The sequence below is a fragment of the Pelodiscus sinensis genome, chromosome 3 (assembly GCF_049634645.1).
Source record: "Pelodiscus sinensis isolate JC-2024 chromosome 3, ASM4963464v1, whole genome shotgun sequence".
In the NCBI taxonomy this organism is placed as follows: domain Eukaryota; kingdom Metazoa; phylum Chordata; order Testudines; family Trionychidae; genus Pelodiscus; species Pelodiscus sinensis.
The window spans coordinates 49,344,852-49,466,747 of NC_134713.1; the positions used below are offsets into that span (position 1 = coordinate 49,344,852).

General features: G+C 42.7%; 1 long non-coding RNA gene across 3 annotated transcripts; it reads left to right on the forward strand.

The window, feature by feature from the left end:
- Window positions 1-31,319: 31,319 nt before the first annotated feature.
- LOC112546443 (uncharacterized) lies at window positions 31,320-120,709 on the forward strand. Of its 3 annotated transcripts, none has more exons than XR_012902268.1 (4): window positions 31,320-31,425; window positions 32,548-32,619; window positions 41,787-41,885; window positions 120,602-120,709. It is a non-coding gene; the product is annotated as an uncharacterized LOC112546443 (long non-coding RNA). The 3 variants fall into 3 exon arrangements; XR_012902267.1 differs by lacking the exon at window positions 120,602-120,709 and adding an exon at window positions 53,725-54,236; XR_003090142.2 differs by lacking the exon at window positions 120,602-120,709 and adding an exon at window positions 42,834-42,961.
- Window positions 120,710-121,896: the final 1,187 nt, after the last annotated feature.

Here is a 121,896-nt window from a genome sequence, read left to right on the forward strand (position 1 = left end):
TTCTCAAAAGTGAGAGGGAGACATGGAAGGCCAAACAAAGACATTCACACTGTCTTTCAAGGTATAAAAATGATCCAGTCTAGCTCCCATACCAAGAATAGTGCCTAACAGTGTCATAGGTGGACAATTCCATTTCCTTCTCATGGTGCCTCTCTATAACATAACCTACAGTGCAACTGAAATCCCCTCACAGGACAATAATAGTTTGAAGGTCACAGCCTAGCATGTCATGGCCAAGTGTCTGCAGAAAGGACACATGATCTCAACCGAGAGTCAGGGTAAATTATTGCAACTAGCCCTACACAACTCTGCCTCTGCATCCTGGGAAGTTAGAATAGTTACCCCAGCAGTGACACTGGAGACAGCTCAAGAAAGCTTCACCTTCCCATTCCTTCAACTAATTCTCCTGATTTACTGGGTCTTAGTGCACCTTTTTCAAAAGGACAATATCAGCCCATTTCTGTCTGACAAATAAGTTATGCCCTTATATGACTATCCCAGAATCTATTAATATGTAGATTGGATAAGTTGAGGAACACAATAGAGACTGGAGGGCAACAAATAGCAGAGGCGCAATAGAAAGTGGAAGTACCTTGAACAAAAGAAGCCATGGGGAGGCCTAGGAATCCCAAAAATCCCTGCATGCTGCTTCTCCTTGTTCAACAACTGTTTTAGAAAAAAAATGTTCCCTACCATCTGCTGTGGTATCTCTCAAGATAAGGGCAAATGAGTGAACAAAGTGTTGTGCATCATGGAAATAGGCCTCAACTGCAACTCCCTGTTTCCCTTTAGTATTATCCAAAAGTCATTAATCTTCTTCACACTGTGCCCATCCTTCCAACCTGGCTGAGATATCAGCAACCAGTGAGCAGTCAGAGAATGACATCCTATACCTCCCTCTTGGAATCCACCATCTAAAAGCATTAAACTGTCACTGTAACATTCCCATAACTCATGAAAGAGAGAGATTCATCAGGAGCAGTTATCATATCTATTTTCACAGAATCAGAGAAGGTTACGGTTGGCAGAGAACTCAGAAGGTCATCTAGTCCTACTTCCTTCTCAAAGCAAACCAACCCCAATTAAATCATTTCAGCAAGGGCTTTCTCAAGCTTGCCTTCAAAACCTCTAAGTGTGGACATTCCACCAGCTTGCTAGTTACCCCAATCCAGTGCTTCACCACCCTCAGTGAAATAGCTTTTTAAAATACCCAACCTATATCTCCCCTGTTGAAACTTGAGACCATTACTCCTTGTTCTGCCATCTGCCACCGCTGAGAACAGCTTACCCCCATCTTCTTTGTAGCCCCCCCCCCCTTCAGGTAGTTGAATGCTGATAGCAATCACGTCTCACTCTTCTCTTCTACAGACTAAATAAAACCAGTTCCATCAGCCTCTCATAAATAATGTGTCCCAGTTCTCTTGACATTTTCATTACCCTCCAATTTGTAGTGGGGAGCCCCAAACTGAATGCAATACTCCATATATGGCCTCACCAGCACCAAATAGAGAGGAATAATAGCTTCCTTCCATCCACTGGCAATGCTCCTACTAAGCAGCCCAATATGCTATTAGCCTTCTTGGCAACAAGGGCACACTGTTGACTAAAAGATAGTTTCTCATGCACTATAATCTCAAGTTCTTTTCTGTACAACTGCTGCTTAGCCAGTCTGTCCCAAGACTGTAGCTGTATATGGGATTCTTCCTAACAAAGTATGTCATTGTTGAGCCTCATCCAATTTATTTTTTCCAAATCCTTCAATTTGTTTAGGTCACTTTGCACCCTATCCCAACCCTTTATGGAACAACACCCTATAGTCAAAGAAACCAAATCCCTCTCTCTGACACCATCTGCACAGCCAAGCATTTACATCCACAACCACGCTTTTACTTCGATAGCTCAGAGGAGTAGGAAGTTCAGACCCATGCTAGATGCTTCAGTTTGTAGAACTAGGGGCTTGAGGAATCAATATGCAAGGGGAAGACACCACCCTACTATGACCTGCAGGCATACAGCTACCACTCAACACTATGCTATCCATCTCAGCCATTTCTAGTTGTTCAGGGATCTCCAGAGACTTAGCACTTTTAGAAACTGTCCCACAAATCCATGTCATCAGTCTATTCTTTACTCCCATCTCTAGAACCTTTCTCTGTTTTCTGAAGGCAGGTGATCCTCAGTCTTCAGGACTCACTTTTGTCAAGGGAAAGAACTTCAATAGCAGGAATAAACAGGCAAAAAACTTGAACAAAAAACTCTTCGATCCAGTGTCCCTCCTTTTCCAAACAATTTGTAAACTGTTCCTGGGTCAAAAAAATCATTATAGATTTATTTTCTTTTTCAATAGGCAGACATTATTTTAGCACAGCGAATAGCCATGGCAGCAACATATCTTCCAAAGTGCAGAATATAATACTCACACACTCTGAACACAGCCTCTCTCAAAGTGGCAAGCTCTAGCCTGATAGTTAGAACAATCATGCCGTGTGAGAGAAAATCAAGGTTTAGCCCACCTGATCCAATAATTCTTTATTAATCTGCATGTAGAGATTGGGATTAGTTTCATTGGCTTAAATGAGATTGCACATGGATTAAGGCACTTATAAAAAACCTTTACTAAAAATAGTCAAGATTGAAATTTTCTGCCAAACCTCAGTGCGTGTGTGTTTGTGTGTGGTGGGGTTAGGGCAGAATGGTGGCTATTTAGGCTACTTCTGCACTGCAGCACTATTTCAGGATACCAGAGGTATCCTGAAAGAGCTATCCTGTGTGTTAACAGCAAGCCCGTTATTTCAAAATATAACTGCTCCCCATTCCAATGTCCCTGTAAACCTCCTTCCATGAGCAGTAAGGGACATTTTGGAATAGCATTTTTTTTTCAAAACGTGTAGATAGCGCCAAATTATGAAATAAGCTATTTCAAAATTAATTTGAAATAAGCTACACAATTTGCATAGCTCAAATTGTGTAGCTTATTTCAAGCTACGGGTGCAGTTTAGACACACTTTAAGGCAAGAGATTCCCTTGTATTTAGTGATTTGAGAAGAAAAGCCTTTTATTTTGAGTGCAGTAGATGGCATGACCAAGCATCTCTGGATCACACTAAAAGGAATTTTTAGCAAGAAAGAACCTCTTCTTAAAACAATAAGGTGGAGACAATTTATCATATATCAGGTAAAGAAACTGATTATTTCACTTTCCAGTGAAGGAAATAGTAGATGATACAGAAAGATAATTCTACAAGTACAGGCATAGTAATGATATAATATAAGGGAAAATAACTTATTTGGTTCATCTGAAAGAATAAAAGGTACTTATAGAGGTAATATCAGTATTGAGTAATTTGCAGAAGAGGAGGCAAGGTGGAATGTTAACTGATAGCAAAAGTGATATCTATAACCATGTTCTATGTTCTAGTGCTTGATGGGTTTAGATATCGGATTATACAGAAATAATATAATTTGCTTAGAATGACTTTCTGAAAAATGTACTTGCACTTGTTTTGAAGGCAGCCAGCAGTTTCACTGTGATGTCAGCTGTATCTGCTTGCCTGGTGGCATGTAATGTCAACACATTATTTTTGGTGATTGTGGTGGTAGTGCAGATGGCTTACTTCAGCAATGTTTAACTCTTTTAATTACAGTTTACAGTATAAAGTCAGATAGAGCAAGAATTTTAGAGGTGCAAACTACGACAATTACAATGTAAGTAAGCAGGGCTTGCAAAATAAAATGGCATGCCAGCTGTGTAAACCCATCAAATATAGGCTTTGTAAGTATTCTCCAGAGAACAATGCTTTCCTGGAGAGCTTTTGTCAGAAGGTTTTATTTGCAGCACTAAAGTTTCCTACCAACCAACCAACCACAAGACAAATGTGCTTATGTAGAAACACCAGCTGGAAGGAGCTGTGAGGGAGGTTGCAGGTGTAAGTGCCTCTGGTAGCACTCCACAGTAGAGATAAGGTAACCACCACCGTGGGGACAAGGATGAGATCTTCAGGGCACAAGGAGGTACTTCAGTAATAGCTCTATAAACTCCTGGTATCTCCACAATACTCAGCAGCTTGATGCCAACTGAGCTTTACTGCCATGTTCCCTTTAACAGGCTCCAGAACTCCCTGGCTACGTCTAGACTGGCATAATTTTCCACAAATGCTTTTAACGGAAAAGTTTTTCCGTTAAAAGCATTTGTGGAAAAGAGCATCTAGATTGGCACGGACGCTTTTGCGCAACAAAAGGAGGGGAAGGGAGGCGGTGACGTACACAGCCCTGCCCTTCCTGTTTTGTCACTTAGCGCAGAAGTCCAGGAGCCGACCTTGTCCGTGAATACAGAGGCAAAGAAAGCATTGAGTACTTCAGCTTTCCCCACATCATCTGTTACTAGGTTACCTCCTTCATCCATTAGGGGCCGCACACCCTCTCTGATCACCTTCTTCTTGTTAACATGCCTGTAGAAACCTTTCTTGTTATCCTTCACATCCTTAGCCAGTCACAATTCCATTTGTGCTTTCGCCTTCCTGATAACCCCCCGGCATTCTCGAGCCATACCTTTAAACTCCTCCCTGGTCATTTGTCCAAGTTTCCACTTTTTGTAAGCTTCCTTTTTGTGCTTAAGTTCACCAAGGATTTCCCCTGTAAACCAATCTGGTTTCCTACCATGTTTGCCTCTCTTGCTACGCGTCGGGATGGTTTCTTTCTGTGCCGTCAATAAGGCTTCTTTAAAATACTGCCAGCTGTCCTGGACTCCTTTCCCCTTCATGTTAACATCCCAGGGGATTCTGCCCATCAGATCTCTGAGGGAGTAAAAATCTGCTTTTTTGAAGTCCAAGGTGTGTATTTTACTACTCTCTTTTCTTCCTTTGGTCAGGATCCTGAAATCTACCATCTCATGATCACTGCTTCCCAGGTTGTCATCCAACTCCACTTCCCCTATTAGTTCCTCCCTGTTTGTGAGCAGAAGGTCAAGCTGCGCCCAGCACCTGGTCGGATCCTTCAGCACTTGTGTCAAGAAGTTATCCCCAACATTCTCCAAAAACTTCCTGGATTGCCTGTGTACTGCCGTATTGGTTTCCCAACAGATGTCAGGGTGATTAAAGTCCCCCACGAGAACCAGAGCCTGCGATCTGGAAGCTTCGCTCAGTTGTCCGAAGAAAGCCTCATCTACCTCATCCACCTGATTCGGTGGCCTGTAGCAGACACCAACCACAACATCACTGCTGTTGTTTGCTCCTTTAAACTTAACCCATAGACTTTCAACAGGTTTTTCTCCCTCTTTATACTGGAGTTCAGAGCAATCGTAGTGCTCTCTTACATATAGTGCAACTCCTCCTCCTTTTCTCTCCTGCCTGTTGTTCCTGAACAGTCTATACCCTTTCATGACAGCGCTCCAGTCATGCGAGTCATCTCACCAAGTCTCTGTTATCCCAATTAAATCATATTTCTTGGTCTGGGCCAGGGCCTCCAGTTCTTCCTGTTTGTTGCCCAGGCTTCTCACATTAGTGTACAAATACTTCAGGTAACCAGTTGATTGTCCTATCTTCTCCATTCGAAACATGGGTCCTCCTTTCTTGCCCCTTCCTCTCTGCATTTCTTCCCGGTATCCAACTTTCCCACTCCCCTCAGGGTTTTGGTCACCGTCCCCCAACGAACCTAGTTTAAAGCCCTCCTCACTAGGTTTGCAAGCCCGACCGCGAAGATGCTCCTTCCTCTCTTCGTTAGGTGGATCCCATCTCTTCCTAACAATCCTTGTGCCCGGAACAGAGTCCCATGGTTGAAGAAACCAAAGCCCTCTCTGCGACACCATCTGCGCAACCGCGCATTTATGTCCTCAATTCGACGATCCCTGCCCAGTCCTTTCCCTTCAACAGGGAGGATGGACGAGAATACCACTTGCGCTCCGAATTCTTGGATCCTTCTTCCCAGCTCTACATAATCCGCAGTAACAGCTCAAGGTCATTCTTGGCCGTATCATTAGTTCCCACGTGGAGAAGCAGGAAGGGGTAGCAATCCGAAGGTTTGATCAGCTTGGTAAGCCTCTCAGTGACATCCTGAATGCGAGCTCCTGGTAAGCAGCACACCTCTCAAGGTTCCAGGTCCGGACAGCAGAGGGATGGCCCAGTCCCTCTTAGGAGGGAGTCCCCGACCACCACCACCCGTTGTTTTCTTTTGGGGGTGGTGGCCGTGGAACCCCCATCCCTAGGACTACACATTCCATGCCTTCCAGTAGATGGTGTTCCCTTCTGGTTTCTTCCTTGTGAGGTCCCTTCCTGAGCCTTCAACTACTCAAAACAGGGTCCCAAAAATAATGGACCTAAGCTATTCTTAGAGACCTCAGGAGTTCATCAAGTCCAGCCCCGTTCCCAAAGTAGGACCAATCTCAACTAAATCATCCCAGCCAGGGCTTTGTCAAGCCAATTTCATTGAGCCCTGGTGATTTGAAAACATCTAACTTGTCTAAGAATTTTTTAACTTGTTCTTTCCCTATTTTAGCCTCTGAAACTACCATTTTCACCAGCATTCTCCATGTTAGATGTCTAATCACTATTAATCTCTTTTGATGAAAATTGAAACCAATTATCTGTCACCTCTACCATTTCCACATTTTTATGATGGTTCTCCCACCTCCCCCCCTCACTAAGTAATGGTTCAAATCTATTCTTGGTCTTCTTTTTGCCTCTAAAATATTGTATACTGTTTTCTGTTACTCTTTATAGTTCTACCTTGTTTAATTTTGTTCCTTTGCCTTTGTAATTTTGTCCTCCATAACTTTTGTTATTCGTTTATATTCATCCTTTGTAAATTGCCCGAGTTTTCACTTTTTGTAGAGTTTTTTTGTTTGTTTTTTTTGTTTTTAATTTTCAAGTCACTGAAGGTTGCCTAATTAAGCAAGAGTGGTCTCTTGCCATACTGAAAATCCCCTGAAATCTACCATCTCATGATCACTGCTTCCCCGGTTGTCACCCACCTCTACTTCCCCTATTAATTCCTCCCTGTTTGTGAGGAGACCGGATTGGCTTACAGGGGAAATCCTTGGTGAACTTAAGCACAAAAAGGAAGCTTACAAAAAGTGGAAACTTGGACAAATGACCAGGGATGGGTTTAATGTATATCTCGAGAATGCTGGGGGATTATCAAGAAGGCAAAAGTGCAAATGGAATTGCGACTGGCTAAGGATGTGAAGGATAACAAGAAAGGTTTCTACAGGCATTTTAACAAGAAAGTGGTCAGAGAGGGTGTGCAGCCCCTACTGGATGAAGGAGGTAACCTAGTGACAGAAGATGTGGGGAAAGCTGAAGTACTCAATGCTTTCTTTGCCTTTGTATTCACGGACAAGGTGGGCTCCTAGACTAATGCGCTAAGTGATGCAAGATGGGATGAAGATGGACAGCATTTGGTGGGTAAAGATCAGGTTAGGAACCATTTAGAAAAACTTAACATACACAGATCCATGGGTCCGGACTTAATGCATCCGAAGGTCCTGAGGGAGTTGGCAAATGTCATTGAGGAGACTTTGGCCATTATCTTTTAAAAGTCAAGGATATTGGGAGAAATCCCAGATGATTGGAAAAAGGCAAATGTAGTGCCCATCTTCAAAAAAGGGAAGAAGGACGATCCAGGGAACTATAGGCCAGTCAGTCTTACCTCGGTTCCTGGAATAATCATGGAAGGGAGCCTTAAGGAATCCATTTTGAGGCACTTGGAAGAGAGGAAAGTGATTAGGAATAGTCAGCATGGATTCACAAAGGGAAAGTCGTGCCTGACCAATCTGATTAGCTTCTATGATAAGGTAGCTGGCTCTGTGGATGTGGGAAAGTCAGTGGATGTGATATACCTTGACTTTAGGAAGGGTTTTGATACAGTTTCTCACAATATTCTTGCCAGCAAGTTAAGGGAATGTGGATTGGATAAATGGACGGTAAAATGGATAGAAAGATGGCTAGAAGGCCGGGCCCAGCGGCTAGTGATCAATGGCTCGATGTCAGGATAGTGGTTGGTTTCTAGCGGAGTGCCCCAAGGTTCGGTTCTAGGACCGGTTTTGTTCAATAACTTTATTAATGACCTGGATGAGGGGATGGATTGCACCCTCAGAAAGTTTGCGGATGACACTAAGCTAGGGGGAGAGGTAGATATGCTTGAGAGCAGAGATTGGGGTCCAGAGTGACTTAGACAAATTGGAGGATTGGGCCACAAGAAATCTGATGAGGTTCAACAAGGACAAGTGCAGAGTCCTGCACTTGGGATGGAAGAATCCCAAGTATTGTTACAAACTGGGGACCAACCACTTAAGTAGTAGTTCTGCTGGAAAGGACCTGGGGGTTACAGTGGATGAGAAGCTGGAAATGAGTCAACAGTGTGCCCTTGTAGCCAAGAAGGCTAATGGCATATTAGGTTGCATTAAGAGGAGCACTGCCAGAAGATCCAGAGATGTCATTATTCCCCTTTATTCGGCTCTGGAGAGGCTACATCTGGAGTATTGTGTCCTGTTCTGGGCCCCCCACTACAAAAAGGACGTGGACGCATCAGAGAGGGTCTAGCGGAGGGCAACCAAAATGATTAGAGCATATGACTTATGAGGAGAGGCTGAGGGAGTTGGCTCTGTTTAGTCTGCAGAAGTGAAGAGTGAGGGGGGATTTGATAGCAACCTTCAACTTCCTGAAGAGAGCTTCCAAAGAGGATGGAGAGAGGTTGTTCTCAGTAGTGACAGATGGTAGAACAAGGAGCAATGGTCTCAGGTTGTGGTGGGAGAGGTCCAGGTTGGATATTAGGAAAAACTATTTCACTAGAAGAGTGGTGAAGCACTGGAATGGGTTACCTAGGGAAGTAGAGGAGTCTCTATCCCTAGAGGTGTTTAAGTCTCGGCTTGACAAAGCCCTGGCTGGGTTGATTTAGTTGGGATTGATCCTGCCTAGAGTAGGGGGCTTGACTTGATGACCTTCTGAGGTCTCTTCTAGCTCTATATCAGAGGGGTAGCCGTGTTAGTCTGAATCTGCAAAAGCGACGAGGAGTCCTGTGGCACCTTATAGACTAACTGAAGTGTAGGAGCATAAGCTTTCGTGGGCAAAGACCCACTTCGTCAGATGCATGTCACATGCATCTGACGAAGTGGGTCTTTGCCCACGAAAGCTTATGCTCCTACACTTCAGTTAGTCTATAAGGTGCCACAGGACTCCTCGTCGTTCTAGCTCTATGGTTCTATGATTCTATGATTTTATGCCTACCATTCATCGATAGTGCCCTTTATAATCTCATGCCCTTACTAATATGTCTTTGAAAAACTAGCAACTCTCTTGAACTGTTTTTCTCCTTATACTTGCTTCCCTTTAGATCTTACCTACCAGGTCATTGAGTTGGCTACAGACTACCTACTTGAAATCCATTATCTTCATTTTGCTCTTTTCACTCCTACCATTCCTTAGAATCACAAACATTGCCATTTCATTATAGCTTTCACTCAAGATGCCTTTCACTTTTAGATTCTCAAACAGTTCCTCCCTATTTCTCAAAATCAAATATAAAATAGCTTCTCGTCTAATATCTTTCTCCGCGTTCTGAAATACTGCTACTACTACTACCACCACTATTACTATTACTACTAATACTACTTCTACTACTATCTCCAGTATATCCCAATAGCTTTCTGGATAATCTATGACCTGCTCTCAGACATGATACCAGTGTGTAGATGGCTGTTATAAAAAGGAAGGTGATAGTTTTTCCTCCTTAAACACCAAGGACAGGACAAGAAGTAATAGACTTAAAATGCAGGAAGGAAAATTTAGGTTAGACATTGGGAGAAAGTCTTAATGTGAAAAGGTAGTTAAGAACTGGAACAGCTTACTTACAGTTGTTGTGGAATATCTGTCACAACTGGAGATTTTTAAGAACATTTTAGACATACTCCTGGCTGGGATGGTCAAGATAATGCTTGTCATGCCTCACTGTATCATACTGAATTATATGACTTATGAAGTATCTTCCAGACCTACATTTCTAGGATTCTGTGGTTCTGTGATTCAGTAAAGCTAATGTGAAATCCTTTTTCTTTTAATATGTGCATGTGTTTCTTCGCCTGTACACTTCAGAATTACTTAGAGAAGTTGAATCTCTTTTTGGGGCAGGAAGTCGATGCCCAGAAGCTTTTCCTTGGTCCAAATTGTATCTGTCCATATTCAATGCACATGCCTTGGGAGTCTTAGATAAGTGCAAGGTGTCAGGGTCTACAGTTGGTTTCCCTGGCATGTCAGTTAGACCTCAGCCCTCCTAACTTGTCCTCTTTTCTGTCCCAGATCTCAATGTTGGGATGCATCTCAAGCACAGGTTAAGCACCCATTGTCTTTGAGCTGTGTATGTATGAGTTGTGAGGAGCTGTGTCAAATGGCAATGAGGTTACATAGAGCTCTTACAAAATACTAATTATGAAATAGTTATGCAGTACTTTCTTTTCAATTGCAAAGGCTGGGGCATTTAGGCTCTGTCTGCACAGCAGTGTTATTTCAGAGTAACTAATATTATTCTGAAATAACATAGTGCACATCCACACTACAAGCCTTTATTTCAAAATAATGTCAATCTAGAGTATTTCTTACCCTGACTCATGGTAACCCTCATTTCACGAGGAGTAAGGAAAGTCAAAGGAAGAGTGTTCTTCCGTTGACTTCCTGCTGTGTAGACTACACCTAAAGCCGAGTTCAGCTATTTTGACTTAAGCTATGCAATTGATGTAGCTGAAGTTCATAGTTTATTCCAACTTTAGCCCTGCTGTGTAGATGAATCCTTAGGGTATGTCTGCACAGCAATGTTATTTTGGAATAACAGCTATTATTCCTAAATAACAATGCGAGCGCCTACGCAGCAATTCCATTATTTCAAAATAAATTCAAAACAGATGGCTTATTCCAACTTCTGTAAACCTCATTTCATGAGGAATAATGCCTATTCCGAAATAGCTATTTTAGAATAACAGTAGTGTGGCTGTTCCACTTCTCTTTTTAAATAGCTCCTCCACAGGGCTATTCAAAGTAATTACTTCCTAGTGGCTCCTGGGGCTCTAAATTGAGGTAGCATGTCCACACTAGGGAAGCTTTCCTTGGCCTAATTTTGAGACTGTCCTGTAGCGTAGACATGCTATTTCAAAATATGCTATTTCAGAGTCTTTCTTCCAGAATAGCTTATTTTGAAATAAGTGTGCAGTGTATATAAACAAAGTTAAGCTCTTATAGTGGTTTATTATACATTTGAAAGTAATTAGCTGACTTTCTTCCGATGTGGTCTATATCATAGATCTCAGTGAGAACCAAAAAATCAAACTGCATCTGAAAATCTATGTCAGTTGTGGGCTTTAAGCCACATCCATACACAGGGGAGAGTGGTTGTGCTGTACGATGTACCTCAGAAGTAATACCAACTAGCTCAGCCAGAATTCCTCTCTGTTAGAGCTGATAGAATTATTTAAAAGTATGAAATTTAAACAAAATTTGTTATCAGAAGGCTAACATGTACTGCTCTATGTCTTAACATAAAACTATCCAGTTTGCATTACTATATGGAAAGTTGGCAATGACCTCTATATGTAGGGGTTACCTCACAATGTCTATGAATTTTTAAAGAAACTCTGGTAACACTATTTGTAGCAAGACTTTGATAGTTAGCCAGAGGACAGCCCATGGGTCAGGGATTTTTTTTCTGAGTCTATGAAATTCTGTTCAAATTTGGAAAGCTATAGTCTTCTGAAAGTGATCATTTCCCATGGGTGGCTCGCATTGTCAAGCTTCATTATGGCAGCACGTCAAAAACATTTTAACATTTTAAAGCCCTGCATGTACATATTCCACACAGACTCAAATTTGGTACAGGCTGCCACAGCAAGCTGTGCTGCATAGGGACTAGAATTCAAGTTAAGATTTCTCTTTGAACTCTACTTTCATTGCTTTTTGAGTGCTTCGTTTGGATTAACAGTAGGATGTTCCCTTGTGATGCTCTCTTCTCCATCACTAGCATGCAAAAACAAAAAATGTAACATAAATATGACATATGTTTGTCTGTTAATTTGCACTTTATAGCTTTTAATCATGTAATATCTATACATCTAATACAAATCATATGAATAGCACACATTTCCAAATTACGTTCATTTCCTGCATTAATCTCTGTCTTCAGTTTTCTACATTTTCTACAATCTCTGTCTTCATATCTACATTCTCTGCATTTATCATAACAGCTCTCATATAAAAGCATAGACTGTCAAATAACAAACAGCTGGATTGTCACAGAGACTTTACTCCATCCAGTAACTCTACTCAGGTTGTGATTGAAATGGTTGGGAAGACACCAGCAATGGCTCCTTGCCCATTAACTCCCATTGTCAACCAATGAGTGAGGAAAGAGGAGCGGGAGTAGGAAGTCGATGACAGTTGGGCTCTGCCACACAACTCACAGGGTGGAATGAGGACTGTGTGACACCATGGCTGCCCTCCAACTCCCAGTTTACTCATCAGCCAGAGTTGCAGGCCAGGTGCAGAGGACAAGTTAAGCTTATTTCCTTCCCCCCAACCCTATCAAAAAAAAAAAAAAAAAAAAAAAAACCACCATCACCACCACCATAACAACAACCAAAACAAACAAACAAAAAAATGGGGATGAAATCATTCCCCTCTCTGAAAGCAAAGATGGAGGAGGAAAGAAATTGTTAGTTTTGGAGTCTGCTTAAGACGCAGTGTAGTTACAGGCTCTACAGCAAATCATAAAATTAGATTTTAGCCCTACATTAATAAATCCCATTCTATATTGCAGGGCTAGTTTGTGACATGGTCTACTTGTCTGTGCAAGAGAACCAACATCACAATTCCCCTGTTCACCCCTATATAGTCAATGGAGTCTTAGGCTGGTGTGGCTTCTACTCTATTTGTTGCTCAGAGCACCATCTAATTCACTATCTAGCCCATAATATTGCATACTGATATTATATAGCACAAAAGATTCCTACAACTCTTGTTAAAGATTTTCACATGAAATTAAACTTGCTTTCCAAGGTTACAATTTTATTAGGCACACATCAAAAAATGAAATTGCAAGGGGGGGGGTTCCTAATAAAAATAAAATTTTCACCAATTATTTGTTACACTTTCAGAACTCAATAATATTGTGCAAGTCTCTGAGGGTATGTCTACACTACCACCCTAGTTTGAACTAGGGTGGTTAATGTAGTCAATCGAAGTTGCAAATGAAGCCCGGGATTTAAATATCCCGGGTTTCATTTGCATCTTGCCGGGCGCCGCCATTTTTAAATCCCCGGTAGTTCGGATTCCGTGCCCGTGGCTACACGCGGCACGGCGTAGGTAGTTCTAATTAGGCTTTCTAATTCGAACTACCGTTACTCCTCGTGGAATGCATGTAGCCGCGGGCATGGAGTCCGAACTACCAGGGATTTAAAAATGGCGGCCCCCGGCAAGATGCAAATGAAGCCCGGGATGTTTAAATCCCAGGCTTCATTTGCAACTTCGATTGACTACATTAACCACCCTAGTTCGAACTAGGATGGTAGTGTAGACATACCCTGACAGAAAGAACCTTCAATTTTTCCAAATACCAAGTACATATATAGTGGTCCCTTTTGGAGTAAGATACTGTTTATTAGAACTGCATGAGTTGGAGTTACCTGTGCCTCTGTGATTCAATCCCATCAGAACAAATCACACTGGTGTGTATTTTTCAAACCGTACTTTAATGGGGCTTTTTTACTACAGAAAGGTAACAGGAATTACTCTTTTTTTCTCTTACTCAGTCTCTATAGAAATATAATGAAAACAATTCTGTCCACCCCTCAGTTGGTCAAGTAACCAAGGGTGTCTGGCTCTAACAGTCCACAGTCTGCACATTATGGCCATTTAGTGGCATCACACTTTATGCACAAAGTAATGGAAAATGGAACAGCACTGTTGATAAATTATGATAGTTAAGAATAGAAACAGTGGGAAAGATAAATTTGGAGAAATTATTGAAACTTTCCTGGGGATGGAAATAACCTTTGGATTAATAATAAAGGATTTAAGATTGCGCTGAAGTTTTAAGCAGGAATGTACTAGATGAGTGGGGGCAGATTTACTGACAATTTAGTTTTCCAAGGGTGAGAAGATCCCAAGAAAACAGATGTAGACGTAGTCATTCTTCCTTCTATGCTTAGATAGAAGAGGTAGCAGTGAGTATCATTTTTCCATGTTACTCTGGACATCTCCCACAGTACTCTATTGGAATAAGAATTAGTTGCAACACTAAAAAGATGCATAGAAAGGTTAGGAAACCAGTTTTTCTTAGTAAGCATAGGAATAAAAAAATAAGGCTGATAACCTGTGCAATAGGTGAAACTGATATTTAATAAAAATCAGATATTATATATGTATAATATATACATATTGATTATGTCTGTCTGAGTATATTGTTTTTCTTCTTAGGGCTTGTCACCACTAATCCTGAGATCTATGTTCAGGAGATTGATCTCCTGGGGTTCAATTTAGCAGGTCTAGTAAGAACTCACTAAACTGACTGCTGATAGTGCCCCTATCAATCCCAGTACTCCACCAGGTCATGAAGAGTACAGGAAGTTTCTCCTATTGACCTTCTGAAGTGGGGAAGCTGCAGAAATTCAACCTAAGGTATATCAACAGCAATTACACTATTCTCATAGATGGAGTTGCGTATCTTAGGTCAGCTTTCTCCCTTAATATAGACCTGGCCTTAGACTATACTTTTTTTTTTTTTTTGAAACAGAGACTATGTCTTCCTGCATGTGTGAGCAATGCATTTTTACTCCATTGAAATACAAAATATAGCAACAATCTTATAAATCAATACACGTTTCAAGCAACAGAGAAAAGGGCTTGGAATGAAATCCTGCTCACATTTGAAGTCAATGGCACAACTCCTATTAACTTCAACACCACCAGAATTTCACCCAAGGTATAAAAGCAAAAGCTAAGATTGAAAACTTAAAAATAGAACGAACTGTGAAATAATCTAGTGAGATTCTGGATAATAGTCAAGACAAATCCTTAAAGAAGAGATAGGAAATGTAATGTTTGACATATTGAATCAGCTCTTGTTCCATAAAAAAAGATAACTTTTATGGTTTGTTTTTTGTTTGTTCATTTGATTTAGTTTGGTTTATATCTGATACTCCTGTATAGAATGCAGGGGCCGAGATTAGTTACATGTAAAATGGTTCTGGGGAAAGGCATTAAGGAGGCTAGTGTGATGCTCAAGAAATAGAAACTGATTGTATAAATGTAGTTAGTAATAAATATAGCACAGACAAACACTTCACATCTGGATAATACGAAATTTCACAAAACATCAGAAAAGAAAATGCTTGAGACTACAGATAATGCAGGAGAAAAAGGAGGATGAAAAAACACTCATCCAATTTTCAGGGTTGATCACATTTAGAAACACCAAAATAATAAATGAATTAAAATAATTATATAACAAGCTAGCAGCTATATATTATATTATATTATATAACAAGCAGTCAACTGGGCTGGTGAAGTACAAGAGTGGAAATTAATGACAGATGAGGTTGATATTGCCAAGAGGCTAAAAGAATTCTCCACTTCAATATGTATGACAGAAGTTGAAGGTCACATTCCATAGCCTGGGATAAATTTTCTGGGGGAAGAAAGTGAAATGTTAAAAGACTTATGCTCACCATGAAATTGGTAGTTAAGAAATTACATGTATTAAAAAACTGATAAAACACCTGGCCTGGATGAATTATATCCTGGGCTTCTCCTGTTACATTATAAGTGAGATAAGAAAACTCTTGAAAGAGATATTGCTGACCAAGGATGACACAGGAAAAACCATGGAGAATTGCCATGAACCATTGGTATAATTCGTAATTTGAGCAAAAGATCCAAACATAACTATGGGCATAACTGACCAAAACTTAATTGTCATTGTATGTAGTCTTTAGGAACATTGATGTGAGATATTTAGTAATATACTTTATAGCAAGAAATAATGATAGGTAGGAATGGATAAACAGGACAATAATTATGTGAAATAGCACAAATAATGGCTATATTAGACTAGGACACTAGATTTATTTAAAATGTGCTTTGCAGAGTATTTTATTGCCCAAAAGGGGTTAATTATCTCTGTGTGCATGTGTGTATGTATATCTGTGTGTGTAAATATTTTTAATTTGCTTGTACTGCTTTATTTAAAGTCCATATTTATACTCTTGTTAGGTCTGTTTAAGGTTTGCATTATGTTTTTAGCAGCTTCTCTTTCCCTGGTGAGGTTATTAAAGTTCTATTTATGTTTTAATCTCTGAGTTGAGCAGGAGTTATAAAGAGCTTGGGCTAAGAATCTGAAAAATATCACTACTAAAACCATATCCTAACAAATTCTTAATAAAGTAATATTATTTTTTACTGCCTGGAAAAAAATACATAACCAAACAAGTGAGTAAATAGAACTTTATATAGCTCCTGTAACAAAAACTCCAATTTTTGACAGTAGACTTACTCTAGATGTAGTTATTTTTGTAATAGGAGCAACTCTGGAGCCTCTAAGCAGGTGAACATCTCTAAGTAATAGAATATAAAATGGAAAAAATTACCAAGGGGCAATCAAGTGCTTTTTCAGGTGGTTTCATATGAATGGAATGGGAATGAGAACTTTCAATAGGTTAGTCTCTTTCTCTCAGGCATATTGAGATTTTAAGTGCTCATCTATCTCTAATTTTTTTTATGACTTTCCATACACTGACTAAAGGCTAATCTCTGGATGCCTTCCAATTTCTAAGATGAGCTAAAACAAGGATTCCTGTGGCACCTAAAAGACTAACAGTTTTATTATGCCATAAGCTATTTTGGGTTCAAACCAGGCTTCTTTCAGTTTGGCTTGAACTGATAAGGAACAAGCTTAATTTAAAAAAAAAATTACTCTGAAACTAAAATAAGAGTAAATGCATCCACACAGGAGCTGACACCAGTTTAACTAAATCAATACAAATGTATGTAGACAAGTCTGTATGGGTATGTCTACACTACCCTCCTAGTTCGAACTAGGAGGGTAATGTAGGCATACCGCACTTGCAAATGAAGCCCGGGATTTGAATTTCCCGGGCTTCATTTGCATAAGCGGGGAGCCGCCATTTTTAAATTCCCGCTGCTTCGAACCCCGTGCAGCGCGGCTACATGGGGCTCGAACTAGGTAGTTCGGACTAAGTTCCTATTCCGAACTACCGTTACTCCTCGTGAAATGAGGTGTACCGATAGTTCGGAATAGGCACCCTAGTCCGAACTACCTAGTTCGAGCCCCGTGTAGCCGCGCTGCACGGGGTTCGAAGCAGCGGGGATTTAAAAATGGTGGCTCCCCGCTTATGCAAATGAAGCCCGGGAAATTCAAATCCCTAAGATATACCCTAAGACATACCCTATGTATTTGGTACCTTTCTATGTATTTGGTACTAGTAGATTTAGTCTTAGCTCATCTGCAGAGTTTTTTCTAGAAAATAAAAGGAAAATGTACATGCCTCATTTAAATTATTGTACTTTTCAAAAATACTGTGTTACCTGTATGAAGTTAATTTGATTTCAAATAATATTTCTCTAGTTTTCAAATTTAAGCATTGATTCAGCTGTGCCAAAACAGACTACTATTTCAATCTTCTCTGTCTTTTTTTTTCTATAAGGTTTATTGAGAAACAATCCTATTCCAGGTTCATTCTATGTTTCTGGTACATTTTGGTTCAGTTTCTTTCAACATTTGCTGAGTTATGTCAGTTTTGTGCACTGTTCTTGATTTGGTGATTCTGTGTCTTTTCTGTTTGGTTTCATGAGAAATAATCCCATTACAGGCACATCCTGTTTCACTGAAAAAGCCAAACCATTACATTGCTTTTAGATATGATAAGAAGAAGTTGTATATCAATTTTGGTGGTCCTAGCACTTACTGTTTAGGAGATGTTCTTGATCAAACAAACGCAAAATGTATAGTAGACTCTTGTCTACCCTGGCTGAAATCAGGATATTCAGGAATATATGAAAAAGTTTAAGAAAATTCTTTGAAACTCAAAGAGATATTAGAGGTTTTTTGGTTTCCAAGGACATAGATAGGGTCAGTTCTTATTTTATCCAGATAAAAGTGTCCACACATAATACATTCCCAGATTCAAATACTAGGGCAAGGTGAGGTGGTGGGTATTTGATTCAGCAAGTGAAATCACAGAAGCTTTTCTTCGCTAATTCTTTTCCTCATCTTGCACCTCATTTGTCACCCGAATAGCCTATATATAGTTTCACCATTATAATATTTTATTGTTACAGTCTAAAGAAGCAGCTTTTTATTTGTAACTTTTTCTTTGTTTAGTGTCAGCAGAAAAAAGAGGAATATCAGACTTAGTATTGTAAATATTTTTGGCCAAGTTTTACTTTTGGTTAAATCAATGTAATCTCAGTAGATTCAACTGAATGGGCATATCTGAGAGCAGAATTTGCTCTTTAGGATTCTCCCTTAGGAGATTCTCCCTTAGGTTCAACAGAAGTATTTGGCATAAGTTTTTGTGTGTTCTATTGTAAGGTCTTAGCAATGTAACAGTTGTGCAGTCCATGTAGGGAAAGTCACACATATCCTACCACCCGCATATAAGGAAATGTGATACAACTGCTGTAGAAAAAGGAAAGCCATTTATTTAAATGAATAAATCAGCTCCATAATGAAGAAATAAGATAGTACCCACTATGGATGTCATAAAATGACTGGCACATCTGTATATTTAAAATTGTTCATATCCTTTGTAGTTTGAAATTGTCGCTCTTGGGAGGATCCATGTATTAAGTTTATTACATATTCCTCCTTTACAATAAAGTTAATCTAAGGTTCCTGCTTTCAGGAGAAAGGTCACAGGCTGCTTCACAGCCATACTGTCATCTCCCATATTGTGATGGTCCCTCCCCCATGCTTTATTAAATTGGCTTATGAATATAAATAGGCATAACTTGGAAATGCTTTAGACAAAATGCTTCATGAAATCTATCAATGTTCATCTTATAGTCTACTGGATCTGTGTATTCTGTTTTGATGCATGTATCATTCTTGTATGTAAAGTTAGAAATATGAAGTATCAGACTGCTTATACTTTGTACTGTGCTATTGAGATCCATTGCTGGCGCCTCCACCCCAGAACCTTAATGATTTGGGGTGTGTCTAGTATACAGGTCTAGTGGACTTTTGTCGACCAAACTATACCCGTGTGTACACTACCGCCAAGTTCTGACGACAGCAAGTTGACAGAATGTGGCAGTTTTGTCGATGGCGGTAAACCTCATTCTACAAGGAATAACGCCTTTTGTCGACAGAGTTCTGTCAACAAAAGGCGCTATTGCATCCAGACTGTGCTTTTTCAAAAAAGAGTGTCTAGACTCTGTCAAAAAGGTGAAGCAAAATGCAGGACAATGTAGCACTTTAAAGACTAACAAGATGGTTTATTAGATGATGAGCTTTCGTGAAAAGACAGATTTATTTGGAGTTTTGTTCCCTTTTGAAGGTTGGTCTCCTGTTAGAGGTGTAACCCCTTTTCTCTCCGGGTTACTGGGGAGCAGGTCACACTCACAGGTGTGTCTGGATGCCTGATGTTTTAACCTAAAAGAGATCCTGAGCACCCCAGTGGTGATGGTGTTTAGTTGGGGAAAGCCCTATCCACCCTCCTTGCTGCAGTCCCTTGCTGGCAATAAATGTAAAATGGCGGTGCCTCCACCTGGCTGGCCTTGTACACACACTGGTGTGCCTTGAGGGCCTCCAGGAACATACTCATTCCAACATAAATCTGGATCTAATTCCAGAACAACTACAAATCATATACATCTAATAGAATACTTTAAAATAAACAATCTTTACTTAATTTAAATAAACAGGGATTAACAGAATTAGAAATGAATAGCATTAACAAAACACATAACAATAATTGCAGCTTATACAGCTAACATTTGTACTACCAGTGACCCCACCCTAGAGTGTGCACACCCCTAGACTCAGTCCCAGACACTTGCTTGTATTGGTGCGCTGATGTTGCAGCTGTAGTGGAGATCTGGTGCAGGCTAAACAGCAGCTCTGTCCCAGGCAGCACTTTTCCAACAAGGCCCAAAACTTACTGCCTCATGCTGTGCCTATAGGAAGCAGCCTGCTAACTCCCAGTTGCAACAGTCAATGGTCTGCAGCTGCATCCAACAGCCCCTGCATTGGATCAATGTCCTTGGCAGCAGCCTTGCTCCCCCTCTGGTTCCAAACTTCAAGGCAGAGTCCCAGACTGCTAGGCCTCTTTCTTCAAGCACATGAAGAGAGCAGTCCTCTCTCCCTAGAGTCCTCCCTTCCTGTTTTTTCCCAAGGGCTCATGGGAATTGTAGTCTGGATTGTAGCACACAGGGTCTTTTCAGAATAAATCAGAGGCCCCTTTAGTAAGGGGACTACAGAGGCATAATCAGTACACTGGGGAACAATCCCAAAGGGTATTCTGTGACCACACTCTGTTACAAATATATTTTATGTATTCTCTTCCTTGCCATTTCATGTGTATATTTTCGTGCTACTTTATAAGAAGGCTTTTAAGGCACAGCCACCTCTCTTTCTGTATGATGAGAATAATATGTCAGGGAGAGATTTCTGCTTTCAAAAAATGATGATCGTTTTGAAGCTTTGGGAAATATTGTTTATTATGACATCAGTTCAATGCACCAGAGACAGAATCATCAGGTGTAATATAAAACTGCACCCCATGCTGGACTCAATGGAAATTGCAGGCACCAAGAACTCAAAGAGGATCCATAAATCTGTGTTCCCGGTGATGTTTTTAGTGTATTATAATTCCCCCTTCCACGGCAGTCTTTTGCTTTTGTAGGTTCACATCAGTTTAACGGCAAAGTAGAGCAGAGGTGAAATCATCACTTTTAATTGGTTTTACTTTGCATTAAGGTTGGTAGTTTTTAGAGGACTGTATCAAGAAAATATCTACAAAGCCAGTAAATCAGATCATCTATGGAGATTTGAATCTTTAAATGAAACTAGCCAGTGGTAAAGAGTGTTGCAGATGTGTGCAAGAAGCAGTGAAGATTTAAATATATTTAAATATATGGTGAGTGAAGGGACAGTGGATCATGGTCTGAACCTTCTGATTTATCATTCCAAAAGATCTGAAATTCAAACTGTGCTGTTCCTATTTCCATAAATAAAAAAGTGATATGTCAAGGATTATAAGATTGAAGAAGTAAAGATAAATCTCATCACAGTTTAGGCCTGTGATAAAACATGTATTTTGCCAGATGATTCATAGAAGAGAAGGCTAAATAATTTCTAATGGGAGATTCACAGTTTCCACTGCATAAGTTGCTTACACATCTCTTTGTTACATCCCCTTTCCTTCCTCACGATTATTAGGAATAAACAGATATGCAGTCTATGGGAGGGGGGAAGAAAAACATGTCTGGAATCTGAAGAGCTTGATGATGATATAGATTTCAAATGAGAACAGAAGGGATAACTTAAAGTCTTCAAGCTTGGAGAAATACAAACAGATTTGGGGGGAAATAAAGCAGTAATAGATAAAAGACATTCAGGAGGCCATAGAAAATGAATATATTAACTGTTGTAGTATCAGCAGGGAAATGAACCTACCACATAGGGATAGGTAGCAGAAGGAATGTATTTATTTCTTTCCAGTATTGTCAGAGTGGTAGCTGTGTTAGTCTGTAACTTTAAAAAATAGTAAGTATTACTAACAAAAATATATAGTATCATGAGCTTTTATGGGTTTTAAGCTCATGATACTATCAGAGGTAAAATAAGCTGGTGCGCCCTGTTGCACAGATTTGGCAAGAGGTGGATGAACTGTGGCAAAAGCCAGCAGGGAGCTGTTTAAAGAGCTGGCAGAGACCCGGTTTGCTATAGGACAGTACCTGTAAGAAATTGTAAGTTACTTTCATCAATGGATATTATACTTTTTTGTTAGTCTCTAAGGCCGTGTCCAGACTCAGGGGTTTTTTCGGGAAAAGTAGCCTTTTCCCGAAAAAACTTCCCCTGCGTCCAGACTCAAGCCACGTTCTTTCAAAATTATTTCGAAAGAACGCGGCTTTTCTTTCGATGGCGGTAAACCTCGTTTCACGAGGAAGAACGCCTTCCTTCGAAAGTTCCTCTTTCGAAGGAAGGCGTTCTTCAATGTAAAGAGGCCATCTTCGAAAGAGAGCATCCAGACTCGCTGGGTGCTCTCTTTCGAAAAAGCAGATTTTTCTTTCGAAAGATCCGCTTGCAGTCTAGACGCGATCTTTCGAAAGATGCTCTTTCGAAAGATGCTTTCGAAAGAGCATCTTTCGAAAGAAGCCTGCAGTCTAGACATAGCCTCAGGTGCCACAGGACTACTCATTGTTTCCCAAAGTGATTACTCCTTGCCTAGATGAGAACTGCCCAGAATCTACAAAATTGGCACACTGGAATATATACAGAGTTTATAAAAGAAACAGAATACCTAATCCTCCATTGTCTTGAAAGTGATGTAGGCATTAACCTTTTCAAAATGAATGAAAATGGGTAGAGAACAGAATCATGATCTTTGCAGCAGCCTTCTCAATGTACATGAATGAGGCAAAATTACGTTTGACAAGGCCTGAGAAAAGGATATTACAGTAGTTCAGGCACAATATGAGGCGAGCCTGCACAAGAGTTCTAGCAGTATGGTTGGACAAGAAAGCCTGTATGACAGAGATGTTATACAGAAAGAACCAGCAAGACATCCTGATTGTGAGGACCTAGGGTCAGGCCAGAATCAAGGATCAGAATGGTGGTACCATTAACATTGACAGAGAAAGAAGGTAGCACTGGGAGGTTGGGGAGAATGAGGAAAATCAAGAACCCAGTAGCCATGTGAAGATTAACCTGGTGTCTAGACATGAGTGAGTAAATGTCAGAAAGACAGACCAAGATTTTATTTTGTACAAAGGCAGACACAGCTACATCAGAGAGGTAGATCTGTGAGTCATGCACAAAGATGGCATTTGATGAATGTGTGATTGTGTTTGTGGATGAGATTACCCACAGATAAGCTGTATAAGGAAAGGATAAGAGCAGCAAGTGTAACCGCCACCAGGAAGATTTGAGCCTGGGATCTCAGTGTAGGAGCCTCTATAGCTTGAACTCTAAAGCCAGCTAGCTCTCAGCTTAGGCTGGAGAGCTCCCTTGTTCTTATCTCTGGCTGTAAGTGGTCTAAGTGCCACTACATGGGACAGTGAACCACACGAGAGGCTATGTTTATACTGAACCCAGTTTGCACAAGAAATATGCAAATGAGGTTAAGCATGAAATATCGCTGAGCCTCAATTGCATAATTAATGAGCACCCACTTTTTGTGCAAGAGGCTTTTGTGCAAAAAGGAGCCATCTACAGCTCCTTTTTGCTCACAAAAAAACCCTCTTGTACAAGAGTCGTTCTTCCACTTTTTTTTCCAGAAAAATGGCTCTTGCTCAAGAGGGTTTTTTTGCACAGAAAGGAGCGATGTAAACGGCTTCTTTTTGCACAAAAGCCTCCTGCGCAAAAAGCGGGTGCTCATTAATTATGCAAATGAGGCTCGGTGATATTCAACACTTAGCCTTATTTGCATATTGCTTGTGCAAAACGGGTGCAGTATAGACCTAGCCTAGGTGTTTGGGTTACATAAGCACAGAGGTCTGTGGAACCCCCACAGAAATATGGAGAGAGGATGAGGAAGATCTGCTTAAGAACAAGTCCAAGGAGCATTTAAAGAGATAGGAGGAGAAACTGAAGAGGAGAGAGTCACTGAAATTAAAAGGGGACAAGATTTCTAAAAGAATAGCATGACTGATGGTGTCAAAGGAGATCAGAAGAATAGCTGTTTTGTTTCTTGAGGTTTTGTCTCTCTCACTAAGGGAAGTTGGCGCAATAAAAAAATATTACCTCACCATACCTTGTCTTCATGTCAAGGATGGTTAACAGGCTAAGGAAGATGAGGATGTAGAATTATGTGTGTTTTATTGAATATAAAAAGGAGAGCAAAAAATGAAGAAGCAGCAAAGCAGTGCCACTTCAAGGAAGCAGGATCTCATGAGTTCAACAATTAGAGATTGAGAGAGACAGAGAATATTCTCATTGTGTATACAGGGCTCCAATCTATGATTTTTAAATAATGTAAAATCTTTAATATTTTTAGAAGTTTAAAATGGGGATTCTAAAATCAGTCTACGTTAGGACTTAATCTCTCTGCGCTTCAAACAACGCAGACTTTAGAGTGGTAGCAAACATGGCAGCCATGAAACAATTATGTATGGTCAAAATAAATGTTTAACATAATTTTTTTTCTAAAGCACACCTTGAAATGACAGATTTACCAATTTTTTGAAATTCAACAAGTCTTCTTATATCAGTGAATATTACACATTTTATCATATATTGCATCAAATGTAATTTCACAAGAGATGAACTCCTGCTTGCAACATCAACATGTGGAATTGAACCTGGGACCTCTGGCACTACGGAGTTATTTGAAAATAACAAGTGGAGCATCCACACTACCAAAACTGCTACGTTAGAGTAAGGGGCTTGTTATTTCAAGATAACTCCTGCTTTATGCAAGGAATAAGGCTTATTTTGAAATAGTTTTTTCAAAATAATTTTAGTGTGGATGCTCCACGGTTGCCATTTCAAAATAACTACTCCCCAGAGTCATTCAAAGTAATAACTCCCCAGTGATTCCTGGGGTTCTAAGTCGAGGTAGTGCATCCACAATAAGGGAGCCTATTTGGACTAATTTCAAGGCTTTCCTGTAGTGTGGACACACTATTTTGAAATAGTTATTTCGGGAGTTATTATTTTGAAATAAGATATTTTGAAATGTTTTTCTAGTGTAGACATGCCCCTGGAGCTTAGTGCATCAGCCTCTACTGCATGAGCTGAAACCTAGCTGGCTGGTAGCTAAAGCTAGAAAGCAACCCCATTATTCTCTCTGCAAGTTGTCTCCGTACCACAAGATGGAAAGTACATGACACTCAGAAGGTATATGTGGGTTACATAATATAATACTGACAAAGGCATCAGATGTTTTTCACTGCATGGCAAAATGCTAGTTTTTGCAGGATGCCACTGAAAGGGCTTGCTGCATATTTATTAAAGATGTTATTTGTAAGTCTTTCCATTTACCCTTTTGGGGAAAGCTTATATTTATACATTTGCACATTAGAAAACATCTCTCCAAGATAAAGAAAAGTGAAATATATGGCTTGTGTAGATTATGCTGACAGAAAGTATTCTGGTTTTGTAACCAGGAATGCTACTTCCCACCCTGTTTCACTTCCATCTCCCACATACTCCCATGTTTAAGTATTTAGTTCTATTCTCTATATCTGCTGAGAGACAGTATATAATATTTATTCTTCCGGCAATTATAATATCTGGCAAAGGAAGGAGTGTGGCCAAGGATATGTGATAAAATATTTGAATACACTCTCTGCTATAGTATTATATTAAGAATCTGATCTTGAAAGGGTGCTGAATGCAACCACCTTTCAGTGAAGGCCAACTGTCCATGTCTGCACCATGTATGAATGGAATTAGATGGAGGAGAGAAACAACAACAAAAATTCCTCTTATGATGAAATAATGGCGTTTTTCTAGCAGGTTGATTTATTATTGTTTTTAATTACAACAATTTGAAGCTGCAGATTGATAGTTTAGAGTTCAGAATTCAGGTGTGGCAGTTAAAGGTCCCTAATATAACAATTCCGTTTATTCAGCCACATATATACAGTACATATCTCCTGTGCAATCTCTCTTGTCTCAATCCTTCAAAGTGCATTTGGAGTTATCTTGTTTATTGATTGTAATTACCGCTAGTGATGAAGTTGTAGGTGTGTTGAATGTTCACTTTGACATGGTCAAGTATTCAATTGAAAAGGGTCAAGAATTCTCATTATCATGTCTAGCATTTGTGTTTTTGTAAAAGACTTTGGTCAATTGATTGAAAAATGATCAATAAAGGCTGGTGGGAATGAAAGAGTTTTTCAAGGAAGGAACTAAATTGTATAGAATTGCTTTTTATAAGGTCTATCACATAGTAATAGCATAAGCCTCTTTTGTGTCAAGAGCTCACCAGGAAATGGAAATCCCATTATGTAACTAAGAAAGGGTATGTCTACACTAGAAAGTTAGTTCGAACTAACGGACGTTAGTTCGAACTAACTTTCCTATGCGCTACACTAGCGCTCCGCTAGTTCGAATTTGAATCGAACTAGCGGAGCGCTTAGTTCGAACTAGGTAAACCTCATTTTACGAGGACTAACGCCTAGTTCGAACTAGCTAGTTCGAACTAAGGGCTGTGTAGCCCTTTAGTTCGAACTAGTGGGAGGCTAGCCCTCCCCAGGTTTCCCTGGTGGCCACTCTGGCCAACACCAGGGAAACTCTATGCCCCCCTCCCGGCCCCGGACCCCTTAAAGGGGCACGGGCTGGCTACGGTGCCCGTGCCAGGTGCAAGCCTGCCAGCACCCAGCTAGCAGACCCTGCACCTGGCACGGCACAGAGCCACCCACCCGATGCCCCCCAGCCCACCCCCTCTTGCCGGGACCAGGCTGGCGGCTCCCGGGAGCTTGCCCTGGACCGCAAGAGGCGGGCACCTTCCTGGGCTAGTGCGGACATCGTGGACCTCGTCCACGATCTCCGCACTAGGCACAGGAAAGTGGCCGTCTAGGGCAGGAGAGCTGCCAGCCTGGCCACCCAGGACCAGGTGTGCATGAAAATCAAGGGGGTCCACTGAGACCCCCGACACTGAGCCCTGAGCTTACAATGGCCGTCCTGGGTCAGACCAAAGGTCCATCTAGCCCAGTAGCCTGTCTGCCCACAGCGGCCAACCCTAGGGACCCTGGAGGGGATGGACCGAAGACAATGACCAAGCCATTTGTCTCGTGCCATCCCTCTCCAGCCTTCCACAAACTTTGGGCAGGGACACCACTCCTACCCTCTGGCTAATAGGACTCCATGGACCCAACGTCCATGACTTGATCTCACTTCCCTTTAAACTCTGTTCTAGTTGTAGCCTTCACAGCCTCCTGCAGCAAGGAGTTCCACAGGTTAACTATTTGCTTTGTCAAGAACAACTTTCTCTTACTAGTTTCAAGCCTGCTACCCATTCCTTTCCTTTGGTGTCCTCTAGTCCTTCTTTATGGGATCTCAGGAAGAACTTTTCTGAATGCACCCTCTCCACCCAACCCCTGCTTTTACAGACTTCTATCCTGTCCCCCCTCCGTCTCCTCTTTTCTAAGCTGAACAGTCCCAGTCTCTGTAGCCTCTCTTCATCTGGGACCTGTTCCCAACCCCTGATCATGTTAGTTGCCCTCCCCTCTCCCAGCCTTTCTCTTCCCCTCTCCCACCTCCTTTTCCCAGTCTCCCCCAGTTTTTTTCAATAAAGACAGAGTCAATGTTGGAAGAAACGTTATCTTTATTTTGTACATCAAGAAGAAGGGGGGCTAGGGAAGGGCAAGTGGAAGGAGGTGAGGGAGGAATGGGGTACGAGCCCCCGATGGGGAGGACTGGGCTGGCTCTGCGGGCTTCTGGGGGTGGAAGCTCTCCTGCAGCCCCCCAATTACTCCCTCTCCCCAGATGGCAGCCTGCGGCAAGTGCAGCCGGGCTGATGGCCGAGTGGTGTGATGTGCCCAGTGTGGGCACTCAGGGCACTCCAAGCCAGAACTTCTTTGCAAGCGGGGCACCCCTTAGAACTGTGTGTCCGGGGTGGGGGTCGGGACCCTTTAAGCGCAGCCCTCGGCTAGCCTGAGACAGTATCTCCATGCTCTAAGTCCTCCTTTTATGCCCTGCCGGCACTGCTTCCGGCCATCCTTAAGCCCTGTTCAGAGTCCACTCAATGTGGACTTACTAGTTCGAACTAGCAAAACGCTAGTTCGAACTAGTTTTTAGTTCTAGATGCGTTAGTTCGAACTAGCTTAGTTCGAATTAACTAATTCGAACTAAGTTAGTTCGAACTAGCGCTGTAGTGTAGACGTACCCAAAGAGACATAGCAAATGTAAATTTTTATTGTGCAGTATGTGACAAGATGATTTTTTTTTATTTTTCAGTGCGTACCTTTTTGTATATCTCAAGCCTCTTTACATATTCTTAGAAGATATAAATTAAAAGAATGAGAAATGTTGAATACAACAAATGTATGCATCTGCCCGGTGGGATTTGGGAGGCCTCAGAGCTGCTTTGCAGTAGGTCCAGGTGCTTGACAGCTGAGCTTCCCATCAGTTGAGGCAGGAGCGGGTTTACCACTGGGCAGGAGTGCCGGAAGACAGCAGGGCTGTCACCGGAGGGGTTCAAGTTTAGCAATGGGGCTGTCATCAGACAGTGCAACTGAAATCCAGCTATGAAGCGGCCACCCAGCTACTCAACTGCCCAGGGGTACGAGGGCTGCCCTGTGGAGCCAGAAGCCCTGCACATGGAGTGACCTGTGGTGAGGGAGGGGGCAGGATGGCTGGGAGGCTGTCTTCCAGACCATGGTGAAGAAGAGCCAAAAGTGAGATGGGGGAGAAGCAGTTGAACTGACCTCCCATGGTCCAGCAAAATTCATCATCCAGGACCAGTGAGGTCCAGAGGGTGCTGGACTAGGAAGGTCCAACTTGTATAATAACATTATTGAGAAACTATTTTGGAGCAAAAGAAAGCTGTTCTTTTCCCAGACACTGCAAGAGAAAAGACAAGATAATGAGCTTATAGTTTACTAGGCCACAAATGTATTAATACAGCTGGGAAACATCTGGTAATAATTCATCTCAGGTCATCTTCTTTCTATAATACATATCACTTCAAACATCCCATTACCCATCCTTCCTATCTAGCCATCCATACATACACCACGGCTACATCTACATTGCACTCTCTTGCGAAAGTACATATGCGAATGAGGCGTGGTGATGAATATTGACACGCCTCGTTTGTACACTTAATGAGCCTCCATTTTTGCGCAAGGGGCATTCTGCTGCTTATTTTCAGGAAGAACGGCTCTTGTGCAAAAGGGTTTTTTTGCACAAAAAAGAGCTGTGTAAACAGCTCCTTTTTGCTCAAAAGCCCCTTGCACAAAATGGCAGCTCATTAAGTATGCAAATGAGATGTGGCGATATTCACCGCTTCACCTCATTTGCATATTTTCTTGTGCAAGAGAGGGCATTGTAGCTATAGCCACAGTGTTTCCTTTAAGATTTTCCATCTTTAGGTGGGCTGAATTATCTTTTTGGAGGTTGAAATTTCTTATGTGCAATACTAATCTTGAGGTAGTGTGTGGATTTGCACCCACCAGTACAAACAAAAACCATAGATATGAATATATACATTTAAATAGCCCATAGGCGTAGAAGAAAATATATTAAAACAAGGGATAATTAACAAGAAGTAATGCTTATGATTATTTAATATAAAATCAAATAAAAACAAAATTAACCCTACCCTTCGCTTGGTGTACCTACAAATGCTCAAGATACTAATGCTCAAGATACTATTTATATATTTTTCTTTGTTTAAGGCATTACAGGACCATTTTTTTTTTCGTTACAGACTAACACAGCTACTCCTCTGAGATCTTAGAGTACATATATCATCATCCTTTCTAACAGACCAAGGCACGTTTCAGAGATCTTGCAAATAAGGTTTCATGCTACAAAACAGCTAGCATCATACCTAGTATTTGTTACTAATGCAATACAATTTACCATGAATTAATTAGTAACACAGGATTTTTAAAAATCATTAAGATTAGATATTGGCAACACTCAAAAAAATTCTGTTAAAAGAATCTTTTTCTTTCTTACCTTAAGCTATTAATACTTATGTAAACTTTGTTCGAAATGTAATCATGAAAATGTGGCATACATACACACACACACACAACAGGGAAGTGTAACACAGGGGAACCCAGCTCAGCCAGTTTCCCAAAGAGAGGACTGGGGAAAAGCAGGAAGTGGGGAGGCTGCTGATCTGTTAGCAGTTCACAGGGCAGGGGAAGATTTGGGGAAGAGGCAAAGAAGTTGACCCTATCTGTCAGTGTCTGTAATTTACCCAGCTTTTTTCCAAATGGCCGGTAGTAGGCAATGAAGCACAGATCTCTCTTACCCTTCAGCTGGCATCTTCAGTTGGATCTGGGTCACATGATCTTCCAAGTACTTCCTGCCTCCCTGATTGTAGAATGGGCTCATACCATTGAGTACAGACCCTCATGAGGGGGGAGAAAAGGGGAGAAGGGAGGATCAGAGTAAATGCTGGAGCCAGAATAGCAAGCAGCTGCTGCTGCTTCTGCTACTCCACCGCAAGGGAGCAAATACCTTGCACCCTTTTCCCCAGCCGATCAACTGCACTCCCTGCCTGTGCAAGGAGCTCTAAATCTCTGTGCAGGGCTCAGAAAAGGGCAGTGTGGCCACACAGTTTACAGGGAACCTTGATACTAACCTTGTCAATCCTGCCTAAAAGCCTTAATGGACCTCTTCTCATGAATTTGTCTAGTCCTTTTTTGACCTTGTTATAGCTTTGGCATTCACAACATCCTCCGGCGAAGAGTTCCACAGTTTGACTGTTCATTGTCTGAAGAAATCCTTCCTCTTATTTATTTTAAATCTGCTGCATGTTAATTATATTTGGTGATTCCTAGTTCTTGTGGTATGAGGACTAAATAACACTTCCTTATTTATTTTCTCCACAGTAGTCATAATTTTATAGACCTCTATTATATCCTCCAATAACTGTCCTTTTTGGGGTGAAAAGTCCCAATCTTATTAATCTTGCCTCAGATGGGAGCTATTCCATGTTGATAGTTATTTTATTGTCCTTTTCTGAACTTTTTCCAATTCCAACACATCTTTCTTGAGATATTGCTGTGAACTGTTTTCTTTCAAAATACACTTACAGTACTTATGTATAGCATCATATTATATAGTTTAATTGATGGACTTAGATTAGAATTTATATAAAATACATTTAGTTGAACAGAGCAGTAATTGAATCATGTAATGTCTCTCTTGAGTCTTTTTATTCTGCTTTGCTTTAAGAGCAGCTGACTTTGAAAAACATTCTGTGCACAAGCCATTCTCTTTATATATTATTTATTTTTTCTATATTTCTATTCCACTGTTCTTGATTACTAAGAACATTTACATGAAAACTGAATCTTTGTTTCTCAAGAGTCCATCTGCTGCTACTGCCTATTCTCAGCCTAAAGTAATAATCTGATGTTTATGACATCATCATAATTTTCAGAGTAACCAAATGAACAGACATAAATCAGATTCTGTCTTCAGATGTGGTAAAAGCAGCAGAAGTCAATGGATGTCCAACAACTAATCCCATTTTTATATAAATAGCTGGGAAAGAGGAAAGAAGAATCAGAATATATTTAAGAAGGTATCCACATAAATTCACTTATAGGCTATAGCTACAGTAGGGTGTTGGGAGAGATGTTATTTTGGTGCTCTTGTACACATACTCACACTAATTTTCATTGAACTAGCACAGGTGTAGATAGCTGTGGCAGCATGAATAGTGATAGAGAAGGCACACTTGAGCTGCTTTAAGTGCAACTATTCTAGTTTGAGGAACCCCTGGTATTATTTGTGTGCCCCCTGCTCCACTGTTCTGCATACTCATGCATGTGAGGTGAGCAATGGACTTTTTCATGAAACATACTGAGAGTTTGATGTTTTTACCATTTTAAAATGGAACAAAAGCAAAAAATAGTAAATTGCATACAAAGTAAAATCTAAAAAAAAATATTTTGAGTCATTGGAATGTTTTTTTTCTCAATAGAATCTAACATTTTGTTTGAATTTAGACTTGTAGAAGTTATAATTGTGGCAGATAGGGCAACTTTTTACGTTATTTTATGGGTGTGGGATTGTATGTACTCCATGGAGAGAAAGTTCATCCATTAAGTGAAAAAATTGGAGATGATTAAGGCAAATTAATTACTAATCACCTCCTGGGGAGGATTGCATTTTCAGATTAAATTGAGTTCTACAGAGACCAACAGACAAAAAAAAAGTTGTTTTAGAGCTTAAACTGAATTTAAAGAGAATTATGAATATGTGAACTTGCAACCATAGGGGGGGAAATGCTGTTATGGGGTTTGAAATACACATTGAACCTCCTAAATCCAAGACGCCCATTTCCAGCGAAATCTGTGGTCCAAGAGAATTACGGATGTTACTGGGCCAGAGAGCCCCAGTGCCAGGGTGTGTGAGCTGGTTGGGAGTCCACCATCGGGACTGAGCAGCACCCTGGCAGCATCAGGGCTGCCCTGATCTGGCATGGCAGCAGTGGGGCAGCCACAGAGCCCCGACCCAGCACAGCAGCAACGGAGGAGCTGCAGAGCCCTGTCCCCGACAGAAGCAGGGTAGTGGCAGCTGGGGGTCTCTGTCACCTGAAAGCCCCAGCCAGCTGGCAGAAGTGAGCCGGAGCATCACGGATGGAGCGGAGCCAGCTGGAAGGAGGGGCAGTGTCCTCTGAACAAATTCCTATTTGGGACAGGTTAGGTCCGCAAGATGCCAGATGAAGGAGGTCCAACCTTTACTGACACCTGCTAGAGCTCTATGTTGAATTGTAAGTGACTTCCAGTAACTTTTTTCAGTGTGTACATAGATTCTTTTTATTGTTTTATATGCACCTTATGTAAATCTTTTATCTTAAGGATAAATGTACTTGCTTAGAAAAAACTGTGTGATAATTTACAGTCTGGCAACACATTCTTCATAGCACTCAGAGGGTATGTCTACACTACAAAGTTAGTTCTAACGAACGGACGTTAGTTCGAACTAACTTTCATAGGCGCTACACTAGCACTCCGCTAGTTCGAATTTAATTCGAACTAACGGAGCGCTTAGGTCGAACTAGTAAAACCTCATTTTACGAGGATTAAGCCTAGTTCGAACAAGCTAGTTCGAATTAAGGGATGTGTAGCCCCTTAATTCGAACTAGAGGGAGGCTAGCCCTCCCCAGGTTTCCCTGGTGGCCACTCTGGCAACACCAGGGAAACTCTTCTGCCCCCCTCCTGGCCCCGGACCGCTTAAAGGGGCACGGGCTGGTTACGGTGCCCGTGCCAGGTGCAAGCCTGCCAGCACCCAGCCAGCAGATCCTGCACCTGGCACGGCTCGAGCCAGCCACCCGCTGCCCCCCAGCCTTCCCCCTCTTCCCGGGACCAGGCTGGCGGCTCCCGGGAGCTTGCCCGGGACCGCAAGAGGAGGGCACCCTCCTGGGCTAGTGCAGACATCATGGACCTCGTCCACGATCTCCGCACTAGGCACAGGAAAGTGGCCATCTAGGGCAGGAGAGCTGCCAGCCTGGCCACCCAGGAGCAGGTGTGCAAGAGAATCAAGGGGCTCCAGTGAGACCCCCGACCCTGAGCCCTGAGCTTACAACGGCCGTCCTGGGTCAGACCAAAGGTCCATCTAGCCCAGTAGCCTGTCTGCCAACAGCGGCCAACACTAGGGACCCTGGAGGGGATGGACCAAAGACAGTGACCAAGCCATTTGTCTCGTGCCATCCCTCTCCAGCCTTCCACAAACTTTGGGCAGGGACACCACTCCTACCCCCTAGCTAATACCACTCCATGAACCCAGCCTCCATGACTTGATCTCACTTCCCTTTAAACTCTGTTCTAGTTGTAGCCTTCACAGCCTCCTGCAGCAAGGAGTTCCACAGGTTGACTCTTTGCTTTCTGAAGAACAACTTTCTGTTACTAGTTTGAAGCCTGCTACCCATTCCTTTCCTTTGGTGTCCTCTAGTCCTTCTTTATGTGAACTAATGAAGAACTTTTCTGTATGCACCCTTTCCACCCAACTCCTACTTTTAGAGACCTCTATCCTGTCCCCCCTCCGTCACCTCTTTTCTAAGCTGAAAAGTCCCAGTCTCTTTAGCCTCTCTTCATATGGGACCTGTTCCCAACCCCTGATCATTTTAGTTGCCCTCCCCTCTCCCAGCCTCTCTCTTCCCCTCTCCCACCTCCTTTTCCCAGTCTCCCCCAGTTTTGTTCAATAAAGACAGATTCCATTTTGGAAAACACATTATCTTTATTTTGTACATCAAGAAGAGGGGCTAGGGAAGGGTAAGTGGAAGGAGGTGAGGGAGGAATGGGGCACGAGCCCCCGATGGGGAGGACTGGGCTGGCTCTGCAGGCTTCTGGGGATGGAAGCTCTCCTGCAGCCCCCCAATTGCCCGCTCTCCCCAGATGGCAGCCTGCGGCAAGTTCAGCCGGGCTGATGTCTGAGTGGTGTGATGTGCCCAGTGTTGGCAGTCCAGGCAATCCAAGCCGGGACTGCTTTGCAAGCGGGGCACCCCTGAAAACTGTCTGTCCAGGGTGGGGGTCGGGACCCTTTAAGCACAGCCCTCAGCTAGCCTGAGACAGCATCTCCACGCTCTAAGTCCTCCTCTGATGCCCTGACGGCACTGCTTCCGGCCATCCTTAACCCCGGTTCAGGGTCCACTTAATGTAGATATGCTAGTTCGAATTAGCAAAACGCTAATTCAAACTAGTTTTTTAGTCTGGAACCGTTAGTTCTAATTAGCTTAGCTCGAATTAACTAATTCGAACTAAGTTAGTTCGAATTAACGTTGTAGTATAGACATACCCAGAGAGAGAAAGATCAATGGCCTTTTTAGGAAGGTTAGCTGAGGATATCACAGTATAGCGCCAGCAGTTGGGAAGATTTAAAATTTCCTAACCAGACAGGGATGGGACAAAAGTCTCTCACAGAGACAGTATGGCTGAAGACCTAAGGTCTAACTGGAACACCTGGAATGGAGCACAGTGAGGGTATGCCTACATTGTAGATTTGTTCCAGAAAAAATAGCTGTTTTCTGGAAAAACTACATTTATGTCCACATTGCTATTGCGTTCTTTTGACAGAAAGTTGAAAAAATGGAGGGGGTTTTCAACGGAAAGTCAAAAGAATGGTAAACCTCTTTCTACGAGGAAGAAGGCTTTTCCCAAAAAAGCTTTTTCAGAAAAAGGCGTGTGTGGACATGGAAGAGAGTGTTTTTAAAAAAAAAGAGGCCTCCAGGAAAAAGCACAGGTTCCCTGATGACCACTCGGTCTACAGTAATCACAACTGAAATGCGAGATAGCCTCCAATCAATGTGGACACTATCTTTCGTAAAAGCAGATCATTTTTTCGTTGCGCTTCTGCTGTGTAGAGTCACTCTTTAAAAAAAAAAATTTCTGGAAGATCTCTTCCAGAAAAGTTTCTTCCAAAAGAAGCTTGCAGTCTAGACATAGCCTGAGAGAGCTGAAGGGCAGTTGCACGGAAACTGTGACAATATTGTATTATAAAAATGTTTTTAAAAAGTTTGAAATAGAAAATGTTAATATTGTATTCTGAAAATGAGATATATAATGTTATTTTATCTTAACAAATTATTTCTTTTCCATTTTACTTTGAAACAAACATTACTCTAAAAGGACATATTTCTTTGAGACTTTTGGCAAACTGACATTTTCTGAAAATTTTCTAAACATTTCAAATTGTTTGCTTGCTAAAGAAAAGGTGCAATTAGCAGCTCTAAAAATACCTATTCAAATACCTTACTAGAAATGGTTTTTAAAAAATGAGAAAATAGTGTAGAGAAAGGAGTAATAAGAAAATTTTAACTGATATTTCTCCTGTTTCTTTTTCACTGACTTTTCAAATTTGGAAAATGTCTTATTTCAGAAGTTTGAACTGAGACAATTATGGTGTATTAGAGTTATTTCTACATAGAATCATACGTTTAGAAGAGACCTCAGGAGGTCATTGAGTCCAGCCCCCTGCCCAAAGCGGGACCAATCCCAATTAATCATCCTAGCCAGGGCTTTCTCAGGCTGAGACTTAAAACCCTTTAAATAATGTCTTGCATCAGCTTGTTAAATGTAATTACATATTCCTCTACATTTTATCCTTTTCTCTTAGGTATCTCTATCAGCATTTTTCTCTCAACAAGAGGCAGGACTCTATAAATATGAATAATTGCTTGAGTAGGAAAAAATAAATTAAACTCTAAAGCTGATAATTTGAACTTCAGTTTACTTGATAGGGAAAACTAATGGAATAAATGAATCAGGACTCAGCAGTTATAGTCCTTGTGTCTGCTGACTCAAATTCATTTGGCCTCATGTGCTAACATCGCTCAGATATTCCTTCTCTTTTTCTTTCTCTTTTTTGATGTGTGTGTACATGATTTATCATACATATTCTTTCATAAATAGAAAAACATTCACTGAAGGACTTTTGTGTATTTAGCTAGGCATCACAATGCAAATGACTGGCAAATTCCGATCTGTGCACTAGAGAACGTAAGACTCCTTGTGGAAGCAAGATTTATTTTACTCTTCAAGTATGTAATAGAATAAGATGGTGGCTTTCTCTTCTGTGAAGTGAGAAACAGTAGGATTGTGACTGCAACTGAGGGCTGGTCTATACTACAGTGTTAAATTGAAATTAGTTGTGTTAGGTTGATCTCAAAATTAATACATCCAAACTACCATGCCATTCCTGCCATCTTAAAAGGCATTTTCAATTGAATTTTGTACTTCACTTCTGCTAGAAGCACAGCCCTTAAGTTGACTTTCCTGGATAGACTTTGGAGTAGTGTAGACACAGCACTATATAACTTAAAGGGATTTGGCCTCCAGGAGGTGTTTTAGGTCATGTCAACATTGCAGTGTTACTTTGAAATAAATAATGTTATTTCAAAATAATAAGGTAAACATGCACATAGTAAGCCCATTATTTTGAAATAATTTTGAAATAACAGACTTCTTATACCAGAATAATAAACCCTCATTTCACGAGGAATAACACACCTATTTTGAAATATTTATTTTGAAGTAGGGTGTGAGTGGACAAGGCAGTTGCGGTTATTGCAAAATAGTCCACTCTGTCCACACCCCTCAGAACTGTATAGTTTCCCTTCACCTGCAGCCTTCAAAGTATAGTCACAGGGGAAACAGTATGTGGCACAAGAAAGGCCCTGATCACCCTGTGCCACACTGCAGTGCCCTGCTCTGCCTTTCCTGATAGCATGGAAGACCCCTGAGCTCCCACCAAGGCCCCCCCCCCAGTTGCAAGCGAGCCAGCAGCCAGCTCTAAAGCCCCTACCCAGGGGCAGATGAGGAGGGCTCCTTCCTGGTTTGATGCGGAGATCCTGGATCTCATTGAGGTCTGGGGAAAAGAGGCTAACCTCTAGGAACTCCACATTAGATGCAGGAATGTGAATGTCTACACCTGGATGGCCACCAGCTGGGGTCAGAAGGGCAACATGCGCGCCCATGAACAGGTGTTCATGAAAATTAAAGAACTCGATTAGGCGTACACGAAGGCCAGGAAGGGGTGTTACCCCAATCATGCCACTATTATGAGAAGCTGTACAACATCCTGGGAGGGTGGTTGCTCCCTTCCTCCCCCTTGTTGTTGACTCTAGCCTGGAGCCACCTATTGTGAGCATGCCGAAGGGCAGGCCTGTGGACTAAGAAGTAGAGGCAGAGGAGGAGGAAAGGGAGGTCACAATGGACACAATGCCCACCAACCAGGAGATCATCCCTGGAGCCAATGCCCCCTCCAGAATGTCACCCAGGGTTCGGACAAAGCCAGGGAAGGCCCATCAGGTGAGTTCCATTACTTTTCCTAGAAACACAAGTGGCAAGGGGCTGTGTGCTCCTCAATCAGCTTTCTCGGCCTGGGGATCATACAGCAGCCTATGCATGTGGGTACACGTGGAGCTCCAGTCCTGAGCAAAGAGCTGCGTGAAGTGGCCACAAAGGAAACTTGCGCTCCTTCTCATAGAGTTTCTGGAGAGGCCGGCCTTACTCCTGACCCCTGTGGTGGGCCACATTCCCATTACAAGACACCAATAAGGAGGATGGGGTCATGGGCACACACAACAGTGCCACAAATGGCGCATAGTCATACCTGCACTCTCTGGGCAGCATCTGCTCCCGGTCAAGTGCAGTGAGGCAAGGGACACTGAACCTACACTGGAATTTTCTGGGGTGAAGGAAGTGGAAGGGACCCCAGAAGCACCTGACAAGTGGCTTCATGCACACCTTCTCCTGGGATGACTGACCTTACTGTTCTGAACAACTGGACCAGTTGCAAGTGGAGCATGAGTGATATCTCCCACACCAGCCTCCCAACCCTATGAAACCTGCAGGCACTGCCAAACCCTGGAAGACCTGAGTGAGAACACATTGCCTGCCTCCATGCCCTGCAGTAGTCTCTAAAGTGTCAAGAACAGAGGTTGGACACCGACCTGGAACTAAGCAGGAGCTGTCGCAGGAGGCCTGGAGCATGTGCAAGGCATATACACCATTGTTGACCACCTGGTCACCGCCATTGACCAATCCAGCAGCCCCCACCCCCACCCAACACACACTTGCTCCTTCTACCGTGCACTGCATCTGCACCTGCTCTTGCCCCCTCCCCCCAGCTTCTCCTCGTAGCTCCTTCTCTCTCCCTTGTGTGGCCACTGAGGGCCCCGCACACAAAGCTGTGCTACAGATCTTAGGGTATGTCTACACTACATGGCTCCATCGATGGAGCCATGTAGATAAGCTTTGTAGACATAGGAAAATGAAGCGGCGATTTAAATAATCGCTGCTTCATTTACATCAAAATGGCTGCACTGTGCCGATTAGCTGTTTTTCGGCACAGCGTGGTAGTCTGGACACTCCACAGTCAACATCAAAAGCCTTTGTCAACGGCCCCATTATGCCTCGTGGGATGAGGTTTACAGAGGTGGTTGACAAAGGCTTTTGATGTCGACTGTGGAGCATCCAGACTATTGCGCTGTGCCGACAAACAGCTGATCAGCACAGCGCAGCAGCCATTTTGATGTAAATGAAGCAGCGATTATTTAAATCGACACTTCATTTTCCTATGTCTATAAATCTCATCTACATGGCTCCGTTGACAGTGCCATGTAGTGTAGACATACTCTAATAGTGGCTCAGGTATCCCTTCTACTCTACTCCAGGTGATGATTAAAAGGAGCAGAAGGTTTTCATTCACACAGCTTTGATTGTTACACAGAACAAATGTAAACAATGTTTCCTTGTTCTTCATGCTTTGTTGTCAGGCTCTTAAACTGGGGTTATCTTTCCTATTAATTTCTGTTATTTTTCAGTGTGTGTTAGCTAATTAGAAATACATGGATTGAGGGCAAGAGGCTCTTTATTCGCTCCACGCATAGTTATTAGCAGGGGTATAGTTTACAGGGTAGTATATGCAAGAAAGGAAGCAGTTTGGTAAGGAATAACCACGTAACAGTCACATCAATGTTGAGTTATTAATGAAACTGGTTTTTAAAGCTTCTTGGAGATGCTTTGTGCCTCAGTGTGCTCTTCTTATTGCTCAGGTGTCTGACTGCTCACAATGAGCTGCCAGTCATTATGTTTCAACCTCATATCCTTCCAGAAACAATGTTTCCCGCTTCCCAGATAATATTAAGCACATAGCAAGGAGCAACAATAGGGATATTGTTTTCACTGAGGTAAAACTGTATCAGTGTGCTTTTAAATGCCCAAAGGCACATTCTATCACCATTCTGCCCTTGCTCAGACTGTTGTTGAACTGTTCCTCCAGGCTGTCTGTGTATGGCTTCGTGAGGCATGGGAGCAAGTAGTAATCTGGGTCTCCATGGATAGCTATTGGTATCTCAACATCACTAGTGGTAATTTTCCAGTATATGAAGAAAGTTCTTTCTTGCAGCTTTCTGAAGAGACCAAAATTCCTAACAATGCATGCATCATGCACCTTTCCCAGCCATCTCTTGTTATTTGGCCCTCCTTATTCACTATTGTTTGCAACAGCAATGGGAAGTATCCTTGTGGTTTATATATTCTTTGAAAAGTGGTCTGATGCCAAGATAACAATATGCATTCTGTGTATGACCCCACCACAGCTTCTTAATTATCAGGGCTAGTCTCATTTTGGTATCACTGTGCTTCTGGGTTGGGGAAAGAAATGTTCCATGAAAGTGGCCTTATGCATTCAAAAGCGCCGTAGACAATGCTACTCGCCCCATAGCTGCATAACCCAGAGTCCCACCGCTCTGTTTGTTTCCTTGCTTTGTCGTATCAGGCTTTGGGAGCCTAACTCGAATTCCAGACAGCCATAGGAGAAGTGGGATAGCTGCCCACAGTGCATAGTTCTGTGAGTGCATGTGAGCCTTACTAGTAAATAAGCACTCCACTGACTGAAAGTGCATCGTGGGGATATGCAGAATCAACCTTGTAAAATTGGAAGCTAAATGTCAACTTAAATAAATAATTTGACCACATTTCAAAGTATAAACATAGTTTGAGACATAAAGGCAAGTTTTGAAGTAGCAGGATTTGTTCCTAAAAGTAGAAAATTAAACCAAAGTAAAAATTGAAACTATAATGCCACATCTATACTTATGTACCAGAGATAGACCTTCTGGCATTCAATTTAGTGGATGTAGTAAAGACTCACCAACTCAAACATTGATGGTGCCCCCAGTCAGCACTGGTACTCCTCGCAGTTTGCTCCCATCTACCTCCCACTGTGAAGATGGCAACACATTCGGCTTAAGATATGACAACTCCATCTACTTTATTTACATAGCTGGAGTTGCATACCTTAAGAAAATATACTGAGTGTAATATAGACATTACATACATTACAGATAGTTGAAAAATAGAGAAAAGGTGGAAAGAGGCTGGAATATTTTCAGAACAATTGCCAATGAGGGAATCTAGGAAATGAAGTGTAGTAGAAAATAAAAGCTTAATTTAAGGGGAATTCAGAGATGGCTTATAGAGATGGTTGACAAATATAATATAGATTAGGAATCACTGAGAGACAGGCCAATAATCTGGATGGAGTAAGAGAGCCTGACAGGTCAGGTAATGAAAAGTGACCTGAAATGCATCAGTGATATGACAAATGTAAAAGAACAATGGAATGCCTCAATATTGAAGGAACTAAAGAGGACAAACAAAATGCACTTCCTTGGAAGATCCTCTAAGATATCCTGAGGATAATAAGAAAATGGCACCCCATCTCTGCATACTCAGGGAACCCTCCATGTGTTGAATTGTCCCACGTGGAAAAGCTGTCTTAACATATGGTATTGTAACATATAGTGCCTGGACATATGGTATTGGGGCAGGGAATTTGTGGACAAGGGAATAATTAATGGAGTGTAAAAATAGAGAGAGGAACAGGATGTAAGGCTGTGTCCAGACTCAGGGGATTTTTCGAAAAAAGTAGCCTTTTTTCGAAAAAACATCACCTGCGTCTAGACTGCAGCTGCGTTCTTTCGAAATTAAATTGAAAGAATGCGTCTTTTCTTTCGACGGCGGTAAACCTCATTTCACGAGGAAGATCGCCTTTTTTCGAAAGTGCTCTTTCGAAAAAAGGTGTTCTTGAATGCCAACAGGGTTTTTTAGATAGAGAGCATCCAGACTCACTCGCTGCTTTCTTTCGAAAAAGCGGCTTGCTTTTTCGAAAGCACTGCTTGCAGTCTAGACGCTCTTTTTCGAAAGAGGCTTTTTCAAAAGATACTTTCGAAAAAGCCTCTTTCGAAAGAGGCTTGCAGTCTAGACATAGCCTAAGTGAATACAGCATTCCATCCTCCAGCCTTGTAGAATTGACCAAGAAAAATTATACTGCCTGTGAATGTATTGTCTTTTATGCTTATCCCCTCAAAGGAAGGCATTTGCCTCTAAAAGGGTCTTCAGCACCTACTGACCCTTAATAACTTGGTTCCTTTAGATTCTGCTGCTAGAAGTGAAGGAGTGCTAATGGCCAGACTTGATGGGGAAATCTACACAGAGGACCTTGGAATCCCACAGATTCCCTAAGGCCTTTAAGGTAAGTATGTCTGGTGTGATTTTCATTGGGATAACCTTAATGCAGATTTACTCAGCTATTACTCGGCAATTATTTTAACTTTGATATTATGGTTTAATGCATACCTTTATTTGCTGATACATATAGCAGCACTGTGGATGCTCTCACACTGGATAATTTTGAATTTAGATCAGTTTTCAATATAGTTCACAAGTAAAGGCTCTTACAGGGAGGTGTTTCTTCCACACCGTTTGCAGCACAGCTAATGAGCTGCCAATTCTTTATTCATTCTGTGTCAGAAGCATAGTTGTTGAAGACATGTTCTACATAATTTAAAGGAGCTCTGCCTTGAAATAGTATGACAAATTGTTCCTGACTGAATATTCATCAAAATGTCTCTTTCCATATCTAGGCTACTCCCTGCTTCTTGATGTATTATTTTTTATTGTGTAAACAATATTTGAAAGCTGATTCTAGTTGATAAGTGGAAAAGGATTTTTATTGTATATGTATATACTTATTTTCGTTGCCTATATGCATAAATTTACATTTAAATATTAACTGATTTTATGACAGAACAATTAGATGATATTTCTGACAGGTACCTATTCCAGATAAAGTCAATTAGCAGCCTGTTTCATACCAAATTTTCTAAAACCCTTTCCTGCAAAATGTAAAGTCTCAAACACAAGTTATATCTTTCACCATACACAGGTCTCACTACCCTAAATAAGAAATTCAGGATTAAATTCTGGACTCTGTGCTTTACAAACCCACATGGTTTGTCTTTGATGCTGATTTTTACACTAATTATATCCCTAATACTCTTTGGTATGTATCCTAGAAAACAAACAAAGAAAAAGCAACTACTTATATTGCAAATGTATTATTGTCTACATGTTTCTTTTCCTCCTTCATACAAACTCCGTGAGCACATTGCTTTAGCTCCGATATTTGTCTTTCCTTTAGGCACATGAACTTTTAGGCCTCTCTGTTCAACCTAGGATTAGAACTGATGACACTATTGAACAACATTTCCAAATGGGATTAATGACTGTGAAGAAACCAAACTGAAGGCTTAAATTGCTATAGTAGGTTCATATTTTCTCAATCTTTGGTAACACATTTTTTAAAATAAAATGTTGGGTATAAAATAAATGCTACATCCACTGAGCTCTTTAGATTTTTGGAGATCTGGATGTAGCATGAATCTTACCTTTCTGAGAGCCTTGATTATGTTATATATGATCTAGTTTATTATTTTCTGACATTAACTTTTTATTTTAACTTTGTATTTAATATCATAATGTATACTATAAAGGAAACATATTTCAAAGGAGAAGTCATTTTCAAATGAAAATTCTAAATATGCCATTAAAAATATTGAAGTAGAAGAGCGTGACATTATCTAAATATTTTCTTTCTTTCTTTCATAATTTTAAAAATTGATACACTTCCAAAGGAAGCTTTGATTTGATGGGCAAACATTCCACTGGAAATTTTTTGATCATCTTTACTTACAGATTTCACTAGGAACTCTCTTTTCATACTTCTCTACTGTAGCTAGTCTGTCTCTCCCAGCATAAATAGTTCAAGTGTGAGCAGTGTGCTGCTTCATTGACAGTGTCCATTATGGATTGTGAAATAGTGCGGAACTAGGGCTGTCTGGCTTCTTCTGACCTTCTGAGGATTAGGAAGCCATAGCTGGCTCACCAACACACTCAGCACAGAGTAGCAGAGCCATTTGCATTCATTAATTTCTACATAACTTGAATAATCTCCTATGGCTTTTTCAGGATTGAAATTTGCATCCTCCTCTCATCTAATTTCAAATTTATGTGATATCAATTGGACTATTTTCTTGAAGATGTGTCTTTCAAACTTCTAAATAGAGAAGCATAGGTAAGTTAAAACAGTTCTGAGTCTTCTAGTAACTTGAAATAATAAATAGGCAAATAATTATTTATTGGAGGTAAATTATATGTGGGAAAATAATTATTTGAATTAAACATATGACTTTATAAGAGGATTGCACACATGATTGTTCTACAGGTTCATTGTATATATCAGGGACTCCCTCCTCCCTCATAAGCACATTGCGACCTCACTCCCCCCATTTCTTCTTTCCAGTTTTACAAATTTCTCCAGAAGCAACAAGTTTTGGCTCATTGACACTTAGCGCATTCCCTGAAATTCTGGAATTAATCAGATAGGGTGGTTCTCAAAATATACTGCCTTACAGAAGACAAGCACAATCAAGTTGAGCATAGGCTTTGCAAACTCAGACAATGATTTGGCAGCAGACAGGACAAATGTATTTGGCATTACAACAAATCTGCCAGTGAAGCTAAAATGAATTTACAATGTAAAATCATGCAAAGATTTAATTTGATTCCTGAGCAGTTGTTCAGATATGGATGGATAATGGTGCATTGGCAAGAGAGGAATCAAAGTGGCAATTTAACATACATTATCTAGCAGTGCCCTTCTGTTTAAAATGTTAGAAATGGTATATATTATTACAAGTTACTAGATGACTCAGAACTATTTTTGCAGCTATATTTTAGCTAAATACATTTATATATGAAGTATTTTATTAAATTCATTTCAATAGCTCTTGGCTGTCCAAGGAGTTTTATACCTAGAAGGTTGAAAAGCTAGGTATGTATGTCCTATTGCAAGTATGGGATGCATTCATATGAACATTCTATATATAAAACAATTGGGGAAAAAAGAAGAAATGCATGTAATCTGGAAATAATTTATTTCTCATCTAAAGAGGCTCTTTGACCTGTCTTCACATCTATGTACATTGACAAGGAATAGCTTTGTAGATGAATATGTAAATGAGCAGTACATGAAATTGTTAATAAAGTATTTTTGAGAATAAGCATTCAGTTTATTTTTTATTGCTTGTCTATATTTTACAGCATTATTAGATATCTTTTAATATAGCTGTCAAATATAGTTTCTCAAAGACCTTTTAAAGAAAGTTTGAGGCCAAGCTCATGATACACTAACTCATGTAGAGTGACAGTTTAAGCCCACATTCACAAGGTCCTTAGCTACCAATGTCTCTGTTTACATGCCTAAGTCCCAGTTTTAGGCTCCACTGCAATTCTACAAAATTCCTGCTGAATATTGTATATGCCTAAGGCCCTGTATGAGTACTGCTGCCTCACTCTAGGTATTGATTGGATGCCTATCTCCTGCCCAAGTCTCTGAGTGATTCACATATCACACAAGATAGGCATGGCCTGGCTATCTTTTGTGCAGAGTCTGAATTCATTAGGCATGCTCCAAGGCCAGACCCCTGAGCAAGCTCCATTCAAAAAATGGCCAGAGGAGAGGAGCTTGTGCCAGTGCCCACCTTATGAATTTTAGACCAACGACACCTGGGCTGTGGAAAACCTGGATTCAATTTATCCTTCTACTTGATCCAGACAAAAGATTCAAAGAGATGTTTCCCACCTCCTTGAAGACATGGTCTAACCACAGAGCTATGGGATATTTTAATGTGGGGACTCTCTGTACTGTGCAGCCTAAATAAATAGTGACCAGAAGAGGAGATATAGAAATTGGTCTTCCAACTTCCAGGTGGGTTCTATAAATGCCAGAGAACAGTGGCATTCTATCTCTCTGGCTCAAGATTAATCATTTGAAACTATTCCATTGTGTATAAATACTGAGAGAGTTATAACAAATGTCCTCCCCCATCCTCTGGCTTCTTGCAAAAATGGCATAGATGCTTAATGCCAAGAGAGGGTTTGAATCTGAGAATCCTATGCAGAGGGATGAGCCACACTGAAGCTTGGATTTAGGCACTGTGCTCCCCCTCATTTTGGTACTTCTCACTGGCTAGTTTAGTGGAGAAGACCCTTAGCAAGCTGTTGTTTGAGAATTCTTTTATAGAACACTCAACTTTCTCAAACCTCATAAAGAAAGCCAACATGCCAAAATTGTTGTGAATCATTGTGATTTTCGAGACATCTAAAATTAAGCATGGTAATGCTAAACATACATAAGTTTCTTTGTGAATTTGGTTCTGAGTATTTAAATGTTTACCTTCCTTCAAGTCATCATTAGCAGTTATAACAGCCAATTTCTATACTGGCTTGCGGTCCCCTTTAAAATAAATAAAATGATTGGCTTGAGGATATCCAGCATATAAATTCACAAAGCTATCTCTAGTACCTACCTTTTCAGTATCTGAAGAAGTGAGTTGTAGCTCATAAAAACTTGTGCTCTAATACCCTAATAAGTGTGTTAATCTTTCAAGTGCCACCAGATTCCTTCTTGTTTTTGCTGCAACAGACTAACATGGCTACCTCTCTGAAAACTACCTACAACCTTATTCATTAATCCAGTTAGACGTACTGGTGTTTACGTGGCTACGTCTACACTACAGGGTACGTCTACACTACAGCGCTAATTCGATCTAACTTAGTTCGAATTAGTTAATTCGAACTAAGCTAATTCGAACTAACGCATCTAGAACTAAAAACTAGTTTGAATTAGCATTTTGCTAATTCGAACTAGCATGTCCACATTAAGTGGACCCTGAACCGGGCTTAAGGATGGCCAGAAGCAGTGCCGGCAGGGCATCAGAGGAGGACTTAGCGCGTGGAGATGCTGTCTCAGGCTAGTCGAGGGCTGCGCTTAAAGGGTCCCGATCCCCCACCCCGGACAGACAGTTCTCAGGGGTGCCCTGCTTGCAAAGCAGTCCTGGCTTGGAGTGCCCGGAGTGCCCACACTGGGCACATCACAGCACTCAGCCATCAGACCGGCTGCACTTGCCGCAGGCTGCCATCTGGGGAGAGGGGCCAATTGGGGGGCTGCAGGAGAGCTTCCACCCCCAGAAGCCCGCAGAGCCAGCCCAGTCCTCCCCATCGGGGGCTCATACCCCATTCCTCCCTCACCTCCTTCCACTTACCCTTCCCTAACCCCTTTTCTTGATGTACAAAATAAAGGACAATTGTGTTCAAAAATGGAATCTGTCTTTATTGAACAAAACTGGGGGAGACTAGGAAAAGGAGATGGGAGAGGGGAAGAGAGAGGATGGGAGAGGGGAGGGCAACTACAATGATCAGTGGTTGGGAACAGGTCCCATATAAAGAGAGGCTAAAGAGACTGGGACTTTTCAGCTTAGAAAAGAGGAGACGGAGGGGGGACAGGATAGAGGTCTCTAAAAGCAGGAGTTGGGTGGAGAGGGTGCGTACAGAAAAGTTCTTCATTAGTTCCCATAAAGAAGGACTAAAGGACACCAAAGGAAAGGAATGGGTAGCAGGCTTCAAACTAGTAACAGAAAGTTGTTCTTCAGAAAGCAAAGAGTCAACCTGTGGAACTCCTTGCTGCAGGAGGCTGTGAAGGCTAGAACTAGAACAGAGTTCAAAGGGATGTGAGATCATGTGATGGAGGTTGGGTCCATGGAGTGCTATTAGCCAGGGGGTAGGAGTGGTGTCCCTGCCCAAGGTTTGTGGAAGGCTGGAGAGGGATGGCACGAGACAAATGGCTTGGTCACTGTCTTCGGTCCATCCCCTCCAGGGTCCCTAGGGTTGGCCGCTTTGGTCTGACCCAGGACGGCCATTGTAAGCTCAGGGCTCAGGGTCGGGGGTCTCAGTGGACCCCCTTGATTTTCATGCACACCTGCTCCTGGGTGGCCAGGCTGGCAGCTCTCCTGCCCTAGCCGGCCACTTTCCTTGCCTAGTGCGGAGATCGTGGACGAGGTCCACAATGTCCGCTCTAGACCAGGTGGGTGCCCGCCTATTGCGGTCAGAGACAAGCTCCCGGGAGCCGCCATCCTGGTCCCGGGAAGAGGGGGAGGGCTGGGGGGCATCGGGTGGCTGGCTCGAGCCGTGCCAGGTGCAGGATCTGCTGGCTGGGTGCTGGCAGGCTTGCACCTGGCACGGGCACCGTAGCCAGCCCGTGCCCCTTTAAGGGGTCTGGGGCCAGGAGGGGGGCAGACGAGTTTCCCTGGTGTTGGCCAGAGTGGCCACCAGGAAAACCTGGGGAGGGCTAGCCTCCCACTAGTTTGAATTAAGGGGCTACACACCCCTTACTTCCAACTAGCTAGTTCGAACTAGGCTTAATCCTCGTAAAATGAGGTTTTCCTAGTTCAAACTAAGCGCTCCGCTAGTTCGAATTAAGTTCGAACTAGCGGAGCGCTAGTGTAGCGCTGTCACATTACCGAAATGGAGGGAAGCAGCCAGATCGCTGCTGCACCCCTAGGTGGGTGTGTTGGCCCCAGAAATTGGTATGAAAGGGAGCCATGTGGGGTATTAAATGGGAGCTTGTTGTTTTCTGATCCTGTGTACACTGTTGATGTGAGTATATAATGTCTGTGTGTGTAGCTCTGTAATCTGTGTGGAAGCTGAATATTTCTCTGAATGTGGTTAAGCATTGCTATGGACAGGCTGAGTAGTGAAGCCCTGTGGAACAATGGCACTTGATGGCCCAAAGACACACCTAAAGCATGAGGGCGGACACCTAAGAGCGGCCAGCAGAGAGAGGCTGAGGACCAGGTGACCTGCTGCATGCCAGAAGAGACCAGGAAGGGGGTATAAAGAGGCCATGTGGTCGATGCCATTTTGTTCTCAGCTCAGCACTTCATCCCAGAGGCAGCACTGCAGGGATTGAAGAGCCCGGAAGACCTGTGAACCCATCCTGATCGTAGGATGTGCAATAAGAACTTTTAAACCAGCAGCTGCAACATCTCTGCTAGAGCCTGCATCGAGAACTGGGAGATTCGGTGCATGTAACGTACTGTACTTTAATAACCCTACTCTCAGGCTTTTCTTTCTTGTAATAATAAACCTTTAGATATAGATTCTAAAGGATTGGCCCTGCGTGATTTGTGGGCAAGGTCCAGAGGGTAAATTGACCAGGGATCTGTGGCTGGTTTCTTGGAACCGGACAGAACTTGTTCAGGATAGGTGGGATTGGATGCTAGGACCCCCCACCTGTGTATGAGGCCGAGGGCCATCTGGGGCACGGATATTGCTGGGATGTCGGAGGGGTTTTGCTCGGGAGGCTTCAGGCAGGTTGCTGAAGCGCTCTGTGGGACTGGTTTGTGGCCTGTGTGGAGAGGTCACCGGTCTGGGGCTGTAAGTAGCCCCGGATTCGAGCAGTTCGCCCTGAGCGGACGCCCTCAGCTGTGCCCAGACACGGCCCGGTCCGTCACAAGCGCCTATGAAAGTTAGTTCGAACTAACGTCTGTTAGTTCGAACTAACTCTGTAGTGTAGACATACCCTCAGTCTGTTTGGTTGAATCCTGATCACCATCAGGTCATTCTGAAACTATCTGCCCACAAAATCTCCTACTGCTGGTCAGTCTTCATTGTCAGAGTTCCATGAACTCTGTTCCACCACATGCACAATTTCTCCCACATTCACAAATACATAGCTATGTATCATTTAATATCATTTTGAAAAAAGAACTCAACGTAACACTACCAAAAACATGGTGCAAAGATCCACTAAGGCAAAATATATGTATATTTAATATGCAAGATCTATTCTTTTCTCCTAAAAGGAGAGGAAAGCCTTCTAGTTCCTATGCAGAGACACACACACTTTTTTTTATAGTAATAACAATCTGTTTAAGTTCTGTTTGTTTAAGTGAAGTTTATTACCTTAAAGAGTGTTTTATTTCAGGCAGGGCTTCAACTATTATTAGTAGGATTTTTTTTTCAGATTTATACCTGTGGTTTGATGTATATTTTTTTTTATTCTTTTTTGGTGAGGAAAGCAACTGTATTTCTTGATGTTGGAGAAAGGTTTTGTCTTAGTATTAAATACAGAAAAAAAATGAAACTTTCCTACTAAGAGCTGATGATCAATAGGTCTGATGTATTGTGCACCTGAGATTCATTATCTGGAAGACAGTATTTCTGAATTGAACTGGATACTTCAAGATAGGAAACTGTTCAGAATTTGTTTGTATTCCAGTTTATCCTTTGCTGTCCTTAAAAATATCATTATGTCATTATCAATTTGCTATTTAAAAAAAAGAAAAGAAAAAACCCTGAAGATATTTTACTATGCCAGATGGATAAATCTTTGCTTATGTACTTGTCATCTTGCAGCTGGACTATTGTAACTATTTCTTGGCTGGCCTTCCTAATTCATCTATTTCTCATTTATAGTTAATTTGGACTACATCAGCATTCTTGATATTTTGCACACCTCCCGATTCCTATAAAATCATAGACTCACAGGACTGGAAGGAACCTTGAGGGCTCATCAGATCCAGTCCCCTGCATGGTAGGACAAAGCTCCATGTAGACCATCCCTAACAATGATGGAGAGTCCACAACCTCCCTAAATAAATCCTCACTGAGGACTTATTCCAGTGATTAACCATCAAGAAAGTTAAGAAGTGTTTCCTAATGTCCTAAACCTCCCTTGTTACCCCAGCCATTGCAAAGAGATTTTGGGGCATTAAGAATCACACCTTTAGAGGCTTTTTTTTTTTTGCATAACTTGCATCTCGACCTTCTGCACAATACAGGCCATAGAACCTCATTCACCCATAGGCCTCTGGATGAGCTACTTAAAGTTTCATATAGCTATGTGGGTTACATTCCTGACATATTTTGGAGGAGGTGTAAAGTGAAAGCAGTTCATTATGATCATCAGAGATCTTGTTGCAGTCTACCTACCAAGATACATTAATGCTGGTGTCTTAACCATACTTTGAATGGAGATGGTGTGTCTAATAAACAATTGCTGTGTCCCCCTCCCCACCAATACAGGGTGAATATCACTTGAGGATGCAGTAATTCACAGGGTTATAGTCTGAATAAAATTTAAGACTTAAAAATATGTTGAAATCATTTGGCATGATAGGCACTAGTAGAGTGTGAAACTATCATTGTGTATAATGTACAAATTCAAACAAGAGAATTGTAAAATCCAGTATGTCCAATAAATGAGTTGTTTACATATTATCAAGTGTCCCCCATTCAGTAAATTGCCGAGTCTTGCACTGACCCTTGAATTATCCCTAGCTTTTTTTTTCTGATGTAACGTATTCAGAAATCTTGTAGCAAGCTGAAAAGTTACAGATGTCATTTGTAGGTGAACTGCTGGAAGCGGTTCTAAAGGGAATGAGACAGATGATAGATGATGAGTCCACAGAGGTTGTACTGGAGCTGTCCTTGTCATTGGAATCAATAGAATTTATATATTATGGTAGAAATACACAGTTATATAGAAGCAGTTTATAGATTTGCATATGTATAGATAAATATAATAGTGTTCACTTGTTATTGAATGTGACAGTGAAGGTTTATTTTAACATTTCCAAGATGTTTTTCACATGGCTATAAGTCTGAAAAAAATCTCCTTTTTATATAAATATTTGAAAGGTGAATATAAAATACTATGCTCTGTTTGAATTTTACATTAACTTTATGTAAAAAATATATCAACTAAGGAAACATTAGAATCAATGGCTAGGCATCTGTTGTGCTGAGATCACTGTCTATCACAATGGCTAATATAATCTCTTTCTTTCTTTATATTCTCCTATCAGCTTGTGTTCATTTATCTTGTCTTTTACACCAGATTTAGGTGCCTAAGGGTATGTCTACACAGCAAAGTTATTTCAAAATAACAGCTGTTATTATTTCAAAATAACTATCCTAACATCTACACAGCCATTCCGTTATTTTGAAATTAAATTGAAATAGCGGAGGTCTTATTTCAAAATTGGTAAACCTCATTCCACAAGGAATAACGCCAATTTCGAAATTGCTATTTCAAAATACGTGCTATGTAGACATTTATTTTGAAATAGGGGGCCTCCAGCCTTCCCAGGGTGCCCTGGTGGCCACTCTGGCCTCAACCAAGAATACTCTTCTCCCTCTCCCCATCCCTGGATCCCTTAAAGGGGTAGACACTGGCCACAGTGCCTGTGCCACCTCCAAGCCTGCAAGCCCAGAGCCAGTAGTCACTGCCCGTGACCGAGTGGCCCGAAAACATGAGCCAGCAAGCCACTGGCAGCCAGTCCTCCACCACTCCCCAGGAGCAGTCTGCCAACTCCCAGAAGCCTTCCAGGGCCCAGAGAAGGTAGGTGCCTTCCTGGTCCAGGATGGAAATCATGGACCTTATTCAGGTTTCGGGGTGTTGCCCCCACCGTCCGTGATCTCCGCACTGAATGGAGGAATGTGGACGTCTATGGCAGGATAGCTGCCAGCCTGCCCACTAAAGGCCACATGCGAACCTAGGAGCAGGTTCGCATGAAAATCAAGTTGGTCCGGTGACATCCCCAACCCTGAGCACTGAGCTTCCCCTCCCTCTTCTTCTGCTTGCTTCCCCCTTCCAGGACCCTCCTCCCAGGTTTCACCCTCCCCTCTCTCTTCCTCTCCCGCCTCCTTTCCCCAATCTCACCAGAGTTTCATCCCCCCCTGCAGTGTTGTTAAATACAGAGAGTTTGTGTTCATGAAAATACATGTATTTTATTTGACATCAGGAAGGGGGGCTAGGGAGGGATAAGTGGAAGGATGTGAGGGAGGAATGAGGCACAGATCTCCAGTGGGGCAGACCAGGGAGGCTCTTAGTGCTCCTCAGGGAGGAAGCTCTCCTGCAGGGCCTCCTGGATACTGACACCCCCCGATGGACCTCCCAGATGGTATCCTGCAGAAAGTGCAGCCAGGCTCGCAGCAACATGTCCAAGAGAAGCACCAGGGTGCCCAGGGGCAGCTCTGGCTCCATGTTGCAGAGTTCTGTGGTGTCCCAAGTGAGGGCAACCAGAACACACAGAGACAAAATGCTTTGCTGTCCCTCATTGAGGTAGGCAAGCAAGAAGGGAAACCTGAGAACTGGCTGTTCGGGGGTGTCTCTTTAAGACCAGGCCTCAGATAGCCTCAGGCAGCAGCCACACAAAGACACTCCTGACCTGATGCCCTGTTGGACCTGGTTCCAGCAAGCCTTAAATGTGATTCAGCATCCATTCAGTGTGGATGTGCTATTCTGAACTAGCAAAACGCTACTTTGAAATGCATTTTGTGTGTAGATGCATTATTTTGAAATAAGCTATCTTGAAATAACTATTTCAAAATTAGATATTTTGAAATAACACTGTAGTGTAGACATACCCTAACTCCCTATGGGTATGTCTACACTGCCACCCTAGTTCGAACTAGGATGGCTAATGTAGGCATTCAAACTTGCAAATGAAGCCCGGGATTTAAATATTTTTTAAAATGCCCATAGTGGGCGCCATTTTTAAATGCCCGTAGTTCGAACTACCTGCCCACGGCTACACGCGGCACAGACTAGGTAGTTCAAATTAAAGCTCCTAATTCGAACTACCGTTATTCCTCCTGCAAGGAATAAGGCTCATGACCTATAATATGTATCTTGATTAAGCAAAACACAGGAACAATACCATGTAGCTTATGTATGTTAATGTCAAGAATCAAAGCCCATACCCAAACAATATATCTGTGACATTAAAGGTGACACAGTAATAATTGTAAGTGGAGGTGCTGTTCTGGTTGGTTTATAAATCTGTATATTTGGGGGTTGGAGGGAAGACTACAAAACAAAACTAATCAGGGGGAAAGCCAGAGTTGTACTGTTTCACTAATCTATATGTTTTGTTAGTCCTTAAGGTACTACTCGACTATTTGTTGTTTTTTAAGTTTTTCCTGTTACAGACTAACTTGGCTACCCTTCTGAAGCCTTTGTTTCACTAATAATCACTCTACCAGCTAAATAAATGTTCATATAAGTTTAAGAAATTGAGTTAAGAGTTCAGGCTTTTTACAGGGTAAGAATTAAAGAAGAGCATCATTAGATTAAGAGATTAAATTTTAACCAAAGTCATTAGTCATCTTTTTATTTTCATTCTTAGCACCTACATATTGCTGCCTGAAGATACAGACTGAAAATGCAATATTGATGAAAGAAAAAATTAGTCCAATTTTATGATTAGCCACTTCCACTGTAATTTTGTATGGCTTCTGCTCACCGAGGTCTTTGAGAATTGGACCCCAGCTTTTCACAACAGATTTTAAAGACTTTTCATTTAGACTAGTGGTTTTCAACCTTTTTTTCATTCACAATTTTTGAAGGGAGGTGAAGACTATGTTGAGAATTTAACTTATGGTCTGCAGACCCTTTTCATACAAGTCTAAGCCTGAAAACTGACTGAAGAGAATTCAGCTATAAATGTTGCATGTGCTAAACTGTGGTCTTTTACGGTAACAAGAACACTTCCATTTGTTGTCTTGTAAAGGGTAGTCCCAAACTGGAATTCTTTTCTTGAATCTGAAACTTTAATGTTTTACTCAATTTTTACAGGTCTCTTAAACATAGTCTGTGGACCAGAGGTTGAAAAATGTTCATTTAGACAATTTAGCTAGTACAAATAAAATAAGATTCAAATATTACACTAAGTAAGAGTTCCCTGATCCTATATTACATGTTTACAAAAACCTTTTATAAACATTAAACTTGTGATGCTTTCTCTCATAACTTACTCTGTCCTCAGAAATTAAGTTTAGAGATTTGCTATCTGATTTCTAGCAATCTACAAATTTGATTCAACACAGCATTACTGAATCTTATCTAAACAATTCATCACCACCTTTAGGATCTAAAGAATTAGGCATAATAAGTTTTCCCTTCTGACTTTCAGTGCCTTACCAGTTCTCATCCAGTCAAAAATACAATGATATAAAAACATTCTCTTCGTGTTTTAGAATTTCTCTTTCCCTTCCTCATTGGAACCTAGAAATGCAAAGACAAAAGCGAATAATAATGGGACATGTTGACTAAATATTTATGACTCTGCCATAAAAGGAGTTGATATAGATCCAGATCAAATATCTCCAACAAAAATGACTCGTTCTCATGTCAGATGATTCATAAATCAAACATTAGATTTTTGCAGTACAAAAACTCAGACTTCGTGGGGAAAGCGGCTAAGAATCAATGAAATATTTCTGAAAGGGAAGAGTCAATTTTTCAGATTTTCTAAATTTTTGCTCTCCAGTGACAGCACATCCTCTCTGCTCTCTGCAGGGACATGGGGAGACATTAAAGAGAACCCTGACACCGTGATAACTGGCACATGCATATCTGCAGTAAATGTTGGGGTGCAGGGAGGGGTCAGGCAGGAGTAAACCTCAGGACTGGGGGTGGGAGATCTTCATGTATCTATGAAGCCCAGGTGGGGGTTATGGCAATTTAATTCCCCATATTGTCAGTGTTCAGACCTGTCAGTATGAATCCCCTAGCACAAGGAGAGGGCTTTCTGTACCCATTGCCCTTCTGGGAAGAAGGCACTGCCAATGCTGGAGGTGGGGATTTTCTCCCTCTGCTGCTGCCTGAATAGGCAGGTAAAGGGCTCAGGTAGGTAAAGAAATAACATGATAATGGGGCTGAGTTGCTGGCTCATGTGACCCAGCCTGCCTTAGAGGCCCTTCCATTGAAAAGCATTCACACAGACTCAGATAAGGTGGTCCTGGGTGCCCATTAGGAGGGCCATGATGGAGACTTTGTGACCTATTCCAGAATTTCTCAAACTGGTGTCTGGAGACATCTGGAAATCCTCAAGGGAAATCTGGGGAGGGGGTACAGATCAATTCCTCCCCTACTTGCCTCATTTCCTCTCCCTCAGAGTGCCACCTGGGGCTAACAGGTAAGTCAGGTTTCCTACATGCCCTGGTTCCTTGTGGCTTCTGAAAGCAACACCCAGGTCCCTGTGTCCCTAGTGCAGAGGTGGCCAGGTAGGCTCCATGCACTGCCCCACACAAGCGCCAGCTCCTCAGTTTCCACTAGCTGGGAACCACAATCAATGAAAGCTGAGGGTCAGTGCCTGTGGGTGTGAGGGCAGTGGAGCCACAGGAATCCAGCAGCCACTTCCAGGAGCTGCAGTAAACACCGCTGGAACCCAGCATCCCAAACTCCCTCCTGCAGCCAACCCTTTCCCCAGCCTATAGCCCTTCTCTGCATCTCTGCACCTCAAGTCTCTCATCCCTGGCCCCAGCCCAGAATGCACATCACCAGCTGAAGACTCATTTCCCCTCAGGCAACCCAAATCCCTGTCCCAGCCTGGTGAGAGAAAGAGAGAATGTCACTAGGGACCTCTCCTCACTGACAGCTGGTCATCCATTTCCAACAAGTGTGAAAGCTTTTATTTTGACTGGCTTATTTATGCAAATAGATGCAGAGATAATGAAAACACTATGCACCATGTTTGAATGATGAGATAATAAAATCTTGCACAACAAGATGAAAGCTATTTTTCTCATGAGGAACTGATGAATTACCGCAAATTGGAATTTGAAAGAAATCCAGGGGACACTGATGATGAGTTAAACGTTTATGTTGTGATAAGTCATGACTCCACTGGGGCCCCATTGTGCTAGTGACTGTACAACATATAATAAATGAAAGTCCTTGCTAAAAGATTTCAAAACCTCAGAAACAAGATGGAGTAGATGAATAAATACATAAGTAGCCCAGGGTTGGTTTGAATCAATGTGGTAACTAATACATATTGCAGGATCCATATCATTTTGGCTAGGATTAACAAACCCTTATGCTTCCCCAGCATAGATTCACAGAGGCACACAATTAGAAGGGAGCAAGGATTATCTAGTTTAAGCTCTATGAAGATGCAGTATTTGTTGTGTCTAACCATCCAAGATAGAATCATAGAAAAAGTTACCCCATTCATCTCAGATCCCCCTTCTCCCAGTCCCTCATTTAGGAAGCTAATACTTTACCCATGTGTTGGGCACATGTGTTGGGTAATACTCATAGGGTATGTCTACATTACAAAGTTAATTCGAACTAACAGCCATTAGTTCGAATTAACTGTGATAAGCGCTACACTAGTGATCTGCTAGTTGGAACTTAATTCGAACTAGCGGAGCGCTTAATTCAAACTAGGTAAACCTCATTCTACGAGGACTAATGCCTAGTTCGAATTAACTAGTTCGAATTAAGGGCTGTATAGCCACATAATTCGAACTAGTGGGAGGCTAGCCCTTCCCAGCTTGCCCTGGTGGCCACTCTGGCCAACACCAGGGAAACTCTTCTGCCCCCCTTCCGGCCCCAGAGCTCTTAAAGGGCCACGGGCTGTCTACACAGTTTGTGCCAGTTGCAAGCCTGCCAGCACCCAGACAGCAGACCCTGCACCTGGCACAACATGAGCCAGCCACCCGATGCCACCCAGCCCTCCGCCTCTTCCCGGGACCAGGCTGGCGGCTCCCAGGAGCCTGCCTGAGGCTGCAAGAGACGGACGCCCACTTGGTCAGGTGCGGAGATCATGGACCTCATCGAGGTTTGGGGGGAAGCCTCCAATATCCATGATCTCTGCACTAGCCACAGGAACGCGGCCGTGTACAGCCTCATGGCTGCCAGCCTGGCCGCCAGAGGCCACCAGCGGAGCCGGGAGTACGTCCGCTGTAAAATCAAGGACCTGTGGCACTCCTACTCCCGGGCCTGCCAGCTAGGGGCCAACCTGGAGGCCTGCCCCCACTTTCAGGCCCTGGACTGCATCCTGGGGGCTCACGCCGTCCATGCCCCCCGGGTGGTCATCGACCCCGGGGCAGAGGGATCCATCCCTGACACTGAGGAGGAGGAGCCGGAGTACGCCGAGAGCCAGGAGCCTGCCTAGGACCCAGGACCCCCGAGGAACCCCACAGACCACATCACCTGTGTCGTCCGAGGCCGGGGAGGGCTCCACATGTGAGTACCATCATGCTCCCCTTAGGTGTACGGGGGGGTGGGAGCAGAGGGAGCCCAGGGACCATGCGCCTGGGCCTTTCCCACCATGGAGCAGCAGCTGGGTGACATGCAGGGGCCTTGGCCTTGCAGAGGGGGGCTGGGTTTCACCCACCTTGTCCCCAGGGAGAACTGACCGCTGCTCTTGTTTCACCACAGCCGCAGCACCTGGGACTGCAGGGCGCACCACCCCGCCTGCAACAGCCACCCACACCCGGGCCAGCAGGCGTGCCAGGAACCAGGAGGACTACCAGCGGCGGCACCTCAGGTTCATGGAGCAGCTGCTCCACAACCAGGAGCAATGGGTCCGGGAGGACCTTCGGCTGCACCAGCGGAGCTTGGAGGCGCTGGAGGAGCAGGGCTGTGCCCTCAGAGGCCACCTCCAGATCCTGGTCGACCGGTTCCTGCCTCCTCCTGCTCCAGCTCCTGCAGCTGCCCCAGCTCTCGCTCCTCCTCCCACCTCTGCTGCCCCTGCTCCCCCTGCTGCTGCTCCCCTGCCTCTGCTCCCCCTGCTCCTGCTCCCCCTGCTGCCCCTGCTCCCTCTCCCGCTTCCTCCACACTCCCAGTCCCTCCTGCCCCACCCTCCACACTCATTCCCCCCTGACGCCCCCGAACGTGCAGAGCTGCGAGACGGGATAGCCAGCCCGACCCCCAAGCCTGAGCTTTCCCTTCCCTTCTTCCCCTTCCACCCCCTTCCAGTTCTCTCCTCCCAGGTTTCCCCCTCCCCTCACTGCTCTCTCTCCCCACCCCAGTTATGTAAAATAAACAGAGATTTTTGTTTGCAAAACAGGTGTCTTTATTTGACATTAGGAAGGGGTGTTAGGGAGGGGAAGGGGGGAGGGTGGAAGAATGCCCCAGTGGGGCATGCAGGGAGAGTTCAGTCCTCCTCCTCCACATGGAATCTCTACCGCAGGTCTTCCCGGATCCAGACAGCCCCCCGCTGGGCTTCCCAGACAACGGCAGTGTGGGGCTGAGCGTAGTGGCCAGCCATGCGGTCAGCCTCAGCCATTCAGGCTGGCAGGAAAGCCTCCCCCTTTCGCTCACACAAATTGTGCATCACACAACATGCTGCCACCATGGGAGGGATGTTGTGCTCTGCGAGGTCGAGGCGGGTGAGGAGGCATCTAAATCGGGCTTTCAGTCGCCCGAAGGCCTCCTCAATGATTATGCGGGCCCTGGTCTGCCTCGCATTGAAGACCTGGCAGGAAGGGTTGAGGTGCCCCATGTAGGGCTTCATGAGCCAGGGCTGTAGGAGGTAGGCCGCATCCCCCACCAGGCACACGGGCATGTCCACGTCCCCGACCCTGATGTGGCGGTTGGGGAAGGAGGTGCCGGCCTGCAGCCTCTGGCACATGAAGGACTTCCGGTACACCCGTGCGTTGTGTGCCTTGCCGGACCAGCCCACGTTAATGTCCGTGAACTGTCCCTGGTGGTCACACACGGCCTGCAGGAGGACGGAGAAGTACCCCTTGCGGTTGAAGTACTGGGAGGCGTGGTGTTCCAGGGCATGGAAGGGGATGTGCGTCCCGTTGATGGCCCCCCCGTAATTGGGGAAGCCAAGGGCACCAAACCCCTGGATGACGGTGTCCAGGTCGGCGAGGCAGACCACCCTGCGGAGCAGCACCCGGTTGATTACCTTGACCACCTGCGGAGAGACACAGCAAAGCGCGAATCAGTGGGGCGCCCGGGTGGCTGGGAGTGCTCGTGCCCTGGCAGTGCCCCACGCCCCACTCCCGGAAGCAACCCCCCCAGGTGGCGTGTAGTACGGCTGGGAGAGACCAGCCCCTCCAGTGCGGGGCACTTTTGCCTCCTTCTCCCCATCCCCCCATTTTCCCTGGGGCGGCCCATCCCCTCCTTGCAGCCCCCCTCGCCCCCGGCCCAGTGGCCGGTGAGTGCTGTACCTGCATGAGCACTGCTCCGATGGTGGATCTCCCCACGCTGAACTGGTTCCCGATGGATCAGTAGCTGTCTGGCGTGGAGAGCTTCCAGAAGGCGATGGCCACACGCTTCTGGAAGGGGATGGCAGGCCTCATGCGAGTGTCCCTTCTGTGCAGAGCAGGGACGAGCCACTCACAGAGCTCCAGGAAAGTGTCCCTCTTCATCCTGAAGTTCTGGGTCCACTGTTGGTCTCGCCAGCGCTCCAGGACAATGAGGTCCCACCAGTCGCTGCTGGTGTCCAGACGCCAGATGCGGCGGGGCAGCACCCGGGTGCCGCCGCAGCTGCTCCATGGCCCCTAGGGTGGCCAGGCAGAGAGGCAGGGGGCTGACGTGCACCAGGTGGTGCCAGGCAGCCTCCAGCCATTGCTGGCAGGCTTGCAGCAGCAAGTCCAGAAACTGCACCAGAAAGTGCAGGGCGAGCTCTGGCTCCATGTTACCTCCTGCGGCGACGTCCCTGAAAGGAAGCACCCACACAGACGGGCGCAGAGAAAAACACTTTGCTGTCCCTCGGCGAGGTAGGCAAGCAAGCGGAAAAGCTGAGAACTGGCTGTCCAGGGGGGTCCCTTTAAGCACGAGCCTCAGATAGCCTCAGACAGCAGCCACACAAAGCAACTACTGACCTGATGCCCTACCAGAACCAGTTTCAGTCACCCTTAAGTGCTCGCCAGCATCCAATCACTGTGTACGCGCTAGTTCGAATTAGCAAAATGCTAATTCGAACTAGTTTTTAAGTCGAGATGCGCTAATTCAAATTAGCTTAGTTCGAATTAACTAATTCGAACTAACTTAGTTCGAATTAGCGCTGTAGTGTAGACATACCCATGGTAGTTTAAGAGTACAGGAGGTTTTCCTAAGTAGATGTCATGAAACAGAATGTATAGGTAGAACCTCCCTTAATCAGGACTCCCGAGTCCAGCAACATTCTTGTTCTGGCATAGACCGTGCATGTTCCTGGACCACAGAGCCCAGGAACAGGGAAGTCTGGCAGTGAGGCAGGAGTGCATTTGGGGGCTCTGGCAACCCAGGATGTGGGGGGAATGAGTGGCACAGCAGGTTGTTCTGGCCTCAGCGGTGTCTATGGAGATCCAGCCCCAGTAGCAGCCAGGGAGCTCTGTTCCTAGGCTCAGAGCTCCAGCCCCAGCCCTGGCCACAGAGCCAGGCAGCTGTGCAGCTCTGCCCCGGTTGCAGAGCTCTGGCCCCAGCCATGGAATCAGGTGGCTTTGGAGCTCAGGAAGTGGCGCTTTGCCCTGGCAGCTGCGATGCTGGTGACATTTTGGGCAGCAATGGGGGCAGGCCGGAGCCCTAGCCCAGTGGCAGCCCAGGCCAGGAGGGAAGGGACCTTCCCTGGTCTGGAAAAACTCCTTCATTAGGGACCAGTCAGGTCCTGAGGGTGCCGGATCAGAGAGGTCCGACCTATAGTAGTTTTGCACAGTTTTAATCAATGTCAAAATTAAAGTTCCAGATTTTCATATGTGCTTTTCCACCCATAATCTAGGACAGGTTTTCAAGGGAGTTTAGCTCCAGTGCTAGCACTAAGTTAAAGGGCCAGATTACCTCAAGAGGTCAACATCTGAAAATCTGGCTTTATGTGTCACAATTGGTGCTTCTGGATCTGTGGACTGTTTTGAAAATTATTTCCTTATATTGTTGGCTATGCTGGAGCCAAGCTTTTCTGACATTTTGATCCCAGTTGTGGGAAGTATGCATTCAGAAATCTGACTTTGAACTGTTTTGAAAATCTCAGTTGAAACAAAACCTCAGAATGCAAACAACTCATGTCGTGGGGAATCTTGAATCTGACTTAGATCAGAACTTTATGGATCAAAACTGTCTCTAAGTAAAATGTCTCAGTGATGCATCATGTCTCCCTATTGCTAGTAATGCTGCTTTGTTTGACATATCTCTGATAAAAGCTTTTCTCTCCTCCTATGACCTGTGGATGTTTAATGAACTTAACTTTAAATAAATATGAGAGACACTAAATGATAAACCACAGAGTGTATTGGGACATTCATGCATTTAACATCTTCCAACTGTAGTAATTCCACCAGCAGGATCTATACAAAGTTCAGCTGGGCCTGCTGACAGAGGAGGTAATATGCTATTTTCAAACAAGGAGGATATTTTCTACACTCCTAATGAGACTAGTTGAACCCATCCTTGACTCCATAGCAATTATGTTGACAAGGGATGAAATTAAGAGTGGTAAAAATGGCCTATATTTTAAACAAACAACTGGCAATGTATTGCCCACTATTTTAAATTATCTTTTCAAGATTTACAAAATTTCATTTAACATTTTTGAAGCTGTTTTCCAACTTATGGTTGTGTCTGGGACTGGACTCAGAAAATTGCTTATAGACTATTTAACTTTGATGTCTCAATACTATTCATGGGAGAGGAGAGAAAAAAAGAAGGGAGAGGGAAGAGAGATGTAAAGGGAAGAGTGAGACAACAATGGAAACTCCACCTTCAGCAACCTATGAATTTTTCATTAATACTGTACAAAGTTCTTTATACTTCCAAGAGGTACATTCATAGATAGAGGTGGTAAGCAGATTTAGAGAAAGCAAAATCCAACCAGCAAGGGTAGGAGAGAGAGACAAAGAATTTCTATGTGAAGGAAGAAAGCGGGGATATTTAAAATTTGTCTAAGGTGACTAGTCTACGGAGCACGTACAAGTAGTTCCACTGCTACCTCTCCCTGGAAGGTTGGCTCTCTCTGGCTGACATAACTAGCTCCTGGCTGATGGCTGCCAGAAGAGCTATTAAGTTCTGAGTGCAGCCTCCTCAGTGGGGCTGTGATTTTAAAGTTACTGTGTAATGGAGTGTATTACCATTTACCATATGATGAGATGGCCTTGTCTGTCAGCCAGGGAATCATTTGATATTATATATGGTTCAAATGAGCCAAAGAGAGAGAGGGAAAGAAGATTCAAGATCCTTGAGCCCTCTAGCAAAAGGAGATGGTTTCCCTATGGCAAACGGCCAGGTCATTTTTAAAAAGACCTATTTGGTTCTGAAAATTGATTGAGCCATGTTAAAGAACTTAAGGAAAAGGAATTCCAAGGGCATGGTGATTTTCTGCTGAATCAGCCATAGAAGAGCTGAGCCAATTTCCAGGAGCTATTCTTATTTTTTTATTTATTTATCACTTTACTAATGAAGATACCCCATGCTTGTAATATCTTGGATTTAAATATTTTTCTGCACTGAATAGATACTGCAATTGTTACAGCCTGTTCCCAATCCCAAAACACATTTTTTTTGCTATTTAATTTATCAACTTTTAAAATAAATCATATATTTAAAATGAGCAACCTTAAAGAAAAAGCTATGCAAGATCAACTTCATTAAAAGTACATCTAGCAGACTAAATTCAAGTCTTCATCCTCAGACTTTCTGGGACCAAATTCTGCTATCATGCTTTCCATGGAAACTCTATGGGGTGTAACTCATAGTAGAATGTGCCCCTGACCCCCTTACACTCACTTTAATGGCATGTGAAACATTTTAAGTTGGAAAAACTTTAAAATATTGCAACCTCTCAAAGTAGTAGTAGCAGTAATAATAATAATAATAATTAATAATAATAACATATGTTGGTTAATAAACAAACTGGGGAGTTGGAAAATGTATATCCACTTCTCATTTGTAGGCTTGTAAGTTACCGGAAGCCCAAAATCCATAGATACCAGTCATCATTATATTATAAGGATGTGAGCAGCTTTAAATAGGTAAACGTGTCTAATGTAAATGTAAAGAAGATCAAATGTAAGACATCTGACTTCAATGGAATATCTGTATAAATAAACACTGGAGACCTTGCTGAGACTGAAATACCTAGCCAACTAGGAGTGCACTATAGAATTTAATACAGTTAAAATTGGAAGAATTTCCTAGAAATTCAAAATAACACATGACTTATTCCAACTTCTGTAAACCTCATTACACAAGGAATAACGCCCTGTGGATTATTTCAGAATAGCAGTAGTGTGGATTATTCCAGAATACCTATTTCAAAATAGCTCCTCCGCAGAACCATTTCAAACGAATTATTCTCCAGTGCATGCTGGGGTTCTAAATCCAGGTAGGACATCCATATTAGGGAAGCCTGCCTCGGACTAATTTTGAGGCTTTCCTATAGTGTAGATGTGCTATTTCAAAATAAGCTATTTTGGAGAATTTCTTCCAGATTAGCTTATTTCAAAATAAGTGTGCAGTGTAGACATACCACAAGCTACAAGGGTATGTCTACACTACAAAGTTAATTCGAACTAATGGACGTTAGTTCGAATTAACTTTGATAGGCGCTACACTAGCGCTCCGCTAGTTTGAACTTAATTCGAACTAGCGGAGCGCTTAGTTCGAACTAGGTAAACCTCATTGTACGAGGACTAAGCCTAGTCCGAACTTACTAGTTCGAATTAAGGGGTGTGTAGCCCCTTAATTCGAACTAGTGGGAGGCTAGCCCTCCCCAGCTTTCCCTGGTGGTCACTCTGGCCAACATCAGGGAAACTCTACTGGCCCCCTCCCGACCCCGGAGCCCTTAAAGGGGCACGGGCTAGCTACAGTACCAGTGCCAGGTGCAAGCCTGTCAGCACCCAGCTAGCAGACCCTGAACCTGGCACGGCTCGAGCCAGCCACCCGATGCGCCCCAGCCCTCCCCCTCTTCCCGGGACCAGGCTGGCAGCTCCCGGGAGCTTGCCCAGGACCGCAAGAGGCGGGCACCGGCCTGGTCTAGTGCGGACATCGTGGACCTCGTCCACAACCTCCGCACTAGGAACAGGAAAGTGGCCATCTAGGGCAGGAGAGCTGCCAGCCTGGCCACCCAGGGGCAGGTGTGCATGAAAATCAAGGTGGTCCACTGAGACCCCCGACCCTGAGCCCTGAGCTTTTAATGGCCATACTGGGTCAGACCAAAGGTCCATCTAGCCCAGTACCCTGTCTGCCGACAGAGGCCAACCCTAGGTACCCTGGAGGGGATGGACCGAAGACAGTGACCAAGCCACTTGTCTCGTGCCATCCCTCTCCAGCCTTCCACATACTTTGGGCAGGGACACCACTCCTACCACCTGGCTAATACCACTCCATGGACCCAACCTCCATCACTTTATCTCACTTCTCTTTAAACTCTGTTCTAGTTCTAGCCTTCACAGACTCCTGCAGCAAGGAGTTCCACAGGTTGACTCTTTGCTTTCTGAAGAACAACTTTCTGTTACTAGTTTGAAGCCTGCTACCCATTCCTTTCCTTTGGTGTCCTCTAGTCCTTCTATTATGGGAACTAATGAAGAACTTTTCTTTATGCACCCTCTCCACCCCACTCATGCTTTTATAGACCTCTATCATATCCCCCCTCAGTCTCCTCTTTTCTAAGCTGAGAAGTCCCAGTCTCTTTAGCCTCTCTTCATATGGGACCTGTTCCAAACCTCTGATCATTTTAGTTGCCCTCCCCTCTCCCAGCCTCTCTCTTCCCCTCTCCCACCTCCTTTTCCCAGTCTCCCCGAGTTTTGTTCAATAAAGAGAGATACTATTTTTGAACACAATTGTCCATTATTTTGTACATCAGGAAGGGGGGCTTGGGAGGGGTAAGTGGAAGGAGGTGAGGGAGGAATGGGGCACGAGCCCCCGATGGGGAGGATTGGGTTGGATCTGCAGGCTTCTGGGGGTGGAAGCTCTCCTGCAGCCCCCCAATTGCCCCTTCTCCCCAGATGGCAGCCTGCGGCAAGTGTAGCCAGTCTGATGGCCAAGTGGTGTGATGTGCCCAGTGTGAGCACTCAGGGCACTCCAAGACAGGACTGCTTTGCAAGTGGGGCACCCCTGAGAACTGTCTGTCTGGGGTGGGGGTCAAGTCCCTTTAAGCACAGCCCTTGGCTAGCCTGAGGCAGCAGCTCCACGCTCCAAGTCCTCATCTGATGCCCTGCCGGCACTGCTTCCGGCCATCCTTAACCCCGGTTCAGGGTCCACTTAATGTGGACATGCTAGTTCAAATTAGCAAAATGCTAATTCAAACTAGTTTTTTAGTCTGGATGCGTTAGTTCGAATTAGCTTAGTTCTAAGTTAGTTCGAATTAGCGCTCTAGTGTAGACATACCCCCGACCCCTACCTTGTTCAAAGAAGGAGCTCAAAGAGAGTGGAGCACATGAACTGAAACAAAAGTTTTAATGGGAAATGGTCTATTTTAATCAAATCTTTGACACATTTTGCTTTTCTGTATGTTAAATTTAAATTTGAACTCATTATGGTAAAACAATTAAAATGGTCAAAACTGAAACAAAATATCTTGATGGTAGACGAAACAGTTTCTATTGACTCAAACATAACTTTCTTTAGATTTTCAGTTTACAAAAATTTTAGAGGTTTCAATTTTTTGTCCTCATTTGAGATGGGAAAATTTAACAATAACTTGAAAATGTCTATGGGATGGGAAAAACAATTTTTCAGACAGCTCTAGGTAAAACAATTATTGGTTTTTTTTTTCTCTTTAAACAAAATTTATGGAATGCTGGACTGGCTCACCAAGAAAGTCTGTGTAACTGTGCAAAAAACACAATAATTGGAATGGCTATTATGTTGACAGCCCATATTAATGGAGGGAATGAGAGAGTAAATAAATCTATCCATATACTATAAAATACAATGTATACACTCTGTCAATTTAATTACTGGTTTTATTATTCTGAATTTAAGAAATGATGGCAAATTAAAAAAGTTGTTTGATGTGATAAAATACTAGTTTTGCATGTGTTATCATACACCTGAGATACACTGTTCCTGTTTAATATTTTGCAAGCCAGCTTTATTATCCTCTCACATAACACTAGAGCAAATCTGCATCTGTTAAGGTGAATTTTATTTGTCATTCTTGGGTTTAACTGTTCCCTTGTTCTGTTCTTGTATTGAAAAATGATCCATTGGCCAACACATGGCAAATACTTATTAAGATTTATTTTATTTTTATTGCCTTTGCAACATTTGCTTTTTAGCTCCCGTTATAAAATCTCAAATCTTCTTCAGTTGGTTACTTGACATCTTCCAATAAAAGGGTGAAATGAAATACAAGCAAGTAGAGAATAAGGTTTTATGGAAGGCATATGTTTTATGAAAAAAGGAACAAAATAAGCTATCCTATTGGCTTTAGAATTTCTAAATGTGGCCATCCAATTACAATTATTCTCATCTAATATACACCTACCTGAACTGGCATTCATGCTAAAATTCGACACTCTCCGTGGAGGCCAGAATAAAGACTCCAGCTATCTTACCCATTACAAAGATAGCTTCCCTAATTATCACCTCTAACACTATTAACTCACAGACGTCTACCCTTCCCCACCTCTAATATCATTAACTCACAGGCATTCACCTTCCTTCCTGCCCTCCCCCCCCCATCCCCCTTCTGTTCTGAAATGTGATTTGTCCTTTTCATATGTGTTCACTTTTTTTTAATTGTATCCTTTGGTATATATGGCTGTGACTATTTTCTTCCACTATTTGATCTGAGGAAGTGGGTCTGGCCCACGAAAGATCATCATCTAATAAACCATCTTGTTAGTCTTTAAAGTGCTACATAGTCCTGTATTTTATCTTTGAGAGCAATTTCTTGTCATGTAATCCTTTTACTATCTTGTTGGTGCTGCAATCAACAAGTTAGGTCATGCCTTCCCTTGCCGCCTGGAGTTTGATCATCTGGCATTTGATTTAGCAGGTTAAGACATAGTAAATTAAATGCTGAGGGTAGTTTTGGTTGGCAGCATTACTCCTTGCAGTCATGAAGAGTAAGGGAAGCCAATGGAAACATTTGATCCCATCGGCCTCCCTCTGTGAAGACGGCGCCAAACATGGCTTAAGGTAAGTTGTGTACCTTAACTTCACCTTCCAGGTCTAGTGGAGACCTGGTCTTATATATTAAACTGTCATTAATTATTCTGGAAAATAATGATGAGCACAACAGTTTGATTGCTCCTCAAAATCAGGTCCTTAATGTTTTGTGTGTTTTGGGAACCAATACGATGTGCACAATTTTTACTATGGCTTTTCAATATTCTGGGATTTAGTTGATCAACTAATCACTAGAGTCCTAGCAAACTAGCTCAAAGAAATAATGCAACTATTCAAAATTCAGAACACTGAAAGATGCAATAGTATTTCACCAGAAACTACAGAATATATTAAGCACTAAAAGCTGCAAGTCATTAACATTCTTTTGCCTTTTTTTTTTTTGACAAAGAACTTCATTAGAACAGAAAACGGCACAATATTAATCCATTCTGGTAATAACGCTTGAAACATAAATGGGAACTGGTACAATTTTATCCATTTTTGCTCATGTCTTCAGATTGTAATGTCATGATCCTCTGGAGTAACCTGAGTGCAGAGTCATATAAACTATTAGATTTCAAGCCAAATTTTACTGTTGGCAGTGGGTCCAGTTAACTGAAACTGCAGTTTCTACTTCTCTAAAAATAGGCAAATATAATAAAATACAATGTGCTGAGCAATTTGAATTCAGTGAATAGTAATGGCTATTTCATGGTTATATAAGCGTCTCAGTTTAACTATTGAATGTCTTGTGATTTGAATCTTAATTTCCTCTCTCCCCCAAAGTTTCTGTATATGCTACTGCATATCTGCAAACTCTGGGATAATTATATCCTTTTGTAGTTAAGTACAAAGAAGCTCTCTATGACACCACTTATGCTAATTCAGTGGCGTGGGATGTAGTGAATATTTAAAAATAGACTATGTAGGTATATGTCACAGGCTTGGCAGATTCAAGGTTATTCCAACACATAGCAAGTAAAGTTCTGCTTAAATCATGCATTATTACAGGTCAAGGTGAGCAGCCCAAGGCATGCCTCTAAAGAATTACAGATAATCAGATCTGCCCAACTTTCCTCCCTCACCTACAGCCACTACTGTTTTTCTGATATTGAAAGAAAATCTGACTATTCATCTACTGTAAATCCCTTCCTTCTATATCATGAAGAAAATCCCATTTCATAAAATATTCTTATTTTTAAAAATGAAAATACAGAATTTAGTGTTTTAATTCTACCCTTCACAAGAAGAAATATTCCGTACATACTATTTTAATATTTTCACAGCAGCTCAGAAAAGTATGAAGCAGAGATAAGTTAAGAAACCGAGGGTATGTCTACAAGGCTGAAAAAAATCAGAACAAGATACACAAATTGCAAACCCAAATTTGAGTATCTTTTTCTGCTTCTTTTCTGAAAGAGGCTTTTCCAAAATTTGGCCCATCTACACGGGGCCAAAATTTAGGAAAAAAACCTCCTCTTTCAGAACATCTGTTATTCCTCTCACCGAGAGGAATACAAGGATGGTGAAAGAACATGTCCACTTTTCGGAGGTATACCAGAAAAATCCTGCAGTCTAAACTTAACCTGAAAGGGTTAAGAAAGAGAAATATGCATGCCTGTTTGACATATCAGGATTCAGCCAAACTCCAGAATTCAAGGACTGTTCTAAAGAAAAAAGGATCCCTGGGATATATGACATATATATAACGGGCTAGTTATTTCAAAATTTGTACTACTGCTTTCCAGAAGGAACACTTATTTAAAAATTGTTATTTCCAAATAGCATGAGTGTCAACGCTCAGCTGCTTCTCTTTCAAAATAATTGACCTCAAGAGTTCTCTCATAGCTGCACTGCACTTGTGGCCACTCTGGCCACACCTATCACCTCCATTGCTCCCCTTCTCCTAAGAAGCCTTTAAACCAACAGGCTGAAGGAAAAAGACCTTGTGGCATGTCCAGACATTCACCCCGTGCCTCACTGCAGCAGCACAGAAGTCATGGCTGTCCCCAGTGCTCCCTCTGAGCCTCCTAGGGCTGCCAGCACTCCTTCATTGCCCTCGGCTGCCTCTTCCTAAGGACACTAGAGAGCATTGGCCTGGACTATTGTGGAGATCTTGGATCTCATTGAGTTCTGGGAGGAGGAGACAAACCTCCAGGATCTCTACACCATAAGGAACAATTCTGACATCTACAGCCAGATGGCTGCCAGACTAGCTGAGAAAGGACACACATGGACCAGGTCCACATGAAAATTAAGGAGCTCAGGCAGGCCTACAATAAGGCCAGAAAGCAGAACCGGTGATGTTGGGTGGCACCGCATGCATGCTGCTTCTACAAACAACTCAATGCCATCCTCGGAGAGTAGGCAATCACCTCATGCCTCCCTCCCCACTGTCATCATCGAGTCTGGCCAGGACATACCTGAAGTCAGCTTCCACAAAGGCAGGGTTGTGGAGGAGGAGGAGAAGGAAGAGCAGACAAGCCAGTAAAATATGTCTTCAAGCCAGGAGCTGTTCCTCAGCCTGAAGCCAGTCCCACCCTCCCAGGATGTCTCTCAGGAATCGGATAAATCTGGAGAAGGCACTTCAGATGAGTTCCATAACTTTTCCTATAGACACACAGGAGTAGGCGATGAGCTGGGAGGGGCTGCAAAAGCTTCGTTCAGCCTCCTTAACCTGGGAGTCACACCACAGCCTGTGCACATGGAGCACCAGTCTGGAGCATTCAGCCACATGATGCTCTCACACAGGAACCCCTCACTTCTCACAAGGTTCCTGGGGAGGCTGGCCTTACTCCAGACTCTGTGGTGGGACATCTTCCCACAACAAGCCACTACTAAGGAGGTTAAAGTATTGGAAACAGAGAGCTGTGCTGCACTCAGACACCATCCACTCCTGGGCAAGTGCAGCAATGCAGAGGAGATCTAACGCCTGCATGGGAACCTGCATTGGGAGAGGGGAGGACACTTCTGCTTACACACACATCCCCTATCACAGACACACACCATTCAGTGAGCAGATATAGAAGTTCTCTTTCTGTGGAATGTTGCCACTGTAGGTCCCAGTGTGTGTGAAACACAGAAGGAGGCCGAGCTGCCCCATTCTTCCCTGCCCATTTTCCCATGCCTGCTTATTCATGGGCTATGGGTGTAGTGATGTTCCCATGGGACATCCATGCTGCTGCAGGAAAGTGCCCAGTGTCTAGGCAACAGATGGCCTTGCTTGAAGCACATCGCCATCATCTGAAGCAAGACCTTTGGTGTTACATCAGGGTACGTCTACACTACAGCATTAATTTGAACTAACTTAATTCAAATTAGTTAATTCAAACTAAGCTAATTTGAATGAGTGCATCTAGACCTAAAAACTAATTCAAATTAGTGTTTTGCTAATTCAAAATAGCATGTCCACATTGTGTGGACCCTGAACCGAAGTTAAGGCTGGCCGGAACCAGTGCCGTGAGGTAGGGGCAGATGACCATTTCGCCCTGCCCTATATCTGCCCCTGCCGGAAGGGCATCAGGTTAGGATTTAGAATGTGGAGCTGCTGCCTCAGGCTAGCCGAGGGCTGTGCTTAATGGGACCCGACCCCCCACCCTGGACAGACAGTTCTCAGGGTTCCCCGCTTGCTTGTCTACCTCGATGAGGGACAGACAAGAAGTCCTGACTTGGAGTGCCCTGAGTGCCCACACTTGGCACATCACAGCACTCGGCCATCAGCCCAAAGGTCCATCTAGCCCAGTAGCCTGTCTGCCGACAGCGGCCATCACCAGGTACCCCAGAGGGGATGGACCGAAGACAATAACCAAGCGATTTGTCTCGTGCCATCCATGTCCAGCCTTCCACAAACAGAGGCCAGGGACACCGTTCCTACCCCCTGGCTAATAGCACTCCATGGACCCATCCTCCATGAATGTATATAACTTCTCTTTAAACTCTGTTATAGTTCTAGCCTTCACAGCCTCCTCTGGCAAGGAGTTCCACAGGTTGACTACATGCTGTGTGAAGAAGAACTTTCTTTTATTAGTTTTAAACCTGCTACCCATTAATTTCATTTGGTGTCCTCTAGTTCTTCTATTATGGGAACTAATAAATAACTTTTCTTTATCAGCCCTCTCCACACCACTCATGATTTTATAGACCTCTATCATATCCCCCCTCAGTCTCCTCTTTTCTAAACTGAAGAGTCCCAGTCGCTTTAACCTCTCCTCATATGGGACCTGTTCCAAACCCCTAATCATTTTAGTTGCCCTTTTCTGAACCCTTTCCAAGGCCAAAATATCTTTTTTGAGGTGAGGAGACCACATCTGTACACAGTATTCAAGATGTGGACGTACCATAGTTTTATACAGGGGCAGTAAGATATTCTGGGTCTTATTTTCTATCCCTTTCCTAATAATTCCTAGCATCCTAGTTGCCTTTTTGACCGCCGCTGCACTCTGTGTGGAAGTTTTCAGAGAACTGTCTACGATAACTCCAAGATCTCTTTCCTGATTTGTCGTAACCAAATTAGCCCCCATCATACTGTACCTATACTCGGGGTTATTTTTCCCGATGTGCATTACTTTACACTTATCCACATTAAATTTCATTTGCCGTTTTGTTGCCCAATCACTCAGTTTGGTGAGATCTTCTTGGAGTTCCTCACAGTCTGCTTCTGTCTTGACTATCCTAAACAGTTTGGTATCATCTGCAAACTTTACTACCTCATTGCTTACCCCTTTCTCCAGATCATTTATGAATAAGTTGAAAAGGATTGGTCCCAGGACTGACCCTTGGGGTACACCACTAGTTACCCCTCTCCAATCTGAAAATTTACCATTTATTCCTACCCTTTGTTTCCTGTCTTTTAACCAGTTCTTAATCCAAGAAAGGACCTTCCCTCTTATCCCATGGTGTAACGTAGTGGGGGTACTTGCTGGGCTGTGGTGACCTCTGCTGTCTGGAGCAAAACCCAGCAGGGAAAACCTCCTTATGCAAAGGTACCATACCGGTTGAACCAGCCTACCCCCCATGGAGAGGAACAAAGGAAGGTGGAATGCTGCCCTGGCTGGGGGGCAGGGTTGGAAGAGTGGGAGTTAGTTGCTGGCTGGGAGCATGGAGGAGACAGCCTAGGGAAAGGGGCTGGAGTTTAGGGGCCCAGTCTCCCCCATCTCAAGGGGGCCTGAGGCATCCTAGCCCAGCTCTGTGACCAGATTACATCTGTGCTGTGCTGTATCCTGGAGAGGCAATAAACTTCCTCTATTCCACCGGCTGGTGCAGTCTGTTTGTGCCATTTTGGGGTGCAGGAGACGGGGGACCCCCAACGCGCCGTCACACATGGCCATGTAATTTACACAAGAGCCTTTGGTGAGGGACCTTGTCAAAGGCTTTCTGAAAATCCAAGTATACTATATATACTGGATTCCCCTTGTCCGCATGTTTGTTAACCCCTTCAAAGAACTTTAACAGATTAGTAAGACAGGATTTCCCTTTACAGAAACCATGTTGACTTTTGTCCAACAAATTATGTTCTTCTACATGCTTCACAATTTTATTCTTTACTATTGTTTCGACTAATTTGCCCGGTACTGAAGTTAGACTTACCGGTCTGTAATTGCCAGGATCGCCTCTAGAGACCTTTTTAAATATTGGTGTCACGTTGGCTACCTTCCAGTCATTAGGTACGGAAGCCGATGTAAAGGATAGGTTACAAACCACAGATAATAGCTCAGCAATTTCCCATTTGAGTTCTTTTAGAACCCTTGGATGAATGCCATCCGGTCCCGGAGATTTGTTAACATTAAGTTTTTCTATTTGTTCCAAAACCTCCTCTAATGACACTTCAATCCGGGACAGTTCCTCAGATTCATCACCCACAAAGGACGGTGCAGATTCAGGAATCTCCCCAATGTCCTCAGCCGTGAAGACTGAAGCAAAGAAATCATTTAGTTTCTCCGCAATGGCTTTATCGTCCTTGATTTCTCCTTTTATAGCTCGATCATCTGGGGACCCACAGGTTTTTTAGCAGGCTTCCTGCTTCTAATGTACTTAAAAAACATTTTGTTATTTCTTTTTGAGTTTTTGGCTAGCTGTTCCTCAAAATCTTTTTTTGCTTTTCTTATTACCTGTTTACACTTGATTTGACAGTGTTTATGTTCCTTTCTATTTATCTCACTAGGATTGGACTTCCACTTCTTAAAAGATGCCTTTTTGTCCCTCACTGCTTCTTTTACATGGTGGTTAAGCCACGGTGACTCTTTTTTAGGTCTCTTGCTATGTTTTTTAATTTGGGGTATACATTTAAGTTGGGCCTCTATTATGGTGTCTTTAAAAAGTTTCCATGCAGCTTTCATGGATTTGGCTCTAGTCACTGTGCCTTTTAATTTCTGTTTAACTAACCTCCTCATTTTTGCATAATTCCCCTTTTTGAAATTAAATGCCAGGGTGCTGGACTGCTGAGGTGTTCTTCCCACCACAGGAATGTTGAATGTTATTATATTATGGTCACTATTCCCAAGCGGTCCTGTAACGGTTATATCCTGCACTCCACTCAGGACTAAATCAAGAATTGCCTCCTCCCTTGTGGGTTCCTGCACTAGCTGCTCCAAGAAGCAGTCATTTAAGCCATTGAGAAATGTTATCTCCGCTTCTCTTCCTGAGGTGACATGTATCCAGTCAATATGGGGGTAATTAAAATCCCCCATTATTATAGAATTCTTTATTTTGGTAGCCTCTCTAATCTCCCTTAGCATTTCTATGTCAGTATCGCTGTCCTGGTCAGGTGGTTGGTAATATATCCCTACTGCTAATTTCTTATTATTGGAGCATGGAATATGCCCCTTTAAGAGCTCCAGAGTGGCCACCAGGGCAACCTGGTAAGGGCTAGCCTCCAACTAGTTCGAATTAAGTGGCTACGCAGCCCTTAATTCAAACTACTTAATGTGAACTAGGCGTTAGTCCTCGTAGAATGAGGTTTACCTAGTTCAAATTAAGTGCTCCACTAGTTCAATTTAAATTAGAAGTAGTGGTTTGTATGTGAAGCCCCTATTAAAGTTAATTTGAACTAACAGCCATTAGTTCGAATTAACTTTGTAGTGTAGACATACCCTCAGAGATTAGCGCTAGGCTCATGCACAGTGACTCATGAGATAACTGCCTTTGTCAATTGTCTTCATAACTGGGCCAGCTGCAAGCATGGCTTGTCCACTACCTCCCAAGCCATCCTACCGACTCTGAAGGATCCACTGGAGAAAGAGAATGTGTGAGGACCTGCTATGGAGCACATGGCCTACATCCAGTCCCTCATTCAGGGGTTTGACTGGGAGGACCATCGGGCTGATCAGGAGCAGTGGAGGGCTGTCTGGGACTAGCTGTCAAGCCAGCACAAGGCCATGTGTTCCTCCTTTGCTTTGGCAATGGAGCACATGGCCTTGTGCATAAAGTGGACCACCAGCCAGCTCCCTGACCCCATGCCCTCCCCTTTGGCTTCTCTTCCTATTCCCCCCCTCAGGGGCTGGCAGGACACCCAAATACAGGGTGGTGAGACCTCGAGGGAAGCCGAGCCTCTAGAGCTGACTGGAGCAGGCACCAGTTCCAACCCCATATCTGACCCCCCTCCATTTCAGGTTATTTTCCCAGTCCCTTCTCTGGTTTATATTCCCCAAATAAAGAGACTTGTTTTTTTCCAAGAAAAAAGGTGTTTTTTTAAATTCCCACTGCAGGGGAGAAGGGAAGGTGGGAAGGGAGAGTTGGGGGAGAAAAGGCACACAGGGGTAATGCAGGGACCCGTGGTGGAGAGGCCAAGGGGAGAGTCTCACAGCTGGCTTTGGCTGAAACTCTCCCTCAAGGCCTTCCAGATGAGCACAGCCTCTTGATGTGCCCTCCAAATTGCACTGGTGTTTGGTTGCCTGTAAGTCCTGGCCAGCCATTCAGTCTCTACTCCCGACCCTAGCAGGAAAATCTCTCCTTGCTTTCACATATGTTGTGGAGAACACAGCAGGCCATCATCACAAAGAGGATATTTTGCTTGCTGAAGTCCAGCCAGGTGAGGAGACTCCTGAACCTCCTGATCCTGATGGAATAAAGTGTCAGCGTGCATCTTCTGGAATAGGCAGGAGTTCTGGAAGATGTGGGAATCGTGTGCCTTCCCTGACCAGGTGATTGCAGTGTCGACATTCCCCAGAGTGACGATCCTCCATAGCATGTTGTTGATTGCCTTGACAACCTTCAGAAGCAAGGCCCTAGCTATGGATTTCTCCATGCCAAATTGATTTCCAATGGAGTGGTAGTTGTTCAGCTTCCAAAGTGAGCTTCCAAAGTGTGATAGCAAAGTGCTTCTGCAGGGGGATGGTGGGTCGCAGTTGTGTGACCTGTTGCCTGAGAGCAGAGATGAGCCACACACAAAGCTCCGGGGAGGTGGCCTAATGTATGGGGAAGTTCTGGAGCCACTGGTGGTCATCCCAATGCTGCAGGACCATGTGGCCCCACCAATCAAAACTGGTCTCCCTCCTTCAGAAGTGACATTCTATGGTGTGCAAAGGATTGAGGGGTATTTGCAGAAGCAGAAGCACCAGGACCTGGGTGAAGGGGTCATCCAGATTGGGCTGGTCATCATCCTGCTGGAGCGAATGCTGCTGGTCATCATCCTGTGAGAATAAACTCCTCCATGAGATGCAGCATGAGGCCCTTGAGCATGGCATTGCTTTGCAGCAGCTCCAGATCCCTAGTGTTAGTGCTGTGGCATCTGCAAGGGAAACCAAAGCACACTGTGCCAGTTTGGTGTCCCACAGGGGGTAGGCAGTGGAGGAGTGGTGTGTGAGACATGACCATTGAGAGGAGCCCCTAAAAACACATGTCTCAGCTTGCCTGACCAAGCACCCACAGGAAGTGTCGACCTTCCTGATATCCTCCTGTGATGGGGCATCTGCACCCTGCACTGAAGCAGGTGGGAGTGCTGCATTCTGGGGCAAGAGGGCTCCACCACGACTGCTGTACTGGGCATGTTCCCAGGCAGCTGGGGCAAATCTGCTCTAGGACCCTGGGTAGCAGCACAGCCAAGGGTGTGAGTGCTCCACTTTGGATGCTCGGGGGTGCATGTACGCAGCCCGACAGGGCTATAAGCAGCTCTGACCTGGGAGGTCGAGGGGGCGCATCGGGAGGAGGAAGGGCTGGTGGGCTGGCAGGAAGATTGCCCCAACTGCCCTAGAGGAGCAGAGGCCACTACGTGGGGTGAGGCAGACATGCCTGGAGCCAACGACTGGACTGGGGACTCCATGCCACTGCCTGGAGGGGGCTCAGCGCCAGCGGCCACACCGGCACCAGGCCCTGGAGCAGGTGGACGCTCAGCAGAGGAGAGTGCCTCTCCTAACTCTTTTCCCCAGCATCCAGGGGATGCCTGAGCCCCCACCAGAACCAGCATTACCACACCACCCATCTAAACAGGGTCTTCATGGACAATGGGAGCTACTCGGCCCGTGGAACTCTTCTGGGCCACGTCGGTGAGAATACCATTCTGGTTCCAGCTCCAGTGAGTCCAGCCGCCGTTTCTACACTCATTCCAGCCAATGTGACCCCTCGAGACTCCAGTCACAACGACGGAGGATGGCTAATGGTAGGCAGCCAAGTGGGAGTAGGAAGTGACCCAGGGAGGAAACGCTGAACCCATGGGGCTGGTGAGTTTCAGCAGCCGGCCCCACCAACTTGGGCAGTGGACTGTTTCCCTGCCCTTAAGGCCCTGCCTGGGTCCCTCTACCCCTACCTGTGCCCTTACCCTTCCTCCAGCCTGCTCTGGGGTGGAACCATGAGGACTCTGGGCTCTGAAGCCTCTACTGCCCTTAATAGAGGGCTCCTGTTCGTGGACCTGGCCAAATGGGCCGTATTTCTGTTATTATATAGAAGTCTTGATTGTGGACCTGAGGCCAGTAGGCCTATATTGCCCTTAAAAAAGGGCTCCTGTTCGTGGACCTGGCTAAGCGAGCCATATTTCTGTTATTATATAGAACTCCTGATTCCCTAGGCCAGGAAGGTCACATTTCTGTTAATAAAGGTCCCTCATCAGAAGATGCAAGAGAGTCCTAGTTTTGGTGTGGGACTCCGGAGCCTGACCCCAACTTATTGTGGGCCCCGTAACACAACCCCAGAGTGCTTCTGGGGGCTCTATGTCTGATGCAGGCTCCAATCAGTGTGGATGAGCTATTTCAAAACAAATCTGAGCTATTTTGATGCTGCCTTGTGGTGTGGATGTGCTATGATAATAAATGTTATTATTTCAGACATTGCCCTGACTGGCCTCCCTGCTTTTACCCTCCCTCTTCTCACCTCCCTATCCCTGTCTTCTCCTTCCCATCTTTGCCTATTTGTGCATTTTTTAAAAATTATTATTGTTACCTCTACCCTGTCTTGTTATATGTGTGAAATATTATCTGTAGTTGTGTTGTCTGGTCTTGCAGCTTTGACAAGCTGTCAACTGACTGCATAATTTTACTGGCTACCCTATTGAATGTGTGATGGTGTTTGTTAACACACACAAATGTAAGCTTTTTATTCTTTGTTTCATTATGCAAATTTATTTTAAAAGTCACATACCTTTTTATTCTTTGTTTTCATTATGCAAATTAATTTTAAAAGTCACATACAAATAGACAGTTCTCCTGAATTTATCAATCCTAGATACTATTTAGACTAGTGCCCTTAAAGCAGGGCTACGCAACATATAGCCCAGGAGCCGTATTTGGCCAGCCAAGCCACCAGATCCAGCACATGGACTACCCTGCAGGATCCTCAGGCATGCATCTGTGCAGTTTAAAGTGCAGTCTATGCAGCTCTCTATTTTTCAGGGTGGGGGGAGCTTCGTGTGATCTCCCGACCCGCAGCCCAATCCTCAGCTTCTATGGGCCAGAAACATTAAGCTAATAGGAACTAACCTCAGCCAATCTTTCAGTTCCCATTGGCTGGAAACAATAGGAGAAATTGGCCTAAGGGATGGGGGCAGCACAAATATCTTTCACCTCCCAGAGCTGAGAGCCACATGGAGAGAGCAGCCTGCAATTTCAAGTGAGGCTGCATCAGGCAGGGAGCCCAGCCTGCCTTGGGGTTCTGCAGGGCTGCTGGCTTAGGTAAGTGCCTCCCAGCCACAGCCTGCCTCTGGCACCCCAACCCCTCCCACATCCCAACTCTTTCCCCCAGATCACAATCAAAACCCTTTGCAACCACCTGCCCCAGCTCACAACTCCCTCCTTTACCTCTTCCCAGGCCAGAATCCTTTCCTGCACCCAAATACCCTCCCATACACTGCACCTCATTCTCCTGCCCCAACTCACACCCTCTGCAGTCTGCACTCCCTTTTCCCCTTCTCCCAGATTACAGCTCCCTCCCAGACTTTGCATCCCCTTCCCAGTGTCCCTCCCCCAGGCTAGAGTCCTCCCCTGCACTCATATCCCTTCCCTGAACCTGCACCTCAATCTCCTGACCCAGGTCACAATCCCTTCCTTTGCCCAAACTCCCTTTCAGACCTCATACCGTTTCTGCACCCCAGTCCTTTAGCCCATGTGCCCTTCTATGTCAGACCTCCATCCTAGACCCTGCATCCTCTTCACAGAACAGTCTGGCCCTGACCTCTTTCCAAAATCCTGTAGTGGCCCCTCACTAAAAATGATTGCCCACTCCTGTCTTAAAGCATCTCTAGTTCCTTCCCCAAATGAAGGACTGTTTTAAGATATCTCAGACACTGAAATACTAACAATGAAGGAGGAGGGGCTCCTCTTATGTGCCATGTCCCACAGTTTGTGCACTCAGCCAGAATGTGGGAGACATATGTTCAAATCCCTGGCCTGCCTCATTTAAAACAGTAACTGGAACCTAGGTCTCCAATTTAACACATCGACAGACAGGCCATGGGGTGTCTGAGGTGGGGCTGCTTCAATCTCTCCTGTTGAAGTAGTTTCATTTTTTTAATAAATCATATGCTATTCAGTTGCTCCTACACTTCAGTTAGTCTATATGGGTATGTCTACACTACAAAGTTAATTTGAACTAACGGACATTAGTTTGAATTAACTTTAATAGACACTACACGAGTGCTCCGCTAGTTCGAATTTAAATCGAACTAGCGGAGCACTTAGTTCGAACTAGGTAAACCTCATGTTTACCCTGCACCTGGCACAGATTGAGCCACCCACCCGATGCCCCCCAGCCCTCCTCCTCTTCCCGGGACCAGACTAGTAACAGAAAGTTGTTCTTCACAAAGCAAAGAGTCAACCTGTGGAACTCCTTGCTGCAGGAGGCTGTGAAGGCTAGAACTAGAACAGAGTTTAAAGGGAAGTGATATCAATTCATGGAGGTTGGGTCCATGGAGTGCTATTAGCCAGGGAGTAGGAGTGGTGTCCCTGCCCAAGGTTTGTGGAAGGCTGGAGAGGGTGGCACGAGACAAATGGCTTGGTCACTGTCTTCGGTCCATCCCCTCCAGGGTCCCTAGGGTTGGCCACTGTCGGCAGACAGGCTACTGGGCTAGATGGACCTTTGGTCTAACCCAGGACGGCCATTGTAAGCTCAGGGCTCAGGGTCAGGGGTCTCAGTGGACCACCTTGATTCTCTTGCACACCTGCTCCTGGGTGGCCAGGCTGGCAGCTCTCCTGTCCTAGCCGGCCCCTTTCCTGTGCCTAGTGCGGAGGTCGTGGGCGAGGTCCACGATGTCTGCACTAGCCCAGGCGGGTGCCCGCCTCTTGCCGTCCCGGGCAAGCTCCCGGGAGCCGCCAGCCTGGTCCCGGGAAGAGGCGGAGGGCTGGGGGGCATCGGGTGGGTGGCTCGATCTGTGCCAGGTGCAGGGTCTGCTGGCCGGGTGCTGGCAGGCTTGCACCTGCAATGGGCACCGTAGCCAGCCCGTGCCCCTTTAAGGGGTCCGGGGCTGGGAGGGGGGCAGACGAGTTTCCCTGGTGTTGGCCAGAGTGGCCACCAGGGAAACCTGGGGAGGGCTAGCCTCCCACTAGTTCGAATTAAGGGGCTACACACCCCTTAATTCGAACTAGTAAATTCGAACTAGTCTTAATCCTCGTGGAATGAGGATTACGTAGTTCGAACTAAGCGCTCCGCTAGTTCGAATTAAATTCGAACTAACAGAGCGCTAGTGTAGCGCTTATCAAAGTTAGTTTGAACTAGCGTCCATTAGTTCGAACTAACTTTGTAGTGTAGACATACCCTAGCTTACTGACAGATCTCAACATGGAATTGTAAATAAGAAATCATCGCTGAGCTAATGTATCTCTAGCAGGGTACTACAGATATTGGCTATTGGTTCTACACTCTTTAACATTTGGATTAACAACAGGAATAAGGGTATGTCTACACTACAGCACTAATTCGAACTAACTTAGTTAATTCGAACTAAGCTAATTCGAACTAATGCATCTAGACTTATAAATTAGTTCGAATTAGCGTTTTGCTAATTCGAACTAGAATGTCCACACTGAGTGGATCCTGAACTGAGGTTAAGGATGGCCGGAAGCAGTGACGGCAGGGCATCAGATTATGACTTAGAGTGTGGAGATGCTGCCTCAGGCTAACTGAGGGCTGTGCTTAAAGAAACCCGACCCCCACCCCGGACAGACAGTTCTCAGGGGTTCCCCGCTTGCAAAGCATTCCTGGCTTGGAGTGTACTGAGTGCCCACACTGGGCACATCACAGCACTCAGCCATCAGCCCGGCTGCACTTGCCGCAGGCTGCCATCCGGATGGGGGGGTCAATCAAGGGGCTTCAGGAGAGCTTCCACCCCGAGAAGCCCACAGAGCCAGCCCAGTCCTCCCCATTGGGGTCTCGTACCCCATTCCTCCGTCACCTCCTTCCACTTACCCTCCCTAGCCCCCCTTCCTGATGTACAAAATAAGGGACACGTGTGGTCAAAAATAGAAACTCTCTTTATTGAACAAAACTCGGAGAGACTGGGAAAAGGAGGTGGGAGAGGGGAGGGCAACTAAAATGATCAAGGGTTTGGAACAGGTCCCATATGAAGAGAGGCTAAAGGATCATAGAATCATAGAATAATAGGACTGGAAGGGACCTCGAGAGGTCATCGAGTCCAGCCCCCCGCCCTCAAGGCAGGATCAAGCTCCGTCTACACCATCCCTGACAGATGTCTATCTAACCTGTTCTTAAATATCTCCAGAGAGGGAGATTCCACCACCTCCCTTGGCAACTTATTCCAATATTTGACCACCCTGACAGTTAGGAATTTTTTCCTAATGTCCAATCTAAACCTCCCCTGCTGCACTTTAAGCCCATTACTCCTTGTCCTGTCCTCAGAAACCAAGAGGAACAAATTTTCGCCTTCCTCCTTGTGACACCCTTTTAGATATTTGAAAACCGCTATCATGTCCCCCCTTAATCTTCTTTTTTCCAAACTAAACAAGCCCAGTTCATGAAGCCTGGCTTCATAGGTCATGTTCTCTAAACCTTTAATCATTCTTGTCTCTCTTCTCTGTACCCTTTCCAATTTCTCCACATCTTTCTTGAAATGTGGGGCCCAGAACTGGACACAGTACTCCAGCTGAGGCCTAACTAGTGCAGAGTAGAGCGGCAGAATGACTTCACGAGTTTTGCTTACAACACACCTGTTGATACAACCTAGAATCATATTTGCTTTTTTTGCAACAGCATCACACTGTTGACTCATATTCAACTTGTGGTCCACTATGACCCCTAGCTCCCTTTCCGCCATGCTCCTTCCTAGACAGTCGCTTCCCATCTTGTATGTATGGAACTGATTGTTCCTTCCTAAGTGGAGCACTTTGCATTTCTCTTTATTAAACTTCATCCTGTTTACCTCTGACCATTTCTCTAACTTGCTAAGGTCATTTTGAATTATGTCCCTATCCTCCAAAGAAGTTGCAACCCCACCCAGTTTGGTATCATCTGCAAACTTAATAAGCATACTCTCTATCCCAATATCTACATCGTTGATGAAGATATTGAACAGTACGGGTCCCAAAACAGACCCATGAGGAACTCCACTTGTTATCCCTTTCCAGCAGGATTTAGCACCGTTAACAACAACTCTCTGACTACGGTTATCCAGCCAATTATGCACCCATCTTATCGTGGCCCTATCTAAGTTATATTTGCCTAGTTTATCAATAAGAATATCATGCGAGACCGTATCAAATGCCTTACTAAAGTCTAGGTATATAACATCCACCGCTTCTCCCTTATCCACAAGGCTCGTTATCTTATCAAAGAAAGCTATCAGATTAGTTTGGCATGACTTGTTCTTCACAAACCCATGCTGGCTATTCCCTATCACTTTATTACCTTCCAAGTGTTTGCATATGATTTCCTTAATTACCTGCTCCATTATCTTCCCTGGGACAGACGTTAAACTGACCGGTCTGTAGTTTCCTGGGTTGTTCTTATTCCCCTTTTTATAGATGGGCACAATATTTGCCCTTTTCCAGTCTTCTGGAATCTCCCCTGTCTGCCATGATTTTTCAAAGATCATAGCTAAAGGCTCAGATACCTCCTCTATCAGCTCCTTGAGTATCCTGGGATGCATTTCATCAGGACCTGGTGACTTGCTGACATCTAACTTTCCTAAGTGATTTTTAACTTGTTCTTTGTGTATCCTATCTTCTAAACTTACCCTCTCTCTGCTTGTATTCACTACGTTAGGCACACCTCCAGACTTCTCGGTGAAGACCGAAACAAAGAAGTCATTGAGCATCTCCGCCATTTCCAAGTTCCCTGTTACTGCTTCTCCCTCCTCACTAAGCAGTGGGCCTACCCTGTCCTTGGTCTTCCTCTTGCTTTTAATGTATTTATAAAAGGTCTTCTTGTTTCCCTTTATGCCTGTAGCTAGTTTGATCTCATTTTGTGCCTTTGCCTTTCTAATCTTGCCCCTGCATTCCCGTGTTGCTTGCCTATATTCATCCTTTGTTAGTTGTCCTAGTTTCCATAAAGAGACTGAGACTTCTCAGCTTAGAAAAGAGGAGACTGAGGGGGGATATGATAGAGGTCTATAAAAACATGAGTGGTGTGGAGAGGGTGCATAAAGAAAAGTTCTTCATTAGTTCCCATAATAGAAGGACTAGAGGACACTAAATGAAATGAACTAATAACGGCTTCAAACTAATAACGGAAAGTTCTTCTTCATAAAGCAAATAGTCAACCTGTGGAACTCCTTGCTGCAGGAGGCTGTGAAGGTTAGAACTAGAACAGAGTATAAAGAGAAGTTAGATAAAGTCATGGAGGTTGGGTCCATGGAGTGCTATTAGCCAGGGGGTAGAAATGGTGTCCTTGGCGTCTGTTTGTGGAAGGCTGGAGATGGATGGCACGAGACAAATGGCTCGGTCATTGTTTTGGTCCATCCCCTCGAGGGTCCCTAGTTTTGGCCACTGTTGGCAGACAGGCTACTGGGCTAGATGGACCTTTGGTCTGACCCAGTACGTACATTCCAAGCTCAGGGCTCAGGGTCGGGGTCTCAGTGGACCACCTTGATTTTCATGCAAACCTGGAGTGGTAAAAATTAAAGAGGACAGTTCACTGACAATGCATAAACCGGATCACTTGGTAATCTGGGGCAAAACAAACAATACATTTTTTAACTCAGCCAAATGCAAAGTCACACATCAAGGATCACAGAATGCAGATCATAGTTAAAGAACGGGTTTTTTTTTCATGGGAAGCAGACTCTGATAAAGACTTGGAGGTTGCAGTAGCTGTTCAGCTGAACATGATTTCCCACTGTAACATATGACCAAAAGGACTTATGCAATCCTTGGTTGCTCTAAAGCAGGCATGTCCAAAGTCCGGCCCGCGGGCCAATTGCGGCCCGTGTTCCAATTTAATACGGCCCCCGCTTCCTCCCCCTCTCCTGGCTCGCTTGCGCTCTTTTGAACTGGCACACCCAGCGCGCCACTTCCGGCCGCACCGCTGCCGCCCATGGCCTCCGCGGTCCTAGAGCCTGCCCTGTAGGGCACGTCCGCAGCCCCGCTCCCCCGCTCGGCTGCGGGTTCGCCCTGCCCCTGGGCCGCCCGGAGGCCGGCGTGCCCTGCACTCTCCGCCCGCCTCCGACCCTGCGGGCCCTCCGCCTTGGGGCTGAGAGTGCGGGGACGGCCCTCACGCATGTTCACTTCTTCAAATCTGGCCCTCTTTGAAAAAAGTTTGGACACCCCTGCTCTAAAGGGATTGTTGAGTAGAAGTAGAGTGGTTACATTATCTTTGTAATTAGCACTGATATAATCACTACTGAAATTCTGTGTCCAGTTCTCATGTCTACAGTTCAAGAATGATGGAGAGGGTACAGAGAACAGCCACAAAATGCTTAAATGATTGGAAAATACATGGTGAAATATTCAAGTATCTCGGTATGTTTAGCTTAACAAAGATAAGGTTAAGGAGCTACTTGATTTCAATCTGTGTCTATATTGGGTAGAAATGTAATATCAGAAAGCCCTTTAAGCCAGCAAATATATAAAAAGAGTCAATTGAAATTGAAGCTAGACAAATTCAGACTAGAAAAATAAAGTGCATATTTTTATACAGTGAGAATTATTAAACATTGGGAGAATTTCTCACTAGTTCATCATTGGAACTTTTTACAGCATGAATGGATTTTTTTCTAAAACAACATACTCTGTTTCATACAGGAATTAATTCAGGATTGTCCTATGGCCTGTTGTATTCAGGAGACAAGTTGAAATAGTCACAGTGATGCTTTCTTGCATTGCAATCTATGAAGCCATGGTCCCTTGTCTCTCTGAGAATGAAAAATGTGGAGTCCAATATTTTAAAAAGTGACTATTGAACTTTGGTGGCTCAATTTTGAGTCCTCCAACTTGACCATGTTGGTGATTTTCAGAGGTTAGTTATTTGGTGCTTTTGAAAATCAGACTCCTTTTTGATGTCTCAAACTGGGTACCCAAAAACGAAGGCACCCAAAAGTCACTTTTGAAAACTGTGATCACAGGACATATATCAGACATATTAGGCATTCTAAGCAACCTGTCCCAAGCAGTGCAATTAACAGAGCTTCTCTTTTTTTAAAGAGATAATACTTTACATTTCACCAATTTCCTAGGAAACTTTGGAGTGCCCGATATTTTCTGTTAAATATAAAAGTGTCATATTCCATTCACTTTTGGCTCCAATCATTTTAGTCCAACCTAATAAAGTGATGGTCATTTAATTGGTGACTGCATAGCAGAAGATTTTTACTGACACACAAGGGCTGCTTTCTCAATTATAGCATGACATTCCATTCTATTTCGATATGTAGCATGTGACTAGTAACTCTACTTCCACATTTTAAGATGAGTTTTAGCCTTATTATTTGCTATTCTCTTCAAGCCATACTTCAAATCCACACCTCTGACCTGTGATATAGCTAAAATTGACTATACTTTTCCTGAAATGACACATCAGTCCTACTGTAGTAGCTCAGTTTGACGTAGTGATAAAGTTCTAATGAAAATGGTTTGGCACAAATGAGGTTAAAATTAACACAAGCAAATCCTAAGATAATAGAATTAAAATGGCAATGAAGCATGGCTATGTTTTTTGATGGAACAGAAGAGAGTAGGATTTCCTTTTTCTTATCAGTCATAAGCAGTGTCAGAGCATATGTGTAAGTGTAGAAAATTTGCAAACCCTGCATACAAATTTGGACTACTCTTGAAGGTTTCTAAGACTTACATTATAAATAATCACCCTTGGAAAAGCTATTTTCTGGGCCACTGTTTGCTTTCTTCCTTTTCATGTTAGATTTCTTTTCTATTGACATTTTTGGCATCTGACCACAGAGCTCACCACACACAATACATCACAGAAGATCAATCTGAGTGAGGATGGGAATGAGCTGCTTTCCTCCTTTTGAAGTCCCATATATGACTAATCTTCCTCCAGATCAGCTTCTAGATAGCAAGCAGGTAGGAAATCAATATGATTAAAGTTTTGTTTGGGGCTTTATTTGTTTATTTATATATTTGCTGTCCATTTGTTTCACTGAGTTTGGTTTCACAAATATGCTTTTTAAAGTGTTTCCCTTCTAACAGTGAAGCAATAGAATAAAGTCAGTTTATTTTAACCAATTATGTAGGTTACATAATAAACACATGAAAGAATTGTGCTCATGTGATCCACTAACATAAACTTTATGGTTTTGATCTTTAGTTTACATTGCTTCCTTTGTCATCCTTACCTCACCCATCCTTGTCTGCTTAAAGATTTGTGTGGATAAAAGTTTTTTTTTAAATTGTATTTTCCTGTTCTTCTGTTTACTCTCTTACAGTCTTTTCTTGAACGGTGATAGTTTTGGAAAAGCCCACTTGTAGGCAATATATTTTAAAGCATGCAGGGCCTGCTTTTTTTTCCTCGGGCCCTAACAGCTATGCAAACTACAGCAGCCTTAACTGATTTTCTACCCTATCAGAGCATTAAACAACTTGTTTCCTAGAGCAATGACACTTTGAATCCCCATAGCTGCCCTTTTCTATAACCTTCATGCTTAGCCGTGTGCAATCTTCCACTTACGCTAATCTACAAAACTCTGCTTTTTTTTCCTTGGCTACGACTGAACTTTTTCACATGAATCAGTTTGATCCTCCTGACTTTATATCATTTCTATTTTGATGCTCTATCTACTTTTTATGATCTTAACAGTCATACAGTGGGCTAAGATTCTTTCTTTGTTTATTTTCATAAAAGATCTAGCAGCTTGTTTGGACTGCATCTTTCGTGTACAACTCTCCATGGTTTCTGGGGGGTTCCCTTCAATTTGTTCACCTAATGGGATCTGTGTAATTCTGTTTTCATAATTATATTTTAGCATGCAAACAGGAAGGCTAACAATGGGAGATAAAAGTCTCTTGAGGCATTAGAAAAAACCTGCAATAGATCTTACTAAAATTCCCTGCCAATAATGATTTTGCTGATAAGCCTCATAATTACTAAGACAGTATGCTATTTAGCGTCATGTGTAGAAAATCATAACAACTTGATTAAGATACTGACAGTGTAGCAATGCTACTCATTATTAAGGCTGGACAAACCATCTTATTACCACTGCTCACACAATGATTGACAAACAATGCCATGATTTCTGTTGTGGGCAAGATGATGTATGGATCTTCTGTGGGTAGCACACTTGGAGTCTTCCTGCTCTTGAGTACCCCATACTAGAATCACTTACAGTTTTAGTTCCTACATTAGGAGGATTGTTCATTCTATGCACCACTGAGGACACATATTGCTTCATAGAGATAAATCTCCTTGTCTTTCAACCTGAAATGCAGACAGGCAACTTGAGGAATGAGCCGATTATTCAGACTAGTCTCAGCACCACAGTGATCAGTTTATAACTGAAGACCTGGTCTATAGTAGGACTTTATTTTGAAATACTTCTTCCCCTCTCCCCCCGGTAAAATTTATAAGGGGAATGTCCACACTACCAAGTGTGTTATTTCGAAATAACGGGCTAGAGAATTTGAAAACTGTACTCCTGTTTTTCATCATGAGTAATCCTAATTCCAAAATATTTATTTTGAAATAACAGCAGTGTGGACGCTCTGGTGCCACTATTTCAAAATAATTACTCCCCAGAGTAATTTGAACTAAATACTCAACTAAATACTCTCCAGTGCTTCTTGGGGCTTTAAGTCAAGGTAGCTCATCCACATTAATAGAGCCTACTTTGGACTCATTTTTATGCTTACCTGTAGTGAGGACAAGTTAGTTCGAATTTATTCAATCAGGAGTTCTTAAGTCAAATTTAGTGATTTCAAAATAGTTTCCTAGTGCAGACATGACCTAAAAGTGGTGGTCATGGGTGGTCTTTTGGTCACCCATCTGAAGGACATAAATAGTGAGGAGGTTCATGCACAAAAAACTTTGCTCAACCCAAAGTTGAATTGTTAAATTCTCTTAACATTTTTTCCAAGTCAAGGAGAAACTGCACTATATGAGACAATCTATCCCTTTAGTGAAGATTAAGAAAGACTATGACAGCAGTACTGAACAGAGAGAGAACTACTGTGAATAACGTGTTGTTCTAACTGAAAAGTGACATGAACCTGAAAGAAAATATTGAAAGAACAAAATATATAAACATTAGTTAACATCAGTGAGCATCATTTATCATTTGCTCTATCTCCCATACTTACAATGGGACAATACCTCAGTAAGTTTGACTTCTGTACAGTTAGTAATACACATCCTGATTTTAATGCTTCTTGCTGTCTGAGAACAAAGGGTAAATATGAGATATGTGCACTATCTTTATGAGGTAATCTGAAATGGTGTCCTTAGGAATGGAAAGGTAAGGGTAAAAAGGATCAGCGTACAAGATGGTAGCAGAGGTAAGATTTCAATGAAGAAACACAATTCTATAATTAAGGCTGAGTTGCCATGTCCATTAAAGTAACACTTTTCAGAGTCTATAATATCTTTCTAAATCTGTTTTAGATTGAAATTTGATATGCAGTCCAAGTTCTTGTCTAGGAAGCTAATTTTTCCACCCTTCAATATAATTACAAGGACTTAAATCTTCTTACGTCATGAGGGGGTCAGACTTTGAGGGGAACACATGATAGAATAGATTAGGATGGAAAGCTTTATATTGTTTATCATACTGAAGTTATCCTAGTGGAAATAATGTAGAGCTATTCAAAAATATTCCTGTTTGTTTCATCATTATTAAAACGGGAAAGCTTATTCTTCTGAGTTGTATTTTCTGAATACAAAATGTTACCATTACTCCTTCTTTTCTGGGACTAATATATGTAGAATTTGAATTCTTGGTATATTCTGCAAAGTGTCTTAACAGATATTTCATGTCTTTGACTTGCAGTCTATATTAGTCTGTATCATCGAATCGTGGAGGAGGGGGGAGTAAAGAATTCCCCGGAGCTTCCCATCTCTGTAAGAGGAAGAAAGGAGCATTAATTTACTATGCTCATTTACAGGGTGTAGCATATCCTCCTACATATAGTGAGGTAGATTTAATAGTCTCTGATATTCAAGAGGTTAGTCTTTGTGATCTTATCATCCCTTTTGATTTTAAATGAAACTATATAGACAGTGCATCAGGGAGTGGGGAATAGGGTAGCCTCTCTGGGTAGCTGCTCTGTTCAGGAGGAAATGTGCTGGGGGGAGGAGGCTCCAGCTTGCTTGGCCCCTGTCCCCGGCAGCTGGGCCAAGGTGGAGAGCAGAGGGAGTGGAGTGGGGTCTCTCTCAGCAGTTATTGCACTGCACAAAAATCTGAGGCTAGGAGCAGCTTTATCCTGCTTCTTGCCCAAGCCCCGCCCCCAGGGAGAGCATCTCAATGTGCCAGGAAAGACACAGTAGGAGGACAGGTAATACTGGTGGGACATGGAGAGCACAGTGACCTGGGAAATGGGCATAAGGTGGGGAGGTTGCTGAGCAGAGGAAATATGTAGGGTAGTCACATGTCCTCCCATTAATTTGTTCCCCCACAACATCAGGAGTTAAGATAATCTGTTATCATCTGTGCTGCTAGGCATGAATAGAAGAAAGGCACTGTAGCAAAGGAGTCCTTCACAGAGCAAGAGTGAAGGAATTGGGCTTTTCAGATCAATTTGCCCTTAGCCAGGTGTGAATTAAGCCAATTTACCTCTGTATGGGAGTCCTTCCCAAGGATCTTGTTACTACCCCTGCTTGAAATGGAAATGAGACCATACAGAAGTAATCTGCTAGCATGGTAGAAAGGGCTACTTTCTTCTCTGGACAAGTTGGGTCTCCCTTACCAAGCAGAATACTCTGTGAGTGTGGCAACTTTGACCCTCTGAGGTGCTGTAGCCAGACGTGAACCCCCATTTTAACATCCATCTTTGTCTGCTTGAAAGCATGCAGGGCACACAAAGCAGAAAAACAGCATGATCTTTGAAAACCTTGGAGCAGGAAGTTCAGATATGCTGGCTCAGTGACCATGGACAACTGTAAGCAGAGATAAGAGGGTGGTCAAACTAAGAGGCTGCACAAAATTGCCCTTGACTTAACCCATATTGATACGAACACACAGCAGTCCGTGGGGGGAGGAATCTCCCGCCCAACAAGAACATCCGGCACTCCTAATTTCGCTATCTTCCTCTCTTACAAGTGTAAATTAACTTGAAACTTGTTTGTAAGAACTGGCGCCACAAAACGGACCAGTACAATTTGGCATCTTAAGATAAGAAAGAGAATACGGGCCCCCAGGAGTATAAAGATGAGTCCAGCAGCACACCTACTCTGTGTGTCAATCTACCACCTATCTGCTGGTCAGGTTTGGTGTTTGACCTCCCGAGGTTCCAGAGGAGACGCCCACCTCGTATTCGTCTTTCTGAGGAATTGAAGGACTGACCCTGGCCTGACACGCTGGAGTCGAGAGGCACAGAAGGGAGTAAAAATTGTACCTGGACGTGGTCCTTTGTTTAAGTATATATATATACATAGTGTTAGAGCTCTTTAAAGATTAAGCTGTCACTTAGTACCATTATTTCTATTTTCTATCTTTACCATTTTCCTGTAACCATTTTTAAGATCTATATTTATTTGCTAGCATTTAAGAAATAGAGCAATAGCCATTGTAACCATATGATTTATAAGCTTCTTTAATAAACCTGTAACTGTTTAAGCTTTAACCTGACTCCTTCAGTTGCTGTAACAGAACCAAGCACAATTTAAAAGAACTTCAGCTGGTCATAAAAGGACAGACATAGGAAGAGCTTTGGCATTTGGATCTGTGTCACGCCCAGCTGACAGATCCGTTGGGGCACCTTTCAGCCTTCCCCAGGCTGCCCGCTGCGAAAGAACCCTGTGTTCTAGGATATCCTGGTGTAAAATCTAAGGTGTAATAAGCTCTTCCTATATAAAGGGGTGTCTGTTGGCCTGCTGGCCACCCTCTGCAACGGGACCCCGGTCCTAGCAGTAAAGACACGGATGTTAAACTTTCGGGGCTCCCTTCAGCCTTCTGGCTGCCCGCTGCGACGAGACCTCATGTCTTAGCAGTTAAAGACTTAGGTGACACACACACACACACTGCCCTGACAGTCAGCTGACAGGTGCCTCTCACACAAAAGTCATCTGCTATGGTAGAATTGGTAGAGACTCCCAACTCAATAAAGCAAGAGGAATAGTTCAAAACTTTTATAACTGTTGTATCAGGGAACTGGCAAACATCACCTTATCAGTTATACTCAAGTCACGTTTTCAAGATTTTCTTTGCAACCATGATGGCTAGAATTAAAAAGAACAAATGAAAGCAAAGGTTCTGATGCTATCTTATAAGTGTAGTTCCTGTGCTTTAAAGTACAACAGGCCTTGGTTCCTGAAAGATATCCAAGTCTGTAAACCAGGACTTTCCACACTTGTAGCCAGACATGAACCCCGCCCCCCCTTCCCCTCGTAATATCCATCTTTGCTTGCCTGGAAGCATACAGGTCACACAGAGCAGTAAAAACAGCATAGTCTTTGAAGCCTTGACAGGAGGCCCAGATATGCCAGTTCACAGTGACCCTGGACAACTGTAAGCAGAGATAAGAGGCTGGTCGAACTAATCGCTGACCAAAAGGCTGCCGAGGAGTTCCCTTCACTGAAACCCATATTGATACGATCACACACTCATCCGGGGGGGAACGCCCGTCCAGCAAAGAATGTCCAGTACTCCTAATATAGTTTACAAGTGTAAATTTTTTGAAACTCCCTTGTAAGAACTGGTGCCACAAAAATGGACCAGTACAATTTGGCATCTTAGATAAGAAAGAGGATATGGGCCTCTAGGGGTATAAAGAAGGGTCCAGCAGCATACTCACTCTGAGCATCGATCTGCCATCTACCTGCTGGCCGGGTTAGGTGTTTGACCTCCCAAGGTTCCATGGGGATGCCCACCTCATATTCATCTTTCTGAGGAATTGAAGGACCGACCATGGCCCGACCCGCTGAAGTCGAGAGGCACAGAAGGGTGTAAAAATTGTACCTGTATGTGTCCTTTGTTTAAGTATATACATAGTGTTAGAGCTCTTTAAATATTAAGCTATCACTTGGTACCATTATTTTCTATCTTCCTTTTTTCCTTTGTGACCATTTTAAGATCTATATTTGCTAGCAGTTAAGAAGTAGACCAATATTCTTTGTAACCACATGCTTTATAAGCCTTGTTAATAAACCTGTAACTGGTTAAGTTTTAACCTGACTAATTCAGTTGCTGTAACAGAACCAAGCACAATTTAAAAGAACTCCAGCCGGTCATAAGGGACAGATACAGGCAGAGCTGGGCATTTGGATCATGTCACTTCCAGGGGACAGATCCGTAGGGGCATCTCTCAGCCTTCCCTAGGCTGCCCACTGCGAAGGATCATGTATCCTAGCAGTCAAAATCTGAGGTGTAATAAGCTCTTCCAGTAAACTTTGGGGAGTCTGTCAGCATGTCTGACAGCAGAGGGACCCCGGTCCTAGTGGTCAAAGACACGGATGTCAAACTTCTCGGGGTGCCTGTTAGCCTCCCTAGGCTGCCTGCTGCGAGGGGACCTTGCATCCCAGCAGTTGAAGACTCGGGTGTAACACACACACTCACACTGCCCTGACCATCAGCTGACAACACTTCAAACATCATAAAAGTTCTAAGAAGGGAGCATAAACATTTGAATCCTTAAGAAATGTATTCCCTCATTTAGCGGAGCATTTGCCAAGAATTACTCAAGTACAACTATGGTACTATCCTAACTGATGTGCCTTTTTAACCCTTTCAGCAAACCAGCTGCTACTTCACTGAGTGAAATTTACATGCTGCTGGACTACCAGTGTTCTTGTTAAAGTGTGTGTGTTTTTGCTCTGTTGTTCTGCTGTTTTGTGTAGGCCTTTGACTTGTGCAACTGTGGAAATGCTCCTCCTTCCCTAAGGTCTGAACATCTGATGCTCACAGCCATCTGATCTCCCGCTGCCCTGAGAGAAGGGGCTGCAGTCAAGACCAGAACTACAATAATTGTATATTTGATCTGGCTTATATGAAAAAGCTGTTTTTTCTACATGGAAAATATTATTGAAAAACTCCCTTGTAGTCAAAGTGCCAGTGTGCCAATGTCCAGGAGGCTTTCAGACTGCAGACAGGGAAGCTTTGTAAAAAAGACAAAACAAAACAAAATTAATCAAAATGTAGAATTGGGAGTCCCTGCAGCGACAGGTTCTATAAGTGCCTACACCTGTTTCTGTCTGACAATGATAAGCCTTTTTATCAAAATTGGGGCATAAAGTTGACTTTGTTCAGATCTAGGACATAGAGCTCACACTGAGATGTAGCTACAAGAACTGGATAATAATAATGATGATGATGAATGGAGATTGCCTATCTCCTAGAACTTGAAGGGACCTTGAAAGGTCATTGAGACCAGTCCCCTGCCTTCACAGCAGGATCACATGCCACCCTGATGAATTTTTGCCCCAAATGGCCTCCACAAGGATTGAACTCACAACCATGGATTTAGCAGGCCAATGCTCAAACCACTGAGCTATCCCTCCCCCTGTTATGCAGTATTGATGAACAGAAACAGAATATTTATTCACAGAGGAGCATGGCTCTTTTTCTTATCTTTTGTTTTTAGCTTATTCAACCCCAAGTTAATGTTCTCTCCCTGGTGATAAAAAATATTCTATAACATTTTAATATTAAGGTCTCATTAAGAACACAAGCTTGAATAATTTCTAATTCCTATTTAGGTCCTGACACCACCAGTGAAATAACGATACATGAATTTTAATGGCAAAGAATTTGCTCAAATGACAAGACACTCAGCCCCTCCACCTAGCACAGGCATGGTTTTTTTCTGTTCATTTACTTTCTAACATTACAAAGATTATTACCATGTATCCATAACAAACATATCCATTTCTATCTTACTCTGGGGCAGCACAGATGTGTAAGGAACTATGAACCTCTAAATGATGGCTTCCCAGCTGTGGCTATTTGCCCATTTAATCTCTCCATGAAGCAAGAGGTGGAAGAATGGGCTGGGACTGGGAAAAACCGGGGTTCCTCCCCCTTCGCTGGCCAGGATCATTCAACCAGAACAGAATGTAAAGGAGTGATGTTCTGGAGCCGTATATTAATCATTCCCAGAAGAAAGAAGGAAATGGTGACGAAACAGTAATTCAGGGGTATGATTGAGATAATCACTAACAGTGTTGTACTGAAAGTCTCTATCTAGCAGAACATGAATGTTTCCTGCCACAAAACCTTATGAATGACTGAAAACAAGAGTTTATTTTAATGTTTAATGGGACAACAAATTCTGTGTTTAAGGTTTGAACCTTTCTTGATTCTTCTGCAAGACATTATACCATTTCCCTATCCCTCCTTCTGTTTTACCTAATTTTACCTTTCACTTGACACCATTAATGTCTCTTCTCAGGTCACACCTTTGGAGTCCCTGCAGTTTGTCTACTTAGCCTTTTTCTTTAAATTATGATTTCTTCTCTGTGGATCTTGGAGACCTTGGGTACAAAAGTTCTTCCAAGTTACTGTTGGTCTTGCAAAGGCTGGACTGGTCTTCATGCATTAAGGTTTGAGGGATCCAAGTGCAGAGACCACTACAGTACATTTTTTGGGGACAAGAACAAGCTTAAATTAAATGTGGTTGTGTTGTACAAATTGAAGAGAGAAAGAGACAGAAAGAAAGAGGGAAGGAAGGAGGAGGGGGAAGGGAGAGACTAAGGGAGGGAGGGAGAAATCACCTTATTCTACCCTTTTGTTATTCATTAGCTATTATAAGACACACCAAGCAAATAACTTGAATCTATTTATCAAGCTTTTTTTTTAAATGACCTTACTATGTTGGAGAAACCCATAGCCATTTCTAACACTCATTTTATTTCTCAAACCTCTTTTTAATGTAAGTAGTATAATCATTGGAAATTAGAAATATTTGGATAGCATAGAACAGCAATGAAAAGAAATGTAAAATATGTTCTCCCTTTTAATCTGTTGCTTGTAAAGGTTATAAGGTTTGGCTCAGAATTATTAAACAAGAAGTATGAAAGGAAGTGTGAAGGCAGGGAGGAAAAACAATTTATTTAGAACTGATTGCAGTGTTCATTGCCTGATAGAACAGGGCTGTGAATCACATCGACTCCTGTTTACAGCAAAACAAAAGGCGATGACAAGACTCATAATTTATTTTTCCCAATAAAACATTTAAAGTGACTAAGCTCACACATCTTCCTTCTTTTCTGGTCACACAGGGCTAGATTTTGCCTTTGGGCAGAGACCTAAGAAAGTGCATTGCATATCTCTCTCCCCCTCAGGTATAGCCCTGGGACACATTGGGCCTCAGAGTCACCCTTCTAAAGCATAATTCTCTCCTTGCTTATTCTGGCCTTAGGGTGGTAAGAGGTAATAATTTGCTATTTGCCTGTGCTAGCAGCTAAATACATTGCTCTCTGAGATGGCTCAGCTGTTCTGTCTGCTCTGTAACATGGGGTAAAAAGGGAACAGCTTCAATTCTCTTCATGTCTCAGCTGTTCTTGACTGATTCCTGCCCACCTGCTTTGGAGTGCAGGACAGAGATAACCATGCACAAAGTCCAAGTAGCCCACAAAGTCTTGGTAGCAAAAATACAATATTTCTCCATGTTTCACACCAGCATGAACACATAGTCAAAGCATGAAGTAGCCATATCACATCCATTTGAAATCTTTATTGATGAAATTACAAATTCATTTGTTAAAATTAATTGCGTTGATGTAGTATATAGATTTTTGTAAGACTTGATACTGCATGCCACTTTGATTAAAAAAACTTGAACAGTATAAAATCAACCTGGCACACTTTAAATGGATTCATATCTGGATAACTGAGATGTAGGAAAATGTAATTATAAACGGGACCATCGTCAAACAAGTTCCTTGTCTGATGCTGATTAACAATATAAGTAAACATAAAATCATAACATTAATGGTTGCATGACAGAAAAATTGGGGGGATAATAAATAATGAAAAGGTTATGATATACAGTGATCTGGAGCAGTTGCTCAGCTGGGCATAAGCATATGCGTTTCTATAATGACTAAATGTAAGCATATACATCTTGTCATAAAGAAAGTAGACCACATTTACAGAATGAAGAACACTATCCTGCACAGGAGTGACTCTGAAAAAAAGTTTGTAGAGACAGGTGGATGATCAGGAGAAAATCAACTCCCATTGTGATGCTCTTCCCAAAGAAGGTTAATGTGATCCTGGGATGTGTAAACAGAGGTGTCTTGGCTAGGAGTGAAGAGGTTATTCTACCTGTGTATTTCCCATACTTGCACTTACAACTAAAAAAATTAGTTGATAAATTAAGGAATGTTCAGAAAAGAATAACTATGATGATTAAAGGGTTAGAAAACATGCTTTAGAGTAACTGATCTTTTAGTCTTTTTAACGTAACAAACAAAAAGATGCGGGGTTGGGGGGAGTGACTAGATCACTGTCTATAAGAACCTATGTGGGGAACAAAATATTATACTGAGCTCTTCAATCTAGAAAAGTATGACATGGTCTACCAGTTAGAAGCTGAAGCTAGACAAATTCAGTTTGGAAAGAATATCTGATTTCTTAACAGTGACAATAATTAACAATTGGAACAACTTAAGAAGTGCTGTAGTGAATTTGTCATTACTGACTTTTTTAAATTCAGGATGGGATTTTTTTTCCTCAAAAATATGCTCTTTGAAATCGGGTAGCTCTTTGATGTGTATTATACAAGAGTTCAGACTAGGTTATCACAATGGTCCCTCTGGTCTTGAAATCTATGAATAATTTCTAGACCCGTAGCACACTTTATAGTACTACTTAAATACAATTTAATAAATAATAACAAATATGATTAAATGGCAAATGTACAAAATTATATTTAAGAAAATAATGTTTTGGGGTTTTTTTTAAATAGGAAGGAAGAGTTGAACTCTTTTGGGTAATATTAGCAACAAGATAAATATAGTTGAAAATTCAGTGGCTATGAATATATTGTTTTATAGTAGACTAGATTTACCTGACATTGATTGGGTCCTTCAAGGCAGGGAGCTGAAGGTATGTGCGTGGGTGGGGGGGGGGGCAAGGGTTTAGGGATGTGAGGGGGCTCAGGGCATGGGGTTGGGGGTGTACAGATATCAGGGTTGATGGTGAGGAGAGGCTCAGGACAGAGGGTTGGGGTGAAGGAGTTAGGGTTAGGGATGAGGAGGGGCTCAGGGCAGGGGTGCAGTAGAAAGGGCGAAGGGTTGGGGGCTTGGGCCAGGAGCTGGGGATGCAGGAGTCAGGTCAGAGGATTGGAAGGTGTAGGGGGGGCTGGCAAGGAGGCGGATGCAGGATTCAGCAAAAGGGGGTAGGGAAGCTCAAGGCAGAATATTGGGGTAGCTGGTAGCTGTTCCCTAGGCTTGTCCTGGTTGTCCCAGGGCAGTGGGGGCCACACTGCCTGGCCACCGGCCACTCCCCGGGTCCAGGCTGGGGTGGCAGGGGCTGAACTGCCGAGCTCCTAGCTGCTCCCCGGGGATGACCTAAGGTGGTGGGGAAGGTTCTGCCCAGCTGTTGATTCCTCCTCTGGGTCAGCTGTGAGGTAGGGGCCATTCTGCCCAGCCAACAGCTGCTCTGTGAGTCTCCAGGTCTGTTGGGGTGGCAGGGACTTCTTCCCTGGGCCAGCAGAGGTGATGGGAATTGTGCTGCCTGGCTGGTGGCTGCTCTGAGGTGCTCCGGGTCTGTTGTGAACCAGGGGGCACACTTGCTTGCTGCCTCCCTGTGGTCATTATAGAGCAGTGGTCTCCAAACTTTTTACACCCATCACTTTTTAAATGTCAGGACAAGCCAAGATCTACCCCATCCCTTCCCCAGGACCCCACCCCTTCCTTGAGGCCCTACCCTCTCTGTTCCCCTTCTCTCCATTACTTGCTATCTACAGCCCTTATACACTCTCAGGGTACGGCTACCATGCCGTTTTTTTTATCCTGTTGAAAGGATCTAGATTTGACCAAAGTTGGAAAAACCCCTTCTTTCGGGAGCCCCCTCATTCCTCGTGGAACAAGGAATACAGGGGCCGCCAAAAGAGTATGTTTGCTGGAAAAACTCCTGCAGTCTAGCCTCACTGGGTTGAGACAGAAGGTGTGGGCTCTAGGGTGAGAATGAGGGATTTAAGTGTGGGAAAAGGTGAGAGATGCAAGCTCTGGGAGGGAATTTGGATTCAGGAGGATGTGGAGAAGGGGATGCTGGCACAGAGAGGGAGCTCCAGGTTGGGGAGTGTTGGGGTGCTGAGCACGCCACAGGCTTGTAGATGTGAGGGTGCAGGAGTTTGGGTTGGAGTATGTGAGGGGCTCAGGGCAGGGAGGATGGGACTATGATGGGCTTAGGACACAGATTTGTGGTGTGTGAATGGAGCAAGAGTGTTGTGGCAGAAGACTGAGGATGTGGGAGTGTAGGAATTTGGGGATGTGAGAGGCTCAAGACAGGGAGTTCCAGTATATGATAGGCTCATATTTGGGGTCTGGGTAGAGGGTACAGGAGTGTTATGATGCTATGGCCAGATGAGGACTTGGCTCCATCTGGGGGCTTGTTGGCCAGGCTTCATTTTTAAATAAAATATTATGTCAAACAGAAAATATTTCAGCATTGTCTTTATTTGTGAGAGGAACCTGTTTTGAGTCCTGGGTCACTGATCCACAGAAAAGTCAGTCGGGGCCACACAAGTGAGATACAAAAACACAAACCTTCCAAACCCCTCAAACCTCACTAACGTGGCCCCAACTGTGCTGGTTGGAGCAGGGGACAGGGTACTGGGGCAGGGTGCCAATGGGTGCTGGGGCAGGGGACAGGGTGTCAGTGGGTGCCGGGGCAGGATACTTGTGGGAGTCTGGGTGCGGGGGAGGGAACAGGGACTGGTACCTGGGGATCCTGTAGCTGCATGCCAAGGCCCAGGAAATGTGCAGGCTGCTCCCCCATTCCCCAAACAGTGGCACGGTACCTGAAATGCTGGTCTGTCACATGCCTGATGCCTTTGGAGAGGGGAAGTCCTGGACCGTGCCAGCCCAATTGCTGAGGAAGCGTGTGCCTTGCTCCTCCGCTACCCATGGCAGTGTGCGCCTCCCAAGCAGCTGGAGCCAGTGCACTGGGGACCTTATTCCCCTGCAGCCTTCCCATGTTGGGGGAGGGGAGGGGAGAGGGAGTCCTGGATTGTGCCAGCTCCAACCATTTAGGTGCCAGTGCACACCTTGCTCCTCCGCTTCCCATGGCAGCATGTGCTGCCCAAGCAGCCAGAGCTGGTGCAATCCCAGACCCCAGACCCCCGCCCCCTCCCCCACATGCAGGATAAATAAAGATCTTATTTCATATGGGGAAATTATATTTTATGTCCATGATGGGCTTTTCATGGTTTGAATTTGGTAGGGGTACACGCATATCATATACATTTATTTTTGTAAGAATGGGTGCACTAGAAAAAGTTTGTTGGTTCACTTTGAAGAAGCACCGTAGAACTAAGATTGTTAATTAAAATTGGGCTTTGTAAGGTAAACATTACTGGCTCATTCATAGAAACCCTTTTGCTGTCAGAAGGTCAATATACATTTAAGTCAACATGAGAGCTCAGTTTGATGTTGTGGTTTAAAGACCTAATGCATTTTTGTGTGTATAACAAGGGAAAATCAAAGGAGGAGAAGTGTTATTATTACCAATGTGTACAGCATTTTTGTGACTACTGAAATATTGTGTCCCATTCTGCATTGAACATGTTAAAGAGGGTGTTGACACAGACTGAACCTCTCTGGTCCAGGACTCGTCCAGCAGGACCACGGATGTTGCTAAACCAGAAAGCCACAGTCACAGAGGTTGAGTGTGGCTGGGAGCAGAGTTGGTCTGGTGGGCAGCAGAGTCCACAGTGCCATTGACCTGGGGGTATAGAGAGTCCCGGAAGAGGCTTCTGCTCTGTGGAAGATGAAGGGAAGGAGACTGGGAATGGCTGTCTCCCAGCATGGAGCTCTAAGGGTGGGGGCAGAAAGCCCCAAGAGTGAGTGCTCCTGAGGGTGCCAGACCAGGGAGGTCCAACCTGTAATTGGAAAGAATTCAGACAAGACTAATGTCTTTTTTTCTAAAATTAGGTCCAATGTTGTAACCAAGGTATTTTGTATATATATGTGTATGTATATATATATATATATATATATATATATATATATATATATATATATATATATATATATATATATATATATGGATGTAAACAATCCATTGAATTTTGCAGACATTTCCCAACCATCTCTAATATACAATGAGGAACCGTGTGTTTATGATAACTATAAATAATATTTTAAACAAAAATAAAACATTTACAATATACTAAACAAATGGATGTTTGTTGTGATTTTATTTGAGAAGACAACACAAATATTTTCCAGAATATTTCATTTCTCTGATGATAATAAAAGCACAATTATTGTCTGATTTTTACTACAGTGATCACCATCTCTAATTCAACATTTTAAGTTACCACATAACAGTATGTGAAACAGCATGTTTTCCCTCAGGCTAGTGTAGAAATATTATATCTCAGTCTTCTCTGTGGTAATAGAATAAAAGATTATTTTTAGCAACAGTTTTAGTTTCATTCTACTTCCTTTTGTCCTACAATGCATTTTAATACAATATTATATTCTTCCTATATATTTTTTAAATTAGCTGATCCGTAAAACTTTAAAATAACTCCTGGAAGTTTCTTTCGTCATCACACAAAAACATACCAGTTTAGAATTTTTGGATTTTCATAAACAATGGATATCCTGAGAAGTATAGAAAGAAAAGGAACACTGGAAAGAAAATAAGTTAAATAGATTTTTCAAATTAATAACAGATTATATCTTCGCAAGCATCCTTTTAAAGTTCTTGCAAAGATCTAATCTGATATCAAACTACTTATCCCTTTAAAGTAAAAAGAGCTAAGGTTCCATACAGTAGGACTATCAGTAAAACCAGAAGACAGATATTCCATCAGAGATAACAGTTCTTGGCTTAAAAAAAAAAAGACCTTTCCATTGAACATTCCCTTTTGCTTTCATTTTTAGATCACAACCTGTTCTTTCCCTCTCTCCTTCCCTCCTCTACTATCGAATTACATGCCTTTCACAGGGATAATGAAAATATATATTTACCACATAATAATTTATGTTTTATACAATATGCAAAATGGAGAATGATATTTCAACTATATTTGGGGACATGTAATTTCAAAATATCCTTTATTGACTTTCATTTTTTTCTTAGCACATTCTTCGACATAGAAAGTAACACAATGTTCCTCTACACATTAATTTCTGCTGATTTGCTTTTCAATGCTCCGAGCCTATGCATTTTCACAGATTATAACTGGAAAATCAGCAGCATAAAATTATCAAATCATAGGATTGGAATGGATCTTGAGAGGTCATCTAGTCTAGTACTCTGCTCTCATGGTAGAATTAAGTATTATCCAGACTATTGCTGGAAGGAAACTGTCTAATCAGATCTTAAACATCTCCATGATAGAAATTCTATCACCTTCCTAGGCAATTTATTCCACTGAATAAGCTCCGTAAGAGTTAGGAAGCTTTTCTTAATGTCCAACCTAAATCATCATTGCCACATTTAAGCCCATTGTTTCTTGTCCTATCTTCAGAGGTTAAGGAAAATATTTTTTCTCCTTCCACATGTAACAATCTTGAATGTACTTGATAACTGTTATGCCCCCTCTCAATCTACTCATCTCCCGACTGACCAAACCTATTTTAAAAATCTTGCCTCAAAGTGAATGTTTTCTAGACCTTTCATCATTTTATTGCCCTCCTCAGGACTTTCTCTAGTTTCTATGCAATTTTCCTGAAATGTAGAACCCACAACTGGACACAATTCTCTAGTTCAGGCCTACTCAGTGTGGAGTAGAGCAGAGGAACTGCTTCTTGTATCTTCCTTATAATACTCTTGGTAATACATCCCAGAATGATGTTTGCTTTTTGCAAATTTTACAAAAATATGAATTCACTCATATTTAACTTGTGATCCACTATGACTCTCAGATCTCTTTTCAGGTAGCCATTTCCTATTTGTATATGTGGAAATGAATGTTTCTTCCTCAGTGGCATACTTTGCATTTTCTTTTTTGAATTTCATCGTATTTACTTTAATCATTCTCCAGTTTGTACTTATCATTCTTAATGTTAATGGCACCCTCCAAAGCACCTTCAACTCCTCCCATCTTGATATCATAGACAAATGAGTTTACTCTCTTGCCATTATATAAATCACAGATGAAATTATTGAAGAGAACCAGATTGAAAACTGATCCCTGCAGTACACTAATTCATATGATCTTTCAGCTGGACTATGAACCACTTGTACCTACTTGGACCTACCCTCCAACAACTAGTTGTCCAGCCAGTTATACACCCACCTTACAGTGGATCTTTCTACGTTGTATTTTGATAGCTTTTGTATGAGAAGGTCATGAAAGACATCATTAAAGTGTTATTTAAGTCAAGATGTACCACAACTACCACTTCCCCTATTCAAAAGGCTCTTTGACCTGTCAAAGAAAGCTATAAGGTTTGGCATTATTTGCTCTTGATAAATCCATACTTATTGTTAAATATCCTCTTTTTATCCTCAAGATGCCTGCAAGCTCTTTGTTTTATTATTTGCTCCATTACCCTACTGATACTGAAGTTAAACTAACTGGCTGGTGATTTTCCAGATTGTCCTTTTATCCCTTTTTATAGATTAGCACTATATTTGCTCTTTTCTAGTCTTATGGCTTTTCCATGGCTGTTCAAAGATAATTGTTTATTGTTCAGACATCTAATTGGTCTGCTTCTTGAGAATTCTAGGAGGCCTACTATCAGGCCCTGGTGACTCAAAGACATCTATCTTATCTAACTTTAATTAAAGTGACGTATATGGCCTACTAGATTTTATATATTATTTCAATTTTTATCTTACTAAATAAATAAAAGATTAATTTATAAAATGAAAGTATAGTTGAAGTGTATTGATGATCTCCATATGTATACCTCTCAATTGTACTTGAATGTCATTCAAAATAAAGTGTTTTCAATAGGGCCGTTTTGTGGATATTAACATTCATCTACTTTATCTATAGTTTATAATTTAACTACCAAGTATGTAACGTAATGTGTACTTTGCTAACATGTAAATAAGTTTTGTAAGTAGTACTGTGTTTCCCCAGAACATTTTGATCATGTATGTTAGAGCAAAATCTGTACTAAGATAAGGTGGACAGTAAAGATTATTTCAATGAACATAATACCAAATCTAAGACATTAGACAATAAAATCTACAGTTGTTAGGCAATATCATTCTGAAAATGTTGCAGTAGTGTTTTCCAAAGAAATTAATTGCCTACCTGGAGTGCAGTTATGTTAGGCAACGAACAAACCATGATTTCTATTGTGTAGTTAGCATCAGCTTATATATAGCTGTGAATGTGTTCATTTGTGCCAATAACTCTGTGGTGCAATAATTTTACTTATGTAGTATCACACAGGATATAAATACTAAGCCGTGGTACTATTCTATTATTCTAAATAATTCTCAGAAAGGAAAAGGGAGAAGAAGGATGGCACATTGGTTAATGATTTATCAGAAGAAGGCTGGCTATTTTATAGCAATACTGTAGCTTCTTATCAGAATGGCATTCCTTGGACTCTTTGCAAATAAACATAGAACTCTAAGCTAGAAATGGGAACCATTTGCTTATGTAAATAATGTGCAGTGTAAGGAGAAGAAAGCACAATCTGTGTTGTGATTCCAACTGGTATTAATTGGCATATGCCAGAACTTCTGTGATTGTAGAGTTTTAAGTATACCTACAATGCAAGTAGAGCAGTAAAAATTATTCACACTGTACAATACTGCACATGTTCTACATCCCGTAGCTTAATTAAATGTAAGTTGCTACTTCAGAATATTGAAGCACTGGCAAATTCAATTACTCCAAAAAAATGTCATGCAGTACAATGAAAACTCAAACTGCAGGTTTTCTCAGTAAAAAAAAAAAAAAAAAAAAAGACTTAATAAATCCCTATTCAGCAAAAAATGTGTTTAATTATTCATACTCTGAGCTTGTCTGTTGCATAATGACACATCGTATTGCACTGTGTCAGTCATGGCTGCATTTCATAATTATATCAGACTCATGTAGCCCAAGGTGATCTGTTAAAGGGCCTGATCCCAAACCCTTTGATGTCAATGGAAAGTGTTATGTGAATGTCAATAAGATTTGAATCAGGCCTATGCCACCTGAGAGGTTTTTGGTGTTTAAAATTAAACCTGACAGAAGTGTTTAAAAGTCAGATCATAGATAACTTTATTTAACATGCCATTCATAGATGGCTGACAGTAGCGGATATGTCCTTATTCCAGACATTTGTACACCTCAGAACGTGTAATGACATTAAGCTGCAGTCATGCAACCCCTTCCATTGCCTGGTACTGCTTGGGCTATTAGATACTCTAGCCTTCTTTGTAGACCAATTCTGAAGTCATGGTAAGTTATCAGTCCTCTTCCCCATTTATTTTTTTCATCTGTAATTCTAATTCCAAGGAAACCATCACACTCATTGTAATTACAGTCTTTGTTCTTTAAAGAAAATGATGAAATTGTGTTTGCTGTTTTGCAGTAGATTCGTTATTCAGAAAAGGGTTGCTGTACTGCTTCCAGCTGAGCCAGAATACCCAGTCTGGTTCTACCTTGTATAAACAGGAATACATAAATTTCCCCGCTGTACTGCACAAGTATGCTGAACCTATACAGACTGCAGCACATCCTCAGGACCTTTCCTAATGATTCCCTCCACAGCCAGACCAGAAACTTAAGGTTCTTTAATATTCCAGCTTCATTATTCTCATTTTCTATAATTTAACAACTTCTCATATTATACTTAATGGAAAAGTCATGCAATATTGAACAGTAACTGCTGTTAATTTCCTGCTGTATATCATTTGCATTTTTGTTGCTAGTGGAGAGTAATTAACATGCTCTAATTATCATACTGATTGTCTTCTTTAGCTTATGAGAATATAGTCATCTCAATCCTCATTGATCTTACAGTAGTGCATTTTATCCTTTAAATAATAGCATCTAGGGCTTAGATTTTTACTGAAAAATGGTGTGATCTAGCAGTAACAGATTCCCTAAATGGTTCAATTTGGAACAGAGTAATGTAAGTTTTATAGTACCTATCAAAATAGGGAGCTTTATTTCTGAAGTAGTACAATACTACTCTTTTTTTAGTGAACAGAATTACAGCAATATTATATTATTATCACAAGAAAAAATGTTTTCTTGTATTCCATTCAAATTGTCTTTTATTCCTGTGCCCACATAAGCACTTAAGTGGGAAAATACATTCAGCTTGGGTTATGCTTACAATCAGTAGTGAGTTGTTGTCCCTGCAAGAGTATTTTTAGGGGAATAGAGTTTTCTTTTCCTAGAGAAAAAAATTGCATTCTTTACTCTAAAAGTTCTACCTAATTAAAGCCTTTATTCAGTTTTATGTTAATCTACAACTGACTTATATAATAAAATGCAGATAGGAAAAGCTAAACGAAATCTTGTATGCTTTTGAAACGTTCTGCAGTATACTAAGGCTAGATATTTTTAAAACTACATTTTAAATACAATGAGTTGCAATTATACATGCAAATAGTAGTGTTTACACAAGATGAAGTCAAACACCTGGTGCATATGAAAATAGGGAGATTTTGCATGGGCTTAACCAAACATATAGTTATATGTAATTCTTTAAGTTCCTTGAGTCAAATTTTACACTCCCTATACTAGTAAAACTGTCATACTCAAATTACAGGTCCACTGAAGTCAGAGACAAAACTCACTCAGGTTAGTTCCCCCTAGCCAACAACTTGAATGAGATGTTTAATTAAGTACTGATGACCTCATTTCAATGACATCAACAGATATTGCAGATGTTTAGCACCTCTTATGAGGCATGTGATGCTGCTAAATTAGGTGCAGTTCTTGCTAAGTCCGTAGGCGTCAACTGAGCACTAACAAAGACATACCTAGAAAACAACCCAGTTTACCTATATGCTAATATATCACAAGATAGATTTTGGCTTGATAAAGATGAATTTAGTCTGTATATAATCCTTTAAAGTTGCTGGATGCATTAATCTCACTTGTAATGTCTGCATTTCATGATAAAAGATAAACAAATGTTATTTTTATAACTATAAAACTGCCTGTTTTGGATTTGTGAATTCAGACAGGAAGTTTGACTTCCCCTCCTTATTCAGGAGGACTATCATAATTAAATGGACCATCATAGGAAAAAAAGCTTTGTTAATTTCCCCATTAAACCATGGAGAAGTATGTGCAGAAGGCCTCATCCAGGGGTAGACTGGCAATCATAATAGGCCCGGGAAATGGGTTGAGAATGCCCACTTTTTCACATCAAAGAATTTTTTTAAAATTTACTCTTTGACCCCCATTAGCCACACCCCAACCCCTGTTAACCATGCCCCTGACCCCCATTAGCCACACCCCCAACTCCTATTAGCCAGGCCTCTGGAGGTAACACTCTCGGGGCAAGATGGACACATGACCAGAAGTAAAAGGTGTTATGTGACCACTCTAAGGACTTTTCCCACCATCCTCCTACCCATAGGGATTAGTTTGGACCCCACCAACCCCCCCTCATGCAACTATCCTGCAATTGCATTAACCCAATGTGTGTGACATTAACTCGGGGTCCGAGAGGCTGGGAGAAGTGTTCCCTCTAAGAGTTTCCTCCCATGAGCAGAATAAATTTTGTGTTGTGCACCAGTACTGAGCTCATGTGGATTGTTTGGTTGTGCCACTGTGGCACTCAAGTTATTAATAAATACCTTATAAACCTCTTGATGACCTTCTGAGGTCTCTTCCAGTTCTATGATTCTACCTTTTCCCTCTTCTGCCATGTCTCCTCCCCTTGCTCCATCAGCTCCCCTGTGTCTGCTGCTCCCCAACTCCTCACACTCTTCTGCTGTCCTGATTTGGACTCCTACCCTTCTCACTGCCCTTAGCCCTTCTGAGACCTGCTCCCCTCTGCCAGCCCTTCTCCCCCCCCCCCGTGCCCACTCCTCCAGTAGCCCCACTCTGATAATGAGAACTACTCCTCCACACCCCCTCTCCTAACACCTTCCTCTACATACCTGCCCTGCCTCTCTCCTCTGGTGCTAGTTCCTCCCCTGCAGGTGTCTGCCCTTCTGATTCACCCCCAGAATCTCCTGACACCTGCACCTTCCCTTACCCCTGCACCCTCCTGGTGCCTCCCCCTCCCCTCTCTGTCTCTTCCCCCTTTGCCCTCTTTTCCCCTGATGCCCACCCCCTCACCACCTCACCTTTTCCCCCTGTTCCCCTCACGCCCCTGTGCCCTCACACATGGCTTGCTCCATCCCCGCATTCCTCATGCCCACCCCTTCTTTCAAGCCTTATCCCAACACCTTCCCCTCCAGCCCCCAATGCCCTTACCCTCTCCTCTCCCAGCATCACCCTGTTCCCCTTCCACTGACACCTCCCCTCCTGCCCTTTTCCTCATTGTCTCTACTTGGTCCCCTGGCATTTATCTCTCCTCCACCCTGTCCCTTGGTGCCTTCCCCTTTCTTCTCCTGACCTGCCCCCTTCCCCTCAGCACAAGCTCCTTCCTCCCCCCATCTTCACCTACCTTCTGCTTTCCAGTTTCCAGGGCTGGAGTCTGTAATCAGGCCCCAGCTGCTTCCGGGGCTCCAGACCATGTGCCCGGCCTTGAGTTGGGCCACCCGGTGCAACTCTGGGCCGAGCGCATTTAAAGTCCCGGGCCATGATGTCATGCCACACCCAGGCGTCTCCCCTCTCACCTGGTAGGCTGCATTTGAGCATGCGCTCCCTCATCCCCACCGTGCCCCGTACCTGGCCAGCGCATGGCACTGGGGAATTTGAAGTGCGGTGCTGCGGCACCCCGTCACAATCCCCTTCCTCCTCCAGAAGCCTCTAGCTGGCTCTTCTGCGGATGGCCCACTGGGAAATTCCCGGTGTCCCACTGGACCAGTCCGCCCCGGCCTCATCCCATCAGTTTGAATTCTGGAAGTGGGAAATCATAGAATCATAGAATGTTAGGGTTGGAAAAGACCTCAGAGGTCATCTAGTCCGCCCTTCTGTTCAAAGTAGGACTATCCAAACTAAGTCATTCCAGACAGGGCTTTGTTTAGGCCTTAATAACCTCTAAGAATGGAGATTCCACCATGCCCCTAGGCAACCCATTCCCATGCCTCACCAGCCTCCTACTGAAATAGTTTTACCTAATATTCAACCTAGACCGTCTCCACTGCAACTTGAGATCATTGCCCCTTGTTCTGTTATCTGCCATAACTGAGATCAGCCTTAGCTTCACCCTCTTTAGAAACTTCCTTCGGGTAATTGAATGCTATCAACTCCCTTACCCCCTCGCTCTTCTCTTCAGCAGACTAACACAGTGTTGACTCAAATGCAGCTTTTAGTCCACAGTAATACAATCGGTTTCCAGCCTATAGCAATGCATAGGATTCTTTCTTCCTAAGTGCAGGATTCTGCACTTGTCCTTGTTGAACCTCATTAGATTTTTTTGGCCCAATCCTCCAATTTGTCTAGGTCACTCTGGAGCCCCTTCTAACCATCCAGGGTATCTAGGTCTCCTTCTAGCCTGAGAACATGCTAAGGATGCAATATATCCCATAAATAGAAAATAAATATAAATGAATAATAAAAGCTAACATGAAGATTTTTCATCTCTTTGTGCTTTGAACTCTTACAAAAGCTAAAGATGAGAAACAAAAAGTGGAGATCCCCAAGGTGGATCTCTGTTAAGCCCTGAAAAGACATTCAGTATTGTCAGATTCCTTCAGCTTGCTCTTTGAATTACAAACTGAAACTCATTTGTGCACATATGCTTGCCTGATTTAACCTGCAAATAACTCTCATTTCTTTTTTTTACTTAATAAATCTTTAGTTAGCTTATTACATAATTTGCTACAGACATTATCTTTGTATGAGATCTAAATTGATCTAGGGTGACTGGTTTCTTGGGACTAGAAACAGCTTGAATATCTTATGTTTTGGGGATAAATGACAATTTATGACTAAAAAAAATGAGTAGTCCTATGGTATCTGATGAAGTGGGTTTTACTCACAAAAGCTCATGATTCCACATGTGTCTGTATATTTTGGCTAGTTTCTAAAGTACTGCAGAATTACTCATTGTTTTTAAAGTTAAAGACTAATATAGCTAGCCCTCCAAAATTTATGACTAAGTTCAGAGTGTCTGATGGAGAAATAAACAAGCAAGCCCAAGGGGAACATCTGTGACTCCGTGGTAAGACTGTTTCAGTGATCTAGAAGCTCACATTTGTTACTGGGTTGCTGAAATCTAATTATTGAACATACCACCAGGTTAGAGCATCTGCCTGCCTTTGACAGTCTGCCCTCAGATTGCCACTTATTGTCATGACCAACTCCAGAAAGTATAACAGGGATATATTGCCTCATGTTCATCTCCCTTTCTTTTGCCTCTGCAGTAAAAACGCTACCTTAAACCATTGCAAGTTCTGTAACTCTAGTCTGTGCAGCCAGGAGATGAGAAATGGGCAGGCTAGGGTAGGTTTGAAGATGTGTCTATTTTTTTGACTGGATTTTGCAGCAGGGATCTTTCTATTTGCTATCTCAGGACAGCTGTGACCAAGGAGACTGGCTCTAACATAGTCCTGCCAGCACATGAGGGATGGATGTTAGGAGTATAAAGATGGTATGCAGAATAATACAAGAAAATTCAATCCTTGTAAATAAGCACCTTCTGAGAACCATCATGAAATGGAATATGTTCCAGAGAGAAGCCACATAGTGCTTTAATCAAAGACCTGAGACATGGTTCATTCAATAGCAGCAGAAACGGAGGTTGATGTGCCATGGAAGCAGGGCTGTATACATACTAAAGGTCTACACAGAGAATGATCTGAGAAAGTTCTAAATCCAAGAAAAAAAGAGAGGCAAACACAGTTATGGAGGGACAGAGCAATCTATTGTCAGGTGCCACTCTTTTTATTCTTATTAGTAGTATTATGAGGTAGTTGACTCAAAGGACTACAAAAGCACACCGTGAAGTCATCTTATCCAGTCCCTGAACTCATGGCAAGACTATGTGTTATCTAGATGACACCTGACAGGTATTGTCTAACCTGCTCTTAAAAATCTCCAATGATGGATATTCCACAACCTTCCTAGGCATTTTATGCAAGTGATTAACCACCCTGATAGGAATTATTCCTAATATCTAACCTAAACTCAACTTGTTACAATTTAAATCCATTGTTTCATTGTCCTCTTATGGACCTCTCTCAGTCTTCTCCAAATTCGCTACATCTGTCCTGAAATGTGGCACTCAGGACTATCACATTACCTCAGCTGAGTCAGAATCAGCACAGACCAGAGTAGAAGAATTACTTCTCATATCTTGCTTATTACACTCCTGCTAATACATCACAAAGGGTATGTCTACACTACCCCGCTAGTTCGAACTAGCGGGGTATTGTAGGCATACCGCACTTGCAAATGAATCCCAGGATTTGAATTTCCCGGGCTTCATTTGCATAAGCCGGGCACCGCCATTTTTAAATCCCGGCTGGTTTGAACCCCGTGCCGCGTGGCTACACGTGGCACGAACTAGGTAGTTCGAACTAGGCTTCCTAGTTCGAACTACCGTTACTCCTTGTGGAATGAGGATATTTCTCCAGTTTGTTCAGATCATTTTTAATTTTAATCCTAACTTCCAAAGTACTTGCAATTCCTCCCACTTTGTCATCATCTACTACCTTGATAAGCAGGGCTCAACAAATCAGTGAATCTACTCACCTGTGGTGAATAGTTTTCAGCCGGTCACCCCGGTCACCGGCGGTGCACGTATGCACAATGCGCGTCTGGTGCATGCACAGTGTGGCGCTGACGAGTAGACGTTGCCATGGTTTGTCAAGCCCTGTTTATAAGTTTACTCTCTATTATCTAAATCATTAATGAAGATATTGAAAAGGTCCAGACCCAGAACTGAGGCCTGTGGAACACAACTTGATATGCTCTTCAAAGTTGGCTAATATTTACTCTCTGGGAACCACTTAAAACCCTAGGCTGTGTCTTCATTGGAATGATTTTGCACAAAAGCGCCCGCTTTTGCACAAAAACATGCTGCCTGTCTACACTGGCGGAGAGTTCTTGCACAAGAATACTGACGTTCTAATGTGTGAAATCAGTGCTTCTTGCGCAAGAGCTATGATGCTCCCGCTCAAGAATAAACCCTCTTGTGCGACTGTTCTTGCGCAAGAGGCCAGTGTGGACAGGCAACATGAATTTCTTGCGCAAGAAAGCCCGATGGCTGAAATGGCCATCGGAGGTCTCTTGCACAAGAGAGCGTCTACACTGGCACGGATGCTTTTGCGCAAAAGCACATGCCAGTGTAGACGCTCTCTTGTGCAAATACTTTAACACAAAAACTCTTGCGTTAAAAGTATTTGTGCAAAATCTTTCCAGTGTAGACATAGCCTCCATGTTAACTATCTCCTTCTAGGTTCTATTTCCCTAGTTTGTTTTTAAGAACTTCATGCACCCTGTATGGCATCATCTAAAGGCCTTAGTGACATTTGGCACCCTATTTTGTGAGACACTGTTAAATACATAGGAAGACATGACAATTTAGGGAATGAAAGAGTGGGACCAGTAAGTCTCAACTTACCTTTTGCAGTATCAGCAAAAACAGTTTCTGGCTGTCATGAGCCCTAGGGGATTGCCATAGTTAACTCTCTGAAGTGTCTTCTGCATGCTATTGTTCCCCATGTGAACTGTAGAAACCTTTAAACTTCATGCTCTAGACTTCTGGGTCCAATACTGTGAACAGTGTGGGCTAAAAGGTCTATAAGGTCCTGACCTAAGTGGATGTTATCTGTGAAGTCTCTGTTTCTTTCTGTCAGCCTATGACCTACCTGAATGATCTGTCAAGAGCTGATTTAATTATATAAAAACAAACTGAGCCTGTTAATACTTAGACACAATGTCACTCTGGTGACTATTGCCAGCTATTGCCCTCAAATTGTTTTTGCCAGTAATAATATCATTCTTATTCCGGGACAATAAAAAAATTACCGAATTGTTTTTTATATACAAATCTGTGTCATTGGCAAAGGATGCTTTAATATCCTTTTAGGTTGTGGAATTGTTCCCTACTATGGACTAGTGGCCAAATTCATTTCACAGAGGACTAGAGGTTAAACACAATTCATGGTTTCAGATGTGAAAGGCCATGTTGTTCAACCACAAAACTTGAATTGAAACTGTGACTTTATGACATCTAAATCTTATTTCCATTCTGAATTATTCATCAAAATAATGTTTTATTATCTGAACTTTTCTTTCCCTTTATAAGCAAAAAGCAAAGTTTGGATGGTTTTATTTATGAAAAGTAATCTATTAGAGTGAAGTATCAGAAACATAACCTGCTTATGGTGAATAGAAAGAACATACCCACTAGTTGTAAAACAGAGTGCTATACAAATTCTATTCAATCAAAAATATTGTGGCAAATGAAACAGCAGCAGCAAAGTGTTTCTCATACTTTAGCAGTAATTGTTTAATACTAGGATACATATTTTTATCATGTTAAGTTTATAAAATAATCTCCTTAGTGACTACAGAACATTTTTGCATCATATTATCTCTAATATATGCTCATTTTATAGATGAGGAAGATAAACAGGAAATTCTATTCAGGGCCCAGACTGAAAAAAAATAGTCATTTTTATAACACATTTCATACATTTTTTCTGAAATATAATTCTGGCACTCTTTTTCCTTACTGACTCTCATTCAGTTTCAAGAGTCATCTCTCCTCTCAGAATGATTTGAGTCTGTATTATATAGACCTACTCCTACTCTCTCAGCAAACACTGAGAACAATGGTTAATTGGAGTCAGCTGCTTTTTATCTTGTCTTCAGCAAGTGCTAGTTCACTCCATCATGGGTTCCCCAATAAGCTATAGACAAACATTTATTTCTAATGGATTATTCCTATGATGGATGAGAAACAAGAGAATGGTAGTTCTGAATGAAAAAAAAAATCCCTCATATAAATATACAATTACATCATTGTTAATTATTTCTAACTCATTGCTAACCTGACACATGATAATTTCATAGACATTCTACAAACCTACAGTGAAACAAAAGAGTCAAATTAATATGTGGAAAATTGAATAAACTCAGCTGAATATAAATCAACATATCCAGATGAGATTAAACAGTAGGATCTTAAGAGAATTAGATAATTAACTTATTGAACTACTAGCAATTACTTTTTGTTTTTAAATAAACATACATGATATATGCAATGTGCCCATGTTAAAGCTTCTATGAGAAACTTGACTGAAATTGTGATAACACTGAAGTCTCTGGTTAATATTTGGATTCACTTCAATATTTACTCCTGGAGGAATTCTATGCAAAAATAATCTCTGCACAATATTTTAATATTCTGAATATTTTAATTATTAAAATAGCACAATAGAATCATGCCAGTTTAAATTATGTTGATTTTTTTCAAATACTTCTGTATTGATAGGGTGTGTCTAGACGACACCTCTCTGTTGACAGAGAGATGTAGATTAGGCACATCGAAATTGCTAATGCATACCTCTGTCGACAGCCATAGAAACAAATTAAAAGAATCAGAATTTTTTCTCCCGCTAATAGGCTTACTAATTGAGTAATAATTAATTTAAACTTCAATTCAGAAATGTATTTCCTTCATCTCTCAGAAGCAGTGCAAAGGATTGTGAGAATCAGGGGTAATGCAGGAGCTGAGGGAGAGGGAAATTATTTCTGAGAAGGATCATGGGAATGAACCTGGAAAGTTGCTGGGTGTGGGTGGGATAAGTATGGAACAGGTTTTTAGGGAGATGGGATTATTAGGAAGCTAGGAAGCCTCCCCCGCATGCAGACCCTGGCTGACCCCTAGCCTCTTCCATTCATGCAGGCATATCTGCCCCATTCCCCATGTGTTCCTGCATTTGGCAACCCCCTGTGTTCCTGCAACCCCTCACTCATCTCCCCATGTGGCTCTGTAACCCCCTCTCATTAAGCACATGGCTTTGTGCTATCACCCTACTAGCTTCTGAGTCTTTGCTCCAGTATGTCCCCCCACTAAACCATCTAAAGCCATCTGTAACCCTCATCAGCGAAGTATGCCACCCTTTGTCTCTCCCATGCCTCCGCATGTGGCCCTGCTGTGAGGACTGCAGTTTTGCCTTCTCTCAACAACTGCATTTTCTTCTGGCATCTGGTGAAGTAAAGGAATATCTGCAGTCCTTTTCCAGCAGAATTTATAATCTGTGGAGAAAAAATAAATCTGCAGCAAACATTAATTTTATGTATGTGCAATGAGACAGATTTACGCCAGGAGTAAAAAAGGTTAGGATTTCCCCCTCCGCCCCATTTTTCTTATTTGGTTATAAATTAACAACTTATTGTGTTATTATCAGACAAGTATACATAAGAGAATAGCAAAGGTGGATGATAAATGATTTTCCTTTTCCAGAAAAAAAATTGAGATTTTTTTTTATATTTGTTTCCCATTGAAGTGAAGATGAAAAATCATACTCTTGAAAATGTACTTGGACTAATAAGCTGAAAAAAATGTTTCAAATATGTTAATTTATTTTGTTTCAGTATTTTCAGATTGATATTAATTGCATTTCAATATTTGAACTGAAAAAAAAACTTTGATTCTGATAATGTCAAAACCATAATATTTAAATAGTGTGGACACTTCTCTCAAAGTTCAAAAGAGGTAGTTTGTCAAAAGTGAACCTTTTGTGAAAAATGTTTTGGTTTCCATGCATTACTCTTGTTGTTGTTTTGAATAGATTTTTTTTGTTTGTAAATAAATAAAATTCCTATCCAGTTCTAGAAAATAGCTTTAAAGCTTTGAAACTGATTTGAGATGACCTGCAAAGTTCATGTGAGACATATTCAACCTCGAATCTTAAACAAAGCTCCAACTCCTGCTGATGGAACTTTACATTTTTTCATGTCTTCCATAAATGCATAGCCGTGTTTCTTAAAATGGGCCACAGCCCCAATTTGGGAAACCCAACAGCAAGTCCACTCCACTTCAGTTACCTAAAGGGTCCAGTTCACTGTTTCTAGCCAAGTGGAGTCACAGGAAACCATGTGGCCTGGGCTGCCGCATCCCACAACTCTTCTTGGCTGGAAAAAGCAAACTGAAGCTTATGAGAGCTGTGAGGCTCCATGGCTATGGACCTTTTAGGTAAACAAAGCAGAGCAATCCTGCTACTGGGTTACCCAAAGTGGGCCTGCTGCCCACTTTGAGAAACAACCATATATAATATGAACTATGGAAAGGGAATGGAGGCAATCCACCCAGATAGCACTGCCCTTCACCTGGAAGACTAGGGAGGAGGAGTGCCATAAATATTGTGATTTGTTGAGGGGTGGGACCTTTGATTCTCTTGAAGTCAAGTTTCATTTTGATTTAATCCACTACCACCCTTCCTCCACATCCTTTTTTCCTCTACCTTCATTATTTCACTCCACTCCATCTTGCTAAACCTATACAAACTTTGTTCAAAGAATATTTTTGTGATTATTAAGCAAAATTCCCAAAATATCATACAATTATGTATTGAAAAAGATAACAGAAAAAACACCAAACAAAAACAAAACAGTAGGATGAGTACAGAGAATAAAAATCACTCATGTAATTGCAACTGAAAACCTTTGTATCTCTACTTCAACCATTTCTGCAAATAGTTTCATTTGAAAAGTCATATCTAATTTTATACTATAGGTGCTTCAGAGTAGTGTCAAGTTGTAGCTAGAGCACTTTTGGTCAAAATAAAAATAAATAGCATTAACTGGTGAATAGTAATATAAGTCTTCAGCACTGACATAGCATTAAATGAGTTGAAGAAAAGTGCATCTATGTATATCCATGTGCATAACTGCTTATTATTGCCAAGGTAATATAAAATATAAAGTATAGGAGTAATGGGAAAGTCTTAAATGTCTGAATTTATTCGTCCATTTTTGATACTTAATGAGATTATGTCATCATTTTTAGTTTTAAATTGTAAGATAATTAAATAAAATATGAAGAATCACTTAGAATCTGTAGTCTAGGTTATATAAACTGAAGTCTAATTTAACAGCAAGTTTGATAATCATATTTCTGTATCTAGCCATTTACTTTATCATAAATTCATTTATTACAAAAAACATAAATACAGGCAGTCCCCGGGTTACGTACAAGATAGGGACTGTAGGTGTGTTCTTAAGTTGAATTTGTATGTAAGTCGGAACTGGTACATATTGTAGGGGAAACTCTAGCCAAACATTTTTTTTAGTTTTGGATAGCATAGGGAAAGTTTAACTCCCCTCTAATGTTTGTTTTGCTGTCTGTTCCCCTGTTCAGAAGATTTCACATCTATTTCTGTCCCTGTGACAAACTCAGGACTAAAGGAGTAACTCATCAAATACCAAACAGCTCTGCACCATGCTTTGAGCTAATAGCTTTATTTCCACACACCACCCAGGGTTCTAGGAGGAGGGTCCTTTTTTTGCTAACACAATGAGGCCAGCACTTTGTTTGTTTTGGTGGAGTCTTTGTTTGCCCAGGGAGCCCAGCATGTATAGGGGGAGGAGGGGCGGAGAGGCTGCTTTTGTCTGCTGTTCGGCAGCCTGTTGCTCAGGGGAGGGGGCAGCCTGTTGCTGGCAGGGGGGGAGGGGGGAGGTGTGCAGGATGTGAGGCCGCGGGGGGGGGGCAGCGGGCCTGGGGAGGCACTTTTCCTCTGCCCGGCAGCTCTGCGGGATCCCTGTCCCTGTGGCCAGCTGCTGCAGGCAGAGGCCAGTTGGAGCCGGCCGAAGAGGAGGAGGAGGTGGATTCTAGGACCCAGGTGAGCGAGCCCCGGGGACGCTGCTGCGCTCCGGGAGCCCGGCATGTATAGAGGGGAGGAGGGGCAGAGAGGCTGCTTTTGTCTGCTGTTTCGCAGCCTGTTGCTCAGGGGAGGGGGCAGCCTGTTGCTGGCAGGGGGGGGCAGCGGGCGTGGGGAGGCACTTTTCCTCTGCCCGGCAGCTCTGCGGGACCCCAGTCGGAGCCGGCCCGAGGAGGAGGAGGATCCTAGGACCCAGGTGAGCGAGCCCCGGGAATGCTGCTGCGCATGTGCGGGAGTTGCCTCACCCCGTTCGTATCTAGGGATCCGACGTAAGTCGGATCCACGTAAGTCGGGGACTGCCTGTATACAGTGGAATAAGCAGCCAGCAAGTTTATATCAAGTGTATATAGAAAAGTGTATGACTTTTTGGGGAGCAAAGAGACCTCAGAGTATATGGATTTTTCTCAAAGGCCATGTTCCTTCCAAACTGTCTTGTTCTTTTCCAAATCATTCTTGTTACTTTGGCAGAATAATTTTCCTCTTACCCAATTAATGGAAAACACATGCAGATTTCTAACTCCTCTTACAGGACATCACTATTTCATAGACTCTTACATCATCTGATCAGAGATTACATCACCACCTTAAACAACTTAATCCAGTGCTGAATGACCATGACAGATGGGAAGTTTTTCCTAATCTACAACCTAAACCATACTTGCTGCAGTTTAAACCCATTGCTTCTTGTCCTATCCTTAGATATTAAGGAGAAGAATATCCTTCCCCTCCTTCTTGTAACAACCTTTTATATTCTTGAATCTTGTGACCTTGTTCCCTCCCAGTTTTCTCTTCTCTAGACTAAACAAACACAATTATTTTCAATATCCCCTGATAGGTCATGTTTTCTAGACCTTTATTCATCTTTGTTGATATTTTTTTGCAAATGATATTTTTGCTCCATTAGCCAGAGGAAAAATGTGTCTGTATCCATAAATGTCAAATATATTACAAAGGTGAGAAGATATAGCTGAAAAAGGCAGAAATACAAAATTAGAGCTTGGAAAATTTTTTTAGACAAATGGCTATTAGCCTCATTGTTAGAGCACTCACTAAGGATGGGAAAACCTGGGATCAATTGTCTCCTCTGCATGTTATGGAGAAGGGATTTGAACTCAGCTCTTAGGAAAGAGCGCTGTACCTGCAGACTATGCTTTCTCATTCATGTTAGAACAGTTGATTTATGTATACACAAAGGCTGTGTCTACACTGGCATGAATTTCCGGAACAGCTTAAAGCGGAATACTATTCAGTTTTCAGTTTTTCCAGAAAAGGATCGTCTACATTGGCAGGCTGCTTTTCCAGAAAAGCCCTTTTTCCAGAAAAGCGTCTGTGGCCAATGTAGACGTGCTTTTGCGGAAAAGAGCCCCGATCACCATTTTTGTGATCGGGGCTCTTTTCCGGAAAAGACTACTGGGCTGTCTACACTGGCCCCTTTCCGGAACAGTGTTCTGGAATAAGGACTTATGCCCGAGCGGGAGCAGAATAGTTTTTCTGGAATAGCAGCTGATTTTGTACAGTAGAGCGTCATTGCTTTTCCAGGAATTCAAGGGCCAGTGTAGACAGCTCGCAGCTTATTCTGGAAAAGCGGCTGATTTTCCGGAATAAGTGGCCCAGTGTAGAGACAGCCAAACAGTCACTAGAGAAGGGACTTAAATACAGGTCTTCTGCATTTAAGGGAAATGCCCTAACCACCAAAATATGAGGTATGCTGGGGCAGGACTCTCTCAGTCTGACTGTGTCAAGACTGGCAAGTTTTTCTGCAAAATCATCTGCTTTTGCGGAAAAACTTGCCAGCTGTCTACACTGGCCGCTTGAATTTCTGCAAAAGCACTGACGATCTCATGTAAGATTGTCAGTGCTTTTGCGGAAATACTATGCTGCTCCAGTTCAGGCAAAAGTCTTTTTCCGAAAGACTTTTGCGCAAAAGGGCCAGTGTAGACAGCAGAGATTTATTTTCCGCAAAAAAGCCCCGATCACAAAAATGGCGATCGGGGCTTTTTGCGGAAAAGCACATCTAGATGGCTTCGTCTCCACTGGCATGATTTTCCAGAAATGCTTTTAACGGAAAAGTTTTCCGTTAAAAGCATTTTCGGAAAAGAGCATCTAGATTGGCAGGACGCTTTTCTGCAAAAGCACTTTTTGCAGAAAAGCGTCCGTGGCCAATCTAGATGCGCTTTTCTGCAAAAAAGCCCCGATCGCCATTTTCGCAATCGGGGCTTTTTTGCAGAAAACAAATCTCTGCTGTCTACACTGGCCCTTTTGCTTAAAAGTCTTTCAGAAAAAGACTTTTGCCCAAATGGGAGCAACATAGTATTTCCACAAAAGCACTGACAATCTTACGTGAGATCGTCTGTGCTTTTGCAGAAATTCAAGCGGCCAGTGTAGACAGCTGGCAAGTTTTTCCGCAAAAGCAGATGATTTTGTGGAAAAACTTGCCAGTCTAGACACAGCCAATTGGAAATCATGCCAGTGTAGACGTGCCCCCGTATGGTGGAAGGTTTTCCCCTATGTATAAATAATTGGTTTCTTGAGTAAACATGTAAATTAATCACATTGCATATGGTATAGCATTACCCTAAGGATTTTGGGTAGGAGTATTGAAATACTTCTTAAAGATAAACACTAAATTTAACTGATTCAGTGTATATGACTGTGTCTGAGGGAAGTTTGTTAAAAAAATAGAAAAATAACAGTCAAGGTGGAATGTGGATCATTCTACTCCCTGCGGGTATGTCTACACTACCCCGCTAGTTCGAACTAGGGTGGTAATATATGCATACCGCACTTGCAAATGAAGCCCGGGATTTGAATTTCCCGGGCTTCATTTGCATAAGCGGGGAGCCGCCATTTTTAAAACCCTGCTGGTTCGAACCCTGTGCAGCGCGGCTACACGGGGCATGAACTAGGTAGTTCGAACTAGGCTTCCTAGTTCGAACTACCGTTACTCCTCATTTCACAAGGAGGTTCAAACCAGCGGGGTTTTAAAAATGGCGGCTCCCCGCTTATGCAAATGAAGCCCAGGAAATTCAAATCCCGGGCTTCATTTGCAAGTGCGGTATGCCTACATTACCCTCCTAGTTCGAACTAGGAGGGTAGTGTAGACATACCCTGCCAGATTTACCAGTAGCAAATCTTCTAGTTCTGCTATTTATCCAGTAGTACCAATAATTTTTATCAGCAGAGTTTGTAACTTCCTTGTTCCTTATGTATTTTACAGGGTTCATCAATGCAGCTTGTGAGGGAAACAGTATGCACTCAGGCACCAATCTAAAAGGACTTGCACACAAGTAACTGTTTGCTTCTGAATAATCTAATAGAATAAAATGGGACTGCTTCTATCAATTTTTTTGCCATATCACTCCCAGGGTCTCTCTGAAAGGAGGACATCTATTCATACTACTAATTTTAGGCTTTTGAACTCTTGCAACTCCCATTAATTTGAATGGGTAGTATGCATGTTCAGCACTGCTGAAATTCAGGACATTTGTTTTGTTGAATAAAAATGGATTCGGTTACATAATTTTAGGCATCCAGGTTAAAATGTTAATCTAAAAGACTTGTTATAGGCTATCAATATGTGGTAATCACTAGACAAGTCTCCTTTCCTCTATCATGACTCCTTGATACCCAGTAATATCTCTTAGCCCTCATTCCTCTAAGGTGATGCAGACACTGAATTCTCAATGACCGTTATGCCTCCAGAGTCTGATTAAAGTCCAGCATGCCTGACAGAGTTATCTCTTTAAGAAGAGAAGATGGAGGAAGGAATGAGCAGGTTGAAGCATTGTTATTAGGCAGATGAACAATTAACATTCCACACCTAAAAGTTTTCGGAGTTGTGTGTGGTAGTTTTAGGCATTCTCAATACGTTCTCTATAGCTGAACTCAGATTCCACTGAGGGCAATTTGTCATGGCATCTGCTTCACAAAAGGACATGTGACCTGATTAGGGTGGGAGAAGTGGGATCATAAGGGCACAATGAAGGCTGCTTCTCTTTGATGCTTAAGCATTTTGCAGAAGACTAGCACTATTGTTACCCTTCCAACTGGGAAGTCCTGACAATATTAATGATTGAAAAGCAAAATTGGGAAGGAAAACACATTTATTTCATTTTAATAATATATTTTGAATATTATTGGATTTTAGCCTGTTTCAGATACATTCTTTCAACCAATTTGTTTCACCAACTCTTTTTTTATTTAAATGTGATGATGGAGAAAGTGTTGTTTCTATCTTGCTCTTCTCTGTTTCATGTTTTTCTTCTAATAGTATTTGTGTACCTAATTTGGGAGATTGGTGAATTATTAGCTGTCTAGTTAAATGAGTGATTTGAGCAGATGAAGAGGGACTCTGAATGGATTCCAGATGGAAGTGTCTGCAAGAAAGAGGAGAGGAGATATTGTTGCAGTGTTTTTGATTCAGCAGACTGGATAGATTTGGTGAAAAAATAAGATACATGTATCCTCAAAGTAAGTTTTTGGAAACACCGAGTTACTTCCCACTGAGTTCTA